Below are 140,896 nucleotides of genomic sequence, written 5' to 3'. Positions count from 1 at the left end.
GTGAGGCCAAAAGCCATAAATTTTCCTAGCCGAGCACGTCGAAATTCTAATTTACTTCCGCAGAAAAATAGATGGTATGTGCAAGCAAGAAATGATATTAGGTTAAAAAGGATAAAAACGCTGCAGAGAAAAAGCAAGAAAAAAGACAGAAACTTTATGCCTTGGCGCTGATTGTTGCCGTTTTGATGAAATTCAAATATTAATTCTGGGGAAAGGTAGAGCTGACTTGCAGAATGTTATGTCTCAAAACGAAATGATATGCATGAGTTTTTCCTGGCCGTAGGCGTTTTTCCAAAGTTTCCTTTTTGATTTTCTCAGAAAACACAATTAAGTTGAAGTCTCATCGACCTTTAAGTTTTGAAGTTAAGTGAGAATCTTAAAATTACATTCAGGGTTTTGAGGATTTTTAACTGCATACAGAGGTAAGTGGTTATTAAATTTGAAAATCTAGTATAAATATGGTTGAGGTGTTTTCTTATTTATTGCATATATTCATCTAAAGCTATTATTTGTTTTAAATGGTATTTCAATTGAATTTTATGCCATGTATGAAACTGACGTGTTAACTTTCAATTTATGATCAACACCTCAAAAAAGTCATCCAATAACAATCGCTCTGACAGATGTCACTTCAGAGTTTGTGTCATGTTACAGTATGTGTTCTGGTTTTTACAATTTTTTTTTTTGGCTTTTGATAATCCGTAATACATATACATATATACATAGTCCACACATACATATTTCAAATCATTTTGCTGATACAATTTTTAGTGGAAATGTCAACACGTCAAATTAGACCACGGCTTCCTGTCAACCATCAAAAAAAAGGAAAATTTATCTCACTATTACTGTCGGTCTGACAAATAAAATATTTCTTCTAATTTAATCGATAATCCGCTGACAACGTTTTGTGGCTGGAACAGAGTCAATAAATAATTACTTGCCATGAAAAAACGCAGGAATTATACACAAAATATTTTCAACTCATTTCAGCTCATCACCCTAAGCGTACGTGTGACTATCAACATAATTGGATGAGTTTTGAACCAAAACGGTTCCCAGCTCACACAACACTTGCCAGATAAACTCGGAAAATGAGACAGAAACAAGGATACGACACAGTACTTAAATAAATATGCAAAACGAACACAGGAAACCTCATTTGGAGCCGCACATCAGGCAGAACTTTTCTCCAACAAACTCGACGCCCACAAGGATATACAGGCATTAACTTTTCAAGTTTTCCCTCTCCTCTCTGGGCTCTAAGCACCTGCTTAAGTGCTTAGATATAATTTTCGAAAATTCTCTGTGAAATTTTAATTTTCTCACGCACACACGTGGGAAACAATTTTTGAGCAGGCGCATTAATTGGCTTAAGTTTCTACCGTGCCATTGGAAGCTCTTATGTATGTGGTGAGAACATGAAATTAATTGACTTGTTTTGGTTAATGTGATCTTGACTGGTGTTTATATACTTGCCCTAGAAAGATTTTTTTACTTGAAATATTTTACACTTTTTTTATCAAGGAATTGATCACTCAAATGTAATTTTTTCTGCTGACGCACAATGAAGCCAGAATTGTCTGGCTCCGGCTATTTAAAGAACAAAACAAAAGCCCTAGTACAGAAAGATTTTATTAGCGCATTTTCCGCTTTGTCATAACCGTTGTCGTGACAATAAGAAAGGAAGGTTGACTCCCCCGACTTTCGCCATTTCTTATCTAATAATAAAGCAGAGTCGGAAAATTAAATAACTAGAACAGAAGTTCCTTGACACAACAGGTCTCGACATGATAAAAAGATATAACTAAATAAAAGAGGAAATAAAAAGGACTGTCAACTACAAAGCTTTTCTACCATTCCTTTAACGTGCAAGGCAGTTTATACAACCTGTCAGTATTGTGAGCCAGAATAATTTCCATTGAAAACATTTTTGCGAAAATGTGTATTTAATTTTTATATTATATAGTAAATTATATAAGCTAAGTTGCATCACACAATTTTTTTTTAATATCGGCTGGCCAAGTTGGGCAAAGTAAATAAGCAGCCCGCAGCTTCTAATGACAAACATTTGCGGAACTGACACTTCCCTGTCAGTTACGAATTTCCGCTGCGGGCAATGTCAAATTGCCAGACAAACAGACAAAAAAAAGAAATTGCTCTGGAGACTCAGCTCAACTCAGATAAAATGTCGCGGAGCCAACAGGGCGTATAATCAATTTGGGAGTAAGACAGCATAACAAGACTTGCACAGTTTAAAAAATAATACCAAATTATATTGGCAAATAAAAACAAAAATTTTTTAATTTTAAACTAAACTTGAAAGATATAGTGTGCCCTCATAAAAGTGCACATTCAAAAGAATCCCAATTTCAGTTGTTTATTTTTTGGCAGCAATTGGGTTTCCGTGTTTTCACCTTGTCTTCGGTGTTGCTGCAAAAAATTGACAATATGGATCACTATCGGAATATGAAAAGCTTTCACTGCTTTCACATGTGAAATTGTACTGCCTTCTGCCTTCCGGAACTTTTTCATTTTTTTTTTACAAACATACATATATCTGGTAAATATTAAAGTTGGGAACTTGGACTCAGATGGCTTTGATTGGCTTTGTGGAAGGATGTAATGGATGAAGTACTCTCAGCGTGACAGAAATCTTGACAAGATTTCATTTTCCTGTTAATTTTTTCCTCCCCAACAAATTACTTTTCTTTAGTTTGAAAGTACTTGGCTTTCGCAAAAAGCACATGTTGCTGGGGCTTATTAAAAAAGTTACCACGAAAGTTTAGGCTAAATATTATTTAGTTTTTTTAGCACTTTTATAGAGGTTTTCTTTGTGTCGAGTTTTTAAAACTAATTTGAAAGTGTTACAGAGACACGTTTGATTGTTTTTTGCTTTTAAGTTCTTGTAAATGTTTTAAAGTTTTATTCAATGAAGGAACTTGTTTACTTAGCTAATTGCGGCCCCCAGTCAGGTTTTGCCCCGCAGGACTCCCAACTTTCGCAATATACACTTTCGCATGCCGCATTGCATCCGAGACTCAATGAGAAAAGTTTCCCAAGCATTCCCTTTTTACAAGAATTTAATTATCACACCACGAACATAATGCAACTTCTGTTGCAAGTGCAATTTCCGCTCTATATATTTACAACAAAATCAGAGAACTTTTCTGCTCCTTTTTCATTTATCTAAGTTTTAGGGTTTTCGGGGTCTTGACTTTTATTCTATTCATCAATTATATAAATTATATTTACTGTATTTCGAGCTATATAGTAATTGGAAATAACACTTACCTCTTTACTTATTATAGTATTATTAAAAGGGGAATAATACAATGAACACACATATTCGAGCCACTAAACCTCGTAAAAGTTAAGCTCCTTAAGCCAGAGAATACTTGGAGGCATTTCCTAATTCCTAATTCAAAGACCAGTCTCTCCTTGAATCCACGGATTAGAAAGCACACTTAATTGTTATGTTTTCCTGGGCGGCTTACTCTGCTCTTCTGCCAGTCGGTCAAGTGAACTAATAAAGTAGCCCCGCCCTGCCCAGCCCAGCCCTTTACCGTTCACCCCATGTCCCTCGGTTGTTGTTTTTCCCCACCCACATTTCCTACTTGGCTTCTTTAATGCGGTTTTCAGCTAATTTACAGAAAGTACAAAGCCACCGGTGAACAAGAATAATGAGGATGCCTTTGAAACTTTCGTTTTAATTAATTAAATTATGCTTGCAAACAGTTGTACCTTCTGCCAGGACCACTTGGCTCGTTTAACGAAGGAAACTGTTGAAAACTTTTTCCATTCAATACGCTTGATAGCAATAGTTTGTGTCTAATTAAATATAAGCTAAATTAAAGTGCAGTATTAAACAAATATTATGCTAACCACTCCAATCGACAAAGCCAATAAGTGCAGCTGTCAGCAATGCTGGCAAAAATGATTTTGCTCGCTAAGCACTGAGTAGATTAATTTCCAAAGCTTCCAGCCAAGTCATGGTATTTACATGAAAATCCAATAGTTGAAGGCAGTCGGGCGAGCAAAAGCTAGAGGACTGCAGCGAAAGGACTAGAATGCAAGCAATTAAATGCTTTTCAGTAAGATATTCGAAGAGGAGGAACGGAATTTATGCACGGCATGGGGGACAATTTACGGCTGGGCTATAGTTCTCCTGCCAACAATATATTATATTTAGCAGCCACAATGTTGCTGGGCTCTGCGGAGGGCTAGGCAGCCACCGATGAAGTGGAAAGCAGCTGCACTTCCGACCGAGATTGTGTGGCCAAAGGATACACCCAGCAATTCCTGCCATCCGATTGCCTGGCCATTTCCAGCTTAGCCATTTGCATTTTAAATAATTGCCAAGTCATACTTTGTTGCCGAAGTAAACCAAATTTACGGTCAGTTGGCTCTAAATCTTCAATTATACGCCTGTTGACTAAATTAATTCCATAAATGTTCCAGCTTTAAAATTATTAAGCTATCCAGAAGTTATTTCATAATAGCCAGCGGGGAATTATTCAGATTAAAGCAGAACTTTCTACCATTTTTGTAACAGGCTTTAGCAACGAAACATTTTCTTAAATCAAATTGTACAAATATTCCAAGAACACCACAAATCCGAAATAAAAATAATGAACAAACAAATTATACAAATATTTACTCTGACTAAGCAAGAACGTAAAAACCACAAACAAAAATGTTCTTAAATTATATTTACCAAGACTCTGATACGTTTTTCGGTGAATCACCTGTATACTGAAACCAAGAACGTTCAAGTAAACATAAAACAAATTATTATGGGGCTTATTATCCAGTAACATCCCCGCCACCATTACCAGCACATACATACATGTATAATAAAAATAAATTTGAATTTTTATGTTGACCTTTAAAATGTTCTAGTACATTTTTCATTATTAGTGGAGTATGCAGACACAAATTGAATCACTTTTGCACGTTTGCAAAAATTGTGTGTACATTTAAAATTTCCATTTAATTAAATCAACCTCTCAAATAGCCAAAACTGTGTATACATCAAAATTGGCAGGTGAAAAATAAACAAAATGAGAGCTGAAATAGGTAGAATGAATAAAAATTAAGTAAACACTGACCACTCGGCACAATCAAACGTGCAAATTCATATGGTGTATATATAAAGTTTATATATGTACTATACTATAATCCAAATAAAACAAATGTTAAATTTAAATCCATTTTAAATCGAATCAAAAAGTACTGGAAAATCGAAAAGTGAAGGAGAGATGAAAGTCCCAACCCTTTGAAGCCTTCGAGCGTGTGTATTTATTACAGATGATACACAAAACCCATTCCCCGACGGAAGCAATCTGCACAATGCAAATTTGTAAGTCAGCTTACCAACTTCCTCTTCCGCTGCCATTTCCCCTCAAGTGCCATTGGCCCAGACCTTTCATTTTTGGAGCAAATTATGTAAAGGTAGTCGCCATATTTCATCAGCCCTTTTTCAGAGAGCATAGTATATCTGGTTCTTTGTTCACTTGCTTTGGGCGGTTAAATGCAGATTATTGCCAGAGACTGAATTCCTCTCGTTTGCATAACTCCCCATTTGTCAACAATTTTTCGACTCTAATGAGCTACCTCCATTCCACACACGCAAATGAATAAAGAAAAGATGTGAATTATGAAAGGACACTTTATTAAATTGTCAGGATCCTTGCAAAGTCCACAAGACGGTACATGACCGTATTAATGTTGGTAATTTGAGCTGCCGGTTCACCTTGTCTCTGCCACAAGTGGCAGTATAAAGCGCAGAGGAGGAAATTAAGTTGTCACCAAATCGCTTTATATCCGCTTTGGTGCAGAACCCCTTGCTAAACCTACTTTTCCTGGACGGCTTTATTTCCTTTTGCCAGCTCCTTCAATTTCAATTAGAAACACTCTGCCATTGGTCTAGTGACTTAAGCTTTATGGCCAGAACGTGTCGGGAATTGGCAGCAACCGGAAATGTCTGCTTGACAAACCTGGCTAAAATAAGTCCGACTAAATGGTTAAATCTAATTGAAGTCTTGTAAAGCTAACTTTTCTTTAAAAAATATCGGATTCTGCTTAGGTGTTGGCTAAATCAGAGATAAATGAAGTCACTAATTAAACACTGTAACATCTGATCAAAGTCAGGGTTAGAAAGTGAGGCAACAGAACAGCGTCCCATACGAGACATCGTCTTATTCAGTTTATTCCTTGAAGCGTCGAAAAAATCAACAAAGCCAAGCAAACACCTCGTCCTGCACATGGAAAATGCAGGAGTTGCTATCGTTGCGCCAAATCTTTACTTTCCTGCTTTTCCGTATATTTTCCAGCTCTTCCCGTTGCCCCGTAGCCTGTTTTCCGGAGAAACGGAAAAATAACTTCGGAAAAAGTCCCGCTGCCAACTGAGCAACAACTTTAACCTTCCCGGCATGTTTATGTTTGCTTTGCCCAAGTTAAGGTTTTTCAGGAAAAACAACACTGCAGCAGCATCGACGCCATTTTAATCCTGTTAGAATTTATGCGGGGTCCTGCCAGCCCCATAGCCTGAATAAGTGTTAACAGCATCACTTATCTAAGCTGCAGCTCATTTTCCACTTGCTTGTGTTCCTTGCGCCCTTTCCACACCTCCTTGGCAATTTATTACTTTGCTTGTTGTGCCACGTTCCATTTTGAGATCCCTGTTTGTCCCCTGGTCGGACAAATTGAATTGATGTCCTGCCTGTAAAATTGTACGCCCTCCGGCGAAGATATGACCCAGAAAAGTGTTCCACATTGCACAGATAGAACAAAGATAGAAGGGACTGCCTCGAAGTATCCCGTTTTTGTGTAACAAATATTGACCAGGCCAGAATTAGCATAACTTCGTTCAGGTTTCAGGCCTGTTCCATTAAGAACCTTTTAATAGGCACATGTGATCTTATTAGCCAAATCTTTGGGGTGACCATTAGGCAAACACATTACAAAAGCAAACACTAATGACTAGGCTGGTGAGCTTTGATTATCCTCAAGGAAAACAATGGCCAGCTAAGGCAAACATCGATTAACCCAAGCAACACGTACTAACTTTTTATTGAATTGGACGCACGAGAGTAGAGTCACAGGGTGACACAATGCCCTGAGGGTAAGATGGACCAAAAACAAGGAAAAAACTATTACCAAAGTAAACACAGTCAGAGAAAAGTTCAGACAAAGAAACTGTGCCGACAAAAAAAAAGGATAGGATAAAAGGGGTAGTCGAATATTTGATACTAATTACAACTCCTACAGGATGGTTCTATGTATATGTCTTCATGCTAGAGAAAAATATGTAGCTTCCGCTGGCAAAAATTCCAAGCAAAGCTCTCAGAAAACTAACATTTATTCCATTAGTTGAGATTACCAATGGAATTTCTCAACTATTTAGAGATTTCCTCCCCCATTGACAAACGACTCTTAACTCTTAACTAGTTGCCTTCGAAGTGATGCCATATTTCTTGGCCAGTCCATGCAGGGCATGTCAATTGCATCATTAATAATGGCACTGCGCCAGATGCCCAGATGGCCCAGTTCCACTTGATGGCCAGCATCTGGCATTCCGAGGCCTTGTGTCCGCTCATATATTACAATACGTGCCGGACACAAGACAAGACTCCTGGTTGTGTTCGGAGTGTCCAAGCCTTTGAGTAATGGCTCTAGCATATAGCCATACATCTTTTGGATCTGCTGAAAATGAACTCGAACAGAAGATTTTTGTTCTAGTCTCAGAGCGCTAAAAGTAAAAAGCTAGACACACTTTTGCTGGATCTCTGTTTCAAAAAGAAACTATTTATGCAAAGTCAAACACAATAAATTGGAATTAAAATATTTAGGTTAACCCCAAAGCGGGGAATTCTTTTCAGCGCTCCCATTAAAGTGGATCTGTTTAAATATTTAAAATACCATTTACCATAGAGCGCTCACACGAACCGAGACTTCTGAATAATTCATCATGCGACAATAACAATAGAGGGGATATGCCCAAGGTATCCTGTCAGCCAAAGTGCTTTGCATATTCCTTAAGCCTGTACTAGCATCGGGAAGGATATTGAAGGATGGCGGCGTGAAAGTGATAAGCCGCCGTCGGAGTACAAAGAATATATGCCAGGATCACTACGGGGCTCCATCAAGTATGTAAATTAAAGTGCAGCTGGGTGAATTCGGGCAACAAATGCTAATTTTTGGCTCGCCCACGAGCTGTGGGCGCCACTCTCTATGCACACATTTTCATCAAACAGAAAATCGACAATGTTGCGCATACGACCCGTGAGCCCACAGTGTGTGTACGAAACTAGAAAACTCCATAAATTCCCACAGCCATGCTCAGGAATTCGGGCTTATTTACCCGTAGCAGAAAGTCGAAAGATGAAGTGTGAGTCAAGCCAATGAAACAAGAAGACGACATAAAGTGTGTGTACAAACAAACTCAGAAATCAAAACATTTCGTCTTAAAAATCAAAAGAAAAGACTTCACTTGAAATTTAAATCCTCCAAAAATAAAATTGAAATGCCAAGCAGATAGAAAACCACTAGAGCTCCCATCAATACATTTCAATTTGATATGCGGCTGCCTCGAAAGGCTTTCATATTCAATCTGACACCGATCAATGATGTCAATTTTTCACCCGAGTGGCGCAAACAATGTGGAAACATGGAAATCCAATTGCTGCCAAGAAATAAACTCGCACATTCAGCATGGAAATCCTTTTTAAGGCCAAAGGCAGGGAAAAAAAGGAATCCGTCAGCCTTCACCTGCCACTTGCCATGAAGCCTTGTTTTTGCCTCGCCTGCTCGCTTCAATTTCGAAATCTATTTTGTGGCATAAAGGTTGGGAAAACGCCTGGAAATTGTTTTGCACTTTGAAACGTTTGCCCATCAATCCCCAAATTGCTGGCTGTTAAAATGATAAACACGTCTTTGGTCTAGTTGGGTCTGGTCTAGTATTACCTGTGGAGGAAGTTGCCATTGTTGCAGCGCCGAAATCGAAAACGGGATTGACAAGGGCTTCTGCGGTTAGATGGGCTAAATGTATCTTTTTTTCAATGGAATTTGATGATTAAATTAACCAACCTAATGGAAAAATCTAATTTGGTTTCAGGCTCCATTAGAACTCAATAGTCAACTGTAGAACACACTAATTTGTGTGCCTGTCTTAGCTAAAAAGAGATTAAATATGTTGGGAAAAGAATTGTTAAAAATTCTATCGGGTTCTTAGATTTAAAACCTTAAATGTTGTTTTGGATTTTGGGATTTCTGCTCCATCTGTTACTTCAGACGAGTCATACACAAGGGCAACTCAAATCAGATGACGTGGCAAAACATGCAGGATGCGTGGAACAAATTTCAAAGCCTGGCCAAGCCAAAGAAGATGGCAATGACAAAGTGACGCAATGACAGCCGCACAAAGCAACAAACGGTCTCTGCATTCCTCCAAGCCGTCTTGACACTGAGAAATGTGTGTTTGTACTTTTATATGTGCATGTCAAGGCAGGGCGGGTTGTATGCCCCTCCTCTTTCCCAGCATCCAGCCCGCATTTCGACCCCTTAGCTTTTCTTGGGGCAGCAACATCATCATTATGGCCCAGACTCCGGCAGTAAGCAGCAGCTGTTACCGAAGCAAGATTCCAAGGAGCCAGAAGCCAGCACCCAGGATCCAGCAGCTAGGGTGCACTTGGCTTGTTTCTTTTTGCGGGAGCGATTGAGCTGAAATGTGGCAAATCAGCGTTGTTCCTTGCCACACCTTTGTCGGGTCGCAGTTGTTAATGATGATGACGACGCCAGGTAGGGGATGTATGTACATGCTAATGTAGGACTCGTTGTCACCATCTACTTGGCAATTTCTGCGCTATCAACTATCTTTTGCCATGTCACGAGTGCAAGAGGCAAAAAATCCATGCCAAAAATGGTGGAAAAAGTAGTTTTAAAGTCGTATTTAATGTGTATAATACGAATTATTTATCATATTCATTGTAACATTCTTTTTCTGGCCACCCTTTTTAACATGTTCTCCTGTGGTTTCCACCAAAACACATTTTCTACTTTTAATTGCATAAAATTTTCATGTTATGCTTCTGTACAGGGTAATGGAAAAAGTACTCAGATATAATAAAAAAAGCCGGAATGTCTGTATTTTGGACAAATTGAAAAATCAGAACACTACAACTGATTTTGACACAAAAAAGCTTTAACAAGAACTGTTGAACAATCAAAACGTTTCAAATGCTTTGGGCTTTCATTTGTTGGACATTTTAAAGAAGTTACCATTTATGACAGGACATTCTTTAGTTTTATGTAGTTTTTGCATAAACTGGTTGTTGTGTTTGGACAAAACATGAAACCTACTTATTGTTCAACAAGTCGTATACGTAATTTTATTAAGGCTTCAATAAAATAGATTTTTATATAGCTATTGTAAGTAAAACTAAGTTCGATTGTATAAAAAAAAAACCAATTTGAAGCTTAACTAACTATGTTTTCGTGTGTGGTTTTAAGATAAACTAATATTAAATAGTAGCTCCATTGTTTTTTATGATACGTTGCCTTTGAAGGCCGCATAATTACTGAATTTCCATGAGACTTACGACTATTCCTCGTATCCTGTTCTGCCAACGTCAGCTGAGACGCAGGCAGCGAATAAGCTGCGCTGCCCAGAGAGTCGGAAACGGAGTCTGCGCAGGAAATACGGAAAATAAATAAAAACACCTTTAACCCGGTCATGGTGCCGAAGCTCATAATTCACATTTTAATATATTCGAGAAGAGAAATACAAAAATATATTCTTTATTGCCTTCAAGATGGAAGACTTTATGGATATATGATATATACTCGGAGTAAGATACAATATCTTTTATAAATATTAAACAAATAATAGTTTTGTGTGCTTTTAAAAAATCTTTTACATTTTTCTACTCTTTATTTTATAAATAAGCCTATTTGAAAATCCCAAAAGGATTGAAAATGTTTCCCCCGCAGCCATTTCTTTGATTTTCTCAAAACTATGCTTTGTATTAAAATTAAATGTCGGGATTGCCACATGAATATGTTATACCGGATCCGTGACAAGCATGCTCCGCCATCTCCGCATCCATGTGTGACTTGGCTCAACAGTCACTCAAACTTTGGCTGACATATGTCTGTGGCGATATGACCACAGACAGTTGAGGACAAGGCGAGTGCTGAACATGTCAAGTGAATGGTGACAGGAGCACAACCAACTTTCGTTGTCATCATTAACAACGGGCAGACAACCAGACAAAGGTGGGGCTGACTGGTAAAGCCACACTGATTTCAGCGATAGTGTTCAAGAATTCCTATAAAGGCCCAACGGGAGCTGAGAACTGAGAGCTTGGAGCAGGGAACAGCTGCTGTTGCTTCGGGCGTTGCCTGAATGCCAAATGCCAGAGGACTCTGGTAGCTCACCCAGGACGAATGTGCGTCCTTGTTCCTTGGCCTGACACTTGCTCACATTGCTCAGTGTCAAGAAGGAATGCACATTGTCCAAGAAGAGTCCTTTGACAGTCTGTCAGGATGCATTGCGATTCCTTAAATTATGCCTCATGCGCCTTCTGTTCAAAGTTGAACAAGGTTCAAGGTGTTAATTGTCCAAAACACAAGTAGTACTTGACTTAAGCTTGACAATGGTAAACAAGCATGGATTCAATTTTAAAGATATATACTTATTCCTTCTGGAGTTACCTCAATGGTAATAAATTTCTCATTGTGTTTTTAAAAAACATTAGGGAAAAAATGGTTTGTAAACCTATTTTCCATTATCCACACTGGCTATTTTCCCAATCAATTCGAAATGCGTGTTTCCACTTCACTTACCTGGCTCAGGTGAGAAATCGCCGTCATTGATCAGTGTCAGATTGAATATGAGAACCTTTCGGGTCGGACGTGTAATAAATTGTACTTCGCTTGAGCTTGAAGGCAGCCAGAGTGCTGGCAAGCTTTAATGCCAAGCCCTCTTTGTGGATGAAAAGTCCTGGCATTATCCACAATTAAGTGGCTCAAGATGTGTATGGGTGATAATTTGAATAAGCGGAATAATCGGAGGATTAAGTGAAATCTAAAGAGGATCAGCGTCAGTCCATTAGAAATCAAAATTACAATGCCCAAAAATGACAGCTGGGTGGGGGAAATAGCTGGAGAGAAATTCTATGGAATGGAATGTCCTTTGCTTTGGTTTTCTGTCTCGAGGTCTGGAGACGCTTTTTGTCATTACCCTCGTGGGAGTTAATGCTGTTTTCAACGAGCACGTCGACTGCTCCTTGAGGTCAGGGACCCTAATCTGCTTTACGCTCTGCGGCAATCTCGAGTCTGTTCCTCCTTCGTTGAGGTTAACAACGTGAGAATTAATTTAGCTTATTTTCATCTTGTTTTTGGTTGTCTCTTGGCTCAGGCGCAGGACTTTATTGTTGTCCCGGGACGCGAAGAACATAAATCCGATGAATAATTAATGAAGTTGCGATGAAATAATCTCTAGTTAAATCAAAAAACATTCATAATTCGCTGGAAGGGGATTTATATATTTATTAAAGCTTTAAATTATGATTAAAAAAAGTTTTACTTCTGTGCCATTTGATAATATTTTTTTAGGACTTGAAAGCCATAACGCTTTTTATTTACTTTTATGGCTTGGGTTTTCGATATTCATATGAAAAGTCCTCAAACTAACAAGACTAGGGGCGTTTCTATTCGTTTTCCAGCTGGCCACATGCTGAATAATTTAGCGACATTCCCGTCCTATTCTCAAAAGGTAAATGATATTTTAAATATTAAAATGGTTCAATGCTAGTTTCAGCCCGAGCCCAACTATGCTTTTTCATGCTTTGCCAGCTGGATCGAAGCCAAAAGACGACAGGGCATATTTCCATTTCCATTCAGTCGATTCCGCCACAATTACGGGCACATTGTGTGGTAGTCCTCGGCCAGATGTTGCCACAATCATTCGGCACAATAAAAGTCCCTGCCAGAATGTACTCGGCATAATGAGACATTACAATGGATTCCTTTTTTGAGGGCTACGCCTTATTGGCTGCTAACAGGACATTTACTTAAGGATGCCGTTTGGCGCTTCATTTGTATTCCAGACAGCCCAAAAGTTTGACAATTTCCCCGAAAATCATGTCTAAATTGTGTCCGCATCTGATTTAAATCAATTCGCATCCTCTTTGCTGGAATAAAATGAATATTCAATAAATAAGAAGTGTGCTCACTTTTAAAGAAAGTTGAAGCGAATATTTAAAAGCGAATCTATAGAAATAATGAATAGAAAGAGACAAGATTGCTTGTTTGTATTTTTATTTGCGATTCTCTGAATGCTGTTCCTGAATGCACTTTCCTTAATGAACAATGGCAGTCACTGGCAAGATGTGGGTAGATCTTTTCCCTCGTCTTGCCACCAAGAAAATACACGGCAGGAGTCAGAAGAAAATGCGCCGCAAAGGATAAACCGTAAAGGATAATTCCAACTGACAGATATGCTTATGCTTTTTCTGCTTCTGTAAATCCTTTGGGACGGCTTTAAACCTGCTTCTTGCAATAATAATAGAAACTTATGGGTGCATTGTGGTGTGAATGTCGTCTTTGATTTAGAAGTGATTTTTGCAGAAAAGGGAAAAAAGGATAGATATTCTTATATGCCAAATAGATCCGACTGGCATAAATATTTAAAATAGATATTTTCTTTAAATTTAACTATCTGCGTCACAAAATCAAGCTCTAAAAGTTATTCTCCTTGACCTTAAAGGGATTTCGGCCAAAAATCCTTACTGAAATCTTGGCTATCTACCGAATTGGCCTTGATTCTGACATCGTGAACCCTTGTCAGGAGAGTGAAACGGCGATGGAAGGCATCTGATACCATCAATTGTTTAGTGCTTAATCATTAGGCCCCTTCCTTGGGCCGAAATTTGGTATTATGTGCAGATTATCATTGTCTCAGCCCAAGTAGGGCCAACAATAAATCAATTCAAGACGACAGGAGAGGAAAACAATGTGGCTCGATTGAACTTAAGCACTTTTGAGTTGTTGATTTATTAAAAGGCCTTGTCCAAAATAAATTTTGAATTGATTTTCTCAAGATTTTTGTGAATATTATGTCGATGCTAGTCGTAGGCAGTATTTAAGAAACTTCCAGCATTTTTAGCCCCAAAGCTGAAAGGCCAGCCAGCCTTAAAGTCCCACGTTCGCAGTGCGCCAGTTGCCCAGATCCGAGCCTCGGGCCTTCGAGGCTGTTGACAGCGGCGTCTGTTTGAACATCCGAGTGGAGTGGGTCCAACAACAGGCCGTAAAGAATGTTGCTTCGCTTTTGCCTAGTGTTGCCCAAAGAAACAACAAAAAGAAACAGCATAAAAACAGAAAAACTGTATAATTCGCGGCAGACAAACAAGCGGACGGAAAAGCCCTTCGAATTTGGGTCGGACTTGCCACTGTATTCTCAAAGGATGGATGGTATAAGTATTCAGTTTCCTGCAGTATTTTGTACCCTTTGCAAATATAGTTTTGGGTCAGATGTGTGAGACTTACTGGCCTTTAAAAAGTTCATATACCAAGTTTCAAATCAATGAACAATCCAATAAAGATGACCTTAAAGGGTGCGTGTTTGGACCTTGGATGGATGCCCCTACATTTTAAATTATATATGAGGTTTGCTGGCAAGATAGTAATGACGACTCAGCCTTTACTCCGTATACACTTTATTAAACGGATCACTGTCCCTGTTGTTCTGGTTGCAGCTTGATGACTATCCAAATTTTAACAGCAAATGCAAACAGCCTGCAGCATCCGAAGGCAAATATTTGCCCGGCTGGCCCATCTCTCCCAACTCCACTTTGCAGATGCTGCAGGCAACGTCAATTTGTTAGATAAACACATGAAGCCATAGGACCGCACTGGAGTCCGACTCCATACAATTTCGAAGGGCCAACGGAGCGTATAATTAATTTATGGGTGCGATGCAACCAACCAAACTGGAAATTAATAGCAATAAAACTAACTAGTTGCCACTCATATATTTTATTAAATTAAGGGATATACCAAGCGAAGTGCTTTCAACGAGCCTGTTTCCTTAGTTGCTGTGGAAAGTATATATTTTCCACTCAACTAAATGGAAAATGTTGCTCCTTTGATGGAAAATCCGGCTTACCTTGTGGTTCCTTTTAAATTTGTGCGGGAAATTAGCATTCACGGAATGCCTCTCCGATGGCTGGCTTAACTCAACTTTAATTTACATATTTAATTGCAGTCGTCGTATACATGTTTCCGATAAAATTTTAAACACTTTCGAGCACGAAAAGCTTTTAGAGCGAAAGCAAGACAGTGTCAAGCCAACTCAACTAATTCTGGAAAATTTGCATCCTATTGAATCCGCTCTCATCCAGAGGCGTTTTTCAAGGATACCTACGTATATAAGATATTACATATTTGCACCTCATTTGTATGCGAGGCGATGGAAGTTTCATAATTTAACAGCACTTTGCTTTTACTTTCGCTGATTGGATGGCTGCGGGCAATCGTGCTTTTAACTGATTCGAGGCAGTTGTTGAGTCACTTTCACTCATTGATTGTTAAGACGGTCTTAGTCCTGCCCCCAAATTGATTGTGCGAGCGAGAAGATTGTCATAAATTTAAAATTCGGAGAAAGTTCTACGCCCTCTAAAATTGCCAGTTTACTACTCGACAGATATCTGCAACTTTCAGGCAACTTCCGCAACATAATGTTGGCCTCAATATTTAGCCTCTAAGCCATCATCATTGTCATAAAGAACGTGTAAGGACCTCGTTACCGTTTGGCATAAAATCTGCCAAATGCCGGAGCATTAAAATGTAATTAGGATGCCAACACATACTGACGGTAGACACCCCAAATATTTATGGCTGATGCATGCTCGTAGCAGTCTCAAGGACTACTCCACATAGAAGGTAAAATATATTTTTTTCTGCTTGGAAAATATTTATGGCCACATGAGCTTTTGGTAGAAGTCCTTGCTGAGCCTACCTGTCCTAGGCCGACTGCTGCTGACAGACTAATTGCCCAAATTAATTCCTGAATCAGTTAAATTATCCATAATTGAAACAGTAAATCATAAGCCATTAACAATGGGACTAGGCCCATTATATTAATTCATAAAGGATGCAACTATTATTACCTTAAGAAGTTCCTATAATTAAATTAATTCACTTAACTGGTTAGATTAAAAGCTTAGTAAATAACAGGCAAGATTAATTAAATCCCCAAGAAACGTTAAGTAAACTTTTAAAGAAAGTACTAAGTAAATAAATCCAGGTATTTACTGGGTTCCTACCTTTGGGGACTGTCAACAAAGGCACTCTGCCGATGAAAGGTGAAAAAAGGACCCATTTTGGGCAATGTACTCGCAACAGAAACTCACAGCAAAAAACGCTGCATTTGCATCTGAAAATTAATGAAAAGGCGCCGGGCGACGAGTCAACAAAGGACCTACAAGGGTTAACGCCACCTGATCCCAAACGAGACCGGAACAAAATTCGGCACGTGTTCGTGAGTTGCGGTGAAAGTAAAACATGCAGCCAAATCCCTAATTTAAAATACGGCAGGCAAATATTTGCTCTGGTCTCCCATATCAGCAGGTGGAACTCTTGGGAAGCAAAAGGTTCTCACAATGGAAGGCTTTAAATGTTTTTTAAACCCAAACTTTATCCCAAGTTGAATAATTAATCAAAATTAGGCAGCCGAAAACTCGATACGAAATAATTGAAATTTCATTTCATTTTCTTTCAATAAGAGGCTTCCTTCGGAGCCAGAAGTCCCAAAACAAACTCTACCACATGCAGGATAAAAGAATCCCCACAAATGAATTACTCCGAGTTTTGATGGGTTTGATGTGATTGAATTATGGCCGCCTCCACTGGTAGGAGCTGTCAGTCAGCAACAGGCTGTGGCCTTAACACTTACAAATCAGGCCATGAATTAGACATAAATTATTTGGAACAGCACCGCCGGGGGTCCTGGGCCAAAATGGCAACTGTCCAAATTGCGAATATGGACACCCGGAATGAATTAAAACAGGAAATTACCATTTATATTGCATTAAGTCCACACCAGCGTCAGAAATCCCAGTGGCCAACAAATTTGCTGATTGCTTCAGAGCCGGGCAGTGATATTGACCAATTTTCCGCTTGATGGTTACACGTCCGACTATTAACTCCGACAATGGTCCGCTAATTGGCCCAAACGAGTGCGGCCCGATGTGTGTTAATCACACACCAGTTCCTCAAGCAAATCATATGATTATTATTATTATGTTCCCAATGGGTTTTCGGCATTTATTGCACACCCACTGCCGCCCATAAATAATTCAAAAGGTATCTCGGATTCACATTTTTTACGGAGTTAATAAATTTTGCCATTAAAAGCTCCGAAAATAAACAAGCGTGTGTGCCTGGGAGATGCTTGGGAGATTTTGCGGAAAGTTCCCCCCTGAAGAGCGTGGAAAACCCCCGAAACGAAAAGTACTCCTGGGAATCGCTGCATTAGCTCAGTTAAAACTCAACAATAAAATAAAGCAATATTCACGAGGGATAACAAAATGTATGGGTTTTGATTTATGGCCTTGGCTCCGATGCCGCAATTTGCCAGCACAGCTTAAACGTGATATTTTGAAAGCCCATTTTATATTTTGTTAAAGAGATGAAAGCCATGAGCTTAGCACATAATGGGTTTCATCCTAAAAGGATTCGCCTCCATAAATAAGATTAAATTGTGTGGCATCCTTTTTTGGCTTTTTCCCAATTTTGCACACGATTTTAATTAGCTAATTGCCATACTTGGGACTCCCATTTTCCTTTTCAACCGAAAAATTTTAAACTCCCAAGCAAAACCAAGTGACAGCAGCAGAAAACTTAAAGCCACCAACGCCCAATCTGCAGGTTTGTTTTAGCCAAACAATCCCTTGCTGGTTTTGGCCTTTCAATCAAACTTTTTTTTGAAGCTTTGATGTGGCCAGCAGGAGCAAAAACTTGTTCCAAAGCGCCACCCAGGACGCCAAATTGTTTGTCATTTCACTAGCCTCTCGTCAGGCACCTGTCATCCTGACAATCAAAAAGGGTTAGGATGCGATTCCAACAGGGATGGGGGCAGCCAAAAATGTCATGATATTTTTTAGAGTTAGTTTTCAGAAGGATGTTTTGTTAATTAAATGCTTTCAAAAAGTCATGTTCTGGATCAGGCTTAATTAAATTTTTTTTTTTGCAGGTCGGTGTTATATTTTACTAAGCATTTAGTTAAAAATATGGAAAATATTGGAGTTTGAGTTTGAAGAAATTTGATATCCAAGAAAGATGTTTATCTTGAAATGTCAATCAGCTAAGATTCAATAAAACAATGACATTTTTTATACACTAAAAAATATTATTTAACTAAAAAATATGGTAAATTAATTTAAAAAAAAAGACATAATAGTTCCTTGCGGAAAAGCCATCTCCTAATTAAATAAATATTTTGTGGACATCTTAGCTCCGAAAACATAAAACTTCTGATCACCAAGACGTTGAAGTTATTTCATTTGAAATCGATATACCCCAGTTTCCACATCTAATATTTTATTTATTTCAAACCTTTCACCCAGCCCCGAGATGCAAGGAGGCCTCCTTCAAGTTTGACTTGGTCTGCTTCTGCTACTGCCATTTTCTTCTGCCTGCCTCTCAGCTGGTTTTTTGCTTTTTTATGGCTCCTTTTTTATTGCAAGCCATTACTTGAATATTCCGGTAGCCTGGTTAGTGCCAGCTCCGATTTCACTTCGATTCTCCGGCAGCGAGAAATCGATGAAGGAGCCGGCGAACGGCAACAGGACGACTCGCCTTTGTTTCAGCCAGACAAGGACATTTCTGAACCGTGGCAGTGGGTTCATTGCTCGCTGATGTGAGTTGGCCATTAACCGCTGCCAGTCGCAGGCTGTGTGGCATTAATGCTTTTCAATTATTTTTATTGGCTTATCATAAATTATAACGCCCTTCTGGCCTAGGCTGCCATATTTTTCGTGCACTTACCGGCTTGACGTGTACTTTGCCAAATGACTTTAACTTGGATTGCCTCGTAAACTCGCAAAAATTCAGGAACCAACATATGTTGAACCAATTTTCCCTAAATAGCCTGAATTATATTCCAAAAGGAAACAAAATTTTCCCTCTACGGTCATTTGTCTTTAAATAAAGTGCAAATACTACTTGAAAACACACTTAGGGCAAACACTAATTGAAAGAGCTCTTATTAATTTTAAATATAGTATTCTCCAAACACCTTTTCATTTTTGAAGAGTCAAAGAATCTTAAACTGCTGAAGAGCTATTGAATTTATTTCAGTTGCAAGTCAAGTTCTCACGAACAATTTCCATGCATATTTGCACTCGAGAGTTCACAACTTTCCTCGCCCTTTTCCCTTTGTTCTTGTTCCCTAGTTGTTTCATAAGAAAAAGTTTTTTCCCTTAGTAGAAACATTTTCTTTGTTGGGTTTTACTAAACCTGAACTTGTTTTCCTTTCATTAAGCTCTTGACCGGCTAGTGTTTCAGTTCTAGCTGACCACCCTTACATTTTTAGTACAGTTTGTAGCCCCATGGATATTTCGCACACTTTTGAAAAATAATTTATTAAAATTTAAACCACGGATTCTAGAAACTTTAATAAAATAAATTGAATTACCTAGTCGCCTCTAAAGCATGCTAGGAGAAAATACAGATAAAGAAGTCCACGGCATGCAAAATGTTGCAAAGTTGCAAACACGCCCCAGATTGCACAGTCGGTGGAGCATGCCAGTCGCTTTCTCACGTCATAAGATTCCTAATTAGATCAGCCGAGGGCAGCAGATAGGGCAAGCCACTGAGCTGCCACTTTGCATGCGATGAGCAGACATTTCCGAAACAGCTTTTCTCCCGCAACTTTTAAGTGGAGCATTTGGTGGCCTTATCTTTAAGACGCTCGCCCTGAGTGGCATCCGTTTCAACTCCCCCCTGGTTCACCAGAGAAGCAAACAGATAAAAAACCATTTCGCATAAAATCCCTTTAAGACAACCAGGTGGGAAAAAACTGGGAAAACAAAACACAGAAATTTAAATTACATGCTGCACTTTTATGTCCCAAAACTTTCCCCGCCCAGCAACGTAAACACAAACACCGGCCATCGTTCAGGTTCCATTTCATTGTTGGCCCCAGTATTTTTCAAAGCAATTAGCGCGAAAATTGCAGTGAACCGAGAGCGTAATTGGATTGTTTTGCGGCAGGCAGCATGAATTTGGAATCTGAGCCCCAAAATGTCGCATTGTTGAACCATGACCACCGTCATTGGCAGCCCCGTAATTTGAACAGGCCACCAAGAGTCCGTGCCCATTCTACCCGCAGGAATATTTCACCAAAATATGCCCGTTCTAAGCTCCGGGGGCTTTGCAAATTTGGCATTAAGTATCCGCCCACATTGACGTTCGATAATTCCAGGCCGGGATGGCTGAAAATGTTTACGCTTTGCAGACAAGTCGATACAAAAGCAAAAGGTGGGCATTTTCCTAGGAATCTCTTTGAAATTCTTTTCTAAAAATGTTTGCCAAAGCAAAATATTTTCGTTTAAATGCTTTTCTTTTCATTATGGGTCACAAAGACAATTAAAAAAATATTTAAATGGAAAATCAAATAAATCGCTTTATTCTTGAGTTTCCTAAGCAATCAAATTTCTCAAAATAGAATATATATCTTAGCGACAAGCTAAATTTAGCATAAAATGCCTACTTATATACAATGTGAGTATTTAATTAAACTTATTGCTCATACGCCACGTGGCCAAGGCCCTACATACGCACTCTGGCCAGACAAAGTAGGTTAACTTTATTGCTGGGTTAAGAAACCTCTAAAACGCAACGGTTGCTAGGCCAGGACTTGTCTCCGCTCCGAGGGGCGAACAGCAATTACTGGCGGGCGGCGGTCATTAAAAACAATCCTCAACAAAGCACGCAAAGCCATCGAGTCCCATGCGAAGCAAAATATGCCTGTGCGTGACATTGTTTTTTTTTCGCTGGAAAAATAGTACATTAGACGTTACAGTTTTCGTGTAAAGAAGCCTAATTTAATTTAGATTTTTGGAGAATATTAAAGGTAAGTTATAAGAATACCTTTTTCTCCATTTGTAAATATTTAATTCTGTGTCTAGCATAAGTGAAACATAATTTCAAATGTTTTTGCTTAAAATAGTCAGAATATTTGAATGAAGAGGCAGTTAACAATGGCTCTTTTAAGTCGAACTTAAATTATTTTTAAGCTTAAAGCTTAAATGCTCAGCAACAAAAGCTAACTGCCACGAAAAGCTAAACCGTTTCTTATGGTTGGCGCGCTTTTTAAAAATTACTCAGAAACCAACAGTAACAAATTTGTGAATTATTCATATTTATTACAAAGCTTTTCATCTTACTATTAAAGAACACTCGTCACCTATCACAAATTAAAAAGAATACATTCCATATCTGAACGCTGGTCCCTCAGGTCCCCAGAATACCAAATAACGTTAAAACTATCGTAACGATCACATGCAAACCTAATCTACTATCTAAACACGAGACTAACAAAAATAAATTAAAAACTTATATATTATTTTATGAGCCCAATGGAGTCGTTTTCATGCGCCACGCATTCTTGATCATATCTGAGGCCTTTTCGGCAATCATTATCACAATGGCATTCGTATGTCCAGCTGGAACATTCGGCATTACGGAGGCGTCCACCACCCGTAGACGGCTAATGCCGTGGACCCTGAGTTCGGAATCCACCACGGATGAGGGGTCCGTCGGGGGTCCCATCTTACAGGTGCCCGATTGATGCTGCAAACTGGATCCGTAACGCCGTAAACAGCACTTCCAGTACTCCTCGCTGCCAAACTTAAGATGTTCGCATCCAGGAAACGGGCGAGCGTGAAAATGAGTGCCCATCTTCACCATTGGTTTGGATTTGGCCAGCTGAAGGATCTGTAAAGTTACTTTATTAATAAGAGGGACCTTTAAAATGTTCAGCTTGTAGTTCTTTACCATTTCAATTCCCTCAATCATAGCCCTTATATCGTCAGGGTGCTGCATGAAGTTGGGTTCCATTCGCGGCCAGTGGAAGGGATTGCGACTCCGTAGAGAAATGCGTCCGCGACTTTTGGGGCGTAGAAGGACAGGGACAAGCCCGAAAGTCTCCTTATTTTGTAAATCCCCAAACATGGTGTCATAGAATTCATCCGTAATGCCTAAAAGATTTCGCATAGTGCCAAAGCGGTCTCCGCTCAAGGATCCTGCTCCCAATACAAGCTCCATGTCCGGATAGTCCTTGGCTGAATTTAAATATTTGAGATTTGTTAGATATAATTTCCATGATGTTGGCTCAAAGTTTTACTCACCAAAACTAGAGCTGGGTGTTCGGACAAAAGCAAAGGCCTCAGCTCCTCCCGGAATCGTATAAGGACCCTGACCGGCAAAGATATACCGAAAGATGTCCGAGGGATTCAATAAACGGGCATCATTGACAGTGGAATCGTTAACCACGAAAACCAGCCCATTGAGTGTTATGTGATCCTGAAGATTGTGCCCAACTGGAAGATCCTGCACCACAGAGATGTTAAGATCCCGCAAATGATCAGCCGGGCCGACTCCAGACAACATCAGCAGCTGGGGGCTGGCAATGGTTCCAGCGGAGAGAATCACCTCCTTCCTGACACCAACCACGTACCGTTGCCGCTGCTTAATGAACTCCACGCCAGTGGTTACTTTTGTCACCGGGTCTATGATCAGTTTGGTGACCCAACTCTTCATGGAAATGTGAAGATTCTTGCGGTGTACCACCGGCTGTATAAATGCCTTACTGGTGCTACAGCGCCTACCGTTCCGGATGGTGGCCTGAGAACGAGCGAAGCCCATCAAGTGCTCTCCATTCGGATCCGTAATGTCGTAGCCCAGATCCCGGCCTGATTTGAGGAAGGCCTTCAGTAACTGCGATCTGTAGTCTGTATATTGGACATCCAGTGGTCCATTGCGGCCATGATAGGGCGACTTGTAGAGCTCTGGAATTCCAACCCTCTCGGATTTCCGGAAGTATGGCAACACCTCGTCGTACGACCAACCAGTATTATTGTTCGCCGCCCACTCATCGTAGTCCCGCCTATGACCGCGGGTGTACAGCATAAAATTGATCAGACTAGTGCCGCCCACACCTCGCCCCTTGGGCCAGTTGCACACGCCCCCCTTGAGACCCTGACAAGCGTTCGGAGTGGGATCCGCCTTATAGCCCCAGTTGTATCTTGTCATTTGTGTGAGAGCCGCCGTTAGGGGGACATCGCTAATGAAGGTCTCCTGGTCACCGGCCTCCAACAAAAGAACACTCGCCGAAGAAATCTCACTTAGTCGATTGGCCAGGACACATCCTCCGCTGCCGGCTCCAATTATTATAAAATCATATTCCGGCAGAAAGCGGGTTGTGTCCGGAATTCTTGTATTCAGCAATGAAGTCTCAAAGTCACGAACCAAGTCCACTAATAATTGGGCCCAAGAGGTGTGAAGAAAACACAACCAAAGAACTATTCCCTCTAGAAATCGCATTTTTCACAGGATCTGAAAATAAAAATGTTATATTTCATTAGTATTATGCCAAAAAAATATCATAATGATTTGTGTGGTTTTCTTAATGCTGCAAAGAACATTTATTGGCCAATATTCATTTGATTCCAGAGCGGAATATCAATTTCTTATATCTGCATCAAATCAAAAAATATTTTTTAAGATTTTTCATCAAATCCTCTTCAAAAATAGGGATAGTGCGTGGAGGAACAATATGGCCCACTGCGAAGGCCATATCTTGGCAAACAATCATCCGATTCTTGATCGGAATACATTAAACGATTTGTAGATCGATTTCCCATCGATCTGCATTAAAATCTAGATACAAAATATTTTTTGGATTTTTCGTCAAATTTTGTGGAGGATCCCCTTCAAAAATAGGGATAGTGCGTGGAGGGACAACATGGCCCACTGCGAAGGTCATATCTTGGAAAATAATCATCCGATTCTGAAGCAGAATACCTTAAACGATTTGTAGCTGAATTTTTCATCAATCTGCGATAAAATCTAGATACAAAATATTTTTTAGATTTTTCGTCCAATTTTTTGGAGGATCCCCTTCAAAAATAGGGATAGTGCGTGGAGGGACAATATGGCCCACTGCGAAGGCCATATCTTGGCAAGCAATCATCCGAATCTTGAGCAGAATACCTTAAACGATTTGTAGATCGATTTTCCACCAATCTGCATAAAAATCCGCAAACAAAATATTTTTTAGATTTTTTGTCAAATTTTAATATATGTATTATAAATGTTATAATGTAGATGTTATAATGTCCCTTATAAATGTAGTTCATGGAGGGACAATACTTATGGCCCACTGCGAAGGAAATATCTTTGCAAATAATCATCCGATTCTTGAGCGAAATACCTTATACAATTTATAGTGTGGTGATAAATTTTTCTTTAAAATCTACAAACGAAATATTTTTCAGAACTTTTTTAATTATTTAGAATAGACTGCAGGAATGGAACCTTGAGAATTTCACTTTCCCTTACTTTGTTCTGAGTGATATACACGCACATCCAGTGCATCTCGTCCAGATCGCGTTTTGAGCTCAAGTTCAACGGGTTTTGGGGTTACAAGAAATCGAAAACGCCAATAAAAATAATGACTTTGCAAAAGGAGCGCAATAAAGTTAATGCTAGCCAACCGGTTTGCGATCAAAACAAAACCAAAATGAAGAAGAAACCGAATCAAAGCAAATATTGCAAAAAATAAAGGCAAAAAAATAACAAAATAAATCGATCGAGGAGACCAAGCAAATATTTAAGCGTTGACCCATAAACCGCACGCGGATGTCCATAAAGCCGAAGACGACACTTCCAAAAATATCCGAATAAAAAAAAGTTGAAATTAAATTACTTAAAGCAGTGGGCGCCAAATGCTTGCGTATGCAAATTTGTTCAATTTGGAATTTTTCGAAGAGCGAATAAAATTGCACCAATGTCAATAAATCATTACAATTAACCTCATTAAAGCCGCAAAGAGGTTCAAAATTAAATCGAAACAATGGCCATGTCTAATTCAAAGCCGCTTAAAACACACTCTTCATGACGAACAGATATCACCGCGATTAGTTGTCTTTATTTAGTTCTAGCCTTGGCCTTGCCTTTGGATATAGTCGATTGGTTACAACTCTTTCAGAACCCGGTCATGCTGGTTTCACTTTCAGGCCCGCCCTCCGAAGGGCGTTGCATTCATTAATGTTCTGGTTATCAAGACCTCAGCGATCAATGCGGGCCATTAAGCCGTAATTAATTGGCCGAGACGTGCTGCTTGAAGATCTCGATAAGTATAACATTTGGCTTGTAAAATCTAAAATCACAAATTATACTGTGTCGACGTCCAAAGCTATGACTAAAACAGTAGCTCATTAAAAGGCTTAGCAAATTTTAACTTGGTTACCTAAAAAAGATATATATCTTTTATTAAATCTTCAGGCTATTAAAGATGATAACCTAAATTAATGGTTTGGTTAATTTGGTAATGGTCTTCCATTTTTAATTTGTTGTATTATTGTATCATAAACTCTTAAAGAAGATATAGACATTTCTTATGTTGTTCAAGAAATATTAACATAATCTAATAAATGGTAACACAAATCTTTAACATCTTTTTAATTCAAGACAAATAAATTCAATATCATAGTCATTTAATTTTATTTTGTAAAATAGCCAGATTTTTCCAATCAAAATTCACTGCAAAAAACACCTCAATTTATTATGTTCACCTTTCCGTCGACAGAATTTCCAAAAGAGTGCAATCTACTTCATAAATAAAACCCATGCATTAGACTTTTTGCGAAACTGCATTTTTGAGCCTACCAAGCCCGACTTGTTCTCAGAAATGGCCAGATTGCTGCTTAGGTTGGTAGGTTTACGCCACACACTCGCTCACTGATCACTTGATCACAAATAGTGTAAATTCCTCTTGTGAAATTCTAAACACGTTTTGGCAATGCAAATCGATGCCAAAATAATGCACTTACGAGGTGGGCGCGGTTGCTCTGAATAGAAATGTGCCACGATAATAGATACTCAAAATACACTTGTCAGATACTCCAGATCGATTGCCCGAATTTTCTTTCGAATGCGCATGCGCGCCCGTTGATGTCCGACGCTAAAATGATACGTCGCCGCCCGGCTTGCAACGTTGAAGCCTATGCGAGATAAAAAAGTCTGAAAAATACACAAGACTACAACAAATTTAACAATACAGGTAGCTGCCGGGCTATTCGGTCAACACGCTACGTTCGAGCGATCACGGCAAATAGACTCGCACGAATCTTAAAGATACAAGATGCCAGATACAAAATTGTTTGCCTCTCTCACTGGACCATCTTTTTCAAGTTCATCCGGTGAACTTGCAAATTTTTTCGCTGATCTCGAATGGGCGCTTTCATTAGCATTTTATTGGCTATTTTTGGGGAATTTGATGCATATTGATTAGCACGCATGATCGTTGTAATCCGAATCACACTGGACAAGTCAATGATCGGCAATTTGTCGCCGACTTATTAGCGCCGAGGTGCGAACGAATCAAAGTGTGTTTGTGGGTGAACCGAAGTGCTTCCGCTATTTCCTATTAACCGATTATTTGCACTATAATGGATCAAGTCATTGGACTTCTGTTGAAGTTCAATGTCAAGCACCAAGCGTCGCTTTTCCGGGCTTCACATTTGGGCGGCTATACGATGCGACTGTGGCAGATGGCCTTACAAGATCGTTTGGCTTACACGAGCCGGAGATCATTAAGCAGGCATTCAGCAGATTACAAATGGCCCGCTTGGTTTCTTCCAACTGCTTGACCCAGTCTCATTTGCATACGACTCACGTCCAAATCGTTTCATTAATAGCCAACTGAAAATGTTTCGGGCTCTAGCTCGCCCGATTTCGCAGATACTTTCATAATCAATTTTTGTTTCCATCCAATCTCTAATTTTTGGCAATTTCGGTGAATCGCTAAAAATCTGACCTTGAGTACAGACATTTTTTTGGCTGTATTTCTTTTTATAGACCAGACACCCAAAGCAAACAAATCGGCTTGAATGCACTTTGCACTGCCTCGGTGGAGTTGCTTTATTTGCCAGATCTGAGGAGATATGTATTTGAACAGCTTTTATGCATATTCATTCGGCATGACTCGGCAACTGTAAAATTGGCCAGTTCGCCCCACTCCTCTGGTTATGGAGTCCATTCAATTCGCGACCTGATAATTGATTAAAGATCAAATGGCTGGCCATAATGTGCCCTGCTAATTAAATTTTAAATGCTAAACAAAGCCAAAAAAATGGATAATCGCCTGGGTGGTTTTACCCACAAAGTGATAGTTGTTTCAGAGATAAAAATGAACCTAATACTCTATATTTTTGCATTGATTCTTAGTCTATACGATTCTCCAAAGAACCTTCTCCTAATTAGCACAACTTGACCCATAAACAGTGTTTATACGATGCCCACTTGAGTTGCAAATTAGCTAACCCAAGTGGTTGCCAATGTCAGTGTTCGGTGTAAAAATTTGCTAAAACAAACAAATAATGTACTTGCATCATAAAAATAGCCTGTTGTCACCGTGAGTGTGATCTATAGACCACTCCTAGTGACTCACATATAACAATATAAATTTTAATCGCTTGGACAAGCATTCCCCAAAGTACGCGCCAAATGACCTTGCCAAGGTAACGCGCTCAGCGATCTAATTTCCCACACAAATGTTGACGATTTAACACTCGGCTGCCAAAGACAACAAACGGTGGCAGCCCAGACAGAAATATCAAATAATACAAATTACCAAATACAAATCGCGGCATGAGCATAAACACAAATCAAGTTCAACAGTCACTGTTTTCGGTTTGCCGGAGCCCCGTTTGCCGGGCGGGCGGGTAATAAAACCCCTTCAGTGTCAAGTGGGTCTGGTACTAGCCCTAAATATACCTTCCACTGACGGGGTGCTCATAAATCACGTGTCTCAAACAGATGAAGACGTGACCAGAGTGCATAAAAACCCAATAAAACAATACACAATACAAAAGGCAATAATAATAGCCCCGTTGATGGAGCACCCACAACCCATAGACCCTAGCCCATGATTGACCAACGCCAAATGCTTTTCTGCAAAGTTATGATTACGTATCAGGCTGGCCAAGAGCTGGGGCTGGAATTGAGCCAAGCACTCAGGGTGTCAAGTGTGTGGCCAAAAGTTAACTATGAGTGAGTCTGGCTGACGTGCGAACAGGGGAGTACAACGATCGCAAGAAAATATGAGTGGCATTTAGATGGATCTTGAATGGGATGTAAGAAATGAACTTGAAACAATTGCCAAATCATTTTTGGGATTGAATGATTTTTGGAGATGTATTGCAGGCAGTATTGAAAGAGAGGTATCTTTAATCTTTTACTTAAAGCATGATATTGTGTTGTATAAAATATGAAAAAAAGATATAAAGCTCAAAAGTATAGCGGTATAATATAGCGCTTAAAGACTAACTATTCGCTTCGAATTTTTCCTCATACTATTCTTTCAGTGTTTTAATGTTACTTTGAACAGCATTACCTCTTGTCACTAAGGTAAATAAGAGATTCTAAGTTAAACTTTTGCTAGCTTTGACGGTTTTTGATCACGTTGATTGGGTGCTGTTGACATGACTTAAGTACTCACTTTGCCATGACTTGTTTACTTTATTCGAAATTGCCTTTAATTCAAGAAAAAAAGATTGAAAATTTCATCGATAAAGTCCAGTTCTGGATTTGAATATTATATGACTATAGAAAATTAGAAATAATAATGTATGTTGATATTTAAGGTAAAGGAGATAATCTTCGACTTGGTCAAATGTCTAAATTTAGGTTTTGTTTTTTATTCTAATAAATTAAATATTTTATTGATTTGCAATAATGTAAGAATATATTTTAAATTGGACAATATAAACCGGTTTTTCAAAAAAGGCGGTTTTTGAGATTTGAAAAACCCTCCACCGTAGATTTAGAGTGACCAGTTCTTACCGTTGAACCAGGGCTACTATAAATACGCACATAAACAACAAACAAAATTAAAATACAACAAAGAAATATAAAAGAAAGAAAAAAAAATGAAATTAAACATTTGACAAAGTATCCGCAAGATGATATCCGCTACTTGAAACTCCTACAAAAACTACAAAAATATCGGTTAAGCGATAGGTAATACGTCGCGATGCTCGGCAACCCGCTATCTCGTAAGCGCACACTGTAGCATATAGAAGCAGGAGCCAGGCGAAGAAAAATCTACCACCACCGTCAGCGGATTAATGGAAGGAAGCTTCCAAGCGGCAGCAGCCAATGCGAGGAGCATGGAACCCATAGACATAGCCCGTCTCGAGGAGGCTGTCATCGCTTTCTATCGGATCAATGCCCAAGACCAGGCGGTCACCCACGGATGGCTTACGGAGGCGGAGGCCAGTCCCCAGGCCTGGCAATTTTCCTGGCAGTTTATGCAGCTGGGCAAGGTGAGTTGTGTACAATACATTCTCTATGCATCCCAGGACCTCGCAGGACCTGCGCATCGTTGCACCGAATTAATCCGCTGTGTATATACATGCACCCACGCACCACCTCTTGCCACCCCCTTTTTAACCACCCCCACTCTACATTTTTTATTCCCGCGCAGAGTCAGGAAGTGCAATTCTTCGGCGCAATTACGCTGCACTCCAAGCTGATGAAGCACTGGCATGAAGTGCCTCCAGAGAACCGCGAGGAGCTGAAGCAGAAGATCCTTGAGACGATCGTCCAGTTTGCAGGAGGTCCCAAGATCGTACTCAACAGGTTGTGCATCGCTTTGGGCGCCTACATTGTCCACATGCTAGACGAGTGGCCCAGGGCCATTGAGGAGGTGATCGAGACTTTCCAGAATCAGCGAATGCCCAACGTCACGCCGGACATTCAGCTATGGATCATGCTCGAGGTGCTGCAGGCCATTCCAGAGGAGGCCCAGGTCATCCATACCTCCGTCAAGCGCGTCACTTTGCGCGCCGAGCTAGGCAAGCGAGTTCCATTGATACTTCAGACGAACGAGTCGTATCTTAAGCAGCAAATGAACCGGGTTTGGGATGCAGAAACCTATAGCAACATGATCAGAGCCGTCAAGTGCGTAGGCACTTGGATTAAGTGAGTAACAAACCATCATATTCTCTTGGACTAGGAACTGTTTTAAAACCGCTCTTATCCTTTCTGATCTCCCCTAGAAACATTGGCTACTCGATTGAGGGCTGTGTGACCATCACAGCGGTGCTCCTGGAGGTTGTAAACAAATGCTATTGGCCCTGCATCCGAGCCGGTGACGGTTGCATGTCTGCTGATGAGAACGAACTCGCTGAGGCTTGCCTGAAGACGATGGTGACCATCATTATCCAACCGGATTGTCACAATTTCCCAAAGACGTCGTTCATACTAATCAAGATGTTCCTCGATTCCCTGAGCGAAATCACCAAGATGGAATGGAAGAGGGATAACGACAACGAGGACATTATTGTGCACATTTACATGCTCTTCGTCTCGGCCGTAGAACGTCACTCCAGCCTGCTTCTTAGTGGAATCACATCGTCAGATCCGGAGCTCACAGTGCTAGTCAACCGCGTCGTCCAGGAGATCCTCCACTGCACCGACAAGCCCGGCATTTACCCGGTCGAAGAGTCCTGCAGCACAATGGCCCTGGCCTTTTGGTATATGCTTCAGGACGAGGTCTTCGCCATACAGAACGAGGAGCAGAAGATCAAGTGCTGGGAGTATATCAAGCCTCTGTACGCTCATCTCACAAGTATTTTGGTGCGCAAATCGGAGCAGCCAGATGAAAGGTCGTTGGACAAGTGGAACTCCGACGACTTGGAGTGTTTTAGGTGCTACAGGCAGGATATATCCGATACCTTTGTGAGTGCTTACTGTAAAGCGGATTTTTTTAAACTAATTTTATGTGTCTGAAACACACAATGTTAGGTTCTATGCAATTATTAGGGTTATATATATTTCTTATTCCATTTTTGTAGATGTATTGCTATGATGTGCTGCACGATTACATTCTGGAAATCCTGGCAGCCATGCTGGACGAGGCTTTGGCTGAATTGCAACGGCACCCGAGTCACTGGACAAAGCTGGAGGCCTGCATCTATTCGTTCCAATCCGTGGCCGAGCACTTTGGTGGCGAGGAATCGCGACAAATACCCAGGCTAATGCGCGTTCTGGCCGAGATCCCATACGAAAAGATGAATGTCAAGCTGTTGGGAACCGCTCTCGAAACGGTCGGATCGTACTGCAACTGGTTAATGGAGAACCCGTCCTTTATTCCGCCAGCTATTAACCTACTGGTGCGCGGCTTAAACTCCTCAATGTCCGCCCAGGCCACGCTGGGCCTCAAGGAACTGTGCCGGGATTGCCAGCTGCAGTTGAAACCATATGCTGAGCCGCTCCTCAATGCTTGCCATGCTTCGCTCATTACAGGACGCATGAAGAACTCGGACTCGGTCAGATTAATGTTCAGCATTGGGAAGCTGATGAGCCTGCTACCACCGGATCAAATACCCAAGTATTTGGACATCATCGTTAGTCCGTGCTTTGAGGAACTTCAGGTCATCTGTGAAGCAAATACAGTATGTTTTTCAAGTCAAGAAAGGGAAGTCAAGAAAAATTACAATTGTGGTCGAATTGCAGAAAACTCCCGCGGCCAGGATTCGCACTATCTTTCGGCTCAATATGATCTCCACGTTGTTCTCGTCGTTAAACACGGATTTGGATGAGGAGTCTAAGGAGCATGCAACTGTGCAGCCAGTTCTTCTTGTGATGCAGCGAACCATGCCCATTTTTAGGCGAATAGCCGAGATTTGGGTAGAGGAGATAGATGTTCTTGAGGTACAGCGATTGTAAAACTTTTAAAATACTTTTGATTTATGTTAATCCTATATTTAAACATTGTAGGCCGCTTGTAGTGCCATGAAGCACGCAATAATGAATCTAAGAGGCAGCTTTCAACCTATGCTGGAAGATCTATGCCTCTTTATTGTGGCAAGCTTCCAGACACGATGCTGTGCTCCAACGATGGAGATATCCAAAACGGTGGGTTATTTTTTAAAAACATTTAAAAACTCACAATTAAACCGAATATGAATTCCAGGCCATCGTTATGTTTTACAAGGACGAGAGCTGCAAGCCGCTAATGCAACAACTCCTTAGGGAGTTCATCCAGCACAGCTTCAAGGTTTTTGAGAACGTTCCACAGCAGAATTTCTCCAACATTTCGGACACCATGGAGACCTTCTATGGGTGTGCGTCGCAAATTGTAAAGAAGATACCGCAAACTTTGGAAGACAAAACTATCGCCTATGATCGTCTGGTCTACTACGCTCAACGGTGCATGACTTTGCCGGAGAGTGGAGCCATTCGCACCAGCATCCAATTTATGACCCACTTTATAATGCATTCGCGCAACCATCCGCACGTCACCGAGGTCATCCTGGCCACCGGTGAACAGACCCTCTACACGGTGATGACCTGCGTGGGATACTTGACGCCGCGGTCTCAAGTGGACAAGTTTGCAGATGTCTTCTTGGCCATGAACAAGAAATACCCGGCTGAAATGGCAGTCTGGCTAAAGACAGTGATGGCAACTCCTAATTTCCCCACAGAACTTATCAGCGATGCGGAAAAGACACGCTACACATCATTAATAATCAAGTAAGTGGAGGATACAATATTTCAAAGGCAAATCATTTATTTTCTGATCTTTAGGGAAAAAGTAAACAAACGGTTGCTGCAACAACACCTTTCGGAGATGGCCATCAAGACGCGAGGACTCACCGAGAAGTTCCAGTAAATTATTCAAACAAAAAGATAAGCGGCCAAATCCAGTCTCTATCCACCAGGATCCTGATATAGTTTCTGTCCCTGTAATTAATTTGTATTTAGGCTCTGTAAATGTTCATCGATTCTAGGTTCTCTGCCAGCAGGCATAAGTTTAAAGTTTCCTTTATGTGCATTTGGCAAAAGTCCGGCTATTCTCGACATGATAAACTTTTATTTATAATTTTACAAAATTACATGCTCCATTTACAATTTGCACATATATTTCTTTAAGGGTGTATAACTCATTTATTTATTGTATTCACGTTTATTAATACATATATATATATATATTTTTTTTATAGATTTTTTAAAATAGTTTTTATATTTTTTATATTGAAAAGTTTGATTTTCACCGTCTCCTGTATGAAAAAATCTACCTTTCTGCGAATTATGTACTTTCCCTTTTTACCATGCCATACAATAATATTCTTTTTTTTTTTGCCAAAAATATGTAAATACATCTCTATATAATATATATTTGTGTCTATAGCTAAACTGAAGCCTTTCGTTTTCTTGGCCTGTACAGCACTTGGTAGTGGTAGAAGAACTTTTGATCAGCTCCGGCGACCGCATCCTTAAGTCATCTATTATAGTTGAGAATATCTGTGGAAACTTCTTCTCATTAAGGATGCTCCTCCACACATTTGGCTGGCACGGATCCCACATTAAACATATATATTTTTATGTACATATATAGTATATATGTATATAGATTAACGTATAGATATTGATCTGTCCTTTGGGGGTTCTCTTTTAATATAAATATTTATAGGTAAGCTGCTAGGGGCTATAAGACTTGTAAACTTTAGCTGCGGAGTAGTTAAACATTTATATATATTTATGTGTATGTATGCTGGTGATGGTGATGGTGTACATAGGTAACAAGCTATGTCGGAGTATGTGGCAGAAGTCGCGGGTCAGGTGGTAGTCTCCTACGCCTTAAGTTAGACATTTCAAATTCAACTGTACAATTTAATTTAGACGCTTTCACTGAAATGGTAAGAGCACAATGGGTACACCAATAATTATTCAGATCGGATCGATTAGGGGGGGCGTTCGTCTTCTGGCGGTAGCAGCAACATGCAAAGGCAAACAATAACTTAAGGAAATCATTCGGGTCTAAGCTTCACTGTAGTGACATGCATACAACGCAAAAGATAAAATCAAAGTTGGCATTCCATATAGTCTAGTTTATAGTTCTCGATCGGGATTTTAGATCTTTATTCGTACTATGCTTGTTCATTAGAAATAGGATATTTTATATGCGTTTATATAAAGAAATAGTTGTGTAACGTGGCCACGCTCCCGCTTCTCCCGCAAATGCATAATAATATATATATTCTTTTCTATTTATCAGTTTAGCTCCTGGGGCTCTGTGGTTTTCCATTTTATTTTCATTCTAAGGTTGGAGTGTTGTTGCGTTGGGTGTATTGTGATCCTAGATCCTAGCTCCTAGCTCCTAGATGCTTCCATCCGGCGGCGGCGTGGTCAGGTACTCATCGGGTCGCTTGTGCTCGATGAGGGCCTTCACGGTCCCACTGTCCGATGGCAGGTCCGACTTGCGGCGCAGGAGCGGCTTGTCCTTGTTCCGCTCGCCCCGAACCTGTGTGGAACGGGAAGCAAGGTGGCAAATAGAAAATCGACTTGCTAAGGACAAGTCTAAGGACACTCGGTACGGGTGACGTTACGGGTGACATTACGGTGACAGGTGAGTTACGATACGATATCGAAGTGCAGGTCGAGAGACAATTAGTCAAACTGTAGTCTGATCCCCATGTGACCACCAGATGGACATCACAACTACCGTATGTACAAAAGCTAACCCAACAAGGCCTTACATTGTACACTGACCCATTCAGATCGTGAGTGAAGGTTAATACATGACATGCTTAAGATACATTAGAAATCATACAATATTTGAATATTTTTGAATTTTTATGATACATTTTAGAGTTGAAAAGTTTGTTAGATGAACTTAAGGAACTTTATCATAGTGGTATTACCCTGTTGGATATACCCTTGCAGAGAGAGAGATAATTTTGGTCAAGTGCGCAGCCTAGTAAAGTAGACATCTCAGACCCTATAAAGGATTTATACTCTTGATCTGGATCACCTCCTGAGTTGATATAAGCATGTCCGTCTGTCTCTAGTTGAGCATGCGATCTAGTTTCTCAGTTGTAAAGCTTTATCCTATCCATATAACTGAATCATCGGAAATGCCTTAAATTAGGTACTTTTAGATTTAGAAAGTGGGATTTTCTATGGATTTTATTTTAGGTAAAATAATACGACATACAAACTTTCATAAGAATCGTCCGACTACATCCTATAGCTGCCGTATAACTGAACTATCGGATTAAGTGAAGATAATATTTGAAAATAGAAGCTTGGGACTCTTTTTTATAATTTTGTATTCTAATAAATTGGTTTCAGTAAGAAATTCTAATAAGGATCGGCCCATTATATGCTTAATTTCAGTATATATCCGATCTTAACTGCAAGGGTATATCTACTTCGGCTCTGCCCGAAATGACCTTTCCTTTCTTGTTTATATTCACAACACAAAACATTTAAAATAGAAAACATTTTTGATATAAGAGTGACATCATTTGGAATAGGGTTTTGCAAATCATGCACATTAAGGCAAATTGAACAAATAACTTCATTATTACAATTATAATGAAATAATTTTTTAGAAAATATATCTTTCTATCTTGAAAAGTGTTCATGAATGACTCGATTATGATGAAATCAATAACTTATTCAATTAATCAACATGAGTGGCAGATGAAGGTGAGTCTTAGTCACTGTGCAGGCCAGATGGTAGGCACATCAAGAAAGTGTCACAGGTCGGGGGTCAGTGATGCGGTTGGGCTTAGATTCGCGGACAGTGAGTGAACCAATAAGTAATAAATAAATAGACATAGTTAAAGATATACAAATATGTATTTTTGTTTTAAATGACATGAGTGTGATTATTTTAACAGACATTCGTTCGATTAGAATTAAAGTTGAGCCAGATGGGTCGTGGCTAGGAGCGCCGCACCGCGAATCAGGCGCGGCAGATTAGTAGTTGTTTAGTGTGGTTAGTGTGGCAAGTGCCTGTCTCACCTCTCGGGGCTCCTGCAGCGCCTGTTTCTGCGGCGGAAGTGGGGGCGGCGGCTGGCGGGCCTGCTGCTGCTCGTTCTGCTCATAGGGCAGATCACAATTTTCATTGTATTCATTATACAGGTTTCGGCTGTCGTTCGGCGGCAGGAAGTCGTTGAACCGACGCGCCTTCGACCACTCCGGATTCGTCTTGGCCAAGCTCTCCACCTGCTGCCAGAGCTCCTCCCGCTGCGACAGTTTCTCGCGCTCCCTGGTGACCAACGAACGGGTTACATTAATATTAAGTTAGGTATGGATTTAAGTAAACCCTTCTTACATTTGCTTCTCCTGCTTGTAGTTCTTGCTGCAGTCGTCGAACAACCGCTGATTCATTTCCATAAACAGCTTGAGGGCATTGTAGATTAATCCATGGATTGTTTTGTTCCAGTGCGTCTTGGAGTTGCGATTCAACGCGGGGAACATGATGGGTAGTATGACCGCAGAGTTGTCCGCTATCAAGGACATGATGTACTCGTTATTCCAATAGTAGAGCGCCCGTTCAGCCACTTGGAAGTGCGGCGAGGAGACGCACTTGGCTATTTGGCGGAACAGGGGCACCATTACTTTTTGGAATTCGGCCGGTTCGATTACGTCAAGTAGCTCTTCCAGTTCATTCAAGAACATCACCTCCTTGGGGCTATGTGTCTTCGGCCAAAATTTAAGAAGGCTTCTGAAAACAAGAGGATTTGGTATCAGAACTCTAGGCAATATATTCATCTTTAGCTTTTTACTCACTTGATAACAGCCTCGGATAAACTGGGATCCTTCTCGAGGAACTGCACCACGCAGTAGGTTAGCTGCGGATGGTAGACCGAGAGGCTCTTGGCTTTGTGCAATGGCAACAATACCTTAAGTAAAAATTGTTTATGCTCCTCTTTGAGCGGTAGAGCGAAGCCATTGATTATACTGCCCAGGATCTCCAGTAACTCGGCTATGCCGTTATGATGCTCCGTTTCATAGATAAATCTATAAGATATGTACTTCATTATTTGCGCTTTAGAGACGTCATATCAAGTCGCACCTGTAAAAGACATTGTTGATCTGCTTCCTAATAAATGCTCTCAAACCCAAAAATTTTCCATAGATGCGATGTAAAACAGTCTTTAGGAAATCACGTTCTCGCGGATCCTCCGAATCGAATAAATCCAATAGTTGTAATACGAACTGATGATCGATATATCGTTTAGCCATATTTGGTTGGAAGTCCGGCGACTCCAAGAAGCGCAAGAAAAGCTCATAGACCAGCTGGAGGTGCGGCCACGACGACTCCAGCGTCGGCTCATCCTCCTCGGGATCGAATTCAGCGCCATTCGGATTGGACGATGGCGGCAGGGTGCGGAAAAGGTTGACAGAAAACTGTAAAAGAAAATCCACCTTAATAACTCTCTCTAACTAATACCCATGATAGCCACTTACCATGTTGATCGCTTCCGGGTAGATCACTTCGGTAATCACGCCATTTTGGTTTGTGAGAAAGTCGACCATCTCGTGGAGGGCCGCACGCTTCACTTCCTTCCATTTCAGGTCGCTCAGCGGCTCCGAAAAGTCGAAGAGTGTGCAGCATTGCCGGATCTTTTGGATGAACAGCTCCTCCCGTTCGCCAGCCGTCGTTTCTGAGAAGGAAGCAGTCGGAAATCAGAACCAAAGTCAAAGTCTTAGGATAGTTTAGGATAATTGAATAACTATAATAGAAATAAAAACTTGACGACAAGAAACTAAGAATGTAGATTCATACAACTTATCGACCAACAAAAGCGAGCAAGCGAAACTCAAAATGAAACCAATGTAGATCAGAAAGGACCAAGCCCAAGGGCACGACGGGAAGGCTGACCCCCCCCCCCCATGCCGCTTGGGCTGGATGGATAGCAACCTCGCAGTGCAGGCAGCGCCAGGGCAACCGAAGCGGTGGGTGGCGTATGGAACAGATTCCGGTCACGAGCTCTTCCCGGACTGCCGGTCAGCTGTTGCAGCGTCTGGTGATGGTGGTCACCGTTCTGCTGCAGGATGGTCAAGCTGCTGGATGCACAGGACACCACCACAGTGGAGCTGGATGTGGCCACAACTGTTGCCGTCTGTGTGGCACTGCCATTCCGCTGGCCAATGCCCAGTGAGATGCTAATGCCGCCGACCAGATTTTGGGCCACCGTTGGGCGCAGCTCCTCTGCGGGCGCCTCGTTGTTTGGTATGGCGCCTGGGCCAGGGCCAGTGCCGGTGCCGATGCCAGTGCCAGTGCTGGTGACGGGAGCGGTAGCGGTGGCTGTGGCTATGGCGTTGGTGGTGTTGTTAGTTGTTGGGGCGGCTGGTGTGGAGGATGAGGATGATGAGGAGGTGGCCGCCGCCGCTGCTGCAGCCGCCGCTGCAGCACTGTTGCCCACACTTTTGGTGGCATTCAGTATGTTCTTAATGGCCGCGGCCGCGCTCACCGGTGACTGGAGGATGAGTTAGCGATGAAATGAGAGCAGAGTGGTATTTTGGTTTAAAATTTGAAGGCACTATCGATAGGTGGGTAGTTTTGTGTGTAAATGGTTGTCTGTAGATGATGTAGATGCTCTAGTTTATGTAAATATTTCTAAATTTAAATCAAGAACTGACCACAATTGACTTTATGTCTGATTTTTGATAGACATTTCCGGAGAACCTCTTGCTCATTGTGACTATTATATTTTACTAACATTCATGTCCGGTGGGACTAACTATTTCTATGAATACTTCCATTCATATCCCTTAATTGCCTTATATAGCCCCCTCTTGAAAGACCTATTAAGCCCCTAATTTCACAATTATTCGGATGGATTTTTCCCATAAAAATACTTGAACTATTAGCTAGTAATACCCATGCATATCATTCCACTTTACGTCATAAAATAATAATTAATTTAAACAACACCATGCATGGCACAAATTCCACGAAATTCGAAGGATTATATCTCACACTTGGCAGATTCCCGAACTAGAAATAAATGCTATCTGGACATGATGTGGTGTGGGCGGTGGTGCAGGTGTGGAGTGGTAGCGTTGGGTGTATGTACGTGTGTGGACTAAAGCTGCAAACCTTGCTGGCGGCAATGGAGCCGGATGCATTACTGGCGCCGCTAGACGAGGAAGCAGACGAGCCGGAAGCTGTCGAACCGGAAGCAGAAGAAGCGGCTGCAGCTGCCGCAGAGGCAGCTGCCGAGGTGGCCGCCGAAAAGTGCTGCGCCAGGGTGGACACCAGCGAGTTTCCAGCGCTGGTTGGGGCAGCCGTTGTGGTAGCTCCGGGCTTCGGCATGCCGGCATTCGAGGAAAGCGACAACGAGGAAGTGGAGGACTGCGATCCAAAGGGCGAGGAGGCTATCAGAGCGGCTGCCGCCGAATTGGCTCCACCGCCGTACGTTGCCGCCGAGGATGAGGCCGAGGAGTTGGCCGCCGCCGAGGCCAGCGAAGATGAGCCCGCCTGCGAGAGCGAGGACAGAGCCGAGGCGGAGGAGTTGGAGCTGGTGGAGGAGGACGAGGGCGAAGAGGAGGCAGTTGCCGCTGATCCGGCGGCCGCTTCCGGTGGCGAGAGGGGCGTCTTCCGCCCCTCGAACTTGGCCTTGAGCTCCTCCACGCTGCTGAATTTGAATTTGCTGCCGCCTTGCTCCCGATCCTGGTCCGGATTCTGATCCTGGTCCTCCAACTCGTCGTCGGCCAGCTGGTCTAGACCACTGTGGAAAGATGGCGACTTTGGAATTCGAATGCCGAGCGCATAATACCCGGCGCCTGGTGGTTGCTGGGTATCTTGGGTATCCTTGTGGCTTCTGGAGGCTTTGATTTCAGCCGGTTTCGGTTTCTGCGGGTTCTCGTCCTTCTGCTGCTGTTGTTGTTGGGGCTGCTGTTGTGGTTCCTGTTGCTTTTTTGGGCCGTTTATGTTGCCCGATAGCAGCATAGCACCGAAGACCATCTCATTAGTGCCGCTTTTGATGGAAATGCCACTCAGACGGCTCTAATCGAAACGCAATCATTCAACAACGACTGACGGACAAAAAAAAACCGACAATTTGTATACACTACTAATTCAATGTGGGCACGCTAAGCATGAAATTATAGGATCTGTAATGGAATTGCAATATAGAGATAATGGTTTAGATTAATGCCAAATGCGGTTGTGCTGACAACACAATACGAAATGGAATGCAAATGAAAATGGAAAATGGGAAATGAAAATGCAAATGCCAACGCCTCCGCACAAAATGTTTCTCCTTTTTTTTTCTACCGGATAACGGCTTTAATTCACTTACTTCTATCTGGTGGGTGGGAGCGAGAGGGTCGGCACTTAAAAAACCCAATTAAACAACAAAATAAATGGGTATTTCTCTCAAATATTAATATTGCGTCTTGCAATTGCCTAACGGTAACTATTTTGCTGCTCCAACTGCTGCGGCAATCGGAAAAATCGATACATTCGCGGAAACAGAGAGAGAGAGAGAGAGAGCGAGCCGGAGAGCCTTGGTGGGGGAGAGCTGTTGCAGCGGGAGCAACAATAACAATAACAACATTAGCCGCAAACAAAGCTATCGGCTAAAACAATAAAATCGAACACGCGAAATTTGTTTATACGATTCTTGTGTCAATATATACACAAAATGTCCACAGCAATTAGCAATAATAGTATAATACAATCAATAACTAATCATTTTGATGACATTAAGAGCGCCTGGCTGTCGTTGGGGGTGAGGGTGAAGAGAGTAAAGAGAAAGCGCATGAGTCGAAATTGGGGGAGAATGTGCTGCTGTAACGGGGTGTACGGGTATGCGAGTGTGTGTATGTGCACCGTTGTGCGTCAGTGTTGCCACCCACCTAATCTGATGGCAATCCCTTGACCTTTAACGTTCGTGATTAATAAATAATAATAAACAATTGCAACAGCTGAGCGAAAATAATCGAGCGAAATAAGAACTGAAATATACGCTTTCGATTAAATTTCTTATGGATATGGTTTTTATTATAACCCTCATAGACATTATGCCTTTACAATCTCAGGAAATTATACTTATATCTATAGAGGGATATCTTATCCCAAAAAGTATGCTACAAATTAAAAATATCCTGGAATGTGGCCAAATCTTAAAACTAAGTACTATACTAATTCTTAATCTTAGTAGCTATTGTGAATTATCATATACTCACGCTCGGTTAGGGGACTGAGGGCCGTCAGTTCACAATTTTTGGAGGCATTGTAGCGGGCGCTGCTCTGGCGCTTCTCCTTGCGAACGATGGGGGTGCCGGTGAGGTTCAGGCCCTTGGTGATCGGCGTGGGCGGCGGTGCATCTCGGGGCGGTGTGTTGTCCTTGTCTTTGTTAGCCTGCAAATGGGCGCAATGGCGGTATTTCTTGTTTACTTTTCCCATGCCAGACGAGTTATTTGTGGTTAGTAGAATTAAAAAAAGGAAATTGTTGAAACAACAAAAGCAAAGCAACATTTACGAAAGCATACTCGAACGTTGAACTTGCAAAAATTGGAGGTAGAGATTAGAGTCCTTCGGGTTACATCGGCGAGCCCCCTGTTTACCTTGCTTTGCGCGAATCCTTGACGCCTAAGCCGCGCTGCCTGTGGGTGTGGGTTAGTTTCAGTTTAGTTTAGACCAAACATAGAGATGTGCACGGGGCGAGCGGGGTTCGGATAGCAACAGGTATTCCATAAACACGGGGGAATTAAGTTACTGCTGGGTATCGAACCAGGCACTAAAAGCGGCATTCCTTGGAGCCTTGGAGGTTGTTTTAAAAAGCAAATATTTTGCAGCGTTCGAGCCATAGACTTGTGTTTTAAACAAAAAATATTAAAATAATAAAGTACTTATATTTGAAATGATAACAGTGCTAAGCACTTGTTAGCTTGTTAGCGCTTTTGATACATCTATAATTTGATTTGTTATCCAAGCCACAACATTGAAAGTCTAATTGGAGGTGGAGGTAACACACATCATTGGGGGCGATAAGATTAGATATTGTTAGAGCCTGCGATTTGTAGTACTAGGAAGTGTTTGGGTCTATAAAGTGGGCAATAGTCACACACTAATTGATTTGTTGTACAGACGAGTAAGCATTACGGTGACTAATATGTGGATTTAAGACATTTAATATTTAAACATGCCTTTTTTATTTTTTAAATATTTATTAGCTTTTGGTTTTGCCTAAAAAATGGTTACACATGCTTAGGTCATAGGTCATAGGGCGGAGGGCAACAGGTGAGCAAGAGACAGAGATAGGGAGACAGTGAGAGTGGATAGAGATGGGTGGTGTTGGGGGGGTGGGGATCACACAACTCACCTCACTACTGGTTGGAACGCCGACCAGATATGGTATGGTTGTTGTTGTTGCTGTTGTGGCTGATGATGCTGGCGTTGCTGACGGTGCTGTTGTTGTACTTAAGTTACTGTTACTCTCTTTGATACCGTTAGTGGCTACGACTATGCTAGTGCCGCTTGTGCTGCTGCTGCTGTTATTGTTTGTGGCTGCTTCGCTTTTCGATGACGATGGCGATGCGGTTATAGATGAAGATGATGTGGTTGCTCCTGATACTGCTGATGATGTTGTTGCTGTTGCTGCTGCTGATGTTGTTGTTGTTGCTGTGCTTGGTGGTGTTGCAACTTCGGATGGTGTTGCTGTTGTTGTTGCTTCTAACGCCTCGTTATCCATAATACGCAGTCAGCTATCTCTGGGCCCTCGATTTTCTCGTATACTCTCCCCTTTACGGCTCACACACTTACGGTAACGCGAAAGCCCAGCAAGAAAACAAACAAACAAACAAATAACAGCCGGCTGATCGGATCGCTACCTGAAAATTATTTTATTTGCACTGTGGGAGTGTCGAAAGAAAGAAATTAACGTAGCAATAACTAAAAATAATAGAAAACAAAACCATGCAATTAGAAAAAAACAAAAAAATAACTAACAGCACACACACACTCGTTCAGATCTCCGGAGATTTAAGAATATGGTATTTTTCCTACCCGAGGCTAACTCTTCCTATTGGAATCAGAGAAACCTTTTATAATCTCTAGTGTTCCAATTGGAATTGCCTTAATGGCGGAAAACCGCTTCGAATCAGAATCCAAAGTTGTCACAAGAAGTCCCAACATGATTTTCTACCAAGCTGACCAAATCCGGTTCTAAACGGTACTAAAAACACGTTCGAGCATCCACAACATGCAACGTTTAATGAATGCGCTAGGTTCTTCTTATTGAACAGGTGACGATTATATAGTAGGGATCGCATTATCTCTCACCGATCATCAAACAGCAAGATCCATAAAACATTCATATTTTTTTTTCGTTGCTTTGGGTTTGGAAGACTTACACTGAACGGAAATAAATAACAAAATGTGCCAAAACACACACACACACACACAGAGAGAGAGAGATAGAGAGAGTGAGCGAGCAATGTGAGGGGACGAGCAACAAGTTGCGACAACCCATTGGCTAGGGTTGCCGAAGATTCCGTCGAAACGGGAAGAGCGCTTTTTGGTTTTGGGTGGTGTGTAGGTGCAAGGGGCATAAGGGGATTGGGGAGGAGTCAGGGGCAGGCATTCTTCAACAACAAATATTGTTTAAGAAAAAGAGCAAAATGTAGAAAGAGGCGGAGGAGACCACAATGACAGAGAGTATAAATAAAATGTGTACTAGGCATAATTAATAGTTGTTGCACTTGCAGTCACAATAAATATATAGATTTCAATAGTGGGATGGATTATTCACGGATTTCGTGGAGGGGGGCGAGGTCGGGGTCGGGGTCGGGGTTTTCAAAGGGATTCATTACCGCCAGAAGCTGCAAGAACTTGTTCAATTTTCCCCTGCTGCGATTTAGGTTCGCCAACATCAAGTTGACTGCTGATAAAAGCTGCTCTTTACGTAAAATGCGAATTCTAACAAAACGCACGCACACACACCGCCACACTCGCACGCTCACACTCACACACCCGCACGCACACCGCGTTAATTCACTCGAGGCTAGGTATTATTTGCGCTGCAATTTCTTCGATCGCTGCCGTGATTTTCGCCAGCGAATTTCACAATACTAGCTCGCGAATTTCGCACTTTGTGGCTAAACGGGCTATCAGCACCGGGGTCAAGTTCACCTTCTGCTCGAGAATGCTCAACATCAACGGCTTGTGCAATTGTAAATAATAATTTATGTAAACTGTTTTATTCACGCAACGTTGTCGGGCCTGCTCAATAGAAACTAGAGTTGCCAGGGCTGCGGTTAGCTTTGCAGAGCTGCCACACCAACGAGAGCTTCGATAGTTTTTCAAAATTAATTGTTTCAAATAAAATATTAAATAATCCAGACACTTGTTCGAAGTGCAATTTATATTTATTTTATACAATTAATCATTTAATTCAAGGAGATTACAAAAGATAAATATAATAAAGTCGTATCTTTTGACAGCTCTGTTTATTGAGTCAGGTGGTAACGCTCTAGCGGAATTGTTTATATTGCTTGCGAGCCAAAAAAAAACTTGCTTAATTTTATAGAAACTAACAAATTTGCTATGCAGATCACCATCAAAGTGCTTAAGGGCCAGGACTGCTTGCTTGAAGTAGGTATTAGTCATTTATACTAAACAGATTGACAATTAAATACCGTTTTTAAGGTCTCGCCGACATCCACGATTTTGGAGGTGAAACAACAAATAGAAGGGGAGCTCCAAATTTCCGCGGCAAATCAGAAACTCCTGCTAATGGGGCGCCCTTTGAACAATGACCAGACCATTGCCTCCTATCCGAGCATCAAGCAGGGCACCAAACTAAACCTGCTTGTGGTAAAGCCCTGCCTTAAAGATAGTATACTCCGAGGATTCCGTAAGCACTTTCCGGAACAGCAGGCAGTGCGCTTGACCAACGAGTTTATGGCCGATTTTGAGAGGAAACTAAATGAACAGAGCCTGGATGACCTGGAGAGATTTGCAGATAGTATAGTCAGCAGAGTGCCCACTTAGTTGATAAGTTTATAGGCGATCCATCTTCCCAATCCTCACTGACTATGCAAATTTATTGTTTATACATATGTATTTCCCCCCACGCGGTAGAAAAATATAAAACTTGACTGATAACCACAACTGACATTTTTACTAAGAATTTGATTTAAATATTTTAAATCCGATATATTTATATTGTAAAGCATAAATTTAGGTGGGCGCAACGGAAAAATATTTTTCCACATATATATACAATATTTTTAAATCATTTTAACAAATTACACAAATAATGAATTACATTCATTTTAACATTTTAACAAAATTAAGAAGTAAGTATAGCTAATAAGTAAGAACGTTTTTATATATTCTAAATATAACATAAACACCGTTAAGCTTTCTGTAAAATTGTCATTGTTTTAATATTTACAAGAAATTTGACAAACTTTTAAAAAGTCTAATTTTTATTGAAAAATAACTCTAATAAACCTAGATAACAGTTTTTTAATTCAGCTTTTATTAAATATATTTTTTTAACAAATCTGGCAGCTCTGCGAACAGATGCAGCGGCCATTGCGGGCAGGTGTGCAATTGTGTGTGTGAGAAGAGGAGAAAGAGAGGAGAATGCGTGTGCTGTCTTGCAAATTTATTGGCCGAGTTGCAAACTCCTTCCAACAAATTAATTCGGTGCGATCCCTGTCCAAAACAGCTCCAGTCATGGTGAAAGTAAGTAGATTCGTCGAAATCTTCCGATACTGATAAGGGGAACCGCCGGGGGCAATTACATAAGGTCCCGGTGCAGGCATAAATATTGATTGCGGCGGAAGAGACTTTGCAATGCACTCAAGGTTACAATTCATGTAAATGTGTGTGATTTTTATTTTAGGTAGGTGATGCCCTGCCCTCAGTGGATCTCTTCGAGGATTCCCCGGCTAACAAGATAAACACCGGTGACCTGGTCAACGGAAAGAAAGTGATCATCTTCGGAGTGCCCGGAGCCTTCACTCCTGGCTGCTCTAAAGTAAGTACATTCTGTAATGCACCCTATTTTCCACTGAAAAAATCCCTGCATGTAGTCTGAGGGATTACATTCTTTTTATTCAACCAAATTTAATTTATTTACTTCCCACAGACCCACTTGCCCGGCTATGTGAGCTCAGCTGACGAGCTGAAATCCAAGCAAGGTGTGGACGAGATCGTCTGCGTTTCCGTCAACGATCCCTTCGTTATGTCTGCTTGGGGTAAGGAGCATGGTGCTGCCGGAAAGGTTCGCCTTCTGGCCGATCCCGCTGGTGGTTTCACCAAGGCTCTGGACGTGACCATTGACCTGCCTCCGCTTGGCGGAGTGCGCTCCAAGCGCTACTCCCTGGTGGTGGAGAACGGCAAGGTCACCGAGCTGAATGTGGAGCCCGATGGCACAGGCCTCAGCTGCTCCCTTGCCAACAACATTGGAAAGAAGTAAAAGGTTATTCCAGTCAACGTAAATGCTTGAAACTCATACTGTTACACTAGGCCGCAATGATATCAATTACGTCTTGAAAAGAACTATGTATGTAGCCCGTACAATATATGCGATTAGAGATGTTATATCTAAAATGTGTGTGTTTTAATATCTAGTTGTGGGATTAGTCTTTTATCTTATAAATCTTAAGTTAGCGGTTATCGGTGTTGGGAGCGATCTTTTGCGACAACAGTTTGCCGTAGCCGCCTCGCCCGGCGTCGTAGTCTGTGCGGTATTCGTCTCGAACCTGGCCGCCGGTTTTGCCGCGTCCATACTGTCTGCCCTCAATGAAGCCGGCATCCCAGTCCACCCGAATCAGTCTATCATCCAGTCGCGTACCGTTTACAAACCTAAAATATTGTTAAGAATATGAATAAAAAATAACAATACCCTAGAAGGCCAAATTAAATATAGGATGTCTCGAACGAGACAGCTCTCACCTCATGGCTGCTTCCGCCTCCGAACGCGTGTAGTACTCCACAAAGCAGAAGCCGCATGGCGTCTTCTTGTACTTGTCCAATCCCATGACGATCACCCGGACATCGCCGCATCTGGAAAACAGCTCATGGATTTGCTCTTCCGTTGTGTAGAAGCTCAGATTTCCCACATATAGCGTTGTCGATTCTCGAAGAGATCTCTCTTGTTCTGAACGGGAGCCCTGTTGTGGGTTATGGATTTAGAAGAGTTTTAATCGACCAAAGATGAAGCTCACCTTGAAATGTTGGTCCCGGTAGGAGCTTAAATCCACGGAGTTGCTCATATTCTTGGAAATTTAGTTAACTATATTTCGAGCGCTTATTTTGAGGTGGCAATTGAGCGATAATTTTATTTTTTTCCTTTTGCCACCGTTTTCGATATACATATATCGTTTATGAATTTGCGGTAGTACGTACAACTTAGTATCTTATCGATATAATCCCAGTTTGCTTTTTGGTATTTTGTCTCGCGTTAGAGATTTGTCATACAGTTTCCCCTGACACTTGGCTCATTGTTATTATTAATTTTTCATGGGGATAATTTGTACTAAATGACTACTTCAATAAATAACGCCGGCAGCAAGCGGCAGTTGCGCTTTCGCGGCGATTTGAGCACTCACAACCGTGTGGACGAACTGCATCCGTTCCACCAGAGCCAACAGGAGGAGACCAAGCCGAAGCACCAGCTACCACCAAAGCCGCTTGGCCAGGATGACGTTGCAGCGATGCCCACGGCAGCAACGGCGGGAGCAATGCATCAGCGGAATCAGACCGGTAAGACCAAATATTGTCATTATTTCGTATAATTTGAGCCACCTAATGCAAATATTCTTTCGACAGACAACTACGAAACCTGCGCGAATACGTTTTTCGATTTCTTTAAAATCGAATTGACCCGGGGATATATGCTGGAGCACGATGAAGAACGTTACTCGGCGCGACGACAGAAGATATACAGCTTCATGCGTATACCTCGGGACCTGGAGCGATTTATGGTCTATGGGATTATGCAGTGTGCAGATTCTTTTCTATACATTCACACCTTTCTACCGATTCGATTCCTAATGGCTGTTTGGGCATTGGTCTATAGAACGGTGGCACGCATCTTTCGGTTCCGTAGTGGCGGCCAGAGATTGCTGTCCCCGGCAGAAATATGCGATTTGCTCAAGGGAGTCATTTGGATAATCGTAACGCTCATAATGCTCTTGGTGGACACCAACCGAGTGTACCACATCATTAAGTCACAGTCTATTATTAAATTGTACATATTTTATAATATGCTGGAGGTGGGCGACCGGTTGCTCTCTGCCTTCGGCCAGGATACCATAGATGCTCTCTTCTGGACAGCCACCGAACCGAAGAATTCAAAGCGGGAGCACTTTGGCACAATCACACACACTCTACTAACTCTGATCTATGTGATTCTGCACAGTGGCCTGATTATGTTTCAGGTAAGCGAACCCATCTTCAGTAACCACAGTGCTTTCTAAGAATTCCTTTCGTAGGCCACCTGCTTAAACGTAGCCGTTAACTCAAACAACAAAGGATTGCTCACTATTATGATATCGAACAACTTTGTTGAGCTCAAAGGATCCGTGTTCAAAAAGTTTGACAAAAACAACCTGTTCCAGCTCACGTGCAGCGATGTGCGCGAGCGTTTCCACTTGTCTGTGTTGCTCTTCATCGTGGTGATCCAAACAATGAAGGAGTTTGATTGGTGCATCACCCAGTTTTGTGTAATGCTTCCCGACTGCGTTGCTGTTCTTTTCACCGAAATTCTGATCGATTGGGTGAAACATGCGTTTATAACGCGATTCAATGAGCTGCCGGAGAGCATTTATCGAGAGTATACGACCAGTCTGGCCTACGACATGACCCAGACACGACAGAAGCACGCTTTTTCGGATCATTCGGACTTGGTTGCCCGGCGAATGGGTTTCATCCCATTTCCACTGGCTGTGGTGTTGATCAAAGCCATTTACACAGCTGTTTCGTTCAAAAGCCTGGCCGCCTGGCTGCTTTTCCTGTTAGCCTACTTATTTGCAATGGGACTTAGAGTGTGTTTAACTATATGTGCCCTTGGCAAGGCCTGTAAGCTAATGAAAGAGCACCAGACTGAGAGAAATAGCTCCACTCCAAGCAGCATGACTAATGTGCCGGTTATTGGGGCACCCACTTCCAACTCTTCGTTGATTGGAGGTCAAAATAACAACAACAATATCAATATTGGCACGAAGCCAGCTCAGGCTGTCCCCACGCTTCTGACCACACCAAGTGCCGGAAATTTGGATGTAAGTCATAACTTCTCGCGTGCCTCGCTCACCTCTACATCGACGCCGAAAAAGGCGGTCAGCGAACAAGAATTGGATGTCACCAATTCCCTGGAACTGGGCGCCACGGCTCTCTTCTCCAATAGCGATGTCGACTTGGATGATGTGTGCCTCAACGAGCAGGTGACCAACACCAACGCAAACTCTGCCGTCCAGGAGATCTATCAAGAGCAGGATCTGGTTCGCAGCCAGCCGGATCTGATGCTTCTCAACAATTCCGCTGGCGGAGAAGGAAGTCCTAACAAATCCAAGCAAGCGATCCATCGGCTGCCCAAGCGAACGCACAAGCGCTCGGAGTCAGAGCCGGGCATTCCCAGTTTGTCGGAGAAAGGAGCAGCGCTTCCGTCCGGCAATCAAACGACTCAACTGTAGCCATAAATCGATGCTAATTTATTATATATTTGATGTTACTTTATATCTAGTTGCGTTTTTTACATTCTGTTTATTGGTAATTTGAATAGAATACGTAAGTATATGTAAGAATGGATAACGCGATGGTATTCTAGTTGATAGCTCAGAAATATTGTTTCAATGTTCTCTCTAGAAAATCGAAGAGTGCCTGAAAATCCCTTGTATGGTTTGCTATAAGGTGGTTCTGTATATTTGTAAATCAGTTTTGGCAAAATCTATACTTAAATCAACCATATGGACTGTTATTGAGCTCTTTAATAAATAAAATTAAATATAAACTCTATTCCTAAAATATGAAATATATATGTACATTTGTAGACCCTTTATGTTCTTTTGGTGAAAGGAAGGAAGACCATTTTAATTCCTTTCTTTAATAACCTTCAAAGCACAATTATTACTTTGATTATCCTGTCATTTTCCAAGAAAACACATCATTTACTTTGGAAGTCTGTAAAGCCATAGGCTTTTAGGGCACAATAATATATTTTATTAATTTCTACATAATTATACATCAAGCTTAGTAAATTTTTTTAACATGATCTTTAAGCCAAATTGGTCAAGTCAACAAACGTATAAATGCCTGCTGCTGGGCAACACCGGAGTGGGGAAATCCACGTTCATGCGGCTCCTAGCCACTGGAAATTTTACGGAGCATCATGTGCCCACCAAGGGACTCATGGTGTACACTTTGCCATTGGAAACTAATTACCAAAATGTCGCCCTGCAGCTCTGGGACGTGGCTGGAGACTGCCAGCACGGTGGATTACACAATGGCTATTTCTTCCACGCCCAGTGTGCCATCATAATGTTCGATCGAAGTGATATGTTGTCTGCGGGAAGTGTGGTGGAGTGGGTGCGAGAACTGGAGGCGATTTGCGGATGTGATCTTCCTGTGGTGATCTGTGGAAATATGGCGGATTTAAATCCATTTCCTCGTGAGGTGATGCTTCGTCGTCGCGGCAACTTCGACTACTGTGAAATATCTTGTAAAGCCGCATGGAATCTTAAGGAACCTTTGGAACTCCTCCTCCGGCGTTTGCTGGAAAAGTGCGATGTAGAACTAATCTCCGAGCCAACGATCAAGCCGGTAAAAGGCTGCAAGGTAGATAAGGAAAGAATGGTAGATCGTGTTTGGAAAATAAGGAGACGGTCTATTATCGAGGAGGATCTAAAAGAGGGTCCAGATCAAAGGATCCCAGCGCAGCAGTGCATCATCTTAAATTAGGACCGTATTTTTAGATGAAAAGGAGGTTAATAAAAACATATAGATACTCTTAAAGCTATATTATGTGAAACCATGATGTGAGCATCCCATAACCTTTCACATTTTCCCTTTAGATAAATGGCACTGTCCTCCAGTCACCAAAGGAAAATCAAATGACTAAGTTCAGCGAAAATTCCTAGAGGCAAAAAGTGCTTTCAGCTTTCGAGAGAAATTGTTTTCTGGATTTGCTCCAAAAATGTTGAGCCTGGGGTCTTACCCCCATGGGGGCGAAAGACGACAGAGACATGTGCTCGTGGTTGGGCTTTAGGAGTGTGTCGCCCCCCCGGTTGGTTTTATGAATGAAATGGTTTCCCGCTTTTGTTTGTGTTTGCACGCGTAGAAAAATCAACAAGCAGCGCCTTTAACCCACATCCCCCCATTAATTCTTGGCTCCAAATACGAACTGGTTGGCTCCCGTTTCACCCACCCATCCACCACCCAACATCCACCCCCTCGGGAACTTACACGCGCGTGTACGAACCAACACACACACACAAACTGAGGCACACAAGCCGCGCCACGGGGCGTATCGGTTTTATGAATGAAATTTTACGCTGACCTTGGAACAGCGCATTGTGGTTGCGTCAGTGCCCTGAAGAGGGGAAGTTTCGAAGTCAAGTCCACAGTCCCTACCCCCGGAATCCTCGGATCCTCAAAGAGTGACTGTTGTCCAGGCGCATGCTCACCAAATGCCGAAAGATTCCCCTGTCGCCTCGCTGGCCATTTTCATTCATGAAATGCCCTGCTAATTTCATGAATGGCTCTTTCCCTTTTCGATTTCAAGGACGCGGCACTCCCGCGGCATGGCGTCCTTATCGATTTTCCCTTTCGCATTTAAGTATGTACATTTCACATTCGCTTTCTGCGTGGGCGGAAAGCATTTATTTGCTCCGTGTTAAATTAATTTGTCAAGATTTATTTCAGCTTTCTGGGTTATGCTTTTAAAGGTGTCTTTTCGCTAAATTACCCTTCACTCTTACTTCAAATATCTGATTTTAAATTAAATTAAATGAGATTTCTAGGACTTACTTAATGATTATATAATTTAATAATAAGAAATTTCATCAATTTTAAATGATTATATAATTTAATAATAAGAAATTTCATCAATTTTAAATTCCTATTTCATCTAGGAAACGTCGTTGGAACGTAGTTCTTAGAATGCCTAAATTTTTTAAAGTTTGGTTTCTTATATCTTAAAATATTAAAAGTTAAATATTAAGAAGAAAGTCAAAACAAACACATTTTTGAGATTCTTAACATTGTACTACTTCTTAAAAAATAAATTTAAAAATTTATATTTTTGATTTTAAGAACCTAAAAGATATAAATAATACTTTCATGCCTAACAAAATAATAAATGCCTTATTTCTGTATAGTATAAAATATTTAAATATTAAAAGTAAAAAATAAACAAAATTCTTACGCAATACGTAAAGTCTTTTAATCCCTATGATTCGAGTCTGCATAAAAATTAAAGAATCCTTTCCGAGAAAAGTTTACAAAAAAAGAATCGTTGTTTACTTTTGGGCTGACGCACTAATTGCATTGCAAATACGTGCGGCATAGTTTATGGGGGCCGTCCGTTAGAAAAAAACTTTGAACCCTCCATATCCGGCCGGCAGCAGCTTGGACAGAGTTAAAAATAGCCTTGAGTAAGTCCGCAGGGAAATGGATAGCGATACGACCTCATACTTGCCGCATACCCGTACATCCAGTGGTTTTATGAATGAAAGTACCGCACCCAACACCCAACCGTTGGGTGGAGAGCAGAGATCCCAGGGCAATGCTTCACCTTGCTCTTGACTGCCGCAATGCCCCATAATTTATCGATTCGTTCTTCGGTCCTGCGCACTGTCTTCCAGTAGATACAGATACACAGATATAGATATAGTTGCTGCTCCAGCTGCTTATCGTTGACATATTGGCGTCAATGAGCTTTGTCCCGTTGCAGCCCCTAACTGTTGCTTCCCAACTGACGTCATAGGAGCGTCGATGGGGAAGCTCCATTATATTCCCGATAAAAAAAAGCATATGCCAATATTTTCCAGGTTACTACATATTATGGGAATCTTTATACGGAAAGTAGGCAACTAAAATTACCATTAAGGTCTAATTAAACTGTGGGATTCCTATGGCTGGTAAAGTCCCGAAACCACTCAAAGTTCTCAAGCCACTCCTGAAAAGTTCCACCAAGGACACACAGGTGCACTGGCACATAGTTCGTCTCGGCTAGAATATCGTCCGAAGGATCGGAGGAAGTGTCTCGTTCGCTATCGGAATCCTCATTCGACAGCAGGACATCCAAGGCGATAAGACCATGGAGTAAGTACACTACGCTGCAGACCAAGGTGGCCACCGCCTGGCCTCGCATGAGCTTCAGATACGGATGCAGTGGCGCTTCTGGCAAATTAAGATTCTGCTCGGTCTTGCGGGAGTACATTATGTAAAATCCGGATTCAGCATCAGCCAGTGTCAGCAGGGAACAGAACGTGTAAACGACGAACCCCACCATGGGCCGGAGCACTTCCTCCAGGATGCTAGTCCTATGCCCGGTGCACAGGTTCACGCTGGCGAACATGGTCAGAACGGTGAAGACATAGAAGCAAGTCAGGTAGAAGTAGTGGCTAAGCTCATCGGCCAGCGGCAGAAAGTTCAGGTTCATATATATAAACCCAGTAAGGTGGTAATACATCAGGAACATATTGATCAAGATCTCCACGAAATAAAAGACGAACAAAACCGGTCGCATTTGGCAGAGGTAGCTCCTCATTTTGGCCAAGATTTTTGTTTTAAAAATTTCACAAAAAACTACAGTAATGAAATACTAAACGTCAGTTTTGTTTGATTATAGAGTGAACTATATTACATATCTATATTTTCATTGAATGGGAAATAGAGTGTGATAATTTTTGACCAAGATAGTATATGCATATTGGCCAAGTTACCCGACTAAAATGTTTATTTAAGTAAATACCTTAAATCTGTATCCAGGTGCAGACATGTATAGGAACAAATACTTGTCATTGCCGTCCACGACACGCTTTTGTTGTGGCTCCGTCCTCTTGGATGGAAAGTGCTGCTTGGGCTCGGCTGGGGCTCATCATAAAAAAACCACTTCACATCTGCTGCTGCTGGTGCTGCCGGTGGTGCTTCTGTTGCTTCTTGTACTGGACGGACTGCGTCTGTCTCCTGGTGGCGGCGGCTGCTACTGCTGGAAACAGTAGCAACGTTTGCCTGCCAGTTTGATGCTGTTGACTGCTGTTGACGGCGATTACGTTGATGACGCGAGACCGCAACGAATTTACGCGCAATTCTCCACCGTGCTTCAGCTCAAGTGCGAGACCTGGTAGCCGTAGTCGGAGCGGTAAGCATTTAAATAAATGTGTGTTCACTGTACACACAACCGTCAAACAGCAGGGCCAAAAAGTTAGTAGACTCTTTTAAAATAAAGGTTTAAAATTTTAAATTATTATAATTTACTTTAGATAAGATACTAAGGCATCCCTCCTTTTTTAGAATTTATTAATAAAATGCTTCCTCTCTAAACATCCCTCTATCCTAAGCAAGTGTTAAGTTAAATATTTTCGGATGGGTGTATTTTAATTTGTTTTTCTGGCCAAAAAGACACAAAAAAAACTGCAACAACAGCTAAGGAAGCTAAAAAAGAAGAGGACGAAAAAGAGAAACAAATCAGTGGCCTCTATTGTTGTTGTAGCCACCGTATTACAGGCAAGTAGGATGTGTGTGTTTGTTGGCAAAGTAAAAGGGTTAATTCATTTGGTCATTTCGACTGCGTCATCTCTTGTGGCTTCTTAACATAAAAAAAAAACAGGAGAGACGATGTCGGAAGAGGCTCGGATGAAGGGGTATGGTAGTGGTGCAATTTTGACAAGCGAACACACCGCTTTAACACCGAGTTTAAGTGCAACAAAAGCGCGGCTGGCTGTATTTTTAAGCCCCGCTCGAAATTCCAGGGATCGCACAGTAGTCAGCGCGGCATCATCCTCGAGTCTTTTGTTTTGCGACTTTGTTGGCTCAAGTTCATCTTAAGCGCGTGTGCCCTGCCCAAACCTAGGCGGTTTATTTATTTATCAGTTTGCTTATCCTCGCCTGTCGTTTTCCGCTCTTCACGTCCGGCGGCCATCTTGAAATCCGCCATTGCGCCTATCTGTGAGTGTGTGTGTGAGGGTTCCAATGTCTTGCATTCCAATTGGAATATTATTATTCTCCCGAATATAATTTATTTTTATAAAACTAAGTACTATTTAAAGGAAGTAGGAGAAATCATATTAGATTTAATAACATGGCAGTGGAGATACTCCCTATCCACAATTAAGCCGACCAAACGCTTATGTAATCCGGAGCACTACTGGGGCAGTGCAAATTGCCCGATATACGCCCATCCCAGGGGGCATGGCAGCCACATGCCATTACACCCGGCTAAATGCAAGTGCATAAATAACAATTACAGCGGTAGCAGTGGCCTCTATGGTCGGAGGAGGGATTCGGAGCGGGAACAGTAATAGCAATAATAGGCAACTCCGCCGCTCAGGTGTCAATTGGGGGCCGCGGTGACCAGCGGCCATTTTTGCAAAAGCGCATTCTGCTGATCGCCATATATCGGCATATAATGCCCGTTGATTATTATGTTTACACTACGCCGGCCGGCCGAGATTGCTGGTCCCGGTAATGATCCCGGACCGAGCAAATCTCAATGCAAATCAACGGCAATTAATAATTCATCGCCCGCTGGGCCTCCTTCCATGGAGTCCGATGGCAATTATGCGCCACCCTGCAGGCTGGAGCGGTTGAAAGGGGAGGCAGGAGCAGCACAATGAGCTGGAAATCTGTGAGTGTTGGCTAGAAAGAGGGTCGATAGGAAAAGTCATCTTATAGGTGAAAAATTCTTTAGTTTCTAAGATGAAATAGTGGATATTAATAACTATAGCTTTCTTCAAAAATTCACTTATTTTAAAATTAATTTGTAATAAAAGTTAAGGTTTATGCTTCACTCTACTTTTTGATATTGCCTCCGAGAGGGCACAACTTATTGATCTCGCCTCGCATATCTAACTAAATCTTTGTCTATATTCAATAAAATAAATTTAATATGCAAAACAGCCGGACAGCAGCAGCAGCAGCAGAATAAGCTGCGCAGCAGTACAAACTGCTCCAGTGGCCGCCTGTCGTCCAATATCAGCGAATTTGCAATAAAATATTTGTCTGGCCGTCGCTTTCGGTCGCTGGAACTCGGCTATAACCGTGCGAGAGTGTGGGGCAGGCCAACAGTGGGTCGTCGAGTGGCTGGCCCGGCCTGGCTACTGCAAATTATTTATTTGCACCTTTCGCCGCCATCGTCTGACTGGCCTGGCCTCCTCCAGCACCCCAGCTCAGCTCTTTCTCCGGCTCTGCATTTCCATTTGCTTATCAAATCGCCAGCAATCGCAGGAGAGTGAGAAATGCAGGGCAAATATAAATATTAGCCGCCTGAAAGGGGGGCCAGGGAGGCCAGGGAGGACTGGACGACTGGGGATCTAAGACGTGGCGTATGAAATTAGGCGCTGCCAATACGCCGCCAGCCATTTCGACCTGTCCAATGCATGAAAAGTGTGAAAACGAATTAGTGCCCGAGATCGGAAAACCAGAAACAGTCCAGAAAACTCCAACCGGAGACTTCTGAATGGATCGAGGGCTGAGGGCAGACAGAGGTCGCTAAAGTTATTAAGCTTTCGAGGTTCGAGATTTTTTATGAAGCTAGATAGGTGAACTTTATACAATTTTTATATAAAGGACTTTATATTTTTATAAGAACTGCCCTACGGTTTGATTGGCAAAAAAAAAAATTTATAGGTTTTTTTATGGATTAGATATAATATTTTTGGATTTATGCTATTGATTCTATGGAGTTTACGTCTCGTAGATAAAAACCCAGGTCGGAGACATCCCTTTTAAATCAAATAAAATACATTCCACAAAAGTTTAATATCTTAATCAGAACCACCTTTATCCTAAAATTTGGATATATTTGCATATCTTCTCTAGCAACTCTTTTTTTCAGGCTGAAAAACAGTTGTCCTCAATGGTCCTCATGGTCTTTCAACACATGTTGCTTGTTTACTGTTTGCCATCGCCAGTCGATTCGCTCCACAAATGCCAAATGCGGAGAACCAGAGCTAAATTGTCACTTGCACATGGGCGCCCAATAATTATAACAATGGGTGGGCCGGGCAGCCGTGGAGCTGTAAACTGCGTCATGTTCACAAATTTGTTTGCATTCCACAACGGTGGCCGCCGCCGACAAAATGGCCCAGAGCCCCGCCAAAACGCACAAAGATGTGGAAAAATCGAGGGGAGTTGAGAAAAGCCAAGCCAACGCCGCGGCGCGTAGTTGAAAATTGTCCGACTGGCTATCGTCACATATGACAAATTTTGTTGTTGAAAATCGTGTAGCTGTTGCGTGTGGCTTTGCAAATCGATGGGGCGAGGTGGAGGGAGGTTGGGAGGCTGCCACATGCGTGGCGCATGCGTGGTGGAGTCGGTGACTATGACAAATCGCCACATGGCAGGCGGCCAATTAGCAAGAAGAGAAGTCCGTTCAGACTGGTTCGATGGCACCTGATAGTCTTAAGATTAATTACAGCTGAAGCCAGCCTTAGCTTCTTTACATATGAGGGGGATGTATGGATGTCCTAGCTTCACTAAGATACCCTGGATATACCCAATAATAATGTTTTAAAACACTCACATTTATGCATAATTTATTTCTTTGAGAAATTGTAGAATATAATTAAATTCTATATTTCTATAGAAATTGTAAATATTTTAAAATATTACGCTGCGGTCCTTGATTTTGGATTACATTTATGAAACTGAAAATGGAGCATATTTTCGAGTGCAAAGTCCTCTTTCAGGAGTTCCAACTTCAAATAGGATGCTTTTTGTGCCCAATATATCTCATTATCATTATATGAGTTGGAAAGTGTTGGACAGTCTGTCACCTTGAATAGAAAAGAGTTCTTATAATTTCCCTCTCGTCTGACCTTCAAAATATTATGGAGTACTTCTTCTGTCAACAGTGGACACCAGCCAAGTACAATTTCTTTCAAATTCGGGCAACTTTTATAAAAATCCAATAATTGAAGATCGGTGAGATCTGGACAATCGAAAAATACGGCAAGGACTGGGGAGTCTGGCAGGTTTAGCATGTCCATGTCCCGGTTGTCGAATTGGCAATGGACTAGAATTATCTCATTTAAGGCGCTGCATCTACTCAACTTCATCTTTTTTAGGTTTTCACTGTAGACCATAAAGCCGGTATTGAGCTTGAAACTCTTCATAGCGCTAGAGTTGCGATCGATCACAAATTTTATTGCCTCGAGTGTTTCCTCAGGATCAATGGTCTCATGAATTTGAAGATCCAACAAGTTGGGAAGGCGTATGATTTCATCACGACTGTTTTGAAATGTACTTAGATTAACCATTAGGTCCTTGAGTTGCGAGAGATTGGAGATGCCCTCTAGGATGTGAAGTCTTTTGCCCAAAAAATGTAGTTTCCGCAGTGGAAGATCACTCTCCATTATAGCTTTCAAGGCTGCGTTGGATATCCCTTCATGGATTTTAAGGTCTTTCAGTTTTTTAAACTGATCAATAAAGCTGGATTGTATTGGAGTTAATGTCTCCAGGCTGCGTAAATTTGTCAGTAACTTTGGCAATGCGTGGAAAGGCCATTGAACAAAATTGCGATTCTTTTCCCTGTTGACTTGATTGCTCGGGGCGATCTGACAGGAAGTAACTTGGGGCAGTTCCTCCACTCCGGCCTGTTCTAGGATATTAAGCTCCTCCTGCAGCTGCTCGGAGCGAAAAACAACACTCTGGAAGTGCTCACGCATATGGTTGAGAAAACAATGCATATTCTCGCCCCTCAACTGCCACTGCAACTTTCCCAACTCCAGGTGCTTGTAATCATTCTGCCACAGGTGTAAAAGACTTTTTACTACCTTTTTGGATTTCTGGGAGATGAGCGCCTGTTCTTGGATCGTCAGTTTCTTCAGGATGCTGCCCAACTGTATTGTGTCATACCTGTCGCCTTCTGGATCACTGTTCAGTTCATACTTCTTACTCCTTGGCTTTCCACTCTTTTTGCCGCGATGTGGCATGTTTTTAATGAACAAAAATATATTATAATGGTCTACTTATTTGTCCTAATCCAGCAAATATTTTTAGCCTACTGAGTGTCGAATTCCTATTATACAACAATCTTGCCAGTCACAATCGTAGGAAAATATTTTCATGCACCACTTTCCACATAACACTTGTGGCACTGCTACCACCCTGCTGGGATCGGATGCTAACGAGCCATGGATATGTTTTCATTTGAAACTGATTTTGTTTTATGGGCCCAGGCATGGTGCCGAGACCTGATCGACGGGGACACTCGGTCACTCCAATCATCCAATCCAGGTGAGTTTTTCCTAATGCCTGGGGTGTCTGGGGCGGGTGGGGCTTCTAAGGCGGCATCTCCTTCAAGCAGATGACCGGAGATCTCCGCTAATGAGCCGATGAGTTGTTGGGGAGCTTATTTATGGCACTTGCTTGCCCATATCTCGGCTTTTGTTTCCAAAACATTTTGCTTTGGCATCAATTAAGCGATTGCCAGACCGAAACCGGCGACCCAAAACAAGTTCCACAATCGAATCGAAAAAGAAAACTATGGAAAAGCAGAGACAAACTCGTTAAAAGTGTGTGTCTGCGTTTGGCGGACGAAAATATGAAAATTGAAATGTTTTATTAATATTTTTCAACAGCTCCAATGCGAGTTAATTAAATTTGTTTCCTTGTTTTTGTTTTGCAGTTTCTAGCTGTTGTCGACAACCGCTGCAACTCCGGCCATTTCTGACAGTTTGGACGTATTCGAGGAGGCGAACAAAAAAATATCTTGCCGTTGGGTGGTTTTCAAACCCCACCCCAGATGTGGATGTGATTAGATTTGGGGAAGGCATCCAGGCTACAAAGTTTTCTATTTTACTATCCGCAAAGCTTTGGGCGTATTATATTAATATTTTTAGGATTATTAGGAAAATAAATAGAGTCTAATGATCAACATTTCGGAACCAATACTATAAAATACAAAATATCCCGGATCTTGTACACTTTACAGCATTTGTGTATAGCTCACTCCCCTGGGCCCAATCAGCGAGTGCTTAACATTTTATTTCTTCGACCATTTACTAGCTTTAGTCTGGCTTGAATGGCAGAAAACGTTTATGGCCTTGTCGGGTGGGCCCAGAGGCAGAGATACAACTGCAGATACACGTAGATACACAGATACAAATTGTGCCTGCCCGCATTTGGGGCGTTTACATTTGGTTTCGGCCGCAACCCGTTTAAATGCCTCGAAATTCGGATTGTTGGCTGGGGCACATGGGTAAATATTTTAATTATTTTTGCTCAGCAACGCCCCTCAAACTAGATTTCTCCACATCCGATTACGATCAGCCGTGAGATATGGTCGAGGATTAAATGGGTTCCATCATCCAAAGTTGGTCAGGTGCAATTCCCTTTGATCGCCGGGACCTGCAGCGATGCTTTCTCATTAGCGGCTCATTAGCCCGGCCAATTGACGCCTCCACGCCCCGAAACACCGGGAGCTGACTTTTATGTGGCCGAGAGAGGGGGCTTCTGAAAACATCTGATTACAATGCGCAGCCAATTGACCAACCAAGACCGGGGACCGAGTGACTGCAATTATTTGCACGCGAATAAACAATTCAAAACATCTCTGGGCGTTTATCACTGCCTCTCGAGTTGGCCGTCTTGCCATTTTCCCGGCCTGTTGGCGTTTAATTTTACGGCTTTATTAGCAGGGCCATCGCTCGTTCGGCCAACGTTGGTAATTTGACGGCCCCCAGGGCTCTGCCACCTGCATTCAGTCTCGGCATGGCCATAAGCCTGAGCTACTGTCGGCCCGATGAGAAGATGTGTCTTGGCCTGCGAGTTGGACAAATGGGAGGTCTCCGATGTGCAAGGAATTTAATTTGCAGTCTGAATTCCCTCGAATGGCAGCTCTTTGATTTATTAAAAAAAACCGGGCCTCTAGTAACTCTTTATATTTTAGGAACATGAGAGTAAGATTTTACTTTTTAAAATTTAACTGAATTTTATATTTTTACTTAAACTGACTAACATTTTATCATCACGTTAAATCTTACTTTATTCGGTTACCTTTTAAAGTCTTTATCCTACATCCTCCTGCCACTTGTTGGTTTTGATTTATGAAGCCCATTTGAATTATATAAACCACGTATTTATGCGGCAGGAACTTAAAAGAGGCTTATGGAATGTTATCCCAGATTATGACCGGCAATTGAATCGGAAAATGCGAACGGACTAACATTTTGTTTGCCGGTTAACGATCAGTCATTCACTTGGTTACTTTATGTTATGCGCCAGCAACATTCAATAATAGTAATAATAATGATAGCAACTGTAAGCGCATCGCTTCACCATTTTATGGGCAAGAGTGCGGAAGAAGACAGGACTAGGATGCCCAGGAATATTAAAAACCGGCCGCGATCGGGCCACAGCAGGCAATTGGGATTGGCTGGGCGTGCGTGTGGCATTTACGTCGAACTGTCAGCCCAGATGACAGGCCTTAAGCCAGGTGACAATGTTGCCCTGGAAGACAGTCACGCCAACTCCAGCTCTCCCTTTTTAATTTTCCCCATTGGCCCACGCTCATCAGGCTAATTGCCATTTACACCTTAAAACTGCAATCAAGTTTATAACTATTTCTAAATACTAATTTGGGGAAAAAGAAATGCGGGAGGAATGGGTTATTAAAAGATAAACCTTAGCATGATGGACCACATGTATATACCCTGGAATAATTAATTACGTATACTTAATATACGTATACTTGATATTAATGAAAATTTTTAGAAATGTTTGTTTTATTATTATAATATTTATGATTTCTTAAGGTTTGTTTCTTATTTTTGATCAAAATACCCTATAGTTAATTCTAACTTGGACAATTAAATTAAAGACATCGTCAAGTTGGTGGAGATGCCTTTCAAAAGGTCCATTGTGTAGCGTTTACCATTTTGATGGTTCCAACATTTTTATGGGCCATGTCCAAAGGTTTTTCAATACAGATGGATCGTTAATTTCTTATTTTTTTTTAAGGGGAAGATCTAGACAAAATACCAGAAAAACGTTTTTGTGTCGCCGTCCTATGTGCCGATCAATAAAAAAAAAAATTCCGATTTTTAATATGCAAATTAAGAAATTAAGGTAATTCGCATAGGCATAAAATGGATTTCAGGAAGACAAAGGAAGTGGCTTGGGGAAATTCTGGGACAGACGCCACAATTAATAACTATTTTGCGATAATATCGATCAGTGATAGTAAAGTTTATCGCCGGATTGTAAAAAATCAACGGCACGCTGTGTTATTGGATCAATTATTCAGGCCGGAGCCGAAGGGAAGGGCTATCGTCTCTAATGAACACATTACATAAAATGTTGAGTTTTATGCCCCACTTTGAGAGCGGGCATTTTTTCGTTCATGAGGGACGCGCCAATTAGAAGGGCTGTGGCGGGACGGGGTCTTGGACTTGGACTCTTGGAGAGTCGGTTTTAATGGCAATGGGCCAAGCCATGTCTGGGCTTTGGTTTTATTGTCTAGCTACTGATCTGTATCTGGTGTATGTATTACTCATGTTACCGTCGAAGAACGGCAGAAGAAATGCGGCCCGGCCCGGCTTGGCCGCTCCTCATCAACCCGGTCATTACTTGATTAAGTTCATTTTGCGGCCCAGTTTGGTGCAGTTGGTTCTGTTGTTTGGAAAACCGATATGGGTAAGCGATACCCCCTGGATTTTCCATGGCTTGTGTGTGACAAGGTGCAGTTGGGCTACCAGAGTCGCATAAATCTGGCTCGATTATGCTGTCTTGCATTTCACCTGCTCGAAATGCTTCATAACTCAGTCCATTAATTGCATTCCGAAAAATACCCAACTGACTTATACAGAAGGAGTTATGAGCTGCTGCGATGAATCGGATTTCGAAAACAAACTTCAAATTCAACGAGGAAATCTTTCGGCCCAATCGCGTGGAGGCTGCTGTCTCACCTCATCAATCAATGCTTGTGGACCGAAATCGAAAATCTATTTTTGCTAATATCGCATAATCTTGATTACTCATTTCCGGCGCACATCTCAAACGATATTGTCAAAGGCAATTGCAGAGTAGAGGCATTGTTGTGACTTGAGCTCCTGGATACCCTATTACTGCTTACCTATAACTTATCCGTTAGCTGATGGCTAAGACAAAAGCGACCCAAGTATGAAAAAATGTATGAGTTAAGAAATCGCGCTCAGTCATTAAGCCGAGGATAGACCTGATTCAGAACCACAGACAGACGGAGACCCACAGACCGTCAAGTACTCAATAATTCACAAAAAAATACGAAAGAAAAGAAACACGACGTCGAAAATAAAATGATCAATATGGAGACGTTTGCACAAGAGGGGCCAAGCACTGGCGACCGACAAGCAAAAGAGCAAAACGCAACAACGAGAAATTGAAAAGCCACAAGTCATCTCAGCTGGTGGCTTAAAAGGCGCGTGCTAAGCCATTCATATTCATAAAAAGAGCCACAGCGAGGGACCCGGAGCCCCCAACCCGAGCTAAGCCAAGCCAAGAGGAAAAAAAGTATCCGAAGAAAAAAGGATTGGCCGGACTGGGGCGGCGGGTGAACGACTGAGGCTGCGGGTGCGAATGTGAGGCAGCAGCAACATCAGCAGCCTCCAAGAGATCTGGCAAAAAAACTGGACTGAAGAACCCAACGAAAGCAATCGGACCTCTACGGCCCAGACAGACGGAGCAATCGGGGGGATGATTGGGGGTACGAAAAAAAAAAAAAGACCCACGACCGAAGACCCAAAGACTGAATGTCGGCTACAGTTCCGCAATGTCGCCGGGCGACAGCATCAGCATCAGCCTCAACTCAACATGCCTCTATAGATATTCTATAGAAAGCAATACGGGGCACTGGAGATCTCAGAGGGGGAGGAAAATAGGGTATATAAAACTTATCTGCCTGTAAAAATATTCTTAATTTCCAATACCCTTTCAAGGAGTTTATTGTAGGATCATTGTTGAAGTTAAGCCAAGTGATATTATGAAATAAATTCCATAAAGCTTTAAGATCGGTCGTTTTATTTCTAAGGAATGTTATAAAGTTCTGTCTTCAAAGACAAATCTTAAATCAATCCATTATTTCTGTATCACTTCCCCAAACATGTTCCGATAGTTTAGCTTTTGAAAATCACATTTTTAAAGCTTTGTAACACTAAGTCCATATTAAGGGTATTCAAGACTCAAGACTAATGTGACTTTTCCCTTTCATATTTATTTCTGTTGCCTTTTTAGGGATGGGCATATCCGATTTTTGTTACAGCTGAAACTTTACGGACAGAATGGGTTTGTTGTTGCGATTGTTGTGGCTGTTGCCGTTGATGTTTTTATCTTGTAGTCAGTCAGTCACAGTTGTTGTTGTCATGGCTGTTGTTCCCCCGATGCCGCTGTTTCTGTTGTTGTTTCTGTTTCTGTTTCTGTTTGAGTTACCTTTGGGCTTTTGGCGTTTGGCGTTTCTATAGACTGGCTGTGTGATTTACCAGTTTGATTGATTGGATTAGGTACTTATGTTATTAATTTACTTCTATTTATAAACAAGCACCGCGGACAAAGGCCCGTCTCGAGGGCCTCAAGCTGACCCGCTCCTTCCATCCCCCAAGCCTACGGCCTAGTGGGTTTTTCAATTTTCATTCAAAAACATTCGATGGCATCCATGAATGGTGGGTGAATAGATGCTCTCGGCCTGACAAATTGTGAACTGAACTGAGCCGAGTACAGTTGACTTGAGATCGTAGCGATTGATGCTTCATTTCCGGCCAACAAGCCGCTCCGATGAGATCCAACCGCAACCAATTTATTCCCATTTTCCGAGTCAAGTGTAAAGAAATTAATATTTCAGTCGGCTGGCTGGGCTTATCGGGCGGCAACAGGGGTCGTGGCATCTTCGTCGCCACTAAAACAATCAAAGACCAATCAAACAATCAAATCGTTTTCAACACTTTAGCATAATTGTAAGTTATTCTGCCTGGGGCCCTTTGCATTTGCATTAATCGATGGGTTTTTCGGCATTTTTGCGATAAGCATCTGGGAAGAGACGTCGCGACTTGCTCCGAGATTTTCATTTTCATTAATTTGGATCGATTGGAACGGTACAGCTAACCCAGCTAACTGATCAGATCTCTGGGGCTGTGTTCACAAAATCCAAAACTGATAACCATCGACGTGGAGGAGAGAAAAGCACTGAAATCGAAAAAGAAATCAACAGATGATCGCACTCGGCTGGTGGTCCGACCGTGGCCAGTACCTCTGTTTTCGGCCTGGTCAAAATGTCAAACTGCCCCGGACCTAAAGGCCTCATTAGCGTGCCAAGTGTGGAGCAGTGTCAGGGCTCGATATCGACGCCTGGACAGGTGTAAATGTAAATAATCTCGGCCACGTAGCCGCTGCCCTAGACTGCTCCACATGAGGGCTGCAGACGGTGCTATAAAATGTTGTATTTTGAATTAATTTTTGTTTGCTTGAAGTTGATGTTTCAAATGGTTATTTTTCAACAGCACTTATCTTTGCTCATTGATCTTTAATAAAAAAGTTAATCTCTAATCGTTAAAGAGGAGAATAATGCTAATAATTAAGGGTACATCCTTACAGCTTTAATGCCTTTGTAGATCTATAAGTCATGGCCGTTAACCTGGTACTGTGTCTCCCACAAGTAACTTACTTTCGTTGCGCTAGTAATGAACTCAGTCTGTCTGAAGGGCAAAAACAAGAAATGGCTGAAAGCTAAAAAGCAAAAAACAAAATAAATAAAAAGAACTAAACCCAAGCAGACGCATTGGAGCGTTGCAAATGCATTTTAGCCATTTTGTAGCCTGCTTTGGTGACGTGTCGGGATGTCCAACGTAACTCTGTGTTCCCTCCTCTGCCAGTTGCCAGATGCCTGTTACTGCCTTCGGCGTCACTCCTTTAGGAACCAGAAGAGGAAACGACATCAGCATCAAAATCAACATCTCGGCTTCAGCATCAGCATCATCGGTTGCTCCAGCAGCAACATGGCTGGGCCAAACCCTTTTTCTATTTCCGCTTGGCCCGTTCCAGATCCAGAGATCCAGCGAGATGGCAGGGAACAGCTCTTATCTGGGCGTTGTAATCGAAAACAGAAGACTTTTAGTCGAGAATGAGATCTCAGCCTAAAAGGAAACCAGAGACAATCTTTAAAGTACATTTTGATTTAAAAAATGAGTAAGGAAAAGTTTGACAAAAATTCTTACCAAAATTGGAGTAATATGGTTAATATAATTAGTAAAATATCCTCATGTTAGACATCCTTTTTTAACACTTTTTTGATTAAACAGAAGAATTTGTAAATGCGTGTCTAAAATGGACATAAAATTAAAGAAACAACATTTCAAAATAAGAGAAAAGGAAAAAATCGGCACACGGCAGTCGTAAAGTAAATGATCAGTTCGACCTGAGACTGGGTTCCAATGGATGGCCAGCATCCTCGCCGGGGACTCGGGGAGCCGGGAACCCAGTAGGAAATCCTCGAACCCGCAGACCCTTTGTCTTGGCCGTTGCTCTGTCGCATCGGTAGGCCTAAAAGTTGGACCTTTTTGCGTGTCTCGCTTTGGTGACATTCTGGTTGTTGAATTGTTGTTATGGCTTTTCGCTGTTCTTGTTGTTGCTGGTGTTGTGTTGGTTGCCGCGTGTCATTTTCGAAATTATATGTCACACTTTTGGCGTTAAAACAGGCACACGACCGACCGACCAGAGCAGAGCGTCCGACCCGTTTCAGAGTCCTGATTTTTATTGTCATGTTTTGATCTTTTCTTATTTTTTTCCTTTACTCTGGCTTGGTTTTAGTTTTTATGTTTTTTATTTTATTTTTTGTTTTTTCTGCCCTGCTGTCGCTTGTGGAGTTGGAGTTGAACTTGAAGTCAAGGAATGCGCATAAAAGTTTTTATGTTGTCAGCCAAGTTAAGACGGCCGTTCCTGGCTGATTTCGTTGTTATGACCAGTTGGCCGAGGAGGCTCGAGGGGGGTAAATACTTACTCACGGCACAACTCAATTGAACCGTTAAATATGGGTATATATTCAGGGAAATCATTCTCGAAGACAATGGAATCATAAATTCTGACGTCCACTTGTTGCATTTATTTCGAAATTTCTTGTATCTTTTTCCCAGTGGCCAGTGAAGCGTTTAATTTGAAATTTGTCCCAAACGAAAGGCAGTTAATCAAAGTCTGTTAACACAAAGGGAGTGGGTGGTCTGTGTTGCCTTTGTTTTGGCTCTTTAAGTTGTCCATCAATTTGCATCATTTTGTGGCTCACTAGTTGACGTTTGTTTAAAGATCGCCCCCATGGTTGAATTTGGAATAGGCTTTTGGGTTTCCAGCTCACAGGTTGCTTTATGCTGGTAGCTTTTGACCCAAAAAACATTTATATGCATATTGGGTAAAGAAATCTCTTTGATTTCGATTCGTGGCTGCTTTTGTCGACAACTCGTTAAAGTTGTCAATAAGTGCACCATTTTCGGCTTCTTATCAGCACTGAGCCAATAAATACACCCAGACCCCACGAAATTCAAGCCATGGCCGAAACTGACCTCTCAGCTCTCGACAATTTAAATGCTAATTTCCCGAGGAGGGTACTGCGTTTTGTTTTGGTATGTTGTGATAATTACCTCAAGTTATTTTTATTTATATTTCTTCCGATAATGCCTCTTAGTGGGGGGAGAGAGTGAGTTTCGTTATCTACGAGCTCTTACATTAAATACCGTTGGGGAATTTGTAAAGAAATGCTAATTCCCCGACGCGTGTGTGGTCCCCACAAACTAACTAATTGGTTTTAGTGGAATCACAAAAAAAACCAAACAAAAATGAAGACCAAGAGCCGAAAATAAATTTCTGGCTAAATGGTAGATAAGTGTATGGTAAGTAGCCGGCTCTCAGACATTCAGGCAACAAGGAGGAGAAAATGCCGGGCAGAAGCTGTTGGCGGCGGCCTAAGCAAGTTATTAGAATTCTTGTCACCTGGGCCATGGAACAAATTTACATGGCAACCAATAATTGAACAGCAATTTTCCATTTTCGCCACAAACTGCCAAGGACGTGAGGAAGTAGGCTAAGGTGGGGAGATGCAGGTGGAAAACTAAATTGATTTTTACACTTGAGAGTTGTCGGAGTTTTTCTGTCTGGAGTGCACTTGGAAAATATTTTATTTAAAATTTGAAATAATTCTTTAATGTTTGAGGTCTTAATGTAATTTAAATTTAATAAGAAATGCTAAAGAACGTGATTTATATTTTGCAAATTAATATTCTAAATCAAGCCTTCTAAAAAATAATAATTTTTAAGTGTATGTGCCTAAGGACACACACCGAGTGTGTGGCTCGAGTTAAAGTCAAGCCAGATTAGCAGTGACCAACACATGTTGCAGCTGTTGCCGATGTTGCTGAGGCTGCTACTGCGGCTGATGTTGCTGCTGCTCATCAAGGAACGACGCACGCAAGTTGTAGCTACAACATGGAACATGGAAGCATCCAAACCAAAGGGACAGGGACAAGGACTTCTCCGCCAGCGGCCTGCTGGAACACATTCCCCAATGCTCTGTTCAACGGCATGTTGCAATTTTAATTGAACCAGCCATTAATTAATTTTGAGGCAAAGGCTTTGCCAACAGGAAGTTTTAATTTAATTCAATCAAAATTACAAATCTATAATGGCTATTGTAGGATTTGCAAACCATTTATTTTTACGTGAAATAAGTTAATAATTATCACTTGAAGGTCCCTTAACTTCCATACACTATTTTCGCTATGACGTTGAATGCAAATCCATGGAAATGTAGCGGCAATAATTTCATGATTGATGGCCGCGTAGTTCAGTTAACGGCGGCTGTTGATCGTCGATCGTAGATCGTGGGGGGATCGGGGGCTGGGAGATAGATGTGGCTCGATCCGGCGATTCAGCGATCCGTGCGATCTGAGCGATCAACCGTTGGCAGGCTTTCGCATAAATAATAATAGACTTCTGGACCAGTTGTGCTAACATGGCTTGTGGTTAGCGTAATAATTCATCGGCTCTGGCAATGGGGGCCATTATTAGGCAGTCGAAGCGGCTACTGAATTTGCGATGACTCCGGCCAAAAAAAAAAAATATGAAATACCCAGCTGGCAAAACGCTCATCATCAATATTCGGGCGATGAGCTGAATTCTCCAAATTCGGGGCGTGTCATTTGATCGGGATGGCGAGTCTGGTCTATGCAATCACAATAATCAACATTAATTGTGAATCAATAAATGCACGCCTTGCACTGGCTAGTTGAGGGGCGGTGGGGGCGTGGTCTGAGCACGGGTAATTGGCTCAAACGTGAGCAGAACGCGTTGCCAAGTTTGTTTAAAAGCCCATTAATTAGTGAGCATAATTGCCGGAGCCAGATTTAAGATTAATTGGAATATAAAGATATGGCAAGCTATTTCGATGTGACAATCGCTGAGAAAGTCTGCGTGAAGAGATTGAAGTGCACATAGGTGTTGAGGTTTATAAAATACAACTTTTTAATTTAAAATATATTTTTTTCTGAATTAAAAATCCTTGTTTTTCTATCAAAATTTAGCAGTTTAAGTTCTTTAAGCGGTACTTGCCTTATAGGCCATCTCTAATTCCAGAAAATTGCACGGCAGGTATTGGTAATTGCCTGGAGAACTGTGGGGAGTGACTTCTCCTCCAGTAAGCAGAAGGCTGAACTCATAGACAAATTTAATTGATGTCTGCGACGCGACTGGCGATATGTCAGCTATCTATTTAATGCCTCGATTTTAATTCTGTGCCACTTCCTGTCACTTTGCAATAATTACCCAAAGGAGAATAAACTCCTGGACGACGATGTGAAATAAAAATAGAGAAGATCGAAGAAGAATGCACTAATATATATGTACAACGATGTTGGGCATTTCTTTTATGGGAAATTATTGCTATTTTTAATGCAAATGCGCTAATTACAAACACTGATAAGCCAGGCGGGACCCCAAGGAACGGCCAATGCATTAATTAGGAATTCCAAAGATCGCAGTGCTGCCTGGGATTGACCATCTAGCCATTTTCTAGCTATCTTTTAGACTAGAACTTTGGATATTGTACCACTTTCTTATAGAGATTTTAAAGAAAGAAGAGGTATAAAGTCCTTTAAAACTCAATACTTGGCTTGTTATAGACTTGCCAACTCTATTTGGGCGGTTCCAGCTCTCGGATCCAGTGGTCCACTGGTCCAGTATCGAGTGTCCAGCGGCGCCTTTGGCCAAATGCAAAACGCCCGCGGCACAATGCTCTGTGACAAAGTGGCACGCTTCCGCAAAGTGTCTCCAAAGTGGATCGAGCCCAGTCGCCGGGAGAACCCGCTGGAGAACCGAGTTGGCTCAAAAATGCATGTGCCACAGTATGTGTGTGTATAGAGAAGAAAAATAAGAACCAAAAACGAAAACAAATTAAATTGATCTAGTTTCTTTATGGCCAAGAAAGCTTCTGTGCATCGTCCGACGACACAAGTCCCAGTCTCTGGAGTCGCGGAAGAGACAACGACCGATGACAACGACGACGATGAAATATGTGGCCATAGATATGCAAACCGGAGAATACTTTCGGCTCCAGGTAGCTGCAGCTGGCGAAGATGGTGCCCCCAGTGCCTGGTGTCTGGTGGCCGGTGCCGGGTGCCCTTATGCCAGAGAGGCTGCTAATGCATCGGCAGCAGCCATGATGAATTAGTTTTGATTAGGCCAGATGCACTTCCTCCGCGCAGCTCCCTGCCAACTTTCGCTGATTCGACCATAATATATCAGGGCTTTTCAATTAGTCAAATGTCGCAGACAGTGCGATATGGCCGGGTTTATTAATAGCACTTCGCTACCGACCACTGGGGGCCTTCGACCTTAGGGTGGCCTATCTCCCAAAGGGCGCGCCCCAAAATCAAGGGTCTGGGAGTAACTTTTTCAGGTTTTCAAAAGCAGGAATGTATCTAATACGGATGCTGGCATGGTTCTTCATTAAACTCATAAAATATTATGACATTTGGCTAAGAATTGCTGGGGAAAAGATTCGTTTGGCCAAAGCCATGGAAATTTTGCTTTTCATCGGATTCAGTGTGTCAGGAGGAGAGCTCGTGTCTGGGCCGTGTGTTGCATGCCGCATGCAAAGTTGAACTTGGTTTAACTGCTGGCAATTCTATTTATTTACGAAATAAATCACTAACGGCAACTCATTAGCAGTTAAGCAAAGATATTATGCTGAGGCAGTACAGAGATTGGCTGCATGACATTCCTCTGGTCCTTTTTGTGGCTCGAAAGAGTAAAAATAAAAATACAAACGAGTCCGGTTTCGATAGTTGATGTTGCCGGTTGTTGCTTTTGGTTTTGGTATTGCTTTTGGTCGCTGAGTGACTGTTCAGCGACACCTCGCTGGCAGATAGCTGGTCCACTTCCACTTCCCCATTCGGTTGCGCCCCCACCTCCGCCGCAATCTCATGACTCTCACAATATTGTCGTCTGCTTCGGCCGGTATCTTGGCCACTGGGCGATAAGCCACATTGGTGACCATATATTGAAGCTACCGAATGGCTAAGATGAAATGTGGCAGCTTATCAAATCGAAATCAATTTGGACCATATCGGGCATGCCATCTAAACACCTAAACATGTCAAGTAGGCGCACTTAAGACGACAACTACACATGTGCCTCCTCGGACTGCCGATTGCCGACAGTTCATCACCTGCCGCTGAGGCTCCATGTGGCATTGGTGCCCTGGGATTACTGCTCTCGGCTTGGTCTGGATTCGGAATAATTTTGTTTGCGCCTGTCATAAGTCGAACAACTGGGCCCGGGTAACAACTGGCCATTGGTAGCCACAGCTCGCGGCTCAAATTGTACCGCAAGCACACAAATCACAAGCCGAACCTCCAGCTTCAGCTCTAGCTCCTTCCTCAACTCCATCTCCTCCTGCCGCTCTTGTTCGATAATGATTGCTGCGCAGACAAGAATTTCTAGTTTCAAACCTAAGCAGTCAGTCGGGCAGTCCGAAGTGGCCGAAGACGTGGAAGATGCAGCCGTGAAAGCATTTTGCATTTCAGTGCCCTACTAGCTTGGGGGAACCACATTTTTTCAGGTTTCTTAGGAAGGTTTACTTTACAAAGGGTTTCTTTTAATAAATAGGTATAAAGGCTCTGGGATTTCTATAAGGATTTTTTGTAGAATTTGTTTAAAATGAAATAAAACACACAAAAGTTGAGGCTCTATTTAATATTTAAAATGTTGAGGTATTTAGTTGAATCTAACAATTCAGAGCATCCTATAGTCATCTAACCAAGATTCAGGTACCTTTCCTTTTTGCATTTTTACGAGAGAATTGCGCTCATAACTTTGGCCAAGTCCCCGACATTGGCTGCTCGTCTTTGGCAAGCAGAAAACTGAAGAATTTTAGGCCCGACATGCGCCTGTCGCTCCTGGCAGCCCAGTCGGTTGCCCGGACTCTTCCGTCCGAACAGGTGGGCCAGGCGGGCCAGGTGAGATGACCGGCGAATTGTTGGAGCGAAGCGTTTCTGGTCAATCGACTTTCGTGGCGCGCTTTGGCGCTCTTGCCACCAGGCTGCAATCGCTTTAGAGTTTGGAACATTTCATTAGTTTTGAGTGCTGGCATATATCGTCCGTGTCGTCGTCAGACGCTCCGCTTTGGCTATTATTTTCAATTTTATTGCGCTTTTTATTGGGGCTGCATTTCGCTATATATGGCCACGATATGGCTTATTGAAACGAATGCCTAACTAATTTATATGGCCAGAACGAAACCAATTCGCAGGGAATGCGAGCGATATTGAGTGAAAAGACAGTTGAATGTTGAATTTTAAATTTTGTTTCTTTAATTTGTTCAAAAAGTGGTTGCCAAATTTGCATATTATTCAATTATAGTTATGTGTATAATACGTAATTCGAATATTGTTAGTTTACATTGACATAAAATACAAACTTATAGTTAGGGATATATGTTAGATGTTAAACTTGTAGCAAAGAACTGATATAGTGCGGGAGAGGCCCAGGCCTCCCCCTCGGGATGATAGAACCGATTCGACAGACTTAGCGATCTAAACACAAAGACAGTCTTTGAAACTAGAGCTTACGAATTGAGAGGTTACTTAGAGTATCTGTTAGAAGGTAATTAAGTACATAATGTGCACACAAAAACATTAAGAATCGATAATTTGCCTACGCATTGAACGCACAAGTAAAATACATATCTTCTGCAATGCAACATCTACAAAAAACACACTGCAAGCTTCACCTTTGAGCATTAAATTGTCTCTTGTCTGGCTTTAATATGCTTAGCTACGAATAATTGTTGTCTAGCTAAGAATGCATCAATAAAATACATTTATTCGAATGAATGCTATATCCATAAAGGTATTGTATGTATGGAAGAAAAACTGTCCATAAGCAACTTGAGTTATAAACACATCTACATATGTACACATTAAATACACCTAAGAGTTAGTCGGCCTGACTATGGGGTTTCTGCCTTCTGATTAGTATTTATTAATAATTATTAACACTGAACCATGCATCAAGTGAACAATATAAATCACAACGTTTAAAATTTCAAAATCGCTTCTTTAAATATAATTATTCATCTTCTATGTTTTTTGTTTTTTTTTTTAATAAGCTTCGTTATTTCCGATGGCACATAAGTTTCACATCCTCCTTTGTATTTTGGATACTTTGTGACTTACTCTAGCTAAGAAATGACAAATTTTCAATACAAATATAAACATTAATGTAGCTTCATTTTGAATGCGGGAAGTGCTTCTATTTTTAATTTTTCTTGGCACCGCCCTTTTCCTAACTCTATTTTTTCAAGATTTAACCTTTTTCCATCCTAATGCTAATTTGTGTCTGATTTTAGCGGCTATGCAAAATATATCATTCATTATTTTGCCATAAAATAGATTTGAATTTAAAACATTTTTGAAGCAATCATCATTTTCGTTGCTCTCTCTGTATATATCTAGGTATCTTTCTTTCTGTATACATCAACAAATATATCTGTCAAGTGGCACAAGAGTTCCATTTAAATAACATTTTTGTTTATTCGTGAGTTTCCTACACTTTCTACTTCGATTCAAGTTCGTTAGGCTATAATTTGTGAGGCGCCAGACTCATTCAGAATAAGCTGAACATCATATACGATTACTAGTTTTAAATATTCTTAGACTTTACATATATTTTGGGTATACAGTGTTTGGGTATACATAGCCATATGAAAATATATATAGCTGGGGCTAATGGGTCTTGGGAAATAGTAGAAAAGTTTAGAAGAGAGAGCAGGTCCTTTCCCGCACTGAGTGAGGTTCGAGATTGTTCCTATTGTCTAACACGAAACCCACTTTTTTGCGATCCTTATTGCCACGATCTGCGCATCCGAAACCATTCCTTAGCTTGCACCTTAATATTCCAGTGTTTGGGAGTGAAAACAAATAAAAATAACCCAAAAGAAATGTTTTTTAAAAATTGTTATGTATTTTCAGAAGTAAAATAACGGACTAATAATGTAAAAATTAAACTTAAATCGATTTAAAAACTAAGGAGAAATAAGTTTCTACAGTAGATTGAACATAAACTTATTTTAATGAAATAAAACTAAATGTTATTATTCCGTTTTGATTTCGAATCAATTAAGGAAGTACAAGGGGCGTTTATCAATTTTAAGTTTTCACTTGGCGAGACGATTTCCTCTTCGTTTCTAATTAGCACACGAATATTCCATTTCCGTTTTTCGGATTAAAATTAATCTTTTGTTTTGTAACTTATGCAATTCATAATGCTTAGAGGAAAAAATGATATGCTAAGATTTGTGTGTTCTGCTGCAGTGTACTGCTCGAGTACTGCTGCATGTTAAAACCTAACTCTAAACCTTTAAGACAATAAGTTAATAATTATAATAGATTATAATAGATTTGTATAAATATTTTAAAATGCAATAAATTAGTGTGTGTGCGTGTGTGTGTGCTTGTGTTAGCATTTTTTAAAAATGAACATTAGCTAGGCAAAGGCGAAAGGATTATAATTTTTAAAATTATTTCTGGTTTCTGGTTATTTGTAGTTATGTAAAGAAATTAAAATTAATAATTATTACACATGAGATCACAGTATTAGAGACATAAGTTAAATATTTTCCCATTTCATAACTATCGAATAATATTATTATTGATCAACTTGCTTTAGTTAGGCTTTGTATGGTTAGTAACTTTGTTTTGCTTTGCTTTGCTCTGCGTGCTTCTTGCTAAACCCTCCATTTAGTAAGTTGTGTGTTCGAGATATTAACTAGGCTAATTGTAGCATATTGTGTTGCTTCTTTACGATTTAATGTCTTGCATAGATTTTGCTTCTATTTTTTTTGCTGGTAGCTGGTAGCACAACTCCGTTTTACGACTATCGGTATACTCTAAATGATTATTCAGCATCGGCGATTGATCAGTTGCATCAGTTTCCCTTCCTTGCCGGATACCCCTCAATTGTCCGGGGACCTGTCCTTGTAGAAGAAGGGCTGGCTGGAGTCCTGGCCCACCAGCACGTAGTTGAACGGCACGGGGCTGGTCAGGGGCGAGAGGGTGCCGTAGTCGGAGGTCAGCTCGAAGGGAAAGGCGCTCTCGTCGAGGTCCAAGGCCAGGGCGAGGTTCATCTTGCGAATCTTGCCCTTGGCCTTGTCCTCGGCGGATGCTGAATTCTGTAGTCTCTACATGCTCGCACTCGACGTCCCAATGGCCAGATCGGCGGCCTGAAGGAGGTGGTGATGGGAGTGCTGGTACTGCGGATGCTGTTGCTGCTGCTGGTGGTGGTGTTGCTGCTGTTGCTGGAGCTGCTGCTGCTGTTGGTGTTGCTGCTGCTGTTGCTGCTCGCCACGCACTTTCTCCTTCTTGATGCGCTGCTTCAGGTGTACCTTGGCGTGCCGCTTCTTCTCGTCGGAGCGGGCGAACTTCCGGCCGCAAATGTCGCAGCTGAAGGGCTTTTCGCCGGTGTGGGTGCGAATGTGGGTGGTCAGGTGGTCGCTCCGGCTGAAGCTCCTCATGCAAATCCGGCACTGGAACGGTTTCTGACCTGTGTGGATGCGTATGTGGCGGGTGAGCTCGTCGGAGCGGGAGAACCGGCGATCGCAGTTCTCCACCGGGCAGGCGTAGGGTCGCTCGTGCACAGGGGTCTTGCTGGGGCGGTTGGGGTACTTCCTAGGCTTCACGGGCACCAACTTTAGGGGCACACTGCTCTGCTGGTAGACCTGCGACAGGATCTCGTGTCCCTTGCTGGTGGATGGGCTGTATTCCGCCAGTTGCACAGCAGCGGCTGCTGCTGCGGCGGCGGCGGCAGCTGCTGAGGAACTGCCTCCGGATCCGGCAGAGTATCCCGTGCCATTCGAGCTGGGCTGCATGTCGGGATAGCTCTCCTGCTTGGGAATGAGCACCCCCAGAGCTGCATTGCTGGAACTCGCCGAAGACGTGGGTCCCGGCAGCACCAGGGTCTGCTGTTGCTGCTGTTGTTGTTGCACCTGTTGCTGTTGCTGGGCATAGTCCGCCGGGGAGTCTAACCACTGGTACTTGGGCTGCACTGTCCTGTTGTACTGCTGCTGCTGCTGCAACTGCTCGTGGCTGCTCTGCAGCTCGGCCAGGCTGGCGAATCCGGTGGATCCGGCATAGGTCGGTGGCGGTTGCTTCAGCAAGAGCGGCGTGCAATCCATGGTCAGGCCCAGAAGCTCAGCATGCTGGGCTGCAGCGGCTACTGCGGCCCGTCCGTCGTCGTAGGGCGAGGCAGATTGCTGTTGTTGTTGTTGCTGCTGCTGCTGTTGTTGCTGTTGCATGGTGGTGGCGTAGTGAGCGGGCAGACTGAACATGGGCGGCTGGAAGAGAGCCTTGTCCGGACTGGGCAGACCCCAACTGTTGCCCAGACTGTTCGAGGGTGGAGACATCTGACCGGGCAGAACGCTCAGCTGGGGGGAGGGAAGCTGCTGCTGCTGTTGCTGCTGCTGTTGCGCCGCTGCTGCTGCTGCTGCGGCGTTCATCGCGTTGCCTGTGGTGGTAAAAATGCCACGATATGAGATTTTGCTAGCCTGTTGCTGCTGATGTTGGATGGCATGTTGATAGTGTTGTTGGTGTTGCTGCTGGTGTTGGAGTTGCTGTTGTTGCTGCTGGTGTAGCGGCTGTTGTTGTTGTTGTTGGTGTTGCTGCTGTTGTGGATGTTGTTGTTGTTGTTGGTGTTGTTGTAGCTGACTGTGATGATGGTGATGATGATGATGATGGTGGTGGTGATGTGGCAATTGTTGTTGTTGTTGTTGCTGTTGGTGTAATATTTGGTGTTGTTGGTATTGATGTTGATGTTGCGGGGAGCTCATGTGTGGCTGTTGTTGTTGTTGTTGCTGGTGACTGTGGTGGCAATTCGCATTACTGCTATTGTTGTTGTTGTGATGCAGCTGTTGTTGTTGCTGCTGTTGGTGTGATTGTGTATTGTTGTTGCCTGGAGAGCCAACTCCTTCAGTGTTGTTGTTGCTTTCGCTTGTTGTCTGTTTGCTTGTTGTTGTAGTTGTTGTTGATGATGATGTTGTGTTGTTGTTGTGTTGGGGGTACATATTACAACTATTATTACTTGATTCTTCCTTGACAATGGCTAATGCTGGTGGCGTACTACGTTCCTCCTTCAAGGGACTGCAATGAGATAGCACTGGACTGCCAACGGAAATGACTTGGGGCTCCAACGATAGATCCTCGGATTCAATGGATCCTGCAATCATAAATTAAAGAAAAGTGTGGGTTTAGTTAAAGATCTAAGTTCGTGGATAATATCTATAGTTTGCTATTGTAATATCCCCAAAAATTAATTTGAATTTATATTATTTTACTGAAATCAAAAAAGTTAATATTTTCCCTGAGAGTGGCTTGTTCTTCTGGTGTTGCAGCTTCAGTTTCTGGTGCTGCTGCTGCCGCTGCTGCTGCGGCAGGGTGCGATATCAATCACAGTTCGCTTGAATGGCATTGGCATTGGGCTACTGCAGCTGGGCGCGCTTTGATTTCGCGGAAATCGAACGACACGGGAGGTCGCATCATCGCTCATCGTGCCAGAAGTCCACCAGTCCAGCCGTTCAGAAGACAGTTGCACTTGGGGGCCAGGCAGAAGTGTCGGCGAGAAGACTAATTACGCGGCCAGCAAGCCGAGAGAATCTTTCCCTTCTTTTTTTTCTGTTTCTGTTCGCGTTTTTTATACTGCTCACGATTGCCGTCATTAATGCCGCCTGGGACTTGAGCTTTGGTCTGGATATTGATTGAGTTGCATTGCGCCTAATGTGCTGCGACATCAATCTGGTTTTCAGCAGAAGAGGAAGGGCGCTTCGATTCACAGAAAACTATAGCGATAGCGTTTCTATTCTCTTAGTCGCATATATTTGCAAGCCCCATTAATGCTGTCAGGGCAAATTATGTGGCCAAAACAAAAAAAAAAATTATAAAAGGAAGACGGCCACAAATTATGCATATATGTCTGACTGCCTTCTATGACAGCTTATGGCCCAAAAGGAGACGCACTCTAGTCTGGCCAATATGGAGCCTTCGTCTATATATTACTGTTTCCGATCTCTAGACTCTGAGTGAGACATGGCCGGCAGATTGGCCAGCTTGCCAAGTTTGGCGATTAAAAGCAGCTCCATCATTGTCATGCAAATTGTTTTAATGGATTTTCATTTGAGAATTGCCCATGTCTATGATTTTTGTTCTTTCGCTGGCTGGCCAAAGTTTTGCTGGCTGGCACTGCGTGGGCAGTGGTCAGAATTTATGAGTGACATTTTTTTGGCTTCTGGCGATGCTATTTCTTTACATCTAAGATACTTGCTTATGAAACATATTTTAGTCACCAATGCGTATTGGCTTTTTATGCATTTTCAATTGGCATTCACTCGCTTAGCTTCGGCGACCGAAAATGGCTTTGTTTCTTTTCGGGGGTAAGGGTATGGGTAAGGGTAGAGAGAGCAATTAAACTCAATTGTTTTTGATAGCGGCAGAAAATCTAGTATACTTTATTTGCTTTGCCTTAATTCAATTAGAAATGCAGCTCCATATGTCTGTACTTATGTACATGTGAGACTGATATGGCATCCGCGTATCTTGAGGCTGCCCCGAGTGAGAAAATTGCGCTCGAAACATTGACACTGAACGGAAATGTTTAATACATGCGCCGTTGTTGTTGCTTCTAGATTAATTAAGCGACGTTGTTGTTGCTCTTTTTTATTTATTATTTTCATTATGCAGTCTTAGAAATATGAGAGCGCTGCGTCGCAACTCGCGAGTATTGCAAAATTCAATTTTATTTGACATTAATGAAAAGTGAGCGCAAAAACAAGGTAAACAAAAATTCTACAAAATTTCTGACATACATTTCGAGAAGTCCGTACACTGATATAGCCATTGGGATGTCAGCGTTTTTATTAATTTATATTTATGTGGCCAAATTAAAAACGGAATATACATAGAAGAAATACTTGTGGGTATTTTTGGCTGGAAATATGTATCTTAAACTGCCCCATAACTTAATAATAACAACGAAATTATTAAGACAATATAAAAATACAAACACACAAAAAAGAAATCAAAAATAAAACCAACAAATCAAGCACAAAGACAGGCAAATACAAACAAAAAAATCTCGAAAATTGGTACTTGAATCTTTTCGAATGTTTATTTAAGATTTTGAACTTGCTATTCGGGCCAAAGCCCAAAAGAAAGAAAGGGTGAAGGTGGAAGGTGGCAGTACAGAGAGAGACAAAGTCGAGATATGCTGAAGTGGCAGGGAAGTAAGTCAAGATATCGGCTAACATAACGACAGTTTCTGCGGACTACTCCACTGAGGCTGATTTATGTTGAGACTTAGGACTGACAACGGATTAGTTGCAGTCTCTGGGGCGGACTGCAACCGGCGTTGCCACTGCCCCATGTGGCAGCTGCGGCCAGCAAGCTGCATCCATTAGCAGCAGATAAAGAAACTACTCCACGGTGCCACGGTTCCCAACCGATGGACATTGGCCACCGAAACCGAAGCTAAGCCAAACTCCATAAATGTTTTGAGGCTTTTTTATCCAAGATTTATAGCGAGTATTATGAAAAGGAACTATGGAACTAGCTTGACAATGCCAAATATATGCCTCTAATCCAAAATAATGGCAAATAAATAAATTGTGGGATTTAATTCAGATTCTATTCAAAATATATCTACTCTAATTCAGTTCTTAAATCTAAACTTAGTGTCTTGTTTTAACTCACCAGTAATTGGGGGTGGTTCCACCACTGTGGTGGGGCCGAAAAATGATGGAATATCGCTGGAAGTGGTCACCGGCGTGTTGAGGTCGCCGGGCAGGGCCTCGATCAGCTGCTTGTGGGCCTCCACCTGCTGCTCGACGGTCACCGAAGAGGGACTCTGCTGGCTGCTTGTGTTCAACAGGCTGAGGTGCGAGGCGGAGCTCCTTCCGCTGCTGGCTGTGGCACTGGCACTGGGCTGCACAGCCACGTGTCCGGGACTGCCGCCCTGGGTGGGCGTGGCCGTTTGGTTACGGGCACGCAGAACGGAATTGTTGGCGGATGCTGCAGCGGCTGCGGCAGCAGCGGCGGCTGCGGCAGAGGCGCTGCTGTAGTGGAGTAGCGAGGATGAGGATGATGAGGCGGCGGAGGAGGTGCTGCCACCGGGATTGCCGCCGAACTGGGCCGGGCTCAGATAGGTGGCCGCCGCCGCTGTGGACGGGCTGCCGCTGCTCTGGGCCGCCGTGCTCGTCTTAAAGAGACAGGTGTCGAAGCTCAGCACATTGAAGTGGGCGGCCGCAGCCGACTCGGTGAGCAGGAATGCGTGATGGGTTGGCGCCACCAGGGTTTCAAGCCCTTCCATGATCATGGCCGCTGATGGAGTTCCAGGGGCTACGCCGCCTAAAATAAGAAAACGAATAAAATGGTTAGTGAGGCTTGCAAAAGAAAGTCCTATAACGATAGACCTTGATCCAGTTTAATTAGAAATAAAGTCTTAAAATGCCATTGGCCAAGTTTAATAAAAGCTGGTAACCATAGAGGCACTCATGCAAAATCATGCTGCGAATGCCATGCTCTTGGCTTTTCAATTGATTTGCCACGACAGCTGTTCGATTGCATAACCAACGAGTCGGTCAGTCAGTCACTGAGTAAGCCGGGTCATCAAGTGGTGAAATTACTTAACAATTTAATTTGCCACAGACTGTTGTCTTGGTAACTGTCGCCGACTTTCGCCTCCTGCGCCCACGAGTGCCAGCAATTAAATTAAGATCGATTAAGCACTTAGTGCTCTGAGCCCTGAGAAGTAGAACAGGCGCTTTTCCCATGGATCGTAGGCCAGGTTTGAAGCTCCCGGGAAGTGGGTCAGGCGGTGACCTTACGCAATCCGCTGCGCAGACTTATGCAACTCGTCTCAATTAGAGCCTGATCAGCGACCAGTGGCGAATATTTCTTAGACAACTGCCCAATAAACATGGCTTATTATTTATTTTGTGGTTTTATCTGCATGTTTATCACAGATAAACTAACCGAAATTGTGATTGCCATCTGCAACATGTTTCGGCACAGAGTCTGTGTCTTCTATCTTTGTTGTCTCTTGATTTCTGCCCCCCTCCATCTGGCCAGTGATGTGGCGTCATCAAAGTCTGAAGTATATACTGCTGGCTGTATATTTTTTGTGGGGCGAAGGCTTGACCGCGTTGATTTGCATTACAAGTGCACTTGTGTTGACAGGCAGCTATGCGCCAAAATAACTACCGTGCCACGGCGTATCCGACAGATACGAGCCTGCTGGAAGGGGAAAGGGGCACAAAAAGTCCCGCTTTTGGCACTTTTGCTTTTTTATTTACATTTGATTTCACGCATAATTTCCATGGCAAAGTGCACTCGAGACGGGCAGCGAGTGAAATTACATTCGAAAGACCGAGCCGAGTAGACCGAGTCTCTGTCGGATGCCACAGATTCGGATACAAGCCACCTAGAGGTACATCAACACACCCGCAGCTTGAGATACAGAGATACATTTGTGTTGAGGCAGCGCGTGCTGGGCTTGTGTGCCTTTTGTCTGCTGTTCATTCATAAAATTATGCGCTCGAGTCAATAATTTTTACAGTCGATCAACGATTTGTATCTTTTTTTTTGTGAATGCGCGACTTGCCACATGAATCATCCGCGGGCGGCCGAAATAAAAATCCAATACTTCGAACCTCTCAAAGTCTGAAAACTGGTTGGAGAGCATCGAATCCACTTCCACTTCCATAACTCCTGCCTCAGCTTCTTTGGACTTCTTGGCCCGGTCTTTGTCTTCCCCTGGTTCTTAATAACTTGGCTAACAATTGACACTCCCTTAAATAAAAAAAAAAATAAAGAAAAACCAACAACGGCAAGCCAAGCCGTAGATGCTGTGTTAGTTTCTTATCTACAGTGGCAACTAGCTAAGACGATCACCTCAAGACTGATGGCGGAGTATTTCGGGTGCCTGAATATCCAGTGTTCACATTAGGCAATTGCCACTGTCCGCATCGCTGTCTACTTTTATGGGTGTATATTGTAAATCTTGTCTCCGGCCCGGGTCCCCTGACTTCTTTCACTCTGCATATTTTTGCATAGCATTTTTCTTGATTTTGTTTTTAGTGTAGTAGGACAGACAACAACACACGTCAAGACCTCTTGCCATGAATGAATATTGGCAGTGGCTGTGCGCCAGAGTGAGATGGATATCCGAGAGATACATTTAACGGCCCGATGAGGAAGAAGTATGTGTGGCGGAGAAAAAAGCGCCAAGCATGAAAAAAATTGTTATGTTGATATTATTTTAATTAAGTTTTGCCAAACCGGTTGCTGCCATTTCCATAGTTACTCTTCGGTTCTATGCTGCTTTATCTTTTTTATTTTTCCTAGCAGCCGAGAGTGTTAACAATTCGAGGGATGGGCGCCAATTTGTTTGCTTTGCAGATGGGATGGCAGGCGGTAGGGTTTGGGGGGGGGACCTGACCCAGACCCCAACTCGAACCCAAACCCGAACCCGAGGCTTTGGCCAGAGCTGCTGGGTTGTTTTCATTGGAAGCATTAGCATTGAAGACCTCATTGAGGATTAAATGTTGAGACGCGTCAAGCGACCTTTGGCTACTTAACGGCTCCAAAAATAAACTACAAGATTGTTGTCTTTACTTGTCCCCCGAGATCTTATGTCTTGTGCAATGCTATCCGCACTCGTATATCGCCAGATTTGCATTCCCAACCTTGACGGATCGCTAGCATGGGTATATCCAAAAATGTGTATTTTTATTTCTCAATTAATAATAACAATAATAATGCAAGCTTTTTTTTTGTTTTCCGTACGCTGTTGTTTTCTTTGGTTATTAATATGAAAAGAAATTGGAGAAACGTTTAAACGAGAGGGAGATGGAGAAGGGATGGCCATCATTAGTCAACTGAGTGAGGAGTAAAAGTATCTTGCAGATACATAGATAGAAAACATGCAAGTTGCATGCGACACGGAGATGATGGAATGGCCGGGCGGCAACAAAGTCCATCATTCACACAGCGGGAGCAGATACATGCACCACCCTCCCAGACCCCAAGACCCCCATACCCTTACCCAGGAGTGTCCAACAAGTTAACATGGACAACGGCAAAAACAAAAACAACAACACCAGACTCTGATGCTTTGGAAGGAAAATGTATCTTTTGCCGCCGTCTTTTGCATGCGTAACACTTTGTCACACTTTTCATGCCAACAGCTAGCTGGTGCTGGTGGCTTGTTGCTGTTTTCCCTCATGAGAACAATTAATGAAAATAAACAGCCGCAGGCCAGACAACAACACCAACAACATCAACCACACCGAATATGTATATTTTTATAACGATATTTTTTTCCTTGCTTTTTTTGTTCGAAATCATTTTAGTGGGCACTTAAATGAAAATTTTCTTGTTTGACTTGGCAGACATAACAACTCCCATTCCCATTCCCCACTCCCGACGGCAACTTCCAAGCTCTCTTGGCCATTTAAATTAGAAGGTGAGGGGGACCTGGCAATGGGGGCGATGTCAAAGTGCCATTTGGCAACTGCGGCAAGTGTTAAATGAACTCTACGACCCGACATCGGCCGTCGGCGCTTTTTGTTTTGATCTCATAATTATTTTGTTAAATACCACAAAAAGCGAAAATTGACGAAAAGTCGGTGGAAAAACTTAAAAATTGATAAATGATCATCCGCCCAGCGTATTTCAGTTTTCATACATTTTCTCCACTTTTTTTGTTTGTTGGTTATGGGAGGTTGCATGTAAATCATGTTGCTAATTGTTTTTCCATTTGGTGGTGCCAGTAGGAAATGCATTAGTCTCGGTGGGCGAGGGCGGATCTGTGGCAAGAGAGTGTGCCAAGGGGGGCGTGACACGGCTGGGCCGGAACGTAAATGCACGGAATGCAGACGGACCAAAAATTTGCCATTAAATTGTAAACATCTGAAATAAGCAGATTGCTCTTTTAATTGAGCGCTAAATGTATGACAATAATTTAATTACAAAAACTGCAAATAGCTAATGCAGTTACACTTGTGCTCAGATTCAGATTTAGATACGGATGCAGATGCATAAATGCCCAGATACATAGTTGCAGTCGTAAATTTTGTGTTGGCCGTTTGGCTGTCTGGTCTCAGGTGCTATCTAAATAACGTGCAGAAATTTTTATTAAGCGTTAAATGAATTTTTATATCTTTCAACAAAATCTGTGAAAATAAACCGAGATCCACAGAACGAAGAGGGCAGACCACAGAGTTTATATTCACAAAAGAAATCATTTTATTTTCCAGAAAAAAAATCTAAATCAAATTCTTGAATAGAAAAATATACTTTTTCTATAAACATGTCACCTAATTTTTCAATCGGATTTTCACTTGGCAAACGACAAGTTTCCAATTGGTCACAGAACACATAAATCAGCATCAAAATATTGTATGCCCTCTTGGCCATCTTATAAATTAAATGTTCTTGCCAATAACTCAAGCAAATTCACATAGAAAATTTTTAATTTATTACAAGTATAAATAAAACTAGAACCACTCGCCACAAGAGGACTAAATTTTTTTTTATCACCGTTCAACACCCACCTGGATCGCAATGGCACTTGCAGAAGAATTCAAAGGGATTTTCCTTTAGGCTTTCTTGCCTTCTCGGCCGTGTCTCTGGCTGACTTAGATTGCGTTAAATTTCACTGTAGTGGATTGCACGAAAGTATCTCGTTCTCACTGCGAGGCAAAAATCAATAAAGCACCGCTCGTGTAAGCATCTTTTGTGGCCGGAGGCTTTCATTCATGCCTGCTGGAATATCCTTTCACTTTTACTTTAGTGTGCAAGTTTCAGTTTTGTATGCAAATATCGCGAATTTTTTGTCGATTTGATAACTTTTTCTATTTGATTTTGTTCTTTGGCACTGCGCACTGCACAAACGATTTAATAAAATATTTAGCTCTTGGGATTTTCCGACACGTTCAATATATATATTTTATTTCGCGTTGAATATCTATTTAATGTTTGCTGATGTTCACCGGAGACTGCTGCTATATGATTTCTTCACTGGTTGCTAGCTGGCTGGCTGGCTGGCTTGCTTTTAGTTTCAACTATTCCGCCGCGTTGTTCGAACACAACTGAGGCACGAGATGCGCACTCTTTCGGTTTTTATGAATGAAACTCAACATCGTCGAGTCGCCCCAAACGGAACGGCACGCGCCCCAATATCGACTTCGAAAAGACGGCTCTCCAGTGGGGAAATCGGGCCCGCTCGCCGACGTCACCACGGCACACAGACAACCAAATATCACGTAGCCGGCCGGTTTTGGATCCAATCGTAGGTTCGGTTGCCTCCCTTCGCTGCAGCCATTTTCATCGCGCACGCGCACTCCAGCCAATCAACAGTTTGCCAGGCCTTTCCGGCGTGGTGAGTTTACGGCTGGGGTCTCTTCTGGCTCTTGCCACGGGAGCTCTCTCCCTCGCTCGCCTGCTCGCTCTCGCTCTTCGAGTTCGAATCCCCGGTGAGGTAAAAATACAACAGGTACCCCCCGTTAACCATATCTATGGGTGTATCGATCCGTGTGCTGGTGTGTGAGAGTCTTAGCGGCTGGCAAATGTTATGATTTCCCGAAATACGTCATCGGTGTGCGCGAAAATTGCGGCCCATTAGCCGTAGCAAAATTATAGCACCGTAGCAGCAATTTTTGCATCGACGTAAACACCGGGATCGGGATCGGCATCGGGATCCAAATTGTTTGCATGAGCCAGCCCGCCAGAAATGTGCCGATTCCTAAACAAATGATTCACTTGACCATTTATGGACAGTTTTTCGGGGCATTGTCTAGCGGATACTTTTCCGGGCGGCCGGAAAAGGTCAGGGTGGGGGTCGGTTTGTTTGCCAAATAGTTCACTAAATGTTTTCCAAGTGTCTGTTGGGTCTAATTGGGACTTCAGAGGTATTGTTTGGGCGATTTTCGGGTAATTGAGATTGTTTTATTAAGTCTTTTGAGTCAATTTGGATTGTTGTTGTCTGTGAGGAACTTTTTAAAAGGTCAGGGTGAGCTGCCCGCCGGCCTTTTCAGGCTTCAATCAAATATTTAAGAAGTAAGAGCTGTCTTTAAACTTTCTGAACTTTGTCCTTTGGGTGTGGAAAGGTTCCAGAAGGTTTAAAGGTTTTCCAACAATAGAAATTTAATTTTTATAGAATTTATTTAATATTTTTAATATATGTTTGTTAGTTCTTAACAGGTTTTTTTTTCATTACTAATATTTTATTTATGTTTTAAAATCAAATGTTTAAGTTTCTGTAAACTTTCGACCATCATTTCCTCATAGTTCACGTTTCTGTCAATTTTCCAAAAATGCCTTGACAGCATTCGGAATTTCGGCTCACATGTTTATCATTCGCTCACAATGTAAACCAAACAAAAGTTTTCATGTGCTAAGGACAAGGTTGCACGTCAGTTGTGCAATGTGCATTCCGCATTGCTTTTACTGGGAAACATAAACAAAATTGCAGTCAGAAATAGTGCGAAAATCATATATTGAAAAGATGCCAGAAAAGAAGCTGCACGAATTTTTACGAGCCTTATTCTCTGCCAGCGAGCAGGGGCTGGGTTGGTAAGGAAAAACTACTCTATATATAACACCAAGAAGTATCATAGTGATCAGGTGATATTAGTGGTCGCATCATAACCCAGACACCGTTTTTTGTGTTGATTGGAGAGCACACGCCATGCCCTAAAAATAACAACCTGGGAAATGTTTTTTCTTTTCTCGTTTGCCGGTAAAAAGTTCAGAATCAGACAACAACAGAGTACGTCAGATATCTAGCAGATACACAAAGGATTCGGATAGATGTACGGATACATGCGCCCCCACCCAAAAATAGAACTTTGCCTCATTTGTGAAAGTTTTTTGCCAAACAAAATAAATACAAATCGCATATGCTCCCGATTATTTTTAACCTTCACATGATGCTGACCGCCGGGAGGTCTTCGGGACTATTGGGGTACTTCGGAAGGTGGGGGGAATTGGCCAAAATGAGTGTGATTGAAAGGGACAGGCAGAGGCCGTCGGCCACCTGTAGGCCAACGAACGCCAATAAAATTTTGTGAGATTTTCATCTAGTAAGAGGCGAAGAAAATGAAAACTCATTACGCTAAATATAGCTAAATCTATTCACACAATTTCTAAAATTTTCATCGCCGATTTCTAGTGACGTTGTTGAGGTTGAGGTTGTTGTTTGGCTTTTATTATTCCGCTGGGGAGGAGCGGGAAGGTGCGAGGTGTTTTTCGGCCCAGCCCCTGACAAAACACCCACGAAAATAGTTTGCACAATCTAAAAATACACTTTTGTGGCGATTGTAAATTATTTGCTGCTTGTCTGATTGCCGTTCATCCAAAGATGGACATGGATGTGTTTCTGGTAAGGGGGGGCGTGCTACGTGGCTAAGCGCTCAGGTGATGACTGGAGACTGGAAGCTGGAAGCTGTGCCCCCCAATTGACTCAATCAGCTGTACTGCACCTTTTCCTCAATTTGGTGGCACTGCCAGCAGCACACCCAGGACAGGTAAGTTGTCTAATAAACGTGTTCCAAATAAGACAAAAAAACCCAATAAATTTTGCCAAGATCCAATTTTTTCTTTTACAATTATTAGCAAACTAAATAATGATTGCTTGATCTTTGAAAGTAGAAGGTTTTATTTAATTAAAAGTAAGTAGTAAAGGCTTAAAGAATCCAATCCCTGTGGCTATGGCTATGGCTACACCAGAGTACTAACCCTTTTGGTCCAGAGCTCTGCTCTTAATTCTTTGGCCATCTTAATATCCAACATTGTATTGATATCTATATCTGTCTATATGCCAATTCTATGGCTGTGTTTGTGGTTCGTGTATCGTGTGGGTTTTCTCGGCAGTGTTATCTCATTGAGAACGTTGCCGAGCGTGCGTGGGTCAATTGGGGAGACTCGAGTGCTGCGACTGTTGCCTCTTGATGAGGCAGAGGCGTTTGATAGTCGCAAGTCGCAAGCCAGATGACACATGGCACGCGCCCAGAGCACACACAGCTACAGATACATTTGTATCTCTACAGTCCCAGATACACGACAGTCAGACAGACAAACAAAACAAACAAACATTGGCGGAGCGAGCGCATCAATGCCAAACCGAGCTCTGTCTGTGTTATTTTTTTCATTCAGCTATATTTTTTTAATCCAAGGTCCGTGGTTTTGCCGTAAATGGTGAAAAGTTTTGTTAGGGCAACTTTTGAGTTACATGGCGCGTAGGCTGTAATTAAAAGCATATTGACTGGCAATGCAACTCGTTTGCTGCCGTCCCGCTTGCACTCGACTTCTCGAGTATCTATGAGATACACTTGAGTTAGCGCGCTGCTTTTTTCCATCTTTCTATTCACTTGTTATTGGTTGGCAAGTCTGTGGATTGCCCTCGGAACTGAAATTGTTTTGTTTTCGCCGTGTCGACTGCCAATGGGGGCTTTGTAAAGTTTTTGGCCTGATTGAAACGCACTTGATAGTCGAGCAGCTGCTGTTGCGCAAGCCAACTTCATTTTGGTTTTCTCCATAGGTGAGAGCCATAAACCAATGGCCAAGTGGGCGTTTTGGAATCGAGGTGTGAATAAAATTATATTCGACTTTTGTTATATATATTTGTAACATATATTCATTTTGGATTTATGGCCCCTGCGACCGTTTTGATGGTGCTTAAATTTCACCTCTTGTAAATTGTCAGGACCAGAGACGAGAGGCTCGCTTTTATACACTCTGTCGCTATGCTGTTTTCCCTGTAAAATTCATAAATAAAATTTTTGATTTTTTCTATATTTTATTTCATTTAATTTATGAGCATCATAATATGCTTTATGATCTTGGCATGTTGCCGTAAATTGCTGCAGTCAACAGCAAAAAAACAGCTAGGGGGTGATATTGGGGGGAAATATTGTTGTTCAGAGACACAAATTAGAAATTTAAACATTTGGAAACCCCGAAAAATATTCCATTGGCTAAAATATACTATAGGCTATACTGTGGAGTGGGCGGATTTTAGGGGGATCCGAGAGACATCTCCAGCGCCATTTTCCGACGACGTTGAAAGGTTGGTGGAGAATGAGGTGAGAATTAAATTTAATTTTTGTGATTTTGGTTTTTTATTAGTTGTCAGTCTTTGAGAAGAAGTGCATAAAACTGATGAAATTAGTACGGTAATTAGTGGAATTAAATATATTGTAGAATGTCATTGGCTGGACTTTAACTTGATTAGAGGGTGACGATTTATGGACCACAAAAAACCCGAATATTTCTAAGGACTTTGGACAATACACGGCAAATATAGGCAACACTTTCTCCGTCTTGTCTCTGTTTGGAAAGCGAAAATCCGGCTGACTGGCAATTGTCTGGCAGCTGCCCACTGTCCGTCCGACTGCTTTTGTTTAATTGCAGACTCTATGAGTTTTGCCACAAAAACATGAATATTCATAAATAATTCATAATAATAACTCAACGCAGTCCCAATTAGGAATAAGCTGCTCAACTCTATTGGAGCCTGCTCGGCTCGGTGAAAGTGTGTCAAATAAAATGGCATCGAAAATAGATTGCACGAATGTGTCTGATAAGTACTTCTCGTGCTCTATTTTGTAGTGGATCTTCGAACCAAAACATGGCAATAATCTAATTATAAAACGCGTGCCTCACTCGAACTAATTTTAAAAACGCTCGTCGATGAACATATTTAGCCAAAAACAAAAATCAAAGCCAAAACAAATCAAAATCCGTTCTTCGTTTTAATTTATTTTCCCCATGGCGTAGAGAGGATTCTCACCGAGATTGACAGCAGATGCTGTGGGGCAGACTGAAAATTGGCCACAATGCTCAATCAGCTGGCAAACTGGCCAAAAAAAAATAAAATAAACTGGGAAGAGCCACAAAGATCTATGAGAGAAAGATGCTACAAATACATTCGTTTCGCCGGACAGGAAAACAAGACCTAAATTGGCCAAAGTCAGCAGGGGGTCCGGCGCTCTCTTGGCTAATATCTCTCTATCCGCTGGATACGTAAGTAAACAATTAACTGCAAAGAGATTTAAATGGCAATTCCCCATCGATCCACGGAGATGACGTGAAAAGCGCCGCGTGCAAACAGAAAAATAATTACAATATAAATTTTCCACGTCAAGTTCATAAATTGTGTGGCGCTTAATCAGCTTCGCCCGCTTTAGATGCTCACGTAGATCTTGTAGTTTTCGGATTTGGATCAGTTGTTGTTGTGCCTATTTTTAGATACTTTTTATTTTCTACGCTCGGTCAAGGTAATTTTAGGCACACTACTTGTACTTCTCCGCCCCGACAATGGGGCTATGGCTGAAAATAGCCAACAATGATTGGCAAAACTCATTGGGTCGAAAAATAGATTTCTTTGCAATTTTGGGTGTTTGTTTTTCCTATCTCTTGGCTGGGTTTTGATGGATTGTGTGGATGCATTTTGCCGCTCGCTGAAAATTCGTTGAATTCCACTTTAATGGCTTTATTTATGGGGCGTGCATGGGCAGCGCTTTTTTCGCTTTTTGGATATTTATGACACTGTGTCTCGGCCACAAAAAGTTAATCCCACTAAATGCCGTTGATAGTTTATATTACGATTTGTTGTTCTGGGGAGAATGAAAGATATTCGGGCATTTTAATTTTAGAATTGTGACAAATGCGCAACTTTTTACGGCTGCATATGCCGGAGTGATCCAAGTTCTTTTTTTTTATGATTGATTTTCATTGTTCTTTGAGACTTTAATATGGTTATTTTTCTTCCTGGTGGATTTGGTTCTTAGTCCAAAGTTAAGATATTTGTTTTACTATCTATATCTGATGATAAATTCTGTTTCTTATCCAATATGTATTTTTCGATTTGAATACGAAAATGGGTCGTAGACCAGATTCTCCCAATCGGAAATGGCAAATATTTTTGGCACCTTATCAATCATGATGAACGTCACAGATTATAGTAAGCCGATATCAGATAACTATGCGTACGTTTCCACAACCTGGAGATAAGTCGGGCAGCGTCATAGAACCCGCTCTCAAAGGCATTGTGCGTCAATCAACATAATATACATGGATATATGGATGTCACACGGCTAAATATAGTCATGGCATGCATATAGTATATGTTATAGCTCTATGGCTGGCGATATCGGGATATATCCGCTTGATTAAAAGCACGAAGGGGGCCCGGCAACCGGGATAGACAGGCTGGCCAGGCCAGGCCAAACGTGAACCAATTTCCAATATTGTCAGCTGCTAATGAGCAGATTCCTCGCCTTGCCAGTGCGACAGTGAGGAAACATTTTTTTTGGGCTTTCTGGCCGGGGTATCCGTGACACACTTTGCAGTTGCATCATTAATTTTCAGTTTTCGTTTCGGCTTTTCCATCTCTGCCACTCGGAGGAATGGAAGGCCCTCGCATCCGTATCTTGGGCTAATGACAGAAAACTATCTGGCTTTGTGTGACAATGGGCCGAGGCACACGGCTAGAAGGCTAGAAAGCTAGAAGCAAGAACAAATTTTGTCGTGTTTACGCTGCCAGATTGCCATTAATTTTATATTTATATAGATATATCCCTGCCCCGGCATTCCTGATGTATCTTGTAATTTTTAATGTTCGCAGTGTTGTCGAGTGGAATTTTTGATTCGAACTGAAGTGTGCCACGTCGTTGTTGCTGTTGGAGGTTTTTATTGATTTAGTGGCCCATTTCCGTCCCTCCTCTTACCAGACTATTTATAGAGCTCCTCTCCCCCATGACGAACCAGAAATTGCAAGCCTATATTTAGTCCAATATTTAGATCCAGCATGTTTACTTCTTCCCGCACATTTTTGTGTTCTGTGCTCGGATTTGTTTAGAAGATAGCGACGTCATAGTTGTATTCTGGCCGAGATATTCACTTTTCTCATGAACTTGACGTCGGCGAATAATTAGCTGAAAGCATTTTTGCTTCTTGTTCAATAATAATCAGCAGCTAATACTCGTTACGTGAAGCGATATAAATAGTACGTGTGGGCTATTTAGCCACGGAACGGCCACACATGGAATGAGCACTATATAGTTCAGTTGAGAGAAAAATGGAAAGTGTTGTTGGAATTTGTGCAAAGATGTTTTTATTTTGGTAGGTGATTTTTGGTCCAACGCCGCCAATCTCAATGCCCCGCCGGCCACCATCACCAATCCTAAGTATATTCTGTTTTGGTTTTATCTCTTGGCTTTCGTCATTTTTCATGCCGGAAAGTCCGGGGTGGATGTGTCGTTGTCTACAAGTCAGGCAGGTCTCATTGGGGCCACATAAATCCCTTCAAATGCCATGACATGTAAATATTTTCCAAGTCTTCTGGCACAGTCACAGCAAAAGCCAGAAGGCAGAACAACTCTCTTGACTTGCGGAGCGCTTATAAAATATAATTTCATTCTATAAGAAAAATGCAAAGTGACAACATAATTCGCCAGTTTATCATAATCAAAATACGCCTACATTGTTCGCCTTACTTTTTGTAGTTGTAGTTCTCTCTCTCGGCTGTGATGCGGCATGCAACAATTTACAAGCAACAACAACTATGCCAAATGCAACACCAGGACAACAATGACACAGACGAGTGTCAGGCCAAGTTGCGCGAAAATAACTTCAAATAGTTTATTTGGTTTTCAGTACTCTCCTAAGGAATTACACGAAATTTCTTTTCGCAGCCTGACAACTTAAGTTTTTAAATTGTTTTTACACTTCACTAGGAAATGGTACTTTGAATAATAAACAAAATTAGTCTGCAAAAATTTAAGTAATGGCTTTAGAGTACTAAAGCCTCGACTTTACTTGCTTTTACCTTGTTGATTTGATTTTGATTCTGGACACTAATGTGCCAGCTTCTGGTCTAATGTTGATAATCTAGCTGCAAATTAATGCTGAACACGAAGTGGAAAAGTCTTAGCATGCATCAAAATAAATCATCGTGAGTGTTGTTCTTAATTAAAACCGAATTGTTGTATGCACCCAGTTGCGAGGACAGACGGTAGATCTGAGATCTCTATGCCCCGCCATTCAAAAGTTTCCAGTCAACGAAAAAAAAAGCCAAAAACTTTTTAATGAAATGTCAGACACTTAAAGAAGTAATTTTATTTGGCACTCTTTGAGCCAAAGTCGAAAAACAGGTCAAGTAACAAAATGATTTTAATGCTCAGACAATGTATGAGCATATTATACAATTTTATGAAAGACGTCTCGTCCAAATTTGGTCAAAAGTAGGCACCACAAATTTCGACTGTGCTCCGTTTTTTCTTCATTTTTATTCAACCATCATCTCATCGTCGGTTGGCATTGTTGTTTTCGGTTGGTTTTGTTTGTATCTTGGTTCCCTTTGACTGGTCTTAACCAATTTTGGGCAAACTTTGTGATTTGTGCTTAATTGCGGTTTTGCGTTTCTCTCCCTCTCGACGGGCCATTTATGGTAACATTTGTGTCGAGAGTCGCAAAAACAAGTTAATAATTTCGTGGCTGGCTTAATCATCGTTAGCCACGTCAGGCTTCTGAGCCGACTATTTTTAACAAAACATTTCACCCTGGAAACGTGTTGGGATTTTGTCTGGGGAGCTTCTGCTTTTGAAATTGCTCTTCGGAATTGTGGTTTGTGGTCTTCAAATCTTAAAATTAATACTTGGAAAATTTGTTGAAGCTTCACTTTGCTTTAAGTTCAACAAAGTTTGTCAAAAAAAGGAGAGGATGGTTAAGGATAAGTAAAAACGGACGATTTAAAAGGTTTCTGGGATAAAAATAAACAAGAAATCGCACCTGTTCTAAAATTAGTAAGTGAATGTGTACCTCACTCATCGGCCATCAATTAAGATACTATTTTTAGAGACAGTGTCAACTGTACAACTGAATAATGGAAACTTACGAGTCGCTTTCCTCAAACTGCGTCAAGCGAGCCTCTGCGAAAGTGAAAATGACGGAAAAAATGGCCAGCCGACACAGACATCTTTAAAATTCCACCTGTTGTCTGTGTGTGAAACTTTCCACAGTCAAGGACACTGCTGGGCCTTGCTTTCGTCATCGGCCACTTCCGCCATCACACGGATGGGCGCTCCCTCACGCATACCGACAGGGACGGCAACGCAGGCGCCCTGCTAAGTATGCTATACATTGTCGCTTTCATTCATAAAACGGAGCGGGCCCTCAACTAAGTTTACGCAAGAAGGTGGGGAAGCTCCTTGGAGAACTCGCAGGAGAACCATGCCGGCAATTTTTAGCTCTATCGATTTTCGAAATTACCCGAGAATAAAAGTCCTCGAGAGAGAGGGAGAATTATTGCTCCTTGACTTTGAACCAAGGAAACTTAGTTCACACGTGGCAGTAAGTTCAAAGTGCGCCAGCCGGTATTCCAGGGCTTGTCTTTGTTTTATTTCACTTGCATTTTTATGCATATATACATATATTTTGAGCCTGCAAAACCGGTAAACATTTATCATCCTAGCCGTCTCTGTCGCGCAACCAACCCGACTCGAGTACTGAGGCCTTGCCAAGAAGGCGTTCAAAATTAAAAGTCTCTCAACTGCAAAGCGAAAAAATAAGAAGAAAAATAGCGCCAGCAAAAACAAAATGCATTGCGCAAATGCGAATGATATTAAAATGAAAAGTTTGCCAAGTAATAAACTGATAAAGAGGCGACGTCTGCGTCTGACGTCGACATATCGCACGAAGGTAACTTTTTAAAGAACATGGCGCTACTTTTGGATACTCTACCTGGCCAAAGGATATATCATTGGGCTGCTTATTATATAATATTTATTGAAATTCTTGGCTTATAGATTTATTTTTATGAAAAAGCTTTCATATTAATATCTGTCTGGTTTAAGAAGTGTAAAGTTCGCCCTTTTAATCCAGTACCTTGGCAGGGACATTCTCACTTCGGCTATGGGAAATCCTACTTTTCCTTTCTGCTTAATAATATACACGCACTCATATTGCGATCCAGTTGTTGTTATTACCATGGCAGTGTGACTGCCTCGTTGCAGCAGATAAATGTAAATTATTATGTCGTAAATTTGTTGACTGCCATGTTTGTGGCTGCAGCCTCACACTGACATGGCCGAAAGAGACCCCAGCCGACCAACCAAACACCAACAATGCCAGTCGACTTTGCGCCTTTGCCGGTGCAAATTAAAACCCCTGAAAATGCTTAATAAAATGACTTGATTGAGTCGCCGTTTGCATAATGCGCCAAAATAATAATAAAAACAACAACAAAAATAAAGGTAATAAGAAATATTGTGCAGAAATGTTCAGGTATTGAGCCTGGGCGAACCGGATGCCTAAGATAGGCAGCAACATGTTGATTTATTTGAGGCGGCACACGACCAGACGACAATGACATACGCATCCACGGGGGAAAAAGTGCAAGTTGCTGGCGCGGCGAAATACGTGGGCCAAAATGGCGAAGAGGCGTTCCAGATTGAAGCGTGCCAAAAACGCCTTCGTTTCTAGATACATTTTTTTCAGATTTTGCACGAGCTAGCGTGGCGAGTGTGGCGTGCGCCAAAAGGTTCAGTCCGCCCTTGAACTCATCGCGAACGCATTCGGACTCGCATTCTCATGACTGACCGACATTTGCCAGATCAGTGGTTCAGGTGGGTGGATGTGAAAACGCAAACAAACAACCCCCGCACAAATACTTACACAAAACTGAACTGAAACTGAACAAAAACCGGCCACAAACATTTTCGCGACCAGACATTACGACGTCATCCGTACGTTTCCTACACTTGTCGATGCCAAGATCGCACGCAGAATTTTCGCTTTTGTGTGGAGGTGGTGGTGGAGGAGTATCCCCACGTGATCTGTGGCCGAGATGTGGTCGAGAGTCGCGTGCCACATTGTCCTACACACTGCTACGGGTCACTCAACTGAACTTGCTCCATAAAAAGAAGGCGGCATACATGACTAAAAAAAACAAAAACAAAAACAAAACGTAACGTAAGATCTCCCGGAGAATGGAGGCGTTGCCCGGCTTGACTTTGCCAATTTGGTTTTGGCATGGAAAGTGGGTGCACTTAATATGCACACTCGCTTAGGCGCGATCAATTTTCGTCTAGTGGGGGTGTGGGAACTTTTGGCCGCCGCCTGCTGTTTTCTGAATTATTGCACATAAATTTCACACACAAAGTAGTTTGGCTGGCGACTAAACTGCACCACCCACCCAACATAACGGGCCCAAGAACCCGGCACCCCAGCACCCCAGTGCACCAGCACACCAGCACCGAAGTGAACCGATCCCAGAGACCTGGGCGATCGCCTTTAATTTAATTAGTTGCGCGTGCGAGAACGTCTCCCAATGGTGCGATCTGGTGGGATCGGATCTTCGGGCTGCCGGTTGCCAATGCCAGGTTCCATGCTTCAGTTGGAACGCCTTGTTATTTATGCGTCGCCTTCTTTATGGCTTCCCATATAAATTCTCATTTTGCTTGTCATCATTTTTTGTGTGAGTGCGTTTTGCTGGGCGGTGGCAGCTGATGCGTTAAGCGTCCGGGATTTTGGTTGCAAGTTGCTGGGCATTTGAGGAAATTATGTGAATTTCGGATGATCAGTATGAGGATGCAAGTGGTCAATTTCGACAATTTTTATTTAGCGTATATGTAATCTGGGAAAATAACTACATGGGTCAAGATGTACTGTTCCAAATGCTGAATATTTAGGCACTTTTGCCATATATAAACGTTATCTTAGAAAGAACTTAGCTTATAGCACGTAGAAAATATTTAATTGAAATTTATACTTTAAAAAAAATAAGAAAAATAAAAACTTTTAACAAAAAAGTTACATATGCGTCGGCCGGGAATCGAACCCGGGTCAACTGCTTGGAAGGCAACTATGCTAACCATTACACCACCGACGCCATGTTTGTGGCGTGATTATATGAAGATCCATATATGTGAAAGCTGGTCGAAAACTATAAATAGCTTCTTTTTTAAAAACTAATTAGCAACATTCATATTTAAAATGTTTTTGAATAACTTTCACTAATAATAATACTAACATACCATAACATTTTATATGCCAAACTAAAAATTATATTTGGAATCTCTCCAGTGTGTGTCAATATTTATAATTATAATATAAAAAGAAAGAAAACGCTACTTTAACGTTTAAAAAAAATTTATAATTATTTATTTATTGGATAATTAAAACAATTAAAATAAAAATAAAAAAAATTACTGCGTCGGCCGGGAATCGAACCCGGGTCAACTGCTTGGAAGGCAACTATGCTAACCATTACACCACCGACGCCACATAATCTAAGCGAATTATTCGCAAGTGAAAGGTTTCGAGGCAGATTAAAGATATGTTTTTCACAACATGAATTAGCTTAAGGCTTAAGTTTCCTTTCTATAAATCAACTTGATTATTGGATTTGATTTATGGAAATCCTAGTTAATGGGCTAGCTTGCCTTGCCAATATGCAGATTAATTTCTTTTCAATATTTTTAATTGGTTCTTTTTAGTGGTTCTTTCACTCAACGGCTACAGGAAGCACTTTGTGTAACTATATTTCTTATGAATTTAATTAAAATGAATAAAGTAAACAGTCGGTGGGGCCGAGTGGTTCACAAAAGCAACAAGCGGCTCCAAGCCACATCGACTTCAACTTGACTTGAGTGTGTCTGTGTTGGCTTGTTGTTGCTGGTGTTTCTGTAATGGACGCCCACCCAGTAAATGTCTTTTGCTGTAACAATTTATTATCACATTTACGTCTTGGCATCGGCAGCAATTAATATGAAAAGTAAATGGTGGAAACAGACACAGAAACAGAAAATAGAAAATTAAATGAATGAATCAACTCCGAACGATCGGCGAGAAACAAAACGAGTAAATCATCAATGAACAAAACCAAGTTGTAGCCAGCTCTATCCCAATATCGATATCTAGTCGTATCTGTTGCTGTATCTGCTGTATCTTTGTGTTGGCGTCCGAAACCGCAGAAACAACAATCGGCAGCTTTTGACTTGGCAAAGCGTTTGCCAATGCAGAAATCAAATTAGCCACAACACAGTCGCAGCTAGCTACGAGCTAGCAGCTAACAGCTAACAGCTCGTAGTTTGTCTTGCGTATCTTACAGATACTTGTCGCTGTAGCTGTCGCAGTATCTGTTGTTGCTGCTGCTGCTGCTGCCTTCGCTGTGTGGGTTGCCACTGTGTCCACTGTGCGTAGGTCGATAAAGTCGGCAGCACCCTGTATCTGCGGCGCAGAATAATAAAATTTAACAATTTATTGCATTTGTTGCTTTAATTTGTTGTTGTTATTTGGCCGAAACGAAACCAGAAAATACAAAAAAAAAAGTTTTCATTCACAAAACGGCCGACGTTGTATGCAAATTGATCGTTCCTCTATCCTCTAGATGTTGTTGTCGATGTTAACTTTAGTTTTCTTTGAGTTGTTGCTGTTGTGCAGTAGCTGCTCTGCCAGCATTGGCGTCGACACACTTGGCAAGCGATGTTCGATGATTGCAACAGCAACAGTAACACCAAAAGCAACAAAAACAACATCAACTGCAACTGCAATATGAATGAATTGGGTTTGTGCCTTGGGCCAGGGCATGTTCGCAGTTGCAGTTGCCATTGCGCCTGTGCCTACGTGGAGGCTACGTGATGGCATAAATTGTATATTAATGCACTTTGAATGGAGCATTTGAATAGTTATTCGATTGAGTAGGAGCTAATTTTATGGAAAGCTATCTAAGAAAACATAAATTTGGGAATTTTAAAATTTTGTTTTTGGAAAATGTTTTTAAAGTTATTTGGCATTTCAGCACAAATATTTTTTTCAACAGAGTATTCGGAAACCACTTGCAGTTTCAGGCCTACTTCTTGTCGCCTTTTTTCGCATTTGCATGCACATTTCGAATTTATTTATTTAAAGCATTAAACAAAGACACAGACATATGTACAACCATTGGCTTGCAACCGTCTGTTGTTTGTGTTCCACTGGCGACATGCAACAAATGTTAGACATTCAATTTGTTGTTGACACTTCATTAGCAAACAAAAATTAAGCGAATGAAGAAGCGGCAGCGAAGCGGCCGGAAACTGGGTTAAATGTTGCTAAAATTAAGCGAGGCAAGCAGCCACAAGATGCAACCAGAAGCGCATCGCGTGCCCCTTTCCCTCAGTCGAGCTTAACCAAATAAAAGCAATAGCTCCGTGGAGTATTGAGTTACTTGGCAGTTGCTATAGGGAACAGTTCAGGGCTAGGCACGCGTTGATAATGAAGAGTTTTATGAATGAACGACCAAGCGAACGCATCGTAGTAAACTGCGCCCACGTCGCAGCTCGATGATGAAATCATGAATGGGAATCTTTGGCCAGGCCAGTCAAGCCACTCCGAAAAAACAAACCAAGACCAAACCAAACCCCAGGTGCCAAAAGGGCACGCGAGTCGTAAATGTGGGCAGCAAATGCAAATTGATGGCCATGGCTAAGATGTTGATGGTAAGATGCTGCGTCGCTGGCTCTCGGCCATTAGCCGCGCACACCGGAACCGCATTAGCATGTCCGAGATCCGGGGCACCGGAAAAAGCCGAAACTTTACTGTTTCTCCCTGGCTTTGTCAATGCAAACAAATTAACTGTCAAATGCTTCAACATTCATTCGAGATACATTCAAATGAAAACATCTTTCGAAACGTCTCCTCCATAATTCGTTTTATTTCTGGCCGTGAATGAAATGTTTGTTCAAAAGCTCAGTGGGTAGGTGATGGACTAATCGTCCAGAGAACGGTTTCGATCGGAACTATCATATTTCAGGCGTTTGTCAACAGTTACCATTGTTCCATTTTCCCGGACTAGAATGTATCTTTTGATTTCCCAAAAAAACGGGAGGGAGTATCTCGTTAAATATGTGAGAAAATTCCCATTAAATGCTGAGGCCTATCTTTAAGTATCTCTGGCCATAAAAGTATCTGCAACTAGTAAAGTCTCGGCTAAAGGTTTTTCGTAATTAATTTGCACTTTTGCGCTATTCATTATGGGTCGCAAAATCTTATCCGTGAATGGCTTATTTCCCACTCCTCCGCTAGACTGTCTTTTTTTTTTTGTGGCCATTACAATTTTACGACTTGCCACAGCTGCAATAATAGTAACAACACTATCTGCTGCAGGAACAACAAGCACACCAACAACTGTTAACCAGATCCCATGGTCAGGCTGACGTCATAAATGCATAAATGCAAGCGGCGATGACATAAATTGCATTTGAATATTGGCCAACAGCAGTGCGGAAAAAAGGAAACGCCAACCAAAGCCTGGCCTGTCTCTGATCTCAGAGCTTGGCTTGAGCTTTGGTTTTGCCGCTTGTCACGATGTCTGACAGCTCTGGGGCACTGTGTGATTTGATTTACCCTACACTTGGACTTGGGTGGATGGGTGGAAGTCACTTGTTTAGTTATTAAAAGCCAAAAAGAAACTCTAATGACTGAATAGTTTTTCAAAATAATAATAAAATTTTAATAATAATTTGAAGTTTTTAAACTATTTCCATTGTTTTTAGGCCTTAAAATAAAATTTAGTTAAAGGTGCAGCAACTGTGATACTCTCTACAATATTCGTTTTCAACTGCAACTGAAGCTGCTGCGGCAAGAATAGCAACCAGCCACTGCGACAGTAACAACAACAGCCACTTTAATATCGAAGCGTGGGTTGCTCCATTCATAACGACCAAAATTTTCGCTGAATGAATTGCAGTTTCGTATCTTTCAGATACACATGCACACACCACACTGCGCTTGGGCCAAGTAACGGCATCGAAAACCAAAAAAAAACCCATGCCACGTCGAGGGGGACACGAAGAAAGTCGCCGTGAAGTGGATGAGAGGATTAGGGAGTGGTGGGCGGTTGGAGATAGCTGGATACGAGGCGGGGCGGGGCGGGGCACAAGCGGGAGCATTCAATACGCTGATTGGGAACCCAAAAACAACTACCACAACAAAAAAGTTAAATAAAACTCGTCGGCGATTTACATAAATCAGCTGCAAATTTGTTCCACTGTTCAAATGCAATGTCGCCTTCGTTGCCTGTTGTGGTTGTTGTTGCAGTTGTGTGCTTGTTGTTTGGGTGTGCGAGCGAGAGGTCCGAGGAAGTAGCTACAGCTTCCACAAACAGCTCAGATACAGACGGACGGACTCGGATTCGGATCTCCGAAGCTAAAGTCACTTCAGTGGCCCAAAGTCAACGCGTGTCGCTTTTTGGAAAAGTGGCTTCTGGCGGGGTATATTTTTTTTTATTTTTATTTATTTTTTATTAGATTTTTTTTGCGGGGGCTCGTTGGTTAGTAAGTTTGGTTACAGGAGTATGCCAATGCTTTTGTTTACCTATATGATGGGAACCTATAATATTTTTCATAGAAATCCTTCTAATATTAAAAATATGTATTGTCTATTTTAATCTATCTTTAAACTAGTCCCCCACGATTTTGATACAATAGAATACTTTTCATCGAATTTGGCTGACATCTGCACACGCCCCCATCCTCCCACTAATTAGCCCTCCTGTCCACTTTTCGCCTGAGCCACAAATTGTCGCATCTTTCAGCGTTTGACATGGATATCGCCAGGGGGAAATGCCAGGGGACAGTTTTCGGCTTTTGTGCTAACGATATGTGTCCGTCCAAGGCATCAGTTGGCACCAATTGCTCTGCTTTTCAAACCCAGCGGCCAGGGGGATAAGCTGGGAAGGGGTGTGCCGGCGGACGGCGGATGGAGACGCATAAATCTTGATGCCATGCCTAGGAAAAGTATATTTTTTCTAAATTATTCTTTTTCCTTTAGAAAAATGAAATTTTTTTGGCCGTTCCGTAAGAGCCAAACAGCTTCGAACCATGGCGATCCGCGGCATGGCTGAGCTCATTAGAAAATATGCGCGTAATTTGTGAGTTTCGGGCTTCTGAAAATGGACCGGGGAAGAGCTATTTTCTGATTTGTCTGTTTCCCTCCATTGAAATGTGTCAAGTGGCGTGAGCAGGCCAGACCCCTCGGTGATTTGTTTTTATGGAGAGGGACGCACTTGAAACTTGGCTACCAGACATTGACCACCAATCGATTTACTCGTTGGTCGTTGTCTGGTCGGGAAAAAAAACTAAAAGTTTTTGAAAACAAAAATGCAAAACAAAAAGCGGCACTAAAAAAGGCAAAATTAGAGTGGGCAGCAAGGCGCGCGCTACGCCCACTAGAGCCAAGACAAGAAACAACTAGAAGAGCTATAACATAAAACTTCAAATCACGCAAACAGCAACAATAAAAGATATAGCGACAACAGCAAACAGAACAATAAAGAGCACAAGAGCTGATGTAAATTATTTGGCTACCATATTTAGTTGGAAATCTTGTGTGATCTGTGATCTCTGATCATGGCTGGTGATGGCTGCCCCCGTTTATGAGTGGAGTACCCTTGATGTGCGGCAAGGTATGTACGAGAGATCTCAATGAAGAAGGAGGGAATGTTGTTGCCTGGAGAGCTTGGTGGCAGCAGAATTGATGTATTCGAAATGATAAACTTCAAGATTGGGGGATTTCTTAAATGTTAATGCTACGAAAAGGCTTCAAATTGGGGTTAAGATGGCTTTTACCTTAAGGCTTCACTATAAAAATACCAAGGACTTTCAACCACAATTCGAGTAACTCTAGTAACTGCTTTCTAGATTTGTTATAAGTATCATATATTTTTAGACCTTTATTTCTAGACATGAGCATAAATTTTATATTTTATAGATTTTTGTCAAATAAATATTTATTTTTATTTATTGTCTGATTCTTTCATTTTTGGTTTATTTGCTGAATTGGTATCTTTATTATCTTAACTTTTGTGAAAGTATTTGGTATAGATTTTTCTTAAAATGGCAATATCGTTTTGGATGGTCGCCAAACCTGTTTGGGAGTCACTAAGTATCTTCTAAAATTTTAATTTCAAGGGCATTCGGACTTCGTTTCCTCGCGTTTCCTTGTCTGTTTTGGTCTAACATCTTGGGAGAGCTGAGGTGGTAATGGCCGTTACCCGCTCACCGAATCACCAGTAAACCACCATCAGCAGCTCATGGGCTCTGAAGTGAAGCCGTTGGACAGAAGGTCCGACGGACAGATGATGGCGGGATGTTGAGCGGTGACTGACATTTCGTTTCAAAATGTCAGATGGCCTGGAACTTGCTAGCCGGCCAAGTACGATGTTGGCTGCTGGTCGGGCATGACAGTTCAAATGTGGCCAAAAAACACGGTTTAGACGAGACCATTTTGTGTCGGACGCGCCATATTTGGGCCCAGCTGTGTGTGAATATCCATTGAGGTTGTCATGAGAGGACCCCCGCCGCCGAAAAAGAGCGTGATGAAGTGCAGCTGAGGTGAGCCTCAAGATTTTCATGAAAAATACTTTTTTTTCGGCTTTCTGAAGTTTATTTGTGCTGCAACACATTTGAAGCATCACGAGATGAGCGGGAGAGTGGCTCATGGCATGGCCTGACTTTGGTCGTTAACCGGAAACCCCCAGCGACAGCCTATAATTTGCAAATTTAATTTGCAACACACGCCAACATGTGACCCCAAAACGGCAAAATGTTATAAATAATGTGCAGTTGCAGTTTTTCAGCTTGCAGTCAGTCGGCCGGATCGTATCGGATCGTAGGTGTCCAGTGTGGCTTACCTTAAACTAGAAATGCTCGGCTTATGAATGGAGCTGTGCCTCATGAATGAAATCAACTCCGGGGCTTGGTCGCTGCGGTCTTGGGCCCCGACTTCTACAGTCTTCGTCTGTCTGCCGCATGTTCGATTGCCTGGCACAGACAATTTTTTATGCAAATGAAAAACGCGTTTTGCGGTTTTTCATCGAAAATCCAACCAATTTCAACTGAACTCACAATCAGCTCAGCGTGATGTTTTTTCTAGCTCCAATCTGAATTTGCTATATTTAAATGATTGTGGTTTTTGATTGTGAATTTGTTAGGTGTTTTTTTTTGGCCAAAAGCGTGGGTTGCCACCGAGTTCCACCAAAAGGCGCCAACAGGTTGACCCCCCAGGCGTGTGCTTGATAATATCTACAGATGCGAGAAGATTGCTAGATTTTTATAGAGATTTGGATATTCCTATAAGAGGATTCCCTAACCTGTACAGGACATGTAGCTGTTTAATTTTGCAAAAACATTTATAAGAAACTGTAGCAATTGCTTAATGCCTTTTAAATGGCTATTAAGAGCGTATTAATTCGTTGATCTTTTCAGGCCTTCGGCTTCTGAGTTAAGTTTGTATTTTTAGACTCGTGATGGCAATTTATTCCTGCTTGAAAGTTGTCAAAAAGTATACACAAATTATAACTTAACTCGAATGGAAACCACAAAAACCAAGACTCGGCCCACATGCTGTGGTTTCCTGCCCCTTCCGCCGGGCCTCGCCTTGTCACTTTTTTCGATATAAACATTTTAGAGTTCCAATCGATTTGATTTGATTTGGCCAGCGGCGCGGACATTTGGCGCCAACTCCCAGACCGCGACGGCAGGTGACAATGCAAAAACAAATAATAATAATAATCAAGTTGACCTATACGAAGCCATTTGTGGCACACTTTTTCGACCCACACGTAATATGCTAATGACGTGGTCTAAACGCAACTTTTGATTTGGACCATTTCGATTCCCGATTATGTATGTTTGGCCGCTATGACGAATTTCGGTTTAGCATATGCAAATGGTGGGGATATGGAGAGCTAATCGGCCCGAATGCAATTCATCAGCTGCGTTGTGCCACCAACAAAGTCTGGCCGGGAGCAATCACAACAGTCTAGAGGACGGACTATTCCGGGTCCCATGTAAATGGCAATTAAGTTGCCGTCGTCCCAGTCGTGAACTTGTGAACCGCTCCGAAGGCAAAAGGCATCATCATCATCAGCAGCCAGTCTAGGAGGAAGTTCGGTTCCATTTCCATGTCCACTGGTTCCTGCAATTAATCGCAACTCAAGTGGCTCACTGATTGCAATTAATCTTCATTAAGGCCGCTGCTGCTGCTGCAGCTTCTACGGCTTTTTGTGGTGGTGCTGCCAGTTTCTTTGGAGATGTCCTTTGGCCCAGGCGTTTGACATAGGTCTTTTATTTGTCCCTCTTCCTCACCGAAGCTTATCCTTACAAACCAATTTGGTGATCGTGAGGTGTTGTTGTCGTTTGCCAAACAACAACACCACCAGCAGCAGCAACATCGCCAAGTGACCGCACAGCAATCACCTTAATTAAACATTAGGCAAGCCTCGCTGAGTGCCAAGCTTCTGGAGATTGTGTTTGAGCTTGGCTTGGTTTTCTTTGGCTCAGTTCGGTTTGGCTTGACTTGACTGCTGTGGTGTGGTCCATGTCAGCGATTTCCGTTCGGCACAAGGTAACAAAGGTTGAGCTGCCGCAGCACAGTGGTGCCATGATAGTAAATATCAAAAAATAAAAAGGTGCGGGTTGTCCTTCTTCATAAAAGGAAGAAGTTTTCTGTTAGTCTCATTTAAACTTAAATGTAACAATCATGTAATGTAATGTAACATCAATATGATATTGTATGAATATAAAATAAAATATTTTTTTAATCCAATGTCCAAAGTGTGTGCAGTGAGCCCGGTTAGCTGCCTTAATTTTCTTGCAGTTTTCTTGGCTGTTGGCTTTCATTCGCTCGCATTCGTGTTTGTTGTCGGCGATGTCAACGTCGCCTCTCGTTGACAAATGCTGAAAGGCTTTGTACACCAATGCTGAAAGTCTGGCGCAGTGATTTTCATTGGAAAACGGGGATCGGACCGATCACCCAGGTTGATTTGACAAAAGGAGGCGAGAAGCGAGGTAAATAAAATAAACGGGTCACGTTATTAATTGGTTAACCCTTGCCAAGAGATTTATGAATATTGATTGCAAGTGAAGTGCACCACCCAGTCGAGTACCAGTGGCAATCGCAAATCGCCAAATGTGGCAGCCACATTTCGTGGCCACCCTGCTTTGCTGGGTTCCTGGGCTCTGGTGCTATTTGGCTGTTGCAGCAATTCGCTTCAAGATTGAGTCAGCTTCCTGTCGATTAGGGTCGGTCAGCTGTGTGCGAGTGCCTTGAATGCTTCTCGGTCAGCCGGGGTCATTTCCTGGCTAATTAGTTGCCATGAGAGATTTGTTTTTCTTTTGCCTTCTGCTGACACTGCCACTGCTACTGGTAGCTTTTGTTTTTTGCAGCCAGCTCTCCATCGGCAATTAAGCGCCGTCGCATATTTATGATATTAATTAATTAAGACAATTTGTGTGGCGTGTCTCTATCTGGGAAATATGAGCACAGCGATGGGCTTGTCTTAAATTTGCCATAAATGGCATTGTATCCCAGGAGAATGGAAATTTGTGCGATCTAAATCTGACGAAATTGTGACTGCGCAGAAGTGTTCTTGGGAAAATTTTAACAAATACTGTATTAAGCCCGTTTTATGTGGCTAATATTTTATAATTTTTATTTAATAAATTATAAAATAATGTTTTGTAAGCTTGAAACGAAGTATAGATCTTAAAATAATTGGAGGTTTAAAATTGGATAACTATTGGCAAAGATATGGTCTTCCCTGTAGGTCCAATTGTCCCTTCAATGCATTTTTCGCATTTTGAAGGGGACCCTCCCAAAAATTTGACAAAAAATCTAAAAAATATTTTGTTGCTGGGGTTTGATGAAAATTAAAAGAGAATCAATCCAAAAATCGTTTAAGGTACGCCTCTCAAGAATTGGATAACTATTGGCAAAGATATGGTCTTCCCAGTAGGTCCAATTGTCACTCCCATGCATTTCCGTATTTTGAAGGGGACCCTCCAGAAAATTAAAAAAAAAATCGAAAAAATATTTTGTTGCTGGGTTTTGATGACAATTAGAAGAGAATCAATCCACAAATCGTTTAAGGTATTCCTCTCAAGAATAGGATAACTATTGGCAAAGGTATGGTCTTCCCAGTAGGTCAAATTGTCCCTCCCATGCATTTCCGTATTTTGAAGGGGACCCTCCAGAAAATGTAACAAAAAATCTAAATATATTTAATTTGCTGGGTTTTTATGACAATTCACAAATCGTTTAAGGTATTCCTCTCAAGAATTGGATAACTATTGGCAAAGATATGGTCTTCCCTGTAGGTCCAATTGTCCCTCCCATACATTTCCGCATTTTGAAGGGTACCCTCCAAAAAATTTGACAAAAAATCTAAAAAATATTTTGTTGCTGGGTTTTGATGAAAATTAAAAGAGAATCAATCTACAAATCGCTTAGGGTATTCCGGTCAAGAATTGGATAACTTTTGATAAAGATATGGTCTTCCCAGTAGGTACCCAGTAGGCATTTTGAAGAGAACCAGAAAATTTGACAAAAAATCTGAAAAATATTTTGTTGCGGGATTTTTATGAAAATTGACTGAGAATCAATCCACAAATAGTTTAAGTAATTCCTTGTAATAATTAAATAACTATTGGCAAAGATATGCTCTTCCCAGTAGGTCCAATTGTCCATCCAATGCATTTTTCGCATTTTAAAGGGGACCCTCCCAAAAATTTGACAAAAAATCTAAAAAATATTTTGTTGCTGGGGTTTTGATGAAAATTAAAAGAGAATCAATCCACAAATCGTTTAAGGTACTCCTCTCAAGAATCGGACAACCATTGGCAAAGATATGGTCTTCCCAGTAGGTAGGTGACCCTCCCATCCATTTTCCGCATTTTGAAGCAGACCCTCCGAAAAATTAAAAATAGGATCAAGTCCCTTGGAAAAGATTCTGAGTTAATATAATTTTAAAATTAAAATGAAATCAGAAAATATGCCATCCCTTTCGCGTCATGGTTGACATTAAGGCGCTTCGCAGCCAAGATTTTAATTGAATTTGAAGCGGAAATAGCACCGTTAGGCCTCGATCGAAACCACAAGACATATAATTTAATTTGTACGCACTGCGGCGCGCTTCCCAGCCCAGCGCCAACATTGACACACTTTGGGTGGTCTTGGCGCGCTGACTTAATTTTGGCAAACCTAAAAGCATAACACAAGAAATAAAAGCAAAGGTAGAGCCGATCCGCGGCACTCACGTCGAATGTGAGGCGAGTAATCGATGAGACGTGCGATGGCGGTGCACACACCACCTGTTGAAAGGGCGCAGCCGGAGCAAGACTTCGAGTGCCGGACGATCCGACGCACTGCATCATTTGCAGCTGAAATTTCAATTTCAGGCTTTTGGCAGCGTTTCAAAAGAGCGACTGGCTGCCGGGACCAGGCCGGCCAACTCAACTTAATTCAACGCAACTCAAGTAGACGGCGGGCGCCAAGGCGCCAGCGAAAATCCACCAGCAAGCGGCATTAAAGTGTGCGAAAATCTCATTTTATTTCTATTTTATTTATTGAGCCATTAGAGAGGGGCCCAGCACGTTCGGTCCAGGGAGGGGGGTACAGCTGTCAGCTCATTCACAGATTAATTTTGGCAATTTATAGCCGGCGAGATAGTTTTTGAGTAACTGCATCATGGACATATTTGCAACATGGAGTGCGGAGACGGCCGAGACTTGAGTTATGCAAGCCTAAAGACGCCCGATCGCCAAAATGAACAAAAATTAAGTTGACTCACATTTTGGCGACAGGCTAACAAAAATGTCACGATACCCTGGGAAAATGAGCTGATCGGTGTGAGTTATTTATTAATTGCACTAAATTGTAAACCATTAAAATTATTTGAGCCAAAGGCAATAGCTTTAACTGTTGATTGACATCAACAAGTAAGGAATTTCTCTTTTAAATGAGTATCATGTAAGCTGTCTGATCAATAAATATATTGAATTTTTAATGGGGCTATGAATTGGTCGATTAATGGGTTTTCATCTATATAAATATTTGTTTTTTATATCAAAATAAATATTAAATGCCCTTCAACAAAACTGCTGACTCAACGGGATCAATTATTAATTAAATTTGTATGACAAACTAAGGCGATGACTCACCTGAGCCATTGCTGCCGAACCAAAGGGCCACTAGGTCCTCACTTGGCGGCGTATGGTGGTGATAATGATTGCCGTACAAATAGGGATTCGGGTAATCAAGCAGGACACGACGCGAGCCAGGCGATGAGGACTCGGCTAAGAGGATAATGATTGCGGATAATGGCTGATGTTTTATGATTCTAAGGCGGTTTTATTTGTTTGCTTACCCTGAGCTAGTTGAGCGGCGTACTCCGAGGCCTTCTGCAGATTTATTCGCGGTCGCGGTTTGGCAACAAGTTGTTGTTGTGGAGCTTGCTGCAATGGTGCTTGTGACTGTTGTTGAGCTGAGGACGGTTCGTGTTGCTGCTGCTGCTCGGCAGCTTGTGGGTGGCTACCAGCTGCTGCTGCAGCGGCTGCCGAAGAGTCCAGGAGCAATTGTTGCACTTGCAATATGTCAACGTACTCGTCCAACTCCACGGGTGTGGGTGGGGGTTGTGCTCCTGCAGCTTCAGTAGTTGCAGAAGGGATTGGATGAATGGGTAGCGCACTGTTCTGACTCTGGTAATAACCAAAAGCAGGTCCTGAAGCCGGGGCAGCTGGTACGGCAATCGGTGGAGCAGGCGGTGGTGCAAACTGGAGCGGATTACGACTGAGACCCAATAAAGGGGTCGTTGGCGTGTTCAGAGAATCCTGCTGAGATGCTGTGGTCGAGGATGTGGCCACTGATGGTGGCACCAAGCTGAGGCTCTGTCCTGGTGGGGGAGGCGTGGCACTGGATCCCGACTCTATGGATGCTGCTGCTGCTACTGATGGATGCTGTTGGCTGCCTACGATCAGTTCATTTTGACGCCGCATTGTCAGCAACATTTTTGTGGTTAAACGCGATGCACTTTGGCCGGTGGGAAAACAAAATAAAATTGACGAAAAACAAAAAACTGAAACACAAACTAATAAGCTGAGACTCCATTGGTTTGTTTAGCGATCACTTTTCGGTTAACTTTTAAATAGTTGACACATTTTAATATTTTTGTACTTTGTTCACTTGCGGTTAGCTTGATTGGGTTTCACTGATTGGTTTTGTCAGGTTTTTCTTTTTATCTAAATTCACATCAGTCTTTATGAATTTCGTTGATTATAAATTTTTTGATTGAAGATTTGGAAGAATCTGAAAAAAATTATATAATATACATTAGTATTTGATTTGATAAAGCATCTTTGAAGTTAATCAAGTATTGGTGATTCAGGAACTAAATCTTTACCTCTTAAAATAATTTGTTTGTTATAATTTTTTCACCTTATTCTGATTACACTTAAACACCAAAAATATTTATAAAAACGTTCAACAGTAAAAACACTACAGTAGATAAACATTCAGACATTAAAATCACATAAAGACACTTAAAACTGTAAGATGTTCTCAAATTGACTTTCAAAATTCTAGCCTAAATGGATCTAAAAATCCTGATCAAAAATACGATTAATATATGCACAGATTACCGACGGCAAACTGATTGTTTTATAAATTTTTAAAATATTATTATTTTTTGCTACAAATGTCTTTTGATTAATACACTTTTTAAGCTAGCAGCAATATTTGATTTTATTGTTTTTTGAAGATTAGAGACAAACGTCTTGGCACAATTGAAACGCGCGCGCGTTTAAAAGTTTTTTGCCCGCGATTTGTTGATAGTTGGCAAAAATTACGAGACGAGCCGGTGAGCCGTCGAAAAGCTACTGGCGCGAGCGGTGAAAATTGAAATTGAAAATGGGAAAATTCGGGCCATCGGTGAAAACATCATGAAAACAGCGGCAAATCGGCTGCGCTGTTACCGTTTGCGTCGGCGTTTGGCGTCGGAAGCGTCGGGAAATGCCAGAAATTGTTTTTGGTTTTGGCCTTTTAGCTTTGGCCGTCGTCATAAGCGGCAATATATTGCCATCCGAACCGAACAGCCTGCCTCTGTCTGCGTGTAGCTTTGATTCTTATTTGTACTGAAGCATCTGTCTCTCGGCTGTCCTTGCCCACACACATTTCTCCATCTCTCACAATCTCTCTCACTGGTTCGATTTTTCTCTGGCCGTGTGGGTGTCCCCGAGCGAGAGTGGAAGCCCGCATTTCCGATTCCCAGCGGCGCGGTGAAAAGTCAACAATTGTGGGTGGCACTCGAGAGGGAGAGAGTGTGAGAGCCGATGAGCGGCAAAGAGCGAAGGATAGAGCTGGAAAATTGTCACCGAACTTGCCAAAATCTACGCAATAGTTGTGGATTATTGCACAGGAATGTCTCGGTTATCAGTCACGATAAGCTGCCAAAATGTTCGCTTTCACTTTCGATTGGCGTCACTACGGGGCGTATGAGTAATAAATTTCATTAAATTACTCATACGCCTAGTGGTACAGAAGTTATACCTTTTTATCCTTAACTTCTGGAATTTTAATAAAATTATAACAACTATATAATTATTTTAACTTAAATATTACCAAATATATTCAATAGTGGAGAACAAATAAAATTTCTTTGAAAATCTACTAATTTCCCTCTCTAAAAATTCAAAATCTTTCTTTATTGACCTTTTTGGTTGGCAGGTGTTGATTTATGAGTTCATTTCTATCGAATCTTCTCGAAGTGGAATCTTTCATCCGATGCCTTTCATTTAACAACTGACATTTGCTTAAAAGTTTGTAAATTCCGAGAAATACAAACACTCAAAGGACGAAAAAAACATCCAATGTTTAGGAAGCTAACTAAAGCGGCAGCAAGCAAAATGCTAAAACACACCCACACTAGCTCCAAGGCGGCAGCTCCAGAAAATGGCAATTAGAGTTGCACGCAGGAAGCTTTGGCTTCATCCCAACGATGACATTTAAAGGTTAAAGGTTGCGAGCATCAATCAAAAGGCAGCAAAGTGAAAGCCAAATGTTACGAATGTTCTCCCACTTCTTTGTTTCCCATTCCGGCGAAAACAAAAGAGCAATAATAATAATAATAATGAAAGGACAGCGACTGGCAGGTGGAAAACTGGCTCAGAAATATTTCTCCTGATCAGAGGAGGAGGGCGTGTGCTCCGTCCATTTAGATTACCCGAGCTGGACCTGTTGATTGCCTGCCCGGATCTGTGAAATGTTTTCCACTTGTGCTTCGGTTTTCTAGTGGAAGCAATTTTCTGGCGGGGGCGTGTAACAAAATTCTCGGCTGGGATGCTAATAGATGCGATTAAACGCCCACATTGTCAGATACCATCGACTGGGAGACAGCGAAGGAATTGTGGAGGGTGGGCACTGAGCTGGTTCGAATGATAGCCCAGCGTACTGGTATAACGATTCTGAGTGATTAATAAATAAGCCAAACTTTTAAAGCATTAAATATATATATATTTTTTTTTTAAATAAATTGATTCCATGTAATCATTTCTTTAAATAAAATCCTTGAAAAAAAAACAAATCAAATCGTATTTGGTATTTTGAACCCGATCTACTATGCGGGTATCTAGTCGCTGCTCGAACTTTCCACTTGACAGGAGCTATGGAAGCATAGATACAGGATGCTGGTACTTTGCCCTTTTCCCTGTGACTTGCGGCACGTGTGTGGGCTGTCGCCGTGGCTCCTGTTGCTCCCTAATGCCTTCCTCACTCTGTCTCTGTGGCAGTAGCTGCCAGCAACAGGAGCCGGAAAATGGCGGCAAATGCTGCCGAAAAGTACTCGGCCATATTCGAAAATTATATGAATGAGTGAAAAATGTATAGAGCTTATCAATGAAAAAGCTCCCGTGACGTCACAAAGGACATTATTTATACTGCTGAATTGTAATGTCATTCATGAAAGAGTCCGACGAAGCAAATAGGTGCTGTTGTCCAATTGAACTTTGGCATTTAAGGGCTCCCGGGCTGGGGTCCAGCTTCCGTTCAGGAATCCAGGTTTCCTCTGCTGGCAGAGCTAAATGTCAGCTGCGACTCCGTTTCGACCCCACAACTGTGCTCAAAGCTTTAGCCGAAAGCGTTGAGCCACCAGCTCCTTTCACACACATTAATTAGCCAAACAGCTTCAACTTGTTGCAGGTTGGCAATTTGCGGCAGTGCCGATTGCCTGTTGACCTTTCGCAACAGGAGTAGAAAGTAATATGAGAATACATTTATTCGCATAAAGACGTGTGTGTGCGACATTTAACCTTTGAATGCTGCCACGCTAATTGATTTGTTGAATGCACACGACAAGCTCCTGGAATACGCCTTCTGTGTGTGGGCTTTCAGCGTTTTGAGTTTTTCACTTATAAATTTTTATTTGCAGTGGTAAACGTTAAGTATCTTGCATTTTAAATTGAAAACTTTGATTTCAAGTTGTCATAAGAGCTATAGAAAATATTTTACCCAAATAACTCCAATACTATTAACAAAGCCTCGTAATTTAACTAAAAAACCGTGGATTACAATTCCGAATATAATTGTATTACTTTATGAATATGGTTCATAGGATATATTAGCAGTAATGAGTATGGCTGACTATAACATATGCATAAGTAAATAAAATAATAACAAAGTTTAAAAGCGCCTGAATCCTTTGATATGGTCGAATTTCCCCACCATCAATTTGGAAAAGCTCAATTTTATGCCCAATTAAGTGCCATTAGACGCCATAATCGCCATCTCCTTTCGCCCCTCCACCCCTGCAACTGCAAAACTGAAAAATCCCCTGCTCAGCTAAACCATTAATATACTTGTTTAGATGTCGAAGACTAAGCCTGGGCCATATACTCCGAGCCAAGCTACTTACCAGCCATAAAAAGGCAATCAGATGTCGTCGATTTGGAGGAGAAAAGAGCCGGCGACAACGGAGCACGCAAGCTCGTCGGAATAGTTGTTGGTCTATAACCCAAGGAATCAAGATTTGGCGCGTAAATGGGCAGGGCAGTGGAGCGGTGGAGTTTTCCTCAGGAGATGCCGGCAAAAAGAGAAGCGCGCGATCTGCTGCGACTGCGTTTGTAATTAATTACGAGGCGGGCCAAAAGGCGAACGCACGCGCGACTAGCTGCTGCAACCGCAACTGCAACTGCTGCGAGTGCAACTGCAGCTATAGATGGCCGGGGAGTGATAAGACCTGGCCATAGAACGTGGCCAAGTCAAAGGAAGCGACCGAGGAGCTACTGCGATTACGCGAAAGATACCCGTTGGCTCTAATCGCGATCTTGGCAACTCCGAAACTCGGAAACTCGTTCCAGGATTGCAGATTATGCAATTTTGATTTGAAACACGCAATTTGATGGGCTGGCCAAGATATTGGGCTTATTCGCTTAACGATCTCATGCACAGGGCGCGTAAATCGGGCTATACATCAGTGTAAGCAGCTACCGAACTTTTTAGACGATAATTTCCTTCCGGTTGCGCTTTTTTTGCGATTCGACTCGTCGTCCGGCTGTCGGCGGTATAAAAAACAGTTTGGTGCTTTGGTTTGCAGCACTGCCTTGGCTGTGCTGGCTCGGTTTCACTGTATCCGTATCTGTATCTGTGTAATTTCAGCATGTGTTTGAGTTTGAGCTAAAATCGTGGGCCGATCATCGCCTTACTTAGAGATCTGTCGCCCAGTTGAGATGCCTCGGCTTGGTGTTGGTTGTTGTTGCCGTGTGTGGGCACAACTGTACACACTGTCGAGCTCAGCCAGCCGTCCTTGTCACACGCACGATTTGAGGATTGCTGGTGGGGTACCTAACACCACACACCATACACCACATACAACAAACCACACACACAACCCCCGCATCATCACCTTAAAGTGCTTTTCTCTCTGGTTGAGCTTCTATCGCAGTAACACCTTTGGATTACTTTTTACTTTTTATCCATTTTTTTCACAGAGAAAAACAGTTTTTAAAACTTTTTGTATTATATATTAGAATTAGAAACTCATTTAGAATTATATTTCATTCAAATAAGTCGTTTTCCTAATTTAAATGGATCAGAAATTAAATAGAATTCAGAGAACATTTTTAAATTTGTAAACTATATATAGTAGGCATACTAAAGCAAGCTGTTCATCACCTACGTGAACAGTGATCTTCCAAATCCTCCTAAGGACGTCCTTTGCACTCTTTAAACGCCCTCTTTCATTGAATATTAGATCCTTTATTGTGCAAAAACCGTTTATAATAAGGATTAAGCCAACATCTAATATTTAACTTTCAAAAAAACAGTTTAAATATCGGATATATTGAGTTTATTTTAAATGAGAATTATATATAATAAATCCTTATAATAAATTATTTATTTAAGTGTACCCTAGAGTTACTATGTGGGTTTCACTTCATGGTTAGAGCGAGTCCCCAAACCTACACACTCGCTGAGTACTGTTGATCTCAACCCCCGAAGCTGATTCCGAACCCCCCTTGGCCTCTGGCTATTTTTAACCCTTAGGTGCAGGATTTCTTTGCATTTGCGTCATTTGGTGCACTTGCACAGCAGCTAAGCCCAGTTGTGTTCAATTGCAGCGACCTTCCAGGGTTTTCCACGGAAATCAAAAACAATTAAAGTTCATCAATCAATCCTGCAAGCTTTTTGGCGAGCAGCCGGGAGCTTTGCAGCTAAAAATAACACCAACGAAAGCTGGATGCCCTCCAAAAGCTTGGAGGCTCTTCCACAACGGAGCTTTTTTAATCGGCACCCACACAGCCCAACACACCGACACAGACCGCACATAGATACAAAACACAAAGGTACTGGGTGCCGTGGGTGGCTTCATTGATAAATTGGCTTCTATCTCGCGCTCTCTCAGCTGACTGCAAATTGAATTGCAAAATATTGCAGCTGGGCCGCGGATAAAGCGAGAGAGAAGAGTCGGTGGGAAGGGTGGGTGGTAGTGGAGCATGCAGGTAGAGAAAGGCAGAGCAGAGCTGGGCAGAAAGACAGAGGGAGCAAGACAGGGACAGTCCCCTTATTGCTGCTCCACTTTAAATGATGTGGGTGTGGATCAAGCTCGGCATTAGATTGTGAATGAAAATTTGCTGTCGTTGGTCGGACAAGGACCGAGCAGCAAACAGAGCGAGACAGAGCCACAGCTAACAACGCCCACTAAGCTCCACTCACACTCACACACACCAATCAGTTTCTAATAATTTTCATATTTCCCTCCCTCCCATACCCCGCCTCCTCCTTCATCGCAACGCAACTTCATTCACAAAATGTTTAAATATGGAAACTTGTCAATTAGTTCAAGTGCCCGGTACACTGAACGAAACGTAAGCCTCGAGTCAAATTAATTATACTTAGCCGTTGCGCCCACACGCAGCTTTGACATTTGCAGTCTTATTAACTGTAATTGCTCATTCAGAGTGTGAGACAGGGAACAGAGTTACAGAAACCAGCAATATTAGCTCACACCTTATACAGCAAACGCTCTGTCAGCTCAAAACAATGGAGAATTGGTACTACAAATGGTAGAACTATGGTGACCTGGATTTTTGCTGAGCTTATTGTCCTAAGAAGCTTATCATGAAATATGCAGCACTAAATGGCTAGAAGCTTAATTAAAATTTATTTTACCAATTGGCTTTGAAAACACATTAATAATTTAGAAATATTAAACATTTTTAATAAAACTTAATGTTCATGATAACCTGATAGCTCTACCTCAAGAACTTGATAGCCCTGATATGAACCAGAAATACATCAATCTAGTACTGTTCAGGATGCTACTATTTAGGCAAGCTGAGAACACTTTTCAAAGTCAAAACCCTCTAAGCCAGACAATAATAAATCCTCTGTGTTTAATAAACTTTGTATGAAATTTAAAAGATGTTAAAGCACTTTATATATTTTTTTGAGACTATACATACAATTTAAATACCCCTAAGCCGCTTGACTTTTGACCACATCATCACTTTGGGAACTTAATTTGCGCCTGATTGACCATGTTAAGTTATTTTTACACCAAGTGACGCTGGCTTCCGTTTTTTAACACCATTTAATGAATTAATGAGACTCTCGAGTCCTCCTGTACCCGCTGTCCGAAAATATTCTCGAATCTTTTGGCCAAAAGGCGACGACATCGTCTGCTGCTTCTGTTGCTGCTTGAATGGCTGAAAGGGGTTGCTCATTAAAGCCAACTCCTCTGCCATTTGCCTGTCAGTCACTCATTTAGTCACTTATTCATTCATTCCATCGTTTGGCAGACAATTTACAAAACGCGTTCCATTCATTAGCATTGCCTGAATTGTTGTTGCTGTTTGTTGGATGGTTACTCTGGACAACTCCTTGACGTGGTCTTTTTGCTATTTTTAGGTGACTATGGCCTGGCCTTTGTTAATAAAATGTGTAAGTTTTAATTAAAGAAATTGCTGAAAAGTTCTCTCAATGGGCATTTTTATTTTTATACCCTTGCAGAGGGTATTATAATTTTGGTCAAAAGTGTGCAACGCAGTGAAGGAGACATCTCCGACCCTATAAAGTATATATATTCTTGATCAGGATCACCTCCTAAGTTGATATGAGCATGTCCGTCTGTCCGTCTGTCCGTCTGTCTGTCCGTCTGTCTGTTTCTACGCGAACTAGTCTCTCAGTTTTAAAGCTATCGTCTTGAAACTTTGCACACACCCTTCTTTTCTTTGCACGCAGTATATAAGTCGGAACGGCCCGGATCGGCCGACTATATCCTATAGCTGCCATATAACTGATTGATCGGAAATGGTATAACTTTGGTGTTTTTAGAGTTAGAGAGTTCAAATTTGACAAGAGAGCTACTTTTGGCAAAACATTACGTCATGCCAAATTTCATAAGGATCGGCTGACTATATCCTATAGCTGCCATATAACTGAACGATCGGAAATGACCCAACTTTCGTGTTTTTGAAGAAAGAAAGCTGGAATTTAATACAGATTCTATTTTTGGTCAGTTGATCCAACCTATCAAATTTCATTAGGATCGGCCGACTATATCCCATAGCTGCCATATAACTGAACGATCGGAAATGGTTTTTGGTAGAAATATCAACTTTCGTATTTTTGAAGATGGAAGTTTGGGACTTTTTTTAGATTTTGTATTGTAATAAATTCGATTATATATTCCTATTCCCATAAGGATCGGCCAACTATATCCGATGTTTGCGATATATATCCGGTTTTAACTGCAAGGGTATATAAACTTCGGCTCCGCCCGAAGTTAGCTTTCCTTTCTTGTTAAAACTAAAATGCCACACAAAAATATTTTCAATAAGCTCAATAAAATTACTTATCAGAATAAAAGGGATCATAAAATATTTCTGATCTGGAATTGAGTCTTTTTAACTTAAAATTCAAGTCTAAAATATGTTGCTTTTCTATTGGACTCCATTTGGTAAATAGACACTATCCGACCTAGACTATCCACTTACAAAAACATGCTGGTGGTCCGCTGATTCGACTTGATAATTTAATAGCCAAGAAAAATTTCCTTTTCTGGTCGTAAATTTTCGAAAAACATTTCAATTGGCTTGTGGTCTGTGTGTGGCACTGCGGCATTCGTTTTCATCATCATCAATATCGTCAACATCTTGGGCCTAGATACTTTTATACATCTAATAAGTAGATATATAAGGTGACACTTTTATTCGAACTGATTTGCCCGCCAGCCGTGGTGATTTACGATAACGCGTTCCATTCATTTTATGCAAATTTCATTAGTTGAAAATTTATAAGAAATATTTTTCTTTCCTTTCTTGGTCAAATTTATTGGGTTTGTTCCCAATTTATATTGTTTTATTGAAGATGCCACACAGGTCGAGGGTCTAAGGTTACCGCCTTGCTATATATCTTTTCGATCAACGAATATCTTTCATAATAATCATAACCGTTGCATCGTGGATTTACAGCTTATAATTCTTCAATTAATAAAAGTGACGTAGCCATACCTTTGACTTCATAAATCTCAAGACTGGCAGGGACACAAGTTTCACACCGAAGAGCCGCATAAAACTTCTATCAATTTTCCGGAGCAGCCAACATTTGCAATTTCAATTAGTGCAACGCCCTCGAAATCACGTTTGCATCGCAAGGGAACTATGTCACATAAATCATAACCAACACGGACCTCTGTCTTCAGACTGGCGTCAGCTGGCTCAGTTCACTTCCTGTGCCAAACTAAGAAAAAAAACAAAAAACCCTAAAAAATAGTAATTTAAATAAATAAATTGAGTTACCACCTCAAAAAGCGCTTGTCAACAAGTAGAGCCTGGTATGTTGGTCTGTGGTGTAAAAGTAATTGCCAGTTTGGTTCCAATTACGAAAATTTCACCATTACCTCAATTGTTGGCTCTGCAAATGCAAATGGATTCTCTAGCATCTGCGAATAACTCTTGTCTTTGCATGGATGATTGCCCCTACGATTTCTCTATTAGCCATAACCAGGGTAAATAGGCAATTGACTTGAAATTGGCAATTATTTTTTGTCTGTTTCGGAGACAGGCAAAAGTTAAATGGTAAATAGCGGCCCAGACAGACGTCCATATGTGAATGGTTGTCCCTCAGTTGGCTCTACCCTCGTCTTCTTCCCCTTCCACAGATTCCCAATGCCTCGCGAAAAGCCCAAGTGCATTATGAATGAATAATGTATGAATGAAAATTGCATGCACGTGCCCTCAAGCTATTAAATGTTGCACTCTTTGCATTTGGTGCCCCATTCTGCGGAGACGAAGAACTTTGTTGGTATTGAACGGATAGAAAAGTCTACTAGTATTTTTGCTAACGAACCTGGCGATGCTTCATTTCGGCGTGAAAGTGTGTTGATTTGGGTTATCTGGCAGCGCTCATATGAGATACTTTTTTATTGCAAACTTAATCTTATTTTGTCCTCTTCTTAGAAACTAAACTCAATTTATGTGGCTTCTTTTTCTGTCCACTACACTGGTGTGCGTTAAACCCCAAATGGGGTTCGTCAAGTTCGTCACCTAAGTCTTTTGTTTCGCAGCGCCTCCGTTGATGTCTTCATTAGCGACGTCTCATGATAAGCACGTTTAATGCTGGAAATTTGTTTTTAATAACCCGATCGATCGCTTTTAATTAATTGAGTGAAACCGGGAAAGCCCGGCACACTAACTTTTTGTCACAAAAACCATCGGCGGTAGCCAAGCGATTTAAATGCAAATCTGAGCTGCCTGTGAGTGCATCGGATCGTTATGTGGCCCAAAAGAAATTCAATTTGGGCACTTTGCCTCTTCTCTTAAGCATTGTTAGATGCAGTTATTAAATTTGACAGTTTACAGTTGGCGATAGCTTTGAAGCGATGCCGCCGCGGCTACTAAATTACCTCGAGTTGGAGCATTATCAGCAGCGTGTTTGATTTTCTGGTGCATCGACGGCAGCAGATGAAAGGCGGCGACAACTTAGGAAAAAGCGGTAAGGAAAAGCGATTTCAATTAGCATTTTGATGGCTCTACAAATGAGCGGATAGAACAAAAATCGCCGCCATTGATAGGCCATTGATAGCACATCATAAAACAGGCGATCATTTGTCGATTGAGCCGCTCTTCGGTCTGCACTTAAAAAAATAGTTATATCTCTTGCTGAAGGATGCTTGTTTCATTAAACGATTGCTTGTCAAGGATTGTAGATTCATTAATTATATATGTAGTGTATTAACTGAATCAGTTCTTTTTTGAATGATTTTTTCTGTGCATGTTTGGCTGCCACTTCAGAGGCGGCTTGAGTTTGACTCGCTCACATTATTAAATCATTTGGAATTTATGATATGTCACGCGATTTTCGAAAGACTCAAGCCATCAAAGTGGCCTCCAACTGAGCCAGCTATGACAATCTTCGGGGTAATTAAGTTTTTGCCAAGTGACAAATTAATCGAGCCGCAGAAATTGCCGCAATGACCGTCTAGGTCCGGCCCGCCTGGCATTAATCAATGAGATGTCAATTCCACCTCAACTCGGAGATGCAATTTTTGTTTTTCTTATATTTTTCATTTGCTCTTTTGGCCGAAAACAAATGGCAGGCGGCAAAGAAACTTTAACCAGGCATTCAACAAACCAACGACGCCGGCGACGACAAGACGTCAAGTTTTTGGTTTGGCAATAAAATTGTAAGCATTTATCTTGTAGTTCGTTGGCGTTGTGGTTCGCCTGTATGCGAGGTCTTTGTATTGTGCGTAGACCAAAAATAGGGTTTTACTTTTCTCTTTTTGCATTACAAAAGTATTGAGTTACCGAACGATTTGTCAACGTTTAGCTAGTTATGCGCCGTGTGTTGTATCGAGGGGAAAAACAGCACCGGATCCAACATTTTGTTAGCTCGTTAAGATTTGTTGACACTCGTGTTAATGTTTTGTGTTATTTTCGTTTTTTTCTCCGGCTCGATGGTAATGCAAATCAACTTGGCAGACCACCTGGAAAGCCAGTCTGGGGCAAAGCCTTCGCGGAAGAATACCAATCGATTGGCCAATCAATGGCAGGAAGTGATAAATAATCTGAAAAAATAAAATAAATAAAAAAACTCTCTTATTTTGATGCCTTCGGCACAGTACCCTTCAAAATAAACCAAACTATGGGACAATATATTAAAAATTCTTAAAAATACTACGCCCTAATCACCGAATATTACAAGCTCTAGCCACTGCATTTCACAAACCCCGAACATTCAATATCAAACACAAGCCGCATCGTCTTATCGCCGTATTTATGGTCAACGCGATCCAACTTATCCGACACAGTACACCACTTAAGAGCTAACAGCGTTTTTCTTGGATCTTTTATGTTTAATTTAATTATGGTAAAATCATTTGATGCGAGTCGGCTTCATTTCGTTTAATTTGATTCGATTCGATTTCATTAACAACGCCCCATTCGGCTCACTCTGCAAATCCATATAGTTATGGCGTCGAACGAATGCTCCGTCTCCAGCTCGGGAAATCCTCCCAGCCGTGTTCCAATTTCACCTACTAATTCGATGCACTTGCCACAGATTGCTGCAGGTTCGTAACGTACCATGACGAATTGTGTGCCCGGCAGTGTCATGTTAAATAAAATTGATAGAGAAATTAGGCAAAGCGCTAGAGTTGGCTTTGTGTGGCAAAGTGAGACTGTGGGGACCGCCTTTAATTGGGTCGCATTAGTTTTGGCCCTTAAGTGGTGCATTTGTCAGAGAGGCCCCCGTGTTGTGTGGCTCCTGCCCCTGCAATTAGTCAATTAATGAAAAACCCATAAATATGCGGCTAAAATATAATGTCGATAGCCCCCAAAAAGGTTTGTGCTTGTCCAGCGGATACCTTTCGAAAATGGCAACTACATCGATCCGACCGGTCGATCTCTGCTCCCTACCTCTGTGGCCATAAATTAATAGTCCATTATTTCTAAATTTTTGTCCACTTCAAACTGTCGTCGCCCAGTCGCCCAAAGCCAACTGACTGCCTTCGTTTGCATTTTAATCTTTCGATTGGGCGATGGGGGCCACAAATTAGTCCAGAGTCGACTCTGTGTTGACTGGCCAGTGCGGCCAATAACTTAGATCAGCGGACGGTGTTCGGCTCACGTAATGCTGGAAAACGAAAGCCAAAATACTGTTTTTCTATGCCATATTTTTCGGCTTGGAGAGAAAAGTTATGTAAATCATTTTGTGACTGCACATTTTTGAAAATTGCTTAATTTCCTTCGCATGCATGTACGCATGTGTCCGAAAATCGAGGGATGGATCAATTAATATCTGTCTTAAGTTAAGGATATTAAATTTCCCTTTCTTATACGATCAGTTTCTTTAAAATTTAAATGTAAGGTTGTAAATATATATTAGATGTAGTTACTAGATTATAGTACTTGAGCTTAGCCTCCCTGACTTACCTTAAAACATAGTCAAATCTTAACTAACCTTTACCTCTGTTGGCCATTTGAAAATAAAAACTGTTGGGAACCGAGGTGGCTGAGGAAGTTGCCGGCAAACAGTCGACAAAGAGCTTTGGGCACTTTGCGAACTCATTTTCCGACTCAATCAAATCAAATAATTTATGCCTTGCGAAATTAACTGGCCACGTGAGTGGAGGTCAGGCCATGTGTGAGGAGAGTCCAGGGAGCAGGAGGCTCGGGGCCCAGAGCACAGTTAAATCTCTTGGCTGGCCATAAACTGTGTTGATTTTTCCATTTGCCGGACCCTAAAGCGCTGAAATGCGAATAAATAAACGTTTTCGGTGGAGTGGAGGACTTGTGGAAAATTGCCTGAAATCGGGGAGTGTTTTGAGAATGAAAATGTGCGTTGCGTAAATTTTGCAAGTGCGTTGAATTTATTTTAATATTTTCTTTTAATATATTTACAAACATTAAAATATAGTGAAGAAAATTAGAATTTGTTTCAATAATAATTATTAATATTAAATGGTGTATATATGTACAATCTGCCGTGACGGACCAAAGTGTTTACTCAAAGTCGAACTCGAAGCCCTCCTCCTGGTATTCGTATTCCGAGTGATCACAGGTGACTTGGACGTATTTGTTGGCTAACCAGTGGTGGTACTCGGCGGGTGTGAAGTTTGCCCACAGGAGTTCGCTGAATACCTCCAGTGGTGGAGAATTCTTCTCCTGGTTGCGGATGTTCAGGAGCTTGGTGAGCTTGTCCCAGCTGCAGTGGTAGCCGTTCAGACCCAAGTGCCTCAGTTGGGGGCACTGGGCGACCATATCGAGGAGCTGGTTTTCGCGGACGACTTCCCAGCCGGTGAAGCTGAGCACCTCCATCTGGTGGCAGGGCATGTGACGGCTGTCCAGGAAGAACTCGTCGTGGTACCAGTTCTCGCAAACGAGCTTCCTAAGCTTAGGCAACTCCAAGAGCAGGCTATGCTGCCAGCGAACGGGCAACTGCACCACCTCGTTGTTCAGGGCGATCCTGGTGATCTTCTCGCTTTTGGCCACCACGATTTCCTGGAAGATGGTTTCCTGGTCTGCGTTCAGCTGGCGGGAGTCATCGAAGCGCACTGCCAGCTTCTTAAGTTTTGGCAATTGCAGAACCTGTGATACGATGCACTCCACACTGCTGAGATTTATTTTCAGGACTTCCAGGTTGGGCAGCTCGATGTCGGTGAGGCGCACTTGGCTGTCGAATTGATCGGTGATGTCGAGAACCTTTAATGTTGTCATGTTGAGGCAGATCTCCTGCATGAAGCGGCTTTCCAGGGGCACTGAGTGGTACAGGGAGTTGAAAATGAGTTCCTCTAGATTCCTGAATCCCCGTATGTATGCTCCGGAGAGATTCATGCAGGTCATGAGACACTTCAGGTTCGGCAGCATAAGAGTCAAATCCCTGATGTCACTATCAACCACAGTGTTTGGGTTTCCGGCCATAATGCAGGTCTCCACATTTGGCAACCGGGTGATGTTGATGTCGCACAAGTGTGTGATGTAATCGAAGAATTCGGGGAATGCACCGACGCCATCCTCACTAACGTGCATCTCGGTGAAGATTTCGGTCATGTGCTCCATGAAGAATACGTAATCCTCGATGTCGAGGATACTCAGAAATGCGGTGTTTGGTCCCACGATGCAGTTCAGGTTCTTCTCCCAGATCCTGACGACACTGGGTATAAATTGGGGGTAGGCTCGTGCCATCCGGACCTGGTCGGTCAAGTTGTCGATAGCCTCAAAGATTTGCTCGAAAAATATGATGTGCAGGTTGTCAATATAGTTTGGCTCCCGTTTCTCCATCGGTTGCAATGTGATATCCAGGGCATCAAAGGCGTTTTTGTAGAAGGCAGTATTGTGCATTGTCGACATAATGCCAATTTAATTGATTTTTCTCTGTCCTTGTTGGAAAATATATCTTTTTTCAAAAAATGTTTTCTTTCGAATGTACTTTTGGTGTTGATGATATGATGATGCTTCCTTGAAGGCTGCTGTTGTTTGAATGTGCCGCTGGTGTTGCGATTCCTAGGTTTTATGCAAATTTAGGTAGCTGATTAGGGAGTGAGGCAGGTAGTTAGTGGGTGGATTACCTTATCCTTATCCGAAAGTTGGGCAACCGCTAATCCTTTGCCGCACAGCTGCTGACGCTTAAAATATTTCAACTTTTGCAGGTTGGGCCACACTACCTGAGATCGGGAGGATCGTGCCTGATTTGTCGGTCCTCATAAATCGCAGCCCCTCGTAGCACTGCCTGCAATTTGTAAGCTGGCTTGTGTGTGTTTGCGGAAAATCCCTATCTGTACAGTTATCGCAGAGCGTCTCACTAGTTTGCATATTACACGGCCCCAGACGTGTTCCCAGCTCTATGCCTCCTCGCCCAGCTCCCGTCCAGAGTTCGGGCCGGATGCGATGGACAAAACGTGGTCACCAGTCGGTATTCCGGTTGCTGTGGATTCTCTGGCTTCTAGGAAATGCTAACAACTCAGCCACTCTGCTTGTTGAAAAAGAACACTCTGAGAATGGATTCAGTGACGAGACCCAGCGATCTAATAATCAAAGCTATGTATTTTTGTCTGCCAGCTTAGCAAGCGATTAGAGGAATCTTCGTTGAAAGCGTTGAGTTGGAAGTGCAGTGAAAAGAAAATACAAGTATATATTATTAAAAGAACCTTTACAATAGATAGATACATAAGATATGAAGACATAATTTCTGTGAGTGTTGGTTAGAAGGTTCACACCATTCCTTGACCAATCTTGAGCAGTTTCCCTACGATTCCCATTGATAACTTTTGGATACCCCCGTTGTTGTCAATTGTCGTTGCGTTGCCTTTGTCAGGGACTAATGGCATTGTTGTCAGCCTTTGGTCTGTCTATGGCCTGTCAAAGCATAAAACTGGGAAACAGACAATACTGACAATCTTGGTCGGCAAGGCAACTTAATGTCTATATAATGCACATTTATGTTTTGGTCGGCTTGGTGAAAATATTTTCGTTTGTTCATATTTTTCAACAAGTTGCTTAGCAGTGTCCGAGCTCATATTCATAAATTCTCAGCGACTCTTTGTTTTTCGCTTTGGCTTTTTGGGAAAATGTTGCTTCACACGCAGGTTGTGAGCCAGTTGGGATCGCTGGATGCAAATGCACTTGTCTTGGTTCGGTTTTTCGGCTATAATATTTTTTGGTTTATTATTTGACTGTCTTATCTGAGATCAGTGTCGATCAAGGCAGCAGACGAATTGTGATTGTGAAACATGACATACGGATACGGCATGTGGAGTATGCATACATGGGGAGGGACTGTGCAGTCTGGAGACTCAAGACTGTTTTAATAATTTTGACGTAATCACATCACAACAATCTTCCGTGGAGTCTGTGGCTTTTCGACTTTGTCTGGCTCCCAAGTGGACTTCGCTCAGGCTCTTTGATTTGTTCATTTAAATGAATTACAATATTTTATCTTTACACCGAGATCGTTGGAGCTTAAACCGTCTCTCTCTTTCTAGACCTTTTTTTCGTTTTTTTTTCAGGTAAGTGAAATAAAGAAGTTTTGAAGAACTTAGCAAGCAGCTGCCTGGAATTCCGATAGTCATAAAACCAAAAAAGTACAACAAGATCATGAGCAGCTGCTGTTCGATCAGGTAAAGCCCAGTTGACCAAATTACTTCGCACCTCCGAACACGATCGGTGGCAGACCGGGCCGAAACAAAAAGTAAGAAGCGCACGTTTTTTAATTCATTTGTTCTAAAACTTAATCAGACCTCGCGAAAAGAGGAAGACTGCGTTTTTTGGGGAGACAAGAAGTCGTGATTGCGCAACTCATAACTCACACAGACACAGCCAACTTGAACTTGGCTTTGCTTGTTCGGCAGCAAACACTGCACTTCGCACCGATTTCAGACCCGGCCTCCTGCTTACATTGTTTAATTAAAAACGAAGCTGTTGCCACAGCACTGTTGCGGTTGTTGTTGCCGTTGCAGTTGCAACACGTACCAAGATGATGACAACAGCAGCAGTAGCAAACGTAAAAAAACACAGCACAACAAGACAGGCTCTTGAGCTGAGGGGCAGCACTTCAAGTGGCTCAAAAGGACGACACGTTTTGGCTTCTGTGTAGAGCTGTTGTTAGCTGCGGTTTTTTCAGTTGCAGTTGCAAACTTTGCTAGGGTAAAGTGAATAGCTGGAAAGCTGAAAAGCAGTAGCTGCTACAGCAGCCACAAGAGGCGCACAACACTTGCCACAATTACCGGAACGGGGATCCTCTAAGACGACTTCGGGGTCCGTCTGTGGCGGCTGCTTAATTTTGAGACGGCCTCAGATTATATTGCTCCAGAAATATACGAAAATGATGGTTAAAATACACTTTAGCAGAAAGAATATAGCTGGACGATTGAGCTTTGGCAGTAGTTTTTGCAGTTTAACAAATATATAAAGTACTAATAATTTAAATACCTTCTTCCGAGACATTTAATACACGGCCGACCGAGTTAAATACTTGCAGTTCGATATGCACCTGGATTGTATTAGTTTAGTTGGGGCTATCGATATCAAGAGAAATCGAAAGCAACCCTTCTAACTCCAACTATTTTAAAAAAGTTTTGAATATTGATTCAAGAGTAATCTGTATTCGTAGGTAGGATTCTCAGTTGCTTGGATCAGCGCGTGGTGTTTATAATTCGCGAATCATGTTGCATTGTTTGGGGCGTCTGCTGCTTTAGCTTCTGCTGATTTTGATTCTGTTTCGGTGGCGATGATGAGGAGCTTCACTTTTATGGGCCCAGGCTTGGAAGGACGGGGTGCCCGACCAGAGTCCGTGGCATGATGGGGCACATTTGCCAGGGACTTGAACTTGGCTCCTGTGAGCTCGGCTTGCCTTTAACAATGACAATTGTTAGTGCCGCAGTCGGCCGGCAGCCTCTGCTGCTGATTATTTTGACTTGATAACGAGCTAAACAATAAAAACAAGCATCAGCCCAAACAAACTGAATAAAAGTTTTCGCCCAGTCATGTTTATCAGAAGACCTGAACAGGATCCATCCCCGGACCTCGGCGGAAAGGTGTATGTGTGTGTAATCAATTTGAATGTCTGGGGTTTTCACTTTGGTCGAATTTGAGTATTTTTTGCTTGTTTGTTGTGATTTCTTAAGTTGTTGCAATTATGTTCGGTCTGTGCTTAAAAGTGAAAACAAATTGAACAGCCCAGTAGCGTCCAAACAATCGGGAAATTAACATGTTCTAGGGTGTGGATTCGGGGCACTCTGGTAGCACTCTGTGTCATCCGACACTCTGCACCGCGTTTCCTTCTTAGCAGTCGTAAATTGGCGATCCATAAACTGGCCAAACAATAAGCTACTAACAATCGCTAACAAAATGTAGACCTTATTCCAGTGCGACTGTGATCTCCTTTGTTGGCACCCAGAGAGGCGATTTGCATAAGAATGCGTCCAACCTGCCCGATGGTAGCTCGCCCAGTTCCAGGTGCATTTAGTCACAAATGCTCCTCGGTCATAAAGTTTGTCCCCCTGACCAAAAACAGCCACATACATGCAACCGAAATTATCACCAACACTTGATGTCACCCAAATGGACTCCAGATGAGGAGCATTGTCTTGGCCTCGAGGAGCGGATATCTATTGTTTGTGTTTTGGAACGAATCTGATGCTGGACGAGGCTGATGATGGAAAGAAATTTATTTTAGTGCTGTTTTACTGCAAATTGTTTTGCTTCTGAATGTCTTAACTGTCTTATTGATCTGACAATTCAATTCTATAGAGCTTTGATTGTTATGCTTCTGAATGTTTTAACTCTGCTTCCATTTGGGTTATTTACGAAAATAGTTTCTTAAGTGGTCTTCTCCGTTTGAGTTTTTTATTAGCTTTTTTTTAAAAAAATAAGTCTTAAAATATATTTTTTGAGTTTACCCTTTTTAGATTCAAAGAAACTAAATTTCTTAAACAGAATTATTCAATTTATTAGCAACCGAATAGTTCCCATAATAAATCCACATATAGACACCAGCTTAACTTCCCGGTCCAGTGATCATCCTCAATTACTCACCCACAAAATTTCTCCGGAGAGACCCCACAGACAGTCGGGCAGGCTGTCCCCTCCTAGGTCTCGATATTCTGGGTTTTGCCTTCGTTTATCATTGTACACTTGACTTGACCTCCCGTTCCAATTCATAAATCAACAAATCATTAATTTTTCACTCCTCCGAGTGAACTGGACGGTTGAGTACCTCACTGGTTTCTTGATGTGATCGGGTTGGAAAACCGCACAGAGGTCGAAGAAATCGACGTAGACCGACGAAGGAAAAATAAGAACCCTTCGCAGTGGGAAATCTTGGCTCCCACAATTAATCAATCTTGAATTTGGAGTGAAGGCAATGAAATGGAACACGCACACCCCGATAATTTGTTTATTGATCCATTGTGTTGAGTTGTGGATATGTGAGAGTATAATTGAACACGCTAATTAAATGTGGGACTTGGGACGCCGGAGGTCGATCTGCTCCGTCATGGAAATCCATAAGCTGTGACCCCCAACTACTGGAAATCCGTATCCTGTCGGGCTTTATGATCGCATACCTTCCTTTCTTTTAAGCTGGTTTGTTTGTATTTTTTCGCGATTCCAGTGCGGCATGCTAAGTAAGATCGCTTATCGTCGGTTCTTAATAAATATCAGTTGCAAGGCGATAGCACTCACACTATTTATTATACAAACATATTGTAGATTGGCCGCTTATCGTGGCTTATGATCAGGCCAGAATCCCTCCTGTGGAATTGCGATCCGGGCAACGATCGAACATCGACGGTCGATCGACAATCGCCGATCGCCGATTGATTGATAATAGCACGAGATGGTGTATTACTGACCGCCAGAACGGGTTGGCCAAGAGGAGAAAGAAGAGCAAACAGAAAACTCATTAACGCAATAATTAAGACGACAACAAGGTTTTTAAGATAACAGACAGCAGACAGAGACAACGACATGCTACACGCTCAATATTTTTGGAATGCAATCACTGGGAAAAATAATATAAATAAGCCTAGATTAGATTTATTAGATCCATTTAAATCCTTGTCCCTCCCTGTATTTCTTAGCTATGGGATTCATGGAGATTATAGCCCTGTAGGTATGAAGATTTTTTTTCAGTGCACTACTGTAGACATTACGGATCTGGGGCAGACTCCCTGACGCTGACGGGCTGCTTAGGCATTTGTCCTGAGCGGGACACGAGGCGGCTCTGTCACTGTCTCGTACCTGCCCTCGGGCCAGATGTGATAATGATAAAGGGCTGCTACATCAATCGCTGACAGTTGGGCTACCACACTTTCCATTTGTCCCCCCCCAATCATCCTGATTCTAGATGCCCGATCCCCGATTCTCGATCCCCAGCTCGCATCCTAAGTACCTCTTCACGCTCTGCGATGCCTGGACGTGATAAGATATTCTGGTTTCCCTGGCCAGCCGCTGCGTCGAGAGATATTTATTGTGAAATTGATTTTTTATTACACTGTCACATTTGCAGAAGACGATCGCACATTCCTCTCGCTCTTCTCCGGTTCGAGTGTGTATGAAAAAAAAGGAGTCAAGAGGAAAACAGCCGCATTCAAGACCAGCAGCAACGGGCAATTTTACGCTTCATTTAGCGTGACGTTTAATTGGAAGTTGCTCGATCTTCGTTCCATCGACTGGGACTCGTTTTCTCCATCGGGATCAGGTGGAGTTTCCGCAGTCGGAGGTTCGGAACGATCACTATCTGGCACTCTCTGCTTTGATCGATTGTTGCTTTCGCCTTAATTGATTTTTTGTTTTGACTCACTTATGAATTTGGTTATTAATCCACGAAGGCGAGTACTGCCATGACTAGCCGAAACTGGCCGAAAATAACATTCCCGTTCACGGCAATTAAAAGAACATGATCGCCGATCACAGGCCCTTCGAAGGTGTTAGCCATAACTCAGCGAAGGGTGATTTTTCGAGGGCCTCCTGGCGTTATTTAATTATGGCGCTGATAACATTCCGTCTAGATGGTAGCAATTATTCATCGGGAGGGACGCAAACAAACGGCAGCAGGCAGTCCCCGGGCCTGGGAGGAACAGCGATCGCCTTGCAATAAATAAGCCAAAATGATAAATGGGGCAGCGCTTTTTTAAATGTATTTTAAATGCAATTCGAATGCGGCAATGGGTAGCAAGGGGCATCAAAGCAGCAGCAACGGCGGCGCCTGTAGAGTCTCATTACGAGGATAATTTATGATGGCCAAGTGTGAAGGACGACGATGCCGCTGGACCAAGTCCAGTGAAGCAAACCTGTCGGCGGAAGCTACTTAAAGGTGAAATCAAAGCCTGACTTTCACAGCCATATAATGATTTTTCTAAATAGTCTTCAGAAAAGGATACAAAATAAGACCCCACTTTTTGCCACCCTTTCAGTAAAAAATGTATGACATGATGTACATACGTCACATTTCATTTGGAACAACTTAATTAGATTGCTAATAAGTCACCCAGGCTCATGGCAGAGCCTCATTTTTCGTGATCTTCCACTTGGCGCCATCGCTGACAAGTGCCTGGGTGGCAACAGAACAAGATGCCCCAAGGGTGTACTTTCCACAAGGGCGGTCCCCTCGCATTTTGCACATGTTTATGGCTTGTAAGTCGTGTAAGTGATTGAGGTGGCATCATTAGCTGGCGGAGGGTGAATTAATGAGCACTGAAATTAGCCATAGGAGACCCTCCAAGATCCGAACTGCACTTTAATCCATCCCTATAAATGATGAACCCCAAGAAGTATACTTTCTAAGCTACTTTCTGGGAGTCTTGGATGCAACTAGTTTCTTTTGAAACATGCTGTGCTACGACTAAACGAATGTATGTTAAATAGTGGAACAGTTTTTGTTAAATGCCTGGCTATATGCATTATTAACAAAGCATTTATAAAGCGACTTGGGGCCGGCTCTTGTTTGGCTTTGTTAACACCTGCTGTTTACATGCCGAAATCAACATCTAATTGTGAACTGCCCATATTCCGCCCCTGGCTGGGATGACTCTTTGGCTCGGATAGGGATACATAATAAGCTTGGGACTACATAAATTAACATACGCTTTGCTCCAAATAAACTGACATAATTGCCGTTGAATTTATGGCGGCTGGAAGAGGAGTTTCGTCTCTAAGACAAAGCCAAAGTGTCAAAGCAAGTCATTTGGGGCCTGGTCCAGCGTTTTGGAGCCAAAAGGGAGCTCAATTAATTAGGTATTCGTATGCCTCTGTGCGTTGTTTTTGTTTCGTAGAAATTTTTCACTTTGTCGCCCGGAGATGCCGACTCTGCGATTGAGATAAAGAAATACAGCCTCAAATAAAAATGCGATAAAATCTGATCGAAAATATTTTCCTTTATTTTTATTTATTTATTTTTTCCCTCCTTGGCCTTTTAATTTTTGTTCCACTTTGCATTTTGAGGCGGATGGGGCCAACAGTTTAAACTAAAATAAATTGCCGTCTAATATATTATTGGTGGGACGGCAGGCTGGGAGGCGAGGCATAAATGAAAACCTTTTGGAGATTGTTGGCGGCAATTTTCCGGGCTAATTTGCCAATTTCGAGGCACGCCAATTGAGATTGATCATAAAAATTGATTTTTTCTTAGCTCAAGTCGTGCCCGGAATCGGCGACGAAGCCAATTGAATTCAATTGCCTCGTGGTTAGATCGGGTGGATAGAAGGTGTTGGTTTGGAACGCCTCGGGCCGGTGGAGTTATTTGCTTGTCATATAAATATGTTTGATTTCCCAGTTTTCACGGTGCCCGGCGATTTATGGGGTCTCTCGGAATGCCTGGCCGCGATAATGAGCCTGGCTTAAAGGGCATTAGAGCCTGTGGAGGCACAACTTTATGACAGTTCAAGCTCGTTCTCCCATAAAATAATTAAGTACTACTCGACACACAAGAAAAGTCTAGGACAGTTTGAGATTAACGAATCCAATCCAATTTCCAGCTTTCATTAGTGTTAAGGTTTTCCCTCAGTTTTTCGTGAGGCTAAGATCGAAACCCGCATGTTGGGACAATGTTAACAAGCCTGTTATAGTTTTCTAATGAAGTCATTCCGGCCGATTTCTAATTGGGGGAACAGGGTGCCTGTGGTTCCGACAAGCTCGCTTTCTAATTAATGAACGACGTTGTCATCGTCATCATCCTGGCTCCATCCAAAGGTATATCTTCCAAGGTATTTATATGCATTTATTGATTTGCTCCCTCGAAGCGTCTGCTGATATATTTTGAATTTTTATGGGAGTTTAACAAGCCAAACTTTGATGTGAGTTAATAACTTTATTAGTAGCACCGCAGCTTTCTTCGTCGTGTTGCGTGCTGTAATTTAATGGGGCCCCGCCGGAATTTACAACTCCAAATGAGTCTGAACTATATTTTACAGTAGTTTCAGCTGGTTTTATGGTCGTCGTGTACCGTAACGCCGTAACAGAGTTTTCCCGTGGATCCTAGGCCCTCGAAGTCCAGCATCTCTCTTTGGGCTTGTAGTCAATAAAAAATCGTAACTGACATTTTTCGTTTACCAAAATGTCACAAATTCACAGCGGGGCTGTTGCCAATACAAGTGATTTAAATTCAATAAATCATTGGAAACGCTGTCCGAGCCGAGCTCTGCGATCCATTGATGAGGCCAGGCCCTCTTGGAAAGTCTTCAGTTTGTGTGGAAGTGTGAGTTGGGCTTGAAGATAGGCTTCTCCTCGTTCTCGGTTTGAACGAAAGCTTGCTACGTCTTGGCCACCAGGCCAGATGAGGTCCTGGTCGTTGCCATTTAATTACAATTGCGGCATTATCTCATTTAGATTGCCTATTAAGCAAAGTGGGTGGGGAGGCCCAGAAATGGCAGACATAATTTGAAGTATGATTTATTTTGTGGTTAGGATATAGAGAACTCAAAGCTTGAGATACTATGAGTATTATTAGTATGATTTTGTTCCTAAACTTACAATGTTAATGCCCTGCAGTCTCCACTCCTTCGGTGCGGTGACCTGCCCCTCGAATCGAATTGAACTCTTCTCCTTAATGAGAAAGTTGAATCCGTCCTTAATTTTTTATTCATTTTTTGCAAGACCGCACAGCACCAGCAAACTTTTGACTTTGACTCTTAACATATTTATGGGTTTTTGTGTTGCCGCGTGCCGTGTGCCAAGTCAACCTCGCAGATACTTGGGCCGGGGTACAGATTCAGCCGCAGACGCCCAGCCAGCCTGGGCGGATGGATGGTGCGGTATGGGGCCCTGGGAGGAGGACCGCCTTTTTGGCATTCATAAATTTGTAACTTCACTTGGCGTGACAATTGCAACACATTCGTGTGTACATTAGCCCCTCGCTGGATGGTCTGGCCCGTTGTCGGGGTGTCCAGATGTGGCGATGTCGGGATATGTGGCGAAAATAGACGTTTCATTGTCGCCTGGCCCTGTCCCTCGATGTTGGCTCTTGGCTCTGGACTCTGGAGTCGGGAATCTGGGCCTGATCTCGGCTCTTGAGCCAGCGCCGCTTTTATTTATCGGGGCCAGTGCACAGCGTGTCCAATGTGGAGGTCGCCGGAGATGGAGCGGAAGCCGGAGCAGCGGGGGGATTAGATGCAGGAACAGGGGCAGACCCAGGGACAGGGACAGGATCATTGATCGCGCGTGTGGCTTTGCCTTTATTTTTGGATTCAGTTTTGGCCTGTCCATTATAATGTTGTTGCTCTCATTGTTGGCGTCGATAAGAGCCATGTTCTCTGAGGCCCAGACCGAGCCCTTTCATGTTCACAACATGTACCTTTAGCTAGTTTTACAAGATGTTTCCTGTCGTCGCAGCCGCATCGAATTGTTGTCAATATGCACTCGAATAATAATAAATATTAAACGAAATATTTTGATTTGAAAACTTTTAATTCAGTTTAATACTCAAGTGTTTTTAAAGGCATTTTGTAAGAGAGAGAGTCACTGCATAATTCTTACTGAAAGAATCATAAAAGTCGCTCTCAATTTTTTTTTACAGTGTGAAGAGCTCAGAAAGGACCCATATCATACTGGAGGTTCCCCACATTTCTTTTATTAATTCTGCAATTTCAAGAACGTGGACATTCTTAATCATTGATTTAGACATCCGAAAATTGATTAGATGCCAACCCCCCCACCAGGCGAAATATGAAAACGTTGCTTGGGGAATTTATAGAGTTCCCCGTGATAAATAACAATTTGCGGTCCAGAAAGAGGTTCGATGATGAGCGTACGAGGACACTTTTATAGCCGAGGCTGCTGGCCAAGCTGGCTGCTTGGCTCCAATCGAAATCTCTCTCCCCCGGAGCTTTCGGCCTGATTGCAATGGCGATGGCAAAATCAGCGTTTCATAAATTCCAACCGCAAATGGCCAAGCACTTGGCCCGGCAATTTATGCGCCTGTAATTGGGTTCGCTCCTTAGACCAGAAATAAAAACCGTAGCTCCAGTTGTCGGCGGGGCCGAGACGAGTCGAGTCGAGTGGAGGAAGTCGACCTCAGAGCGTTATCAATAAATTCAAATTGACACTTCACACTCGATATGTCACACGATACTCGCCGGCCGACACTTTACGCCAAGAGCCAAAATGAGAAACGCAGAACACGAACCCAACTCAAAAATGCAGAAATAAAGGAAAACCCTGCGACAGATATGGAAGGGAACCGCACCGATCCGATCTGTGTACCGTCCTGTAGAACACCGGGTGAGGAGACGGAGGGAGGTCTGGAGGCCGAAGAACCTGTGGCTGGCTGGAAAAAAATATGATTGCGATTGAACACTGCAGGTTCATGTAATCTCTTAGCCAGAACAAACTTATTAAATGAGTGCCAAAGCACCAAAAACCGGCCGATAACCGGCCGCCATCGAGGGACAAAAAGATAAACGCGTATGATCATGTAAAAAAAATGCATTAACCGACCATCCTCGATCCGGGCGCCATCAGAACGGAGCTCCTCGAGCCTCGTTCCCCTTCCCAGAGGAGCATCATTAAGGCAATCTGCAGAGGAGCGCCGCCGTCAAATCAATGGAATCGGGTTAGGTTCTTCGAGTATATAGTATTTGGGTTGTTGGGTTGGAGGAGCGGTTCGCCAGCGGTTGACAGGCAGAATCCAGCGGAGCGATTGGCACTTATCGTTGCCTTTTTGATGGGCTTTTGCGGCATTCCAAATGCCCTTCCAATAGTGTTTGATTTATAGATAAATCTTCTCCTTAATAATATCCTCAAAAACAGTTTAGTTACCAGTTAAAAAAATTTACAAAAAATTCTTTGGTTTATTAGTTTGTACCGCCTTTAGGGAAGTGGAAAAGCCCAACCCAATGCAAATGCCGGGACTGATAAAGTTCACATTAAGAGTCTCGTTTTACAAAATGTAAACATGTTAAGGTTAATAAACATAAATAATCTACGCTTATTAACGGGGCACCAAAGGGAATGCCATTCCCGGGATACGGACCCCTATCTTCCCCTAGCACCACCTGACCAAAAGGCGTTGCGAGTTATCAGGGCCCGAGTGCATTTTGCAAAGGTGTTTTGGCCGGCTTTGATTGGCCCAAGTGGCAAGTAGCTGGTAGTGCAACCTGTACGGGCCGACTTCGTCACCCATCATGAAATATGTGCCGTAGATAGTGTTGCCAAAGTGACTTAATTAGCTGGGGAAAGCCGAGCCAACTTTATCACCCTTTAATTAAGTTGCAGCCAATTTGTCAGACAATTAAAGGAACTTCTTTTGAAACTTTGCACCTTCGTGCTTGTGGGCTTTGGGCTTGCCAAGACGAGCTCTTTTCTTGTGGCAGGTCGGGGACTTAAAGTCCGAAAAATATGGTTATTCCAAACTGGTAGTCTAACCAGCAAAGGAACCGGACCTGGACTGGGAGCTACCGCCAGACTACTGGCGACTAAGCCAAGTCAAAGCATTTAAACATCACCTTAGGCCTCATTAAAAACAAAATATTATGTAAATTTCATTAAATTACACACAAATCAATGTTGGGGGATAATGGGAAGTGGGATCGGGGGAATGTTCAGCAGGAGCCAGTGCCAGTCCGCGGACTTGGTGCTTGTTGAGCCAATGAGTATTCAAATGGACACTTGTCAAGCCATGCATGCGGCTACTAAATCATATTAAGACCAGACAAGGATTTCCAGACTGAAATTGGTGTAACATGTAAGCAGTTTGAGGGGGAGCCTGTCCAGGGGAGGCGGCGGCGACCATTCAAGAGGGGATTCATACGGCTCCAAAGGGGAGAAACTGCGCTACGCATGATGTTCACTTGACACGCAAGGCGACAGGAGCAAAGCCGACGACGACTGGCAAGGTGGAAAGATGGAAAAGGGAAGGCTCAACAAGATCGCTTTGGAAAAGTATATATTTTCATTTAATTAAGTTGCGATTTTTTTTATATTATTTTCGCGAGCATGTATCCACTTTATACCCTTGATGGGGGTCTTTTATAGAAGCGGTGGCTCTTGTAATTCGTATATTAATTTATTTGATAATAAAATTAATACCACTAAATAAGCTAGAGTAATACAAGAGTATGGATATGTGGTTTTAATACCCCTATCTTATACTAAAATTAAAATGGCCTCATTACTTAAATGGTGCTACTATTTCAGGGCAATCCAAGCTTCGTTTTATTTCAAAGCCAAGCTGGCTGGCTTTTCTTTCTTGTTTTGTCGTATGACACCAGCTGGCGACGGGGAAATGTAAACATTTAAACTCCTGCACCGCTGTCCGGCGTTTCAGAGGCGGCCGACAGCTCCTTGATGCTGACCTGACACCGCATCATCATCGCAGCCGGAGGAGCCAGGGAGAGATCTCTTCCAGCTTAAACTGACGTGCCCCTGTCGCAACATGGCAAAACTCTTGCGGCTAAAACACAACCCGCTCATTAATCAAGATGGAAATGGATTGGGCTGGTGGATGGCCAGGGGCTTGGGGGCGTTGGAGTGGGGGCTGCTGGTCAACTGGTTATGCAATCTGCAATGGGTTTGGCCTTTTATGTCAATTTTAACTAGTCATAAGGCAAAAGCATGGACCTAAGCATATGTGTGTGTTACGTTCAGGAAGATTCACGTTGAGAGAGAGGCATCTAAAACATTATGCACTTTTGATTAAAAGGATTAGTTCAAGAGAGGCATCTAAAACATTATGCACTTTTGATTAAAAGGATTAGTTCAACATTAAATAGTGGAATTTTATAAAATAAATTAATAGGGAAGAAGTCCCTAAGCAGATCTCTTATTTATAACTTAAGGACACATAATATTATCCCTTATTTCTAATACTATTAAGTATCTCTCAGTGCACACCCATTCGCCTCCGGAAGTCTGAACCTACTGCTGCACCTGAGTCGCCAAGTCCAGCTCCATCTGAGCCGCGATCTCTTGGCTTTGCTTTGTCATTGCCGTTGGCTCGGATCTGATATGAGCCCGAAACATATGTTGGCCCCCAATCTGGCTGCTGCCCCTCTTTTTTATTTTCGGGAGGGTATCCGTATCGTCGAAGCCAGCGCCATTTGAGATTAAGTAACATGTTTTGGGGTCTGTCTGCGAGTCTGCACGTCTACGAGCCCGGCTCTAACCATTTGGTTGGCCAATAAACGAGGGCTTATCTAAACAAAAAATCTTTAAATTGATCTAGCGAAACCTTTTAGCATATTTTGTGCGATTTGGCAGGCGATCAACGCACCGGCACTGGCACTGGCATCGGCATCGGCACCAGCAGCACTGGCACATTACCACTCTGGGCCAAAACCGAACGCTGGATTCGAGGTCCAGTTTTTCCGGGGTGTAAAAGAGTTGTTGTCTTAGCCGCATTGATTTGCCAAGGCATTGGCCTCCCCTCCTGCGACCGATATCCGAGTTGCATTTGGGCAACATAGTCCGTTCGGCGTACGCGGAGTCTCTCTGTAGGACCGTAAGCCGCCCCATTAAAAACTGCCTGGCCAGAGTCATAAACATCTGAGCTATCAAATTACAGAACGATTTGTTAGATGCCGACGATGCAAAAGTCAGAAACAGAGTGAGAGCCAAAAACGCACCGAGAAAGCCCCAAGAGAAGAGCATCAGGAAAGGAAACATCGCGGTTGCTAATGGATTGCCTGGACTGCGGCGGGTTCTCCAGGCCCTGACTTGGTTTCGCTGAACTCTAATAGCTCATAGCATGAGGTAAGGCTAGACGGAGTCTCTGCACTCAGAAACTAGTGGTAGCTCCTCAAAAAGGTAGGATTGAGCCATTGAAAATATGAAGGTACTTTTTTTTTTATGTGTACAGGGTCTCTTAGGAGACGACGCAGCGTGTCGGCTTTGCAGGCCGATATCTTTGTTATAAATCTGTGAACCGAGTTCAACATGATCCGGGGGATCCATGCTGGGTTTGTTGGTGTGGCCCACGAGGAGAGTCTGGAGGCAGGAGGTCTGCATCTCGTAAAAAGCTCGTTTGTTGCCTTTTGGCACGCGCAGAGAGCAGCCAAAGGTTAAGCTGGACAGCTTAACCCAAAAAAAGAATAGAAACTAAAAAAAGTCGAATGCGAAAGCTTTCAGTAAAACCAAGCCCGAGTCCAAAATGCCATCGTAAACGATTGATGGAGGCAATTTTACATCTTTATAACAGAGACCAAGCCCGGCTGACTGACGGACTGACCATAAATGTCTCGCCGAGCTGCCAAATGCCGTCCAATCTCCATGGCTGTCAACTCGAGCCAACATCTTGGGGGAGAGCCTCCTAGCAAATGACATCATTTGCATGCTACCAGAGCCCGGACTCCAAAAAGAAAATAAATAGTATAGATGGAAAAAACTAAAAACTCCGGTTCGAGTGAGCCATTAACAGTGCTTTACAGCTGGGAGCTCCGTTTAATTGTTGTCCGAGTTTGGGGCCAAAATCAATAGTTGTTTGTTCCGCCTGCTGCCAGCGAGCTCGACTCGTAAATAAATTGTTTCCTACGTTGGCCTTTTCTTACCTCTGCAGTTTGAGTCTAGGCCGTGTTTCCACGCAGAGAATAATTGTAAAAGGCAAAGTCTCTTTTTAAAATTAAAATTTATTGACAAAAAATACTTTCTAAAAAAATAAAGCAAAAAATATTTAACTTGAAAGTCATTTTAATTATATCAAATAACTATGCATTTCATTAAAATTTTCTGGAGTGCATTTTATGACTTTAACAAAAGCGGCCGCTTGAAGATTTTAAACTTTTACGACTACTGGTGGTACTTGGTCACTCAGCCATCATTCTGGC

General features: G+C 42.2%; 12 protein-coding genes and 2 non-coding genes across 19 annotated transcripts; 5 read left to right on the top strand and 9 right to left on the bottom strand.

Annotated features, from left to right (window-relative positions):
• Nucleotides 1–21,458: 21,458 nt before the first annotated feature.
• On the bottom strand, nt 21,459–26,366 carry LOC108128579 (glucose dehydrogenase [FAD, quinone]). The gene is made up of 4 exons (XM_017246256.3): nt 26,121–26,366; nt 22,416–23,622; nt 22,063–22,349; nt 21,459–22,002 (listed from the first exon to the last, which is right to left on the bottom strand). The coding sequence occupies exons 2-4, from the start codon at nt 23,608–23,610 to the stop codon at nt 21,634–21,636; spliced, it is 1,851 nt and encodes a 616-aa protein (XP_017101745.2). The 5' UTR covers nt 23,611–23,622; nt 26,121–26,366; the 3' UTR covers nt 21,459–21,633.
• A 2,825-nt stretch (nt 26,367–29,191) lies between these two features.
• On the top strand, nt 29,192–33,285 carry cdm (importin-13-like protein cdm). The gene is made up of 8 exons (XM_017246430.3): nt 29,192–29,615; nt 29,777–30,273; nt 30,351–31,032; nt 31,149–31,748; nt 31,810–32,007; nt 32,074–32,211; nt 32,270–32,829; nt 32,884–33,285. Exons 1-8 carry the CDS (start codon nt 29,418–29,420, stop codon nt 32,966–32,968), a joined length of 2,958 nt encoding a protein of 985 aa, XP_017101919.1. The 5' UTR covers nt 29,192–29,417; the 3' UTR covers nt 32,969–33,285.
• Nucleotides 33,286–33,615: 330 nt separating this feature from the next.
• On the bottom strand, nt 33,616–44,362 carry wrd (Protein phosphatase regulatory B subunit well-rounded). 4 transcript variants are annotated; one of them, XM_017246434.3, is made up of 9 exons: nt 44,237–44,362; nt 42,429–42,957; nt 41,290–41,464; nt 37,561–37,757; nt 37,166–37,500; nt 36,880–37,110; nt 36,422–36,814; nt 36,109–36,355; nt 34,204–34,600 (listed from the first exon to the last, which is right to left on the bottom strand). In XM_017246434.3, exons 2-9 carry the CDS (start codon nt 42,795–42,797, stop codon nt 34,457–34,459), a joined length of 2,091 nt encoding a protein of 696 aa, XP_017101923.2. In that variant the 5' UTR covers nt 42,798–42,957; nt 44,237–44,362; the 3' UTR covers nt 34,204–34,456. The 4 variants fall into 4 exon arrangements, with proteins under 4 accessions (XP_070138381.1, XP_017101923.2, XP_017101924.2 ...); XM_017246435.3 differs by having other exon boundaries at nt 42,429–42,997; nt 44,237–44,347; XM_070282280.1 differs by lacking the exons at nt 34,204–34,600; nt 41,290–41,464; nt 42,429–42,957; nt 44,237–44,362 and adding exons at nt 33,616–33,987; nt 38,015–38,573; nt 39,197–40,173.
• A 180-nt stretch (nt 44,363–44,542) lies between these two features.
• Nucleotides 44,543–45,217, top strand: LOC108128712 (ubiquitin-like protein 4A). Its single transcript, XM_017246440.3, has 2 exons — nt 44,543–44,698; nt 44,753–45,217. Exons 1-2 carry the CDS (start codon nt 44,651–44,653, stop codon nt 45,095–45,097), a joined length of 393 nt encoding a protein of 130 aa, XP_017101929.1. The 5' UTR covers nt 44,543–44,650; the 3' UTR covers nt 45,098–45,217.
• A 389-nt stretch (nt 45,218–45,606) lies between these two features.
• On the top strand, nt 45,607–46,669 carry Prx5 (Peroxiredoxin 5). Its single transcript, XM_017246438.3, has 3 exons — nt 45,607–45,799; nt 45,960–46,094; nt 46,206–46,669. The coding sequence occupies exons 1-3, from the start codon at nt 45,698–45,700 to the stop codon at nt 46,533–46,535; spliced, it is 567 nt and encodes a 188-aa protein (XP_017101927.1). The 5' UTR covers nt 45,607–45,697; the 3' UTR covers nt 46,536–46,669.
• On the bottom strand, nt 46,658–47,436 carry Cbp20 (cap binding protein 20). Its single transcript, XM_017246439.3, has 3 exons — nt 47,287–47,436; nt 47,015–47,232; nt 46,658–46,924 (listed from the first exon to the last, which is right to left on the bottom strand). Exons 1-3 carry the CDS (start codon nt 47,332–47,334, stop codon nt 46,726–46,728), a joined length of 465 nt encoding a protein of 154 aa, XP_017101928.1. The 5' UTR covers nt 47,335–47,436; the 3' UTR covers nt 46,658–46,725.
• A 90-nt stretch (nt 47,437–47,526) lies between these two features.
• On the top strand, nt 47,527–49,795 carry LOC108128708 (protein TAPT1 homolog). The gene is made up of 3 exons (XM_017246437.3): nt 47,527–47,824; nt 47,891–48,501; nt 48,556–49,795. Exons 1-3 carry the CDS (start codon nt 47,602–47,604, stop codon nt 49,750–49,752), a joined length of 2,031 nt encoding a protein of 676 aa, XP_017101926.2. The 5' UTR covers nt 47,527–47,601; the 3' UTR covers nt 49,753–49,795.
• A 531-nt stretch (nt 49,796–50,326) lies between these two features.
• On the top strand, nt 50,327–51,016 carry LOC108128522 (GTP-binding nuclear protein Ran-like). Its single transcript, XM_017246200.2, has one exon. The coding sequence runs from the start codon at nt 50,327–50,329 to the stop codon at nt 51,014–51,016; it is 690 nt and encodes a 229-aa protein (XP_017101689.2).
• A 2,080-nt stretch (nt 51,017–53,096) lies between these two features.
• LOC108128629 (uncharacterized) lies at nt 53,097–53,921 on the bottom strand. The gene has a single exon (XM_017246310.3). The coding sequence runs from the start codon at nt 53,826–53,828 to the stop codon at nt 53,172–53,174; it is 657 nt and encodes a 218-aa protein (XP_017101799.1). The 5' UTR covers nt 53,829–53,921; the 3' UTR covers nt 53,097–53,171.
• A 253-nt stretch (nt 53,922–54,174) lies between these two features.
• Nucleotides 54,175–59,214, bottom strand: LOC108128620 (uncharacterized). Its single transcript, XM_017246300.3, has 2 exons — nt 58,176–59,214; nt 54,175–54,401 (listed from the first exon to the last, which is right to left on the bottom strand). Exons 1-2 carry the CDS (start codon nt 59,212–59,214, stop codon nt 54,175–54,177), a joined length of 1,266 nt encoding a protein of 421 aa, XP_017101789.3.
• A 15,582-nt stretch (nt 59,215–74,796) lies between these two features.
• Nucleotides 74,797–114,824, bottom strand: sr (stripe). Of its 2 annotated transcripts, XM_017246696.3 has the most exons (5): nt 114,557–114,824; nt 110,021–110,958; nt 109,815–109,949; nt 80,524–81,177; nt 74,797–77,998 (listed from the first exon to the last, which is right to left on the bottom strand). In XM_017246696.3, the coding sequence occupies exons 2-5, from the start codon at nt 110,658–110,660 to the stop codon at nt 75,969–75,971; spliced, it is 3,459 nt and encodes a 1,152-aa protein (XP_017102185.2). In that variant the 5' UTR covers nt 110,661–110,958; nt 114,557–114,824; the 3' UTR covers nt 74,797–75,968. The 2 variants fall into 2 exon arrangements, with proteins under 2 accessions (XP_017102185.2, XP_017102186.2); XM_017246697.3 differs by lacking the exons at nt 109,815–109,949; nt 110,021–110,958; nt 114,557–114,824 and adding an exon at nt 85,386–85,908 and having other exon boundaries at nt 74,802–77,998.
• TRNAG-UCC (transfer RNA glycine (anticodon UCC)) lies at nt 97,652–97,723 on the bottom strand. The gene has a single exon. It is a non-coding gene; the product is annotated as a tRNA-Gly (tRNA).
• On the bottom strand, nt 98,044–98,115 carry TRNAG-UCC (transfer RNA glycine (anticodon UCC)). The gene has a single exon. It is a non-coding gene; the product is annotated as a tRNA-Gly (tRNA).
• Nucleotides 114,825–124,009: 9,185 nt separating the features above from the next.
• bard lies at nt 124,010–128,107 on the bottom strand. Of its 2 annotated transcripts, none has more exons than XM_070281493.1 (3): nt 127,859–128,107; nt 125,714–126,225; nt 124,010–125,648 (listed from the first exon to the last, which is right to left on the bottom strand). In XM_070281493.1, the coding sequence occupies exon 3, from the start codon at nt 125,493–125,495 to the stop codon at nt 124,149–124,151; it is 1,347 nt and encodes a 448-aa protein (XP_070137594.1). In that variant the 5' UTR covers nt 125,496–125,648; nt 125,714–126,225; nt 127,859–128,107; the 3' UTR covers nt 124,010–124,148. The 2 variants fall into 2 exon arrangements, with proteins under 2 accessions (XP_070137594.1, XP_017101736.2); XM_017246247.3 differs by having other exon boundaries at nt 127,868–128,107.
• Nucleotides 128,108–140,896: the final 12,789 nt, after the last annotated feature.

The sequence above is a fragment of the Drosophila bipectinata genome, chromosome 3R, assembly GCF_030179905.1.
Source record: "Drosophila bipectinata strain 14024-0381.07 chromosome 3R, DbipHiC1v2, whole genome shotgun sequence".
NCBI classification, from domain to species: domain Eukaryota; kingdom Metazoa; phylum Arthropoda; class Insecta; order Diptera; family Drosophilidae; genus Drosophila; species Drosophila bipectinata.
The sequence above is the reverse complement of the archived record's forward strand: the minus strand, read 5'-3'. Positions and strand labels throughout refer to the sequence as shown.

Coding starts and splice junctions, on each gene's coding strand:
- LOC108128579 (XM_017246256.3), bottom strand. CDS start 23,610: ATGCGATTTCTAGAGGGAATAGTTCTTTGGTTGTGTTTTCTTCACACC. Junction 22,350..22,415: donor AACACCCAGCTCTAGTTTTG/GTGAGTAAAACT, acceptor ATTTAAATTCAG/CCAAGGACTATCCGGACATG. Junction 22,003..22,062: donor TGATTGAGGGAATTGAAATG/GTAAAGAACTAC, acceptor GTAACTTTACAG/ATCCTTCAGCTGGCCAAATC.
- cdm (XM_017246430.3), top strand. CDS start 29,418: ATGGAAGGAAGCTTCCAAGCGGCAGCAGCCAATGCGAGGAGCATGGAA. Junction 31,749..31,809: donor TCATCTGTGAAGCAAATACA/GTATGTTTTTCA, acceptor GTCGAATTGCAG/AAAACTCCCGCGGCCAGGAT. Junction 32,212..32,269: donor CGATGGAGATATCCAAAACG/GTGGGTTATTTT, acceptor TATGAATTCCAG/GCCATCGTTATGTTTTACAA.
- wrd (XM_070282279.1), bottom strand. CDS start 40,063: ATGGTCTTCGGTGCTATGCTGCTATCGGGCAACATAAACGGCCCAAAA. Junction 36,815..36,879: donor TTATCCGAGGCTGTTATCAA/GTGAGTAAAAAG, acceptor TCTTGTTTTCAG/AAGCCTTCTTAAATTTTGGC. Junction 34,601..36,108: donor CGCTGCAGGAGCCCCGAGAG/GTGAGACAGGCA, acceptor CGTTCCACACAG/GTTCGGGGCGAGCGGAACAA.
- LOC108128712 (XM_017246440.3), top strand. CDS start 44,651: ATGCAGATCACCATCAAAGTGCTTAAGGGCCAGGACTGCTTGCTTGAA. Junction 44,699..44,752: donor GCCAGGACTGCTTGCTTGAA/GTAGGTATTAGT, acceptor ACCGTTTTTAAG/GTCTCGCCGACATCCACGAT.
- Prx5 (XM_017246438.3), top strand. CDS start 45,698: ATGCGTGTGCTGTCTTGCAAATTTATTGGCCGAGTTGCAAACTCCTTC. Junction 45,800..45,959: donor CAGCTCCAGTCATGGTGAAA/GTAAGTAGATTC, acceptor TTTTTATTTTAG/GTAGGTGATGCCCTGCCCTC. Junction 46,095..46,205: donor TCACTCCTGGCTGCTCTAAA/GTAAGTACATTC, acceptor TACTTCCCACAG/ACCCACTTGCCCGGCTATGT.
- Cbp20 (XM_017246439.3), bottom strand. CDS start 47,334: ATGAGCAACTCCGTGGATTTAAGCTCCTACCGGGACCAACATTTCAAG. Junction 47,233..47,286: donor ACCGGGACCAACATTTCAAG/GTGAGCTTCATC, acceptor AACCCACAACAG/GGCTCCCGTTCAGAACAAGA. Junction 46,925..47,014: donor GAGGCGGAAGCAGCCATGAG/GTGAGAGCTGTC, acceptor ACAATATTTTAG/GTTTGTAAACGGTACGCGAC.
- LOC108128708 (XM_017246437.3), top strand. CDS start 47,602: ATGACTACTTCAATAAATAACGCCGGCAGCAAGCGGCAGTTGCGCTTT. Junction 47,825..47,890: donor GCATCAGCGGAATCAGACCG/GTAAGACCAAAT, acceptor TTCTTTCGACAG/ACAACTACGAAACCTGCGCG. Junction 48,502..48,555: donor GTGGCCTGATTATGTTTCAG/GTAAGCGAACCC, acceptor TTCCTTTCGTAG/GCCACCTGCTTAAACGTAGC.
- LOC108128522 (XM_017246200.2), top strand. CDS start 50,327: ATGATCTTTAAGCCAAATTGGTCAAGTCAACAAACGTATAAATGCCTG.
- LOC108128629 (XM_017246310.3), bottom strand. CDS start 53,828: ATGAGGAGCTACCTCTGCCAAATGCGACCGGTTTTGTTCGTCTTTTAT.
- LOC108128620 (XM_017246300.3), bottom strand. CDS start 59,214: ATGCCACATCGCGGCAAAAAGAGTGGAAAGCCAAGGAGTAAGAAGTAT. Junction 54,402..58,175: donor ATTATTGGATTTTTATAAAA/GTTGCCCGAATT, acceptor TACGGCTACCAG/GTCTCGCACTTGAGCTGAAG.
- sr (XM_017246696.3), bottom strand. CDS start 110,660: ATGTTGCTGACAATGCGGCGTCAAAATGAACTGATCGTAGGCAGCCAA. Junction 81,178..109,814: donor GTTCGGCAGCAATGGCTCAG/GTGAGTCATCGC, acceptor TTCTTATTTTAG/GCGGCGTAGCCCCTGGAACT. Junction 77,999..80,523: donor GGAACCACCCCCAATTACTG/GTGAGTTAAAAC, acceptor TTATGATTGCAG/GATCCATTGAATCCGAGGAT.
- bard (XM_070281493.1), bottom strand. CDS start 125,495: ATGTCGACAATGCACAATACTGCCTTCTACAAAAACGCCTTTGATGCC.